We start from the raw sequence: 144179 nt of genomic DNA, 5'->3' as shown, positions 1-144179 counted from the left end.
CCATGTGAGGTTAGAAGAGGTCTTGTGGTGCAAAAACAAAGGAAACCCCCAAAAAGTGACTGCGTTTGGGAAACTACACCCCTAGAGGAATTCAACTAGGGGTGTAGTGAGCATTTTGACCACACAGGTATGTCATAGATTTCATTAGAATTGGGCAGGGAAAATGAAATATGACATTATTTTCCAATAAGATGTAGCTTTAACTCAGAATTTTTAATTTTTCAACAAATAAATGAGGAAAAGCACCCCAACATTTGTAAAGCAACTTCTCCAGAGTACGGAAATACCCAACATGTGGTCATAAACTGCTGTTTGGGCAAGCAGCAGGACTCAGAAGGGAAGGCACGCCATTTAGCTTTTGGAGTACAGATTTGGCTGGTTTGATTCCTCGGCACCATGTCACATTTGTATAGCTCCTAAGGTACCAGTACAGTGGAAACCCCGCAAAAGTGACTTCATTTGGGAAACTACACCCCTAGAGGAATTCAACTAGGGGTGTAGTGAGCATTTTGACCCCCAGGTGTATCATAGATTTCATTAGAATTGGGAAGTAAAAATGAAAAATTACATTTTTTCCACTAAGACGTAGCTTTAGGGCAAAATGTTTCATTTTCTCATCAAATAAAGGAGAAAAAGCACCGTAACATTTGTAAAGCAACTTCTTCAGAGTAAGGCAATACCCCACACATGGTCATAAACTGCTATTTAGACACACAGCAAGGCTCTAAAGGGAAGGAGTGGAGATTTAACAAGATTCGTTTTTTGACACCATGTTGCATTGAGCTATAGTACCAGTACAGTGGTAACCGCAAAAAATTACCCCATTTTGGAAACTAGATCCCTCAAGGAATTCATCAAGAAGTGTAGTGAGCATTTTAATTGCACAAGTGTTTTGCAAAAATGAGTAAGCAATAGATGTTGCAGATTGAAAATTGCCGTTTTCCACAGATATGTTATTTCAGTGCCCAATGTGTTGTGCCCAGCTTGTACCACTGTACACACACCCCATAAATTGTTAAGCGGGTTCTCCAGAATACAGTAATACCCCATATGTGGTTATAAATTGCCGTTTGAAAACACTGCCAGGCTCAGTTGGACCACCATTTGGCTTTTAAAGCGCAGATTTTGCTTGGTGTTTTACTGGTATTTCAGCTTATAACGTGGGGGCATATGTAAGCTGGGCGGAGTACATCAGGGTATATGTAAGCTGTGTACATCAGGGTATATGTAAGCTGGGCGGAGTACATCAGGGTATATGTAAGCTGTGCGGAGTACATCAGGGTATATGTAAGCTATGCGGAGTACATCAGGGTATATGTAAGCTGGGCGGAGTGCATCAGGGTATATGTAAGCTGGGCAGAGTGCATCAGGGTATATGTAAGCTGGGCGGAGGAGTGCATCAGGGTATATGTAAGCTGGGCGGAGTGCATCAGGGTATATGTAAGCTGGGCGGAGTGCATCAGGGTATATGTAAGCTGGGCGGAGTGCATCAGGGTATATGTAAACTGGGCGGAGTGCATCAGGGTATATGTAAACTGTGCGGAGTGCATCAGGGCATAATAGAATGATGTAATAATGGGGTGAATGAATAATCCATGGATTGGTGTGGTACGCTTTGAACCAATCCTTTATGCACAGGCCGGGTTTATTGGGTATTATACAAAATATCTGCGCTCCAGTATTGCCTAATCTTTGACTTCTTCACTAGCCCTATAAGCAGCACAAGGCCCTAAAGTTTCCTCATCTCCGCTGCGTCTACGGGGTCCACCTGTGGGGTCCAGCAAATGACGATGTGGGGTATTTAGTGAAAATCTACTGGACCTAAAAAATTAGTCTGGGCCGTCATTTAGCATCATTGCGTTTTGAGAGTCATAGGGCCTGTTCACACGGAGTTTTTTGACACGTTTTTTGACGCGGAAAACGCGTCGGAAAACGCGCCAAAAACGACCCAAAATGACTCCCATTGATTTCAATGGGAGACAGAGGCGTTTTTTTACCGCGAGTAAAAAAAACGCCTCGCGGCAAAAAGAAGGGACATGACCCTTCTTGATGCGGTTTCCGCGTCCAAAACCGCATTGAGAGCAATGGGGACACGTCAAAAAACACCTCGAACTAGTGAGGTGTTTTCTGACGAGTATATTGCCGAGTGTTTTGGAGGAGTTTTTTGCAGGAGTCGTCTCCTGCTGCTAGTCCAGCCCAGAAAGGGGCTGTCATTTCCTGTCTGCTCGTGGAGGCTGAAAACCATCGTGGACAGAACTCCCCTGAGGGATACAGAAAACCGAAGTCCTGCATCCAAATCGAATACAAGTAAGTGCAATTGCTCCTATGTTCCATACATGCTATACATGTATGGAGCTGTGCATTTTTTTTTTTGCTAATTTTTTTTTAAAATTTTTTTTTTTAAATTTTGTTATGCAGTTGTTCATGTATGTCATCTGTGTTTTTTTTTTTGTTTTTTTTACATTTCAGGAACAGAAATGACGACTGCAGAGGTGTACCACCGAATGGACATTGATGTTGGAAAATTGATTCAAGAAGTAAGTATACTTTTTTTTTTTAATGTGGGCCTGTTCACATCAGCGTGGTTTCCGCTGAGGGGTTCCGTTGGTGCTTTCAGTCAGGGGAACCCCTCAACGGAAAGGCAAGTGTGAAGTAAGTTCCGTTTGCATCACCATTCATTTCAATGGTGACAGATCCGTTGCTAATGGTTTCTGTTTGTCCCCGTTGTGCAAAGTGTTCTGTCGTTTTGACGGAACCAATACCGCAGTGTAGGGAATCCCATTAGCAACGGATACATCAGCATTGAAGTCAATGATGATGCAAACAGAAAACAATGTTTTTTTTAATGTGGGCCTGTTCACATCAGCGTGGTTTCCGCTGAGGGGTTCCGTTGGTGCTTTCAGTCAGGGGAACCCCTCAACGGAAAGGCAAGTGTGAAGTAAGTTCCGTTTGCATCACCATTCATTTCAATGGTGACAGATCCGTTGCTAATGGTTTCTGTTTGTCCCCGTTGTGCAAAGGGTTCTGTCGTTTTGACGGAACCAATACCGCAGTGTTGGGAATCCCATTAGCAACGGATCCATCAGCATTGAAGTCAATGATGATGCAAACAGAAAACAATGTTTTTTTTAATGTGGGCCTGTTCACATCAGCGTGGTTTCCGCTGAGGGGTTCCGTTGGTGCTTTCAGTCAGGGGAACCCCTCAACGGAAAGGCAAGTGTGAAGTAAGTTCCGTTTGCATCACCATTCATTTCAATGGTGACAGATCCGTTGCTAATGGTTTCTGTTTGTCCCCGTTGTGCAAAGGGTTCTGTCGTTTTACGGAATGAATGGCGCAGTCAACTAATACATCAAAGACGACAAAACCCTGTCACAACGGTGGCAGATGGAAACTATTTAAGTAGGTTAGGCTTTGTTGACATCTGCGTTGGGGTCCCGTTCTGAAGTTCCATCGGAGCTTTCCGTCTGAATTGGACCCTGAGCAGACACAAACTGAAACCAGAGGTTTTCGTCTCCGTCACTATAGATTTTAATGGTGATGGAGCCGCTGACCGTGGTTTACGTTTGTCTCTTGTGTGGACTAGATCCGTCTTTTTGCCGGAAGCAATAGCGTAGTATATAGTTATCCGGCCCTTATCCAGTGTGAACATATGTTTTTTCTGTATTTTATTCAACGTGTGGATGACATTTTTTTAAATCTCATCCACTCTGCTTGTACTGTACGCTGCATATTTTCCGCTAGGAAATGCAGGGCAAGGTTTAGTAGAGTAATTTTAAGTGACCTTTCTATTGTAATTTATTACAGGTACAGACACATCCCAATCTATGGGACAAAGGCGCAACTGGGTACAGTGACCGTTATGCTCGCGGAGACAGCTGGCTGAACATATGCAAGGCCCTGCACCCGGCCTGGAATAGCCTTTCTGCCTCTCAACAAAGGCGTATTGGTGAGTATGTCACTTTTTTCATTCCATTCATTTTAATTTAAAAATCTTTATCAACATGTTTGTTTTTTAGTATTTTAAAAAGTAACTTAGTTTTGAATTTGCAGAGGAGGATGTGAAAAAGAGGTGGAAGAGCGTGCGGGACCGCTTCCTGAAGATGGTGCGAAAGACCGAGAGGAGTGGAGGCTCTCCATCTAAAAGAGTCAAGGTCCCTCACCATGATGAGCTGCTGTTCATCTTGCCTAGCAGGGGACAACGGCCGTAAGTATTGATGCCCACTGGCGTAGCTATAGGGGTCGCTGCGGTGGCAATTGCGACCGGGCCCCGAAGCCAGGGGCGCCCATAGCCCCCCGCACCACATCAATAAAAAGTTACTATAGTAACTCGGTCCGCGGGCCCCTGTTACTATAGTAACAGACTGTACTTACCTTCCTGGTTCCGGATCGCAGCGGAGTTCCTGATGTCAAGCGCTGTGCGCAGCGCATGACGTCACAGCGATACAGCATCAAGACGACAGAACTACCGCCGCGGCTGAAGAGGAAGGTAAGGTTAGCCATGACTGGCGGGGTCCGATTCCCGGCACCCGCCAATCAGCTGTTTTGAAGGGGCTGCAGCACTCGTACGAGAGCTGCTTCACCTTCATTTCGGTCACACTGTGAATCGGTGTCGGCGATTCACAGTGTGAGCGAGTACTGAAATGAAGGGGAAGCAGCTCTCGTACGAGTGCTGCGGCCCTTTTCAAAACAGCTGATTGGCGGGTCCCGGGAGACGGACCCTGACACATCAGCTATTGATGGCCTATCCTGAGGATAGGCCATCAATGTTTAGGGACTGCACAACCCCTTTAAGCCTACGATGTAGCAGGCTCAGAGGGCCCATGAGACAGGGACACAGATTGTGTGATCCTGTCTGCTGGGCCCCGTATCTAAGCCAATCACATGGTAGGCTTAGATACATGGCCCATGCGTGATCCTATCTGCTGGGCCCTGTATCTAAGCCAATCACATGGTAGGCTTAGATACAGGGCCCATGTGTGATCCAGTCTGATGGGCCCTGTATATAAGCCTACCACACTGTAGGCTTAGATACAGGGCCCCAGCACACAGTAATCTTATACTGTATAAGATTACTGTCTGCTTGACCCTGTATCTAAGCCTACCTTGTGGTAGGCTTAGATCCAGGGTCCCACAGACAGTATCACACATGGGCCCTGTATCGAAGCCCAACATGTGTGACTAATAGGTTTTTTTGTTTGTTTTCTTACAGGTTCGGTCGTTGGACTACGTCGGATTTCAGGACTACTTCCATGACGTTTTTTATTTTTATTTTTTATTATCAATAAAATGGTTAATGAGGGCTGTGTGTGTTTTTTTTTTCTTTCAATAAAATATTTTTTCTATGTCTTTGTGTTTTTTTATTTTAAACTTTATTACTACCGCCTTAGTAATGGCCGCCGGCTGATTGACAGCGTCCATTACTAAGGCGGGGGCTTAGTGTTAGCCGGTGCAGAGGCTAACACTAACCCCCTTTATTACCCCGGTACCCACCGCCACCAGGGGTGCTGGGAAGAGCCGGGTACGATCCAGTACTTGACGATCTGTAGTGATGGTCGGCCACTGGGGTGGCCGCAGGCTGGTATTATCAGGAGGGGAAAGGCCAAAAACAGTGGCCCTTGCCACCCTGGTGATGCTAGGCTGCTGCTGCTTTATTGTATCTGGCTGGTTATGAAAAATGGGGGGGACCCCACGTCATTTAAAAAAAATAAACTAAAAAACAATAGGAAAGAACGATGTCGGGGTCCCCCCCAATTTTCATAACCAGCCAGATGCAACACAGCAGCAGCAGGCAGGATTACAAGGGTGGAAAGGGCCACTGTTTTTGGCCTTCCCCAGCCTAATACTACCAGCCTGCGGCCACCACGGTGCCTGCCCGTCACTACAGATGGTCGGGTACTGGTTCGTACCTGGCTCTTCCCAGTACCCCTGGTGGCGGTGGGTACCGGGGTAATAATGGGGGTTAGTGTAGCCTCTGCACCGGCTAACATTAAGCCCCGCCTTAGTAATGGAGGTTGTCAATCAGCCTGCGGCCATTACTAAGGCGGTGATAATAAAGTTTAAAAAAATACAAGCACATAGAAAAAATATTTTATTGAAATAAAAAAACACAACCCTCATTAACCATTTTATTGCGAATAAAAAAACGCCATCATTGAAGTCTTCGAATCCGACGTAGTCCAACAACCGAACCTGTAAAAAAACACAAACACACAAAAAGAATCCGTAACACATAAATAAGCCAAATTATTATTCTTACCTTTCCTGGGTCCAGCGTTGGAGCTGCAATGTCAGCGAGCTGGACCCTATAGCTAATCCGATCATGTGTGATAATGTCTGCTGAGCCAATGTATTTAATCCTATTCATAGTTTATAGGGTCGTAGTGCTATAGATATGCTATGCTGTCTCCTATACACACATTTTTTTTTGGGGGCGGACACATATGTATTGGGGCTATTTGCCCTGACATTTTAAGCCCTTAGTGATGCCCCTGGCTGCTACTGCTGCATTGTTGGGTCACTTAGGAGACCCAGCGATCCAGCTGAAAGCTGCGGACCGTTGGCCATGAGAAGTTTGCGAGGGGGGGCCCAATAAGAACTTTTGCATCGCGGCCCATGAGTCTTTAGCTACGCCCCTGTTGATGCCTATGTTTGAATTTTAAAAAGGAGTTTTCCTACGTCCTTATGTATTTTTTTCCACAGAACTGAAGGAAACTATCAAGAGGATGAGGGCCCTGCCACCCAAGATGAACAGCAGCAGATGGAGAGGGAACCCACTCCTTCTACTTCGACCCATTATGAAGCGGAGGGGGAAGAAGAACTGACGGGATGCTTGTTGGCCACTGAAATGTCACTGGGGGAGGAGACACCCGTCTCCTCACCAGTGCCACTTCAACATGACAGTGCCCCCCCTGTGGCCACCCAGGTCAGTGATCCCGCCCCCCCTACCAGCACCTCTTCCACGCGGGGGCGTAGAAGGACCCCCCGGGTAACGGACAGGCAACTACAGGTGGAGACTGAGACCTTGTCATTTATACAGAGGGTGGGCACAGATGACCGATTTGACCTTTTTGGTCACGCATTGGCATCTTCCTGCCGCCAGTTGCCAACGGAAAGGCAAGATGATTTTATATGTTTCAGTTTCGGCGCGGTGGCAGACTTTCATCACACCCTTGCCCTGCCAGCAGTGGGTGAACTTCTCACCCATTTCCGACAGGCTTTAGGTCCCCGTCGTGGTCAATTTTCTGGCGCGGCCTCCACCACCACCCAGAGACAAACTTTAGGCAATCCTGCCCCTTACCCCGCTCCTTATTTGCCCACTGCTGGAACACAATTTGTGCAATCTTTTCTCCCGTGCCCCCCTACCAGCAGTGGGCCACAGCCTACTGCCTCAACACCCTCCACCCCCCCCCACGTTACCATAACTTTTATTGATTGCGCTGTGGGTGGAGGTGAACAACTTGTTTTCCTATATGTTGTATAGTATTGTTGGTTGTGTAATTTACAGATATGTTGTAAAACTGTTAATGTTATAATTTAATAAATAATGTATTTAACATTTATTTGCATTGTGTGTGTGTGTATTTTTTACTGTTAGGGCCTGTTCACATTAGCGTTGCCTTTCCGTTCTGGGGTTCCGTCGGAGATTTACATCTGGTGAAGCCATGATATCAATGGTGACGGAAACATTGCAAATGGGTTCCCTTCGTCACCATTCTGGCATGCTGCCGGTTTAACGACAGAATCAATAGCACAGTCGACTGGTGAATGGTGACGAATGGAAAACATTAGCACTCACACGGAAAGCCAATGCTGATGTGAACAGGACCTTAATTTTATTGGACTTAAGTCAGGGCTTGTTCACATCAGTGTTGGATTTCCGTTCAGGGGTTCCGTCGGAGGTTTCCGTCGGGTGAACCCCTCAACCTAAAGTCAAACTGAAACCTTAGCGCTATTGATTCTGTCAAAAAACAGAAACCGGACGTAACGGTGACAAACGGAAACCATTAGCAATGCTTCCGTCACCATTTATATCAATGGAAGGGGTTCCCCGTTGACTTTCCATTGAGGGGTTCCACGACAGAAACCTCCGATGGAACCCCTGAATGCAAAGCCAACGCTGATGTCAACAGACCCTCGGGCTTTGTTCACATCTGCGCCAGGTGTCCGTTGCGACGCACTATGTCGAAACAGATCCGTGACTGACACAAACGGAAAATACAGTTTTCCGTTTCCATCACCATTGGTGTCAATTCCTGCTGCAGAAAGTGGACTGAATTTGAATGTTGTTTCAGCAGTGGAAAGTCTGTTACTTTCACCAAAATTGCTCAAGAAAATACGTTACGTGTGGACAAGACCTTACACATTCTAAGTAGAAAAAAAAGCCAACACAACTTTTGCAACTTTAAAAATTTATTAAAGACATACAATGTCTTTCAAAACAAAATTTCATTTTCAACATAAATCCATTAGCGGAAATCTGATAACAGGATTGTGGATCAAACAAGTTGGATGGGACCCACGAGGAGAAACATCAGTCCTGGAATGGCTGCTGTTCACTGAGGCATGCAAATTGCCGAGGCACGGCACCTTCGGGACTCATGAAGTAGTCCGCAAAGGCATCTCTCACCTGTACAGCACGGTTGGATGCACGGCCAAAAAAACAACTGGCAGGTAGGTCACTAAAAGCTGCCTGTTGATCCACACCCATGTCCAAACTGTCATAGTCGCGAACATAGTTGTGGAGCACACAGGCAGCTTTAAAGAGGCTCTGTCACCAGATTTTGCAACCCCTATCTGCTATTGCAGCAGATAGGCGCTGCAATGTAGATTACAGTAACGTTTTTATTTTTAAAAAACGAGCATTTTTGGCCAAGTTATGACCATTTTTGTAATTATGCAAATGAGGCTTTCAAAAGTCCAAGTGGGTGTGTTTAAAAGTAAAAGTCCAAGTGGGCGTGTATTATGTGCGTACATCGGGGCGTTTTTAATACTTTTACTAGCTGGGCGCTCTGATGAGAAGTATCATCCACTTCTCTTCAGAACGCCCAGCTTCTGCCTGATCACTGCTGTGACGTCACTCACAGGTCCTGCATCGTGTCAGACGAGCGAGGACACATCGGCACCTGAGGCTACAGTTGATTCTGCAGCAGCATCAGCGTTTGCAGGTAAGTAGCTACATTGACTTACCTGCTAACGCCGAGGCTGCTGCAGAATCAACTGAAGCCTCTGGTGCCGATGTGTCAGACACGATGCAGGACCTGTGAGTGACGTCACAGATCTGCACTGTCAGAAGCTGGGCGTTCTGAAGAGAAGTGGATGATACTTCTCATCAGAGCGCCCATCTAGTAAAAGTAGTAAACACGCCCCGATGTACACACATAATACACGCCCACTTGGACTTTTACTTTAAACACGCCCACTTGGACTTTTGCAAGCCTCATTTGCATAACTACAAAAATGGTCATAACTTGGCCAAAAATGCTCGTTTTTTAAAAATAAAAACGTTACTGTAATCTACATTGCAGCGCCTATCTGCTGCAATAGCAGATAGGGGTTGCAAAATCTGGTGACAGAGCCTCTTTAATGACCATGTCAACTGTGCCTGGATCCAACTGCATTGCACAGGTGAAGACCCTCCACTTACTACTCATGATCCCGAAGGTGCACTCCACGAAGCGTCGTGCCCGGCTCAGCCTCATGTTGAAGACTCTCTTCCGGGCATCCAGTGCCCTCCGTGGGTATGGGCGCAGCAGGTTGGTCATCAGCGGAAAAGCCTCATCCCCCACCATGACGAAAGGGAATGGATGCGTGGTACCTGGAAGAGGTCTTGGAGGGGGCAGAGTCACCTGATCTACCAGCACTCGCTGGCCGAATGTCGATGTCAGTAGCGCCCGGGAGTCCCCAGTACTGCCATAAGCGCCGACTTCGATAGCAACAAACTTGTACGAGGCATCAGCCACCGCCATCAGGACCACAGAAAAGTACTTCTTGTAATTGAAGTAATGTGATCCTGATTGCGGTGGCTGCTGCACACGTATGTGCTTCCCGTCGACGGCGCCTATGCAGTTTGGGAAATTGGCCACAGACTGAAAGCCTGCTGCTGCCTGCAACCAAGTCTCCTGGGTCGGACTGGGCATCGAAATGGGCTGTAAGTGCTGCCAGATCACGTGGCATGTACTCATCACAATTCCAGAGATGGTAGATTTACCAACCCGGAATTGGAGGTGCAGAGATGCGTAACTCTCCCCAGTTGCCAAAAATCTGAAAGAGAGATAGAAAAAAAAAAATTAGTACAAGGAGCTATACATGACTATCTTCACCACATGCCTATCTTGACCATAACCAGTAATATTTTTCATATAGTTTTAGTACATGGTCAAGAAGGCAAAACACACACAAAAGACATGTAAAATAAACTCACCGCAACGTGATTAGCAGCCTCTCCGTAGGACTGATAGCTCTCCTCATGTTGGTATCCTCACGGATCAGATGGTTTGCCAGGATCACATCTAGCTGATCAAAGGCGCTGACAGACATTCGACAGAAATCGGAAAACTTGTCAGGATAGCTGTAAAGAAACATCAAAATGGATTAGCCACTTGTGTATTATTAGTTACATTTTTGATTTTCATTCGCCGCCATCAAAGAACCATAACAGCCCCCCTGTACATAGTGTCAGAAGCCATTTGTACATAGCGCCCCCCATATAAAACAAAAAAACATTATACTCACCTAGGCAATGAGATGAGCTGATCCACAACCTCAACGGGATCCTTGCATAGACCGGCGTGATGCAGCGACGTCATCATGCCAGCCTGCGCAGGGATACTGTCTGTGTACATGATAAAAAATGCATTACAAACATGGCCACCAGCCTATGGCAGAGTAAGGAGATTCCTCCCTGCTATGCCATACTGTTCAATAGGATCTGCGTCCAAGCACACAGATACTATTCAATGTAGCATGGCACAGCCATATCATCTGCTAGCGGCATCTCCAGGCATGGGGGGGGGGGGCTGTGTTGGTGGCCGGCACAGGCACCCTGATGTCGTGTGCCCCATAGCAGGTGGTATGGTTTCTACAGCGGTAGTGACACCCCTACCAACGGCGTGGATGCCAAAAATTATGCCATTTAGTGGTTAAATACACAGGGTCATACTTCTCTGTATTCACTTTTTTATACAGTTGCAATAAGAAAAAAACAACAACTCACCATCGCAGTTCGGCATACAGCTGTCCAATGTGTCCCCTCTGTGGCCGCAGTTCGTTAATGGGGTGCACCCAGTAACGGCGATGGCGTTTTCTCCGTTGTTCTTCCACCTGTGAAAAAAAAAAGTATTGAACAGAAATGAATGCTTTGTCTACATTGGGGTAATGGAGGGTAGAAAAACGGTGTGTCAAAACTTACCTCTCGCCACCTGCGCCGACGAACAACATTAACAAGCACCTTCATGAGGAGGCACATCTGACGCCTCCTCACCTTTATTCTGGGCAATACTGCGACCCCACTGCTGCCCTGCTCTTGATTTAGCTCCATGTCCAGCAGATTTCTCAAGAAAATGGCATGTAGCAGGAGGATGGGTGGAGTTTTCATAGGAAGTACAACCCCCAGAAGGATGTCATGCATGTGAAAACCTCGGCAAAAACAGCCTGAAAAACCGCCTGGAAAACCGCCTCAAAAACCACATCAAAAACCACATCAAACATGAAAACCTCCAGGGTCAGTTTTTACAGGAGGAATTTTCCTCCTGCAAAAAACTCCGTGTGAACAGGGCCATAATGTGTTATTTCTCCCTTGGCCTAGCTGTGTGAGGGGTTGTTTTTTGTGGAACGAGCTATAATTTTTATTGGTTCCATTTTGGTGTACATGCGATTTTTTTTTTAATCACTACTTATTCAATTTTTTCGGAGACCGTGCAGTATAAACATGTTAACTTTATTCTGTGGGTCGATACGATTACAGCGTTACCAAATTTAGATAGTTTTTTTACGTTTCATTACGTTCCCACAATAAAAATACTCTTTTCTAAAAAAAAATCATGTTTTAGTGTCGCCATTTTCGGACAGCCATAACTTTTATTTTTTAGTTGATATCGCTGCGGGAGGACTTGTTTTATACGTGACGAACTCTAGTTTCTATTGGTACCATTTTGTGTTACTTGCAACTTTTTATTACATTTTTTTGAGACAAGATAACCAAAAAATAAAATGCTGTCATTGATTTTTATAAAAAAAAATTACGGTGTGATATTTTTATAGATCAGGCCATTCCGAACGCGCCGATACCTATTATGTATAGTTTTATTTTATGTTTTCATTTTTTTTCTAATTATAAAGGAGTTGTTCAGGGAAACAGGGCGATTGTTGTTTTTATTAGGTAAAACTTTTATTTATTTTTCTTAAACTTTTTTTTTTTACACTTACCTGGGGACTTGAAGATCTGATCTTCTGATCCCCGGTACAATACACTGCACTACTTATGTAGTGCAGTGTATTGTAACTGTCATTCTTCATCTGACAGTTTGCATATTAGGTCCTGCCTCGGGCAGGACCTAATAGGCTTCCGTACCTGGGCAACCAGGAAGCCTAGCAACGGCTTCCTGGTTGCCATATCAACCATCACCACCCACGATCCATCGCAGGGGGGACAGAGGAAGCCTTCTCCCTCTGTCAACCACTTCAATGCGGCGGATGCCATTGACAGCCACATTGAAGGGGTTAAACGGCGGCGATCCCAGCCATCGACTCCGTTGCAGCGGGATGTCAGCTGTGTATGACAGCTGACAGCCGCTGAAGATGAAGCGCGCACAGCTCCTGTGCCGGCTTTATCTACAGGGAGTGACTGTACGCCCTTGTGCGGGAACTCACTTTGAATCTGGACGTACAGTCACGCCCAATAGCGGGAAGGAGTTAATTCCAAATTTGTAGGTTCACATGACTTCTCAGATACAGATACGGAAATAACGGAAACTTCCGAGTCAGAAACGGAGAACACTTCCCAGGGCCAAACCAGGGGACACTCTAGCCCTCTGAGACGAGGTACAGTACCACCAGATAACCGCAGGAACTACACCCACAACCCAGAAACCCCTTTTTTACGGGACAGAGGAAGGTGGGGTTTCAGAGGATCTCAAAGAGGAAAGAACAGGAAATTAGAACCTCAGAGGAGGTAATGCCTGTTAGTCCTGAGCTGAGGAGTGATTCTTTGAGAGTTATTAATCTCTCACAGCATCCCCTCACGGCAATACAGACAAAGGTCCTGCAGAAGGGTCTGAATTTTTGCTTAACTACCTGTCAAAGGTTAGAAATAATGATTTTTATTTGAAATAATAATTTTCTCCTTCAAACTTTGCTTTCGTCAAAGAATGCTCCATTTGCAGCAATTACAGCATTGCAGACTTTTGTCTTGACTATATTTTCTAGTCATTTTGCAACTCATTTGATAAATATAAGTGTGTTTTCATGGAAAACACAAAATTGTCTGGGTGACCCCAAACTTTTGAACGGTAGTGTATACCTCTACCAAAAATTGTGTATTTATAGGAATTGTCCTTACAAGTTTGAGAAGATTTGGTCCAGATGACTGAATACACCTGAAACAACCGTCACATCCTTACCTTGCTAGGAATAGTTTTCGAGGATTGGGATGAGTCGAGGGGAATGTATGGATGCTTGTGTTGTGCGTCTGCCCTGATTGTTTGTTCATATCAACATGTCCCTTATGTACCCACTCTCCTCCCATGGGAGGCAATTCTCATATAACGACACACTGATCTTCCTCTGACAGAGGGGCCTTTTTGCTACCCAACCAAGGCAGATGTTTGTATGCTGCAATCTACACTCATAATGTATTATAAAACTATAAAGCCTTTTTAAAAAAAAAAATATATATATATATATATATATATATATATATATATAGATTTGATATCATTTCTCTTTTGCATTTTGGTAACTGATAAAAGCAAAAACTATTACCACACCTATTTTTGAAAGTACTCTCACTTTGCAGCATTTTTCCAAACTGCCTAAAACTTTTACACAGTACTGTATATCTTTGCATATTTTGTTACTTATGAAGATTATGCTTGATATTCACGTTGTTTTCAGTGAAGAGAGCATCATCCAGTGTTCTAAGCAGCAAGTACAATATGTCAGACGACAGTCTGGAGCACAAATGAGGGAAGACCAAATCATCCATGAGTCAAGCACCCCACTAAGCTCATAGTATGGAGTGTCATGATCATCTTCAGGACAGGCAAGCTCTACATTGTTCAGGGTAATATGAAGCAGCAGCAGTACAAATCCATGCAAAAGCAACATCTGATCCCTCAGCGGTGTGACTGAACACAGAAAAATTTAGTGAAGGTTCGGACAGTACCAGGTAGACGTGGGTGCACGAATAGGGACCGAATCCAATAATATTATAAACAAAGTACTCGGCACACCAGTCTGGAGTGAAATAATTTTCCTTATTTTTATTTTGGCAGTATGTATGTGCAACGATTTGGTCACTTATGACCTTCATCAAGCACTAAAGTGAATATACAAGGAGTACAGATTAACAGCTTCCCGACATTTGTCGTAAGTATACGTCATGGAAAGCCAGTGCTTCCCGAAAAATGTCGTACATGATAAATGCATGGCACCGGCTCAGAAGCTGAGTCGGTGCCACCATCGCCGGATGTCAGCGCTATATTTAGCTGACATCCTGCTGTAATGGCGGGGACCGAAGTTAGCTTAGATACCCGCCATTAAACCCTTAAATGCAGCCGTCAAAAGCGATTGCTACATTTAAGGTGTTTGCAGCTCATCGACACCCCAGCAATGAAATCGCCGGGGTGTCGGTGGCTGCAATGGCAATCGGAGGCCTAATACTGGTGTGCCTAGAACGGTAAACTTTCAGCCCTTGTCCGGAGGTGGGGCATGAAAGGCTTCCGTAGCCGTGAGCAAGATGGCGCCGGCTCCGGAGATGAGCCGGCGTCATCAGCGGTGGACCTGTAACGGCAGGAACCGGAGCTAGCTCCGATCCCTGCCATTAACCCCTCAGATGCAGCGATGGGGTTATTAGAAGATCGGCAGCTGTGCCCTGCAATGGCACGACTGCTATTATGACAACAGGAGACCTAACAATGGCCTCCTGTCTGCCATTACGGTAGCCAATTAGGCCCCGCCTGGAGGCTAAGACTAATCGGCTTGCTGTCAGTGAATGACTGACAGATCTAATACATTGCACTACATAGGTAGTGCAATGTATCCGAAAAAAAATCTGACAATGGGACCTTCAAGCCCCCTAGTGGGACTAAAGAAAAGTGTAAAAAGTTGTAAAAAATATAATAATAGTTTCAAGTAATAAAATAAAACACAATCTACCTTTTTCCCTTATCAAGTCCTTTATTATTAAAAAAAATAAAAAATAAACCATACGTATTTGGTATCGCCGCAACCATAACGGCCCAAACTATAAAAATATGTTATTTATTCCACACGGTGAACGGCGTAAAAAAAACAATGCCAGAATTTCTGTTTTTGGTCACTTTGCCCTACAAAAATTTAAATAAAAAGTGATCAGAAAGTCGCATGTATTCAAAAACGATACCTAGAAAAACTATAGCTCACAAAAAAACAAGCCCCCATACCGCTCCGTCGATGAAAAAATTAAAAAGTTACGGTTCTCACAACATGGCGATAGAAAAAATACATTCTTTTTACAAAAGTAATTTTATTGTGCAAAAAGTTGTAAAACATAAAAAAGTGCTATAAATTACGTATTGCCGGAATCGTACTGACCCGCGGAATAAAGTTAACATGTAGTTTATAATGCATGGTGAACGCTGTATAAAAAAAAACAACTAAACAAACTATGCCAGAATTGCTGTTTTTTCGTCACCTTGCCTCTCAAAACATAGGATAAAAAGTGATCAAATAGTTGCATGTACCCCAAAATGGTACCAATAATAACTACAGCTCGTCCCGCAAAAAAACAGCCCTCCTACCACTACGTCTATGAAAATATAAAATTAGTTAAGGCTACAATAAGTCAGGAAATAAAAAATATGCAGTTGTGCCGGCCCGAGGTGAACATTTCGTCTGTTTCAAGAGGCGATTTATCGGGGTCCTAAAATTAGGGAATCAGGAAGGGGAGGGCCCAAACATATCTGTTAAAAGCGAGGGTGCCCGTTTTATACCAGGACAACACTTCCTAGCAAAACTCCTGCAAAGGTGCGGAGTATGGACCAAAAGGGGGATAAGTAAAGACACCGTACCGTTTATCAGTGCGACACCGGCCTGTGCAGAAAGGATTGCTCCACAGCGTAACACACATCTATGGATTATTCTATTGTTTACGCCATTATTATACCACCTGACAAAGCCCGTGATATACTCTGCCCGGCTTACATATGCCCCCACATTACAAACTGGAATACTCAAACAAAACTACTACCAAGCAAAATGTGCGCTTCAAAAGCCAAATGGCGCTCCCACCCATATGAGCCCAACAGTGTGCCCAAACAGCAGTTTACTTCGACATATATGGCGCCGCCATACCCGGGAGAACCCTTTTCAAAAATTTTGGGGTGTGTCTCTCCAGTGGCATAAGCTGGGCACGACATATTTGCCTCTGAATTGGCATATCTGGGGAAAAATGGTAATTTTTACTTTGCACCATCTGCAGCGCAATCATTTATAGAAAGACCTGTGGGGTGAAAAAGCTCACTACACCCGTTAATAAATGCCTGTAGGGGTGTAGTTTCTAAAATGGGGTCACTTCTCAGGGGTTTCTTTTATTACTTTACATCAGAGCCCTGCAAATATGAACCAATACTTTATATGTCGCCAAATTAGGCCTCAATTTCGCATGGTACTCTTTCACTCCTGAGCCCTGTTGAATGTCCAGGCAAAAGATTAGTGCACCAGGTAGGGTGATTCTAAAACCGGAAAACACAGCATAATAATCAGAGAGCTGCCTTGTTATGGTGGCACAATCTGGGCACCACATATTGGCATATCTATTGAAACATCCCATTTTCACTCTGCAATATTGAGTGCACATTAATTTATGCAAAACACCTGCGGGGTTAACATGCTCACTACGGCCCTAGGTGAATACCTTGAGGGGTGTAGTTTCCAAAATGGGGTCACTTTTGGGTTTTGGGGGAGTTTCCACTGTTTTGGTCCCACAGGGGTTTTGCAAATGCTACATAGCGACCAGAAACCAATCCAGCAAAATCTGTACTCTGAAAGCCTTCCCTTCTGAGCCCTGCCATGTGCCCAAAAATGTGTTTATGACCACATATGGGGTAATGCCGTACTCGGGATAAATTGCTTTACAAATGTTGGGGTTCTTTTCTCCTTTATTTGTTGAGAAAATGAATTTTTTTTTAGCTAAAGCTACGTCTTATTGAAGAAAAAGGATTGTTTTTATTTTCACTGCCCAATTCTGATAAATTCTATGAAACACCTGTGGGGTCAAAATGATCACTACACCACGGGGTGTAGTTTCCTAAATGGAGTCACTTTTTAGGCGTTTTCACTGTTTTGCAACTTGGCTGCTGCAAACCTTTCCTGCAAGATTTGAGCTCCAAAAGCTAAATAGCGCTCTTTCCCTTCTAAACCCTGCCGTGTGTCCAAACAGTTGTTTATGACCACACAATGGGGTACTGTTTTACTCGGGGAGAAATTGCTTTACAAATGTTGTGGTGCCTTTTCTCCTTTAGTCCTTGTGGAAATGAGGAAAAAATGAGCTAAACCTACATTTTCTTTGAAAGAATGTAGATTTTCATTTTCACAGCCTACTTCCAATAATTTCTGCAAAAAACCTGCAGGGACAAAATGCTAACTATACCTCTAGATAATTTCCTCAAGGGGTGTAGTTTCCAAAATGGGGCCACTTGTGGGGGGTTTCCACTGTTTTGGGCCCTCAGGGGCTTTGCAATTGTGACATGGCCTCCCAAACCATTCTGCTAAATTTGAGCTCCAAAAGCCAAATAGCGCTCTTTCCCTTCCAAGCCACACATGGGGTACTGTTTTACTTGGGAGAAATTGCTTTACAAATGTTGTGGTGCATTCTCTCCTTTAGTCCTTGTGGAAATGAGAAAAAATGAGCTAAACCTACATTTTCTTTGAAAGAATGTAGATTTCCATTTTTATGGCCTACTTCCAATAATTTCTGCAATAAACCTGTAGGGTCAAAATGCTCACTATACCCCTAGATAATTTCCTTAAGGGGTTTAGTTTCCCAGATGGGGTCACTTTTGGGGGAATTTCCACTGTTTTGGCACCGCAAGAGCTCTTCAAACCCGACATGGTGCCTAGAATATATTCTAATAAAAAGGAGACCCAAAATCCACTAGGTGCTCCTTTGATTCTGAGGCCGGTGCTTCAGTTCAGTAGCACACTAGGGCCACATGTGGGATATTTCCTAAAACTGCAGACCCTGGGCAATAAATATTGAGTTGTGTTCCTCTGGTAAAACTTTGTGTTACAAAAAAATGGATTCAAAATTAATTTCTGCAACAACAAAAATTGAAATTTCAAAATTTCACCTCTACTTTGTTTAATTCCTGTCCGTTTAAAGGGTTAAGAAACTTTCTAAATGCTGTTTTGAATACTTTGAGGGGTGAAGTTTTTTTTAAATGGGGTGACTTTTTGGAGGTTTCTAATATATAAGGCCCTAAAAGCCACTTCACAACTGAACTGGCCCCTGTAAAAATAGCCTTTTGAAAATTTCTTGAATATGTGAGAAATTGCTGCTAAAGTTCTAAGCCTTGTAACGTCCTAAAAAAATAAAAGGATGTTCAAAAAACGATGTCAATCTAATGTAGACATATGGGAAATGTTAATTAGCAACAATTTTGTGTGGTATAACTGCCTGTCTTACAAGCAGATACATTTAAATTTAGAAAAATGCACAATTTTTGCAATTTTTCGCTACATTTTGGTGTTTTTCACAATTAAATACCGGATGTATCGAGCAACTTTTGCCAGTAACATAAAGTCCAATGTGTGGTTTTGTTCAGACAGCACTAGTTTTCTCAGGTGTTCGAAATAGGGTCCCAACCCAGTTGTAGATAGAAAGAATTGTATTTAGCGTAGATTTATTTAAATTCTCAATCAAGTGTGTGCCGAATACAATTCTTTCTATAAAGTCCAATGTGTAACGAGAAAACAATCTCAGAATCGCTTGGATAGGTTAAAGCTAATTAAAGCAAAGTTATTTCCACATAAATTGAAACATGTCAGATTTGAAAAATGAGGCCGTCAGGAAGGTCAAAAGTGGCTAAAGAGGGAAGGGGTTAAATCTCCATATGAATCGCAAAGATAATGTCACAAAATATATTGAAAGAAACTTTCTTTTTATACAAATAATCGAAGGTATAATTGTAACAAACAAGAAATAAAAAAAAGGGAAGGGGAATACCATCAGACAACATGATAGTGGAATCGTATTGGGTACACAGTTATGTCTCTAAAGCAAGTATATGCTTATCCGTTACAACATTATGTTTTAATACGGTAGAAGTAGTAACATGAAGTCGCAGGTGAATAGCGCTACAGGAATAATCCATGTTAAGTCTGGTAGTGGTGAGTAGTAAATAGTATCCAAGATATATGTATCGAAATAGGAAATTAAATGATCTATAAAGGTTGGATGAAAGCAGCAGTATAGGGGGAACGTTTTTGTTCAATATGCATAGGTACATAGAATCAAGTATACTGACAGTGAATCAACCTAGAGTAACCCCTGAGAATTGGCATAACATTTTAACTCGTCAAGAGTAATCACAGTATTGTGATTAATATCAGAGTCCCCTGATGGACTTAGGCCTCATGCACACAACCGTAGTGTTTTTCTGGTCTGCAAATTCCAGGACCGTGCTCCGTGTTTGTGGCTCAAATCTCCTCCGTAGTTCATCTGTGTGTAATACACAAAATGCGGATAATAAAAAAAGTCTAGGTACAAAATTATGTCACAAGCTTGTCCCAACCCCTTTAGAAGGTCACATGATCGCTCAGAAGCCATTTCCTTGTGCATTTTTGCTTGTCTTTGCTTTGTGCGAGTTCTGTCAGATTCCTCTGCTAATATAGCTGCTGGGGTTTTTGGCAATTCCTCACTGTGAAGATGTGTTCTGTTCATGTGGCTGATGTACTCCTGAACTGGCTCCTCTTCAGGCAATTTGGATAGCAACCAGCAATGCTGGACGAAGTACCGAAGAGGAGGAGGTATTATGTTCACCCCATTATCTCCCAACGGCCTAGGAAGGGGTATTTCAACATCCTCTACTCAGAACTGCGGACGCACTGGACAAGTTCCACAGCTACTGCCGTATGTCTGTTCGAACTTTTGATCGTCTGCTGGCGGACCTTTGTCCTGGACTCATCTTCCAGGACACCACGAGACGTTGCATCTCTCCTGAGGAATGTCTGATCGTCACTCTGAGGTAAGAAAAGATAAGTACCCTTTTACGCCATGTCACCACACTGCAAACAATATTAGTATACTTTTTCCCTGTGCATATTGCCGCCATGTCACCATACTGCAGATATTTTGCCTGTATGTGCATATTTTTATATTTATCTTTTTTTCACACACTTCTTGCAACCAGCAACGCATTTGCATCACTACATTTACATTTTTTGTTGGGTTTCCTCGACTATTTCGCAGATTGTGAAGCTTACCTGTGAAGTCATCTGACAGCAACTTCGAGCAGCGTCAATGCCTAAGCCCAAGCCTGAATTTGGATTGCCGAGGGCTTCTTCCAATCTGCACAGCTTTCCAATTGTGTTGGTGCGCTGGATGGTAAGCACATCCACGTTAAAAAAAAAAACTGCTCACTCACGGTCACAATATTTCAATTACAAACACTTTTTCTCAGTGGTGCTGTTGGCCTTGGCTGATAATGACTATCGGTTTGTAATTGTCGATATTGCTCTGCGGATGCTGGCATCTTCAGGGCTTCCAGAATAGGCGAACAGCTGGCGTCTAACCAGCTCGACCTTCCAGAACCTAGACAGTTTCCGGGATCTACAGGACCTCCAGCACCCTTTGTCATTGTGGGTGATGAAGGCTTCGGACTGTACCCTCACCTGATGCATCCATTCCCTAGGCGTGGCTTAGATAAACAGCGGCTCATTTTCAACTACCGCCTTACCCGTGTGAGATGTTATGTGGAGTTCACCTTTGGAATTCTAAGCAGTAAGTGGTGTGTGTTCCAGAACTCCTCTCAGATGGATCATGCGAATGTGACAAAGGTTATCCAAGCCTGTGTTGTCCACCACAATTTCCTGAAGATTTATGAGTTGGCAGTGGATGCTGAACTGAACCATTTATCAACAGATACCATCTCTTTGGACTACACACAGCATGGAAGACCTGCAGTGTCTGGACTGGCCGTCCTTGATTTGTATACAGACTATTTTGTGTCAACTGAGGGAGCAGTTCCTTGGCAAATGGATGTGCTTCGTGGACCAAATTAAATTTCATTGGGACTGTTGTATTTTCTGTTAAAAACTTTGTTTATTTTAGTTTAAAGTTGCAGTAGTAGAGTAGCGACTCGCAAGAGAATGAGGACCCTTGACACGGGTTGCAAGCTGATGTATTTTTGTCTTTTTTTTTTTTTTTATTACTTATTTTTTATAATTTAAAAAAATAAATAAAAAATAAATAAAAAAGGTGATTCTATACATTTGTCAGAAATGCAAACCAATACCTCATTATGTTTTTTCAAAAGATAAAAAAAATAAGTTATTGGTCCTTTTATTCAGCCATAGTAACTGATTTATCCAGAGAATACAAAAAAATTGTCTATCCTCAGTATAGTCCACAAATATTTAATGTGTTTTTGTCCAACAGTGCAGAACTCGTATGAGCAAAAGGGCCAAACGTATCCCACTGTATGGCGTACAGTGGAATACGTTGACCGGGGACCAGCCCTGTCAAAACTACTTAAGTCATTGTGCATTTATGGACAGTGACTTCAGGAGATTTCTATCGCAGGATTCGGCGAAAATAGCATCAGCTGATGCTCTTCTTGGGGACTACAGCACTTCTTTTTACGTCACTGTCTATATATGAGTGAGACACTGACTTCACGTATTTTCAGGGGACAGTAATCCCAGACAGAGCCATCTAATAGCGCTCTGGCCAGGGACTTCAACACTGTAAGCTCCTGACTTCACCATCCCTATATGTGTACGTTTTTTATGCGGGGACCCACAGGATTGAATTGCGTAGTTTACTGCGCTACTCCATAATTCAAATATAAGGTATTGAAGCCCGACGGAGGCCAAAAGGACACTGTTTTGGTCTCCGTCATGATAATGGAGCCCTATGGATACGTTTATCTTGCATGTCTGGAACCTTCCCAATGTAAAAGATAAACAAAGTGCTTTTAACGTGCTGTGAATGGGGCCTCATGCGTATTCACAGCACACATACAGAACTCAAGCATTTACATTATTCTTGAAAAAAAACACAAACACATTTAACCCCTTAATGACCATCCTATTTTAAACCTTAATGACCAAGCCATTTTTTACGTTTTTCCATCGTCGCATTCCAAGAGCTATAACCTTTTTATTTTTGCGTCGACATAGCTGTATAAGGTCTTGTTTTTTGCGGCACAAGTTGTATTTTTTAATAGCACCATTTTGGGGGACATATTATTTATTGATTAACTTTATTAACTTTTTTTTTGGGGGGAATAGAAAAAAACCTGAAATTTCGCCACGCTTTTTCGCGTCTTAAATGAATAACACAATAACTTTATTCAGCGGGTTGTTACGATTGCAACAATACCAAATTTGTATAGATTTTGTATGAGTTACTACTTTTACACAGTAAAAACGCTTTTTTTTCAAAATTATTTGTTTTTGTGTCTCCATATTTGAAGAGCCGTAACGTTTTTATTTTTTCGCCGATGCGGTTGTATTTTTTTTTTGCGGGAAGACTTGTAGTTTTTATTGGTACCATTTTGGAGTAGATGCGACTTTTTGATCACTTTTTATCACATTTTTTTTAAGTCAGGATTCACAGAAAACAGCAATTTTTCCATAGTTTTTTATTAAATTTTTTACGGCGTTCATCGTGCGGGTTAAATAATGTAATCGATTTATAGTCGGGGTCGTTACGGACGCGGTGATACCAAATATGTGTAACTTTTTTACTTTATTCAGTTTTTTTAATAGTAAAGCATTTTGTAAGGGGAAAAGGAAAAGCTGTGTTTTTCATTTTTTTTTCACTTTTTTTTAAATTAACTTTATTTAACTTTTTTTTAAATTTTAATAGTCCCACTAGGGGACTTTAATATGCGATTCTCCGATCGCTATTATAATACACTGCAATACTTTTGTATTGCAGTGTATTACTTACTGCCTGTCCGTTTAAAACCTGACCTAGCAGGCATTCGCTCCAGGCAGACCTGGGGGCCTTTATTAAGCCCCCGGCTGTCATTCGAGACACAGACACTCGGCGATCGTATCCCTCTCTCCAAAACCACAGATGCGGTGAACGCTATTGTGCATCGCGTCTGAGGGGTTAAACGGGTGAGATCGATACTTATATCGATCTCACACGGCACAGCAGGGACGCCCCCAGCTGCCTCTAGCAGCTGAGAGCAGGGAGATTTGACGCTCCCTGCTCTGTTTACTTTATCCTGATGCAGTGCGGTAAAAAGGCATATGCATCAGAATAAAGCCCGTTAGTGGCCGCCGTTAAAAGGCGTATTGGCGGTCACTAACGGGTTAACCTTCTTTAAATAATGAACACAAAGTGTCATGAAACATGAAATTATAAGTCATAGCCTGGACGATCCTGGCTGAATAACAACATCGAGCTATCGTATGACGGATGCTGGCTGGGTTGAGAGGATGTTGTAGGTGCTGGAGGGCCCGTTGCTACCATCACACCACCGACGATGGTATTCAATTGCTTGGTAAAGCTCACGTGGGTCTAGGTGTGTGGCAAAAATCTCAACTACACCTATTAGTGCCGACTGGAACCTCATCTGCCTCTCCTTGGGCACCCTGTTGAGATTGTTGGCTAGAGATCGACAGAAGGTGTCCTCTTCAGTTTCTGTCACTCTTTTCTCCAGATGTTCAAGAACACGTAAATGGTTCTCCTGCCTTGGGTCTCTATCTGTCGCACCTTGCTTGGCCGTCCGGCGACGTTTTGCTCGGGGGATAGTTGGGGCTTCAGGTTCTGTGGCATACACAGGATTGTCCACTTCTGGACAGGACTGGAAGTGGACCTCCCAATCTACGCACTTAAAACAGTATCCTCCTCAATTAATGTCACTTCTGACTCCTGTGTCAAGATTATCTTTGGTTCTGTTGGAAAATGTAAAAAAATTTAAGGGGATTTTATTTGCACTTTAAGCGTCATGTCTACAGCAGCGTGCTTGCTAAATTACTTAGGGCGTATACACTTTAACCCCTTCAGGACCCAGCCTGTTTTGGCCTTCAGGACCCAGCCAATTTTTTAAAATCTGACATGTGTTAGTTTATGTGGTAATAACGTTGGAATGGTTTTACCTATCCAAGCGATTCTGAGATTGTTTTCTCGTGACATGTTGTACTTTATGTTAGTGAAAAAATGTTGTCGATAATTTTGGTATTTATTTCTGAAAAACACCACAATTAGCATTTTTCTGAATTTAAACGTATCTGCTTGTAAAACAGATAGTAATACCCCACAAAATAGTTACTAGTTCACATTTCCCATATGTCTACTTTATGTCTGTATCGTTTTTTGAACGTCCTTTTATTTTTCTAGGACGTTACAAGGCTTAGAACTTTAGCAGCAATTTCTCATATTTTAAAGAAAATTTCAAAAGGCTATTTTTTCAGGGACCAGTTCAGTTCTGAGGTGGCTTTGAGGGCCTTATATAATAGAAAATCCCCAGAAGTCACCCCATTTTGAAAACTGAACCCCTCAAGGTATTCGAATCAGCATTCAAAGTGTTTTAACCCTTTAGGCGTTTCACAGGAATTAAAGCAAAGTAGAGGTGAAATTTACAAATGTTATTTTTTTTGCCGAAATTCATTTCTAATAAAAAAAAAATTTTTTGTAACACAGAAGGTTTTACCAGAGAAATGCAACTCAATATTTATTGCCCAGATTCTGCAGTTTTTAGAAATATCTCACATGTGGACCTAGTGTGATAAAGGACTGAAGCACTGGCCTCAGAAGCAAAGGAGGACTCAGTGGATTTTGGGCCTCCTTTTTTTTAGAATATATTTTAGGCACCTTGTCAGGTGTGAAGAGGTCTTGTGGTGCCAAAACAGTGGAAACACCCCAAAAGTTACCCCATTTTGGAAACTACACCCCTCAAGGAATTTATCTAGGTGTATAGTTAGCATTTTGACCGCACAGGTTTTTCGCAAAATTTATTAGAATTAGTCTGTAAAAATGAAAATCTACTTTTTTCTGAAAAAACATAGAAATTTGTAATATTTACGAGGAATAATGAAGGAAATCACCCCAACATTTGTAAAGCAATGTCTCCTGATTATAGCAATATCCCATATGTGGTAATAAACTGCTGTTTGGACCGACAGCAGGGCTCAGAAGGGAAGGAGTGCCATTTGGATTTTGGAGCACGGATTTTGCTGGATTGGTTTTCGGTGCTATGTCGCGTTTGCAACGCCCTGGAGAGACCAAAACAGGGGAAACCCCTCAAAAGTGACCCCATTTTGGAAATTACACCTCTCAAGGAATTTATCTAGGGGTATAGTTAGCATTTTGACCACACAGGTTTTTTGCAGAATTTAGTGGAATTAGGCAGTGAAAATGAAAATCAACTTTTTTCCTGCAAAAGCATAGAAATGTAAAATTTTTACAAGGAATAAAGGAAAAATGAACCACAACATTTGTAAAGCATTTTCTCCTTATTACGGCAATACCCCCATATGTGGTAATAAACTGCTGATTGGACCCATGGCAGCACTCAGATGGGAAGTAGCGCCATTTGGATTTTGGAGCACGGATTTTGCTGTATTGTTTTTCGGTGCCATGCCGCCTTTGCAACGCCCTGGAGGGACCAAAACAGTGGAAGCCCCCCGAGTTACCCCATTTTGGAAACACCCCTCAAGGAATTTTTCTAGGGGTATAGTGAGCATTTAGACTCCACGGGTCTTTTGCAGAATTTATTAGAATTAGGCGGAGAAAATTAATATCACAATTTTTTTCCACTAAAATGTTGAATTTTCTCATTTTCACAAGGGATAAAGGAGAAATAAACAACCAATTTTTGTAAAGCTATTTCTCCCGGGTACGGAAATACCGCACATGTGGTCATACATTTTTTTCATTAGAAATGAATTAACCCTTTCAGGACTGATCCATTTTTTGCTTTCTTATTTTCCTTTTTCACTACTCGCCTTCCAAGAGCCATAACTTTTTTCTTTTTCCGTCAGTAGAGTGATGTGAGAGCTTATTTCTTACGGGAGGAATTGTAGTTTCTATTGATACCATTTAAAGTGCTATAAAAAGTACTGGGAAACTGAAAAAAATTGGGAAAATATAGGAATATAGGAAAAAAATCTGATTCCATTTATCGTGGTTTTCGTTTTTACAGCTTTCGCCATGCGGTACAAACGAAAACTACAGCGATTTTGGCGGCTTCAATTATTTAAGTTTTTACGGTGTTCACGCGAGTTAAATAATGGTATATTGTAATAGTTCGGCCTTTTACGGACGTAGCGATATCAATTGAAGAAAAATAGGAAAAGGTTTATTTTTTTAAGTTTAAACTTTTTTCTTTCTCACTACTAATAACTTTAATTCTTCTACACATTTTATTAGTCCCCTTAGGGGACTTGTACCAGCATTCAATATGCTGCAATACTAATGTATTGCAGTGTATTTTTATTTTTACAGACTCCTGTAACAGCGCGATTACTGTTCCTGTCCATTAGTCCCGGGTGTCAGCTGTAATACACAGCCGACACCCGCAGCGTATGGAGCGGGCTCAGCACGTGAGCCCGATCCATACATCACCCTCGCACCATTACGTGCTATTAAGTCATAGTGCTCAAAGGGGTTAATGCACAGCAGATGGTGTGAATATTGCAATTTTCCACTGATATGCCATTTTAGTGCATAATATGTCGTGCCCAGTTTGTGCCCCTGAAGACAAATACCTCATAAAGCTTTAAGCGGGTTCTCCCGGGTATGGCGATGCCATATATGTGGGCACAAACTGCTGCAGGGCTCAGAAGGGAGGGACGCCATTTTGCTTTTGGAGCGCAGATTTTGCTTGGTAGTTTTTCTGTTTGGGGTTTTGCTGGTATTTCAGTTTATAATGTGGCGGCATATGTAATCTGTGCGGAGAACATCAGGGCATAAAAAGAGGGTATAAAAATGTGGTAAATAAATAATAATTCATAGCTGTGTGGCCGGTGTCGCACTGATAAATGGTGTCGGATGTTACCCGCTTTTAGAAAACACTGCACATTTTGCATCTCCATATTCCTGGGAGCCAGAACGTCTTTATTTTTTCACCACCGAAGCTGCGCGAGGGCTTATTTGTTGCGGGACAATCTGTACTTCTCATTGGTACCATTTTGGGGTACATGCGATTTTTTTGATCACTTTTTATTACATTCAATACAAGCAATTCTGACAATGTTTTTTAGTTTATTTTTTTGCGGCGTTCACCGTGCACTATAAATGACCATTATATTTTATTCTGCGGGTCGGTACGATTACGGCGATACCATATGTATATAGGGTTTTTTATGTTTTGCAGCGTTTGCGCAATAAAATCACTTTTTTATAAAATAATTTATTTTCTGTGTCACCATATTCTGAGAGCCGTAACTTTTTTTTATTTTTTAGTCAAAAAAGCCGTATAAGAGCTTGTTTTTTGCGGGACGGGTTGTAGTTTTTATCGGTATTATTTTCGGGTACATGCAACTTTTTGATCACTTTTTATTCTCTATTTTGGGAGGGGTGGTGACCAAAAAATAGCGATTCTGGTGTCGTTTTTTATTGATTTTTTTTGGGGTGTTCATCGTGCGGGAAAAATAACATTATAGTTTTATAGTTGGGGTCGTTACGAACGCGGTGAAACCAGATATGTGTACTTTTTTTAACGTGTTCATTTTTTTCCTATAATGAAACTTATTATAGGGAAAAAAATGCAGTGTTTGTTTATATAACATAACTTTTATTTTTACACTTTTAAAACATTTTTATTATCTTTTTTTACCTTTTTCACTTGTCCCACTAGGGGACACTTAGACTTGCAGCTTTGATCGCTGCTAGAGTACATTACACTACACACGTAGTGTAATGTACTCTGTCATTGTGACGTGACAGTCACACTGACAGGAAGCCCCGGAGGACCGGACGGAGGCTGCTCCTCCGAGGCTTCCGTACATGGCAACACGGAGGTCATTGTCTGACCTCCGATTGCCGTGACAAGCATCGGTAGCCCCCACGATCACTTCGTGGGGGCTGCCGATGTGCTTCAAACCATTTAAATGCGGTGACGTCAATCCGTCGCCGCATTTATGGGGTTAATTGCCGAAATCAGCGGCGATGGTCCGCTGACCGGCAAGGCTGGAGTGTCAGCTGTCGGGGACAGCTGACCTCCCAGTTCCCGGATAGGACAGTGTGCGCCGGGAACTACTCCGCAATAGTACGTCTGGATGCGGGAACTAACCCCTCTGCAGGACGTACTATTGCGGACTAGCGCGTGAAGAGGTTAAAGACATATGCACCTTATCCGCTGGGTTGGCTATAGGGAATTATGTGCTTGAATAGACCGTAAAATTTGTTTAGGCCCATTGGGCATATCAATACGTACTCCATTGCCATAGCCACATGCATCACTACACGCCCTGACTGCAACAATTAAAGTATATAAGTAATACTTACGGGCCAACCCCCAATACTATCTACCCTAAACTGCCTCGTTACTGCGTCCTCCTATTTGTTCATTTTTACCTATTCCATTATAATAAAAGTGGGAACACTGATTCCCTTTTAAAACACAACAGCGCTGGATCGACTCTCCTTGTTATTCCCTTGCAACTTATCCTGGACCGTTGCGGAGATACGGGCGAAGTTAAAGTGTTGGACGCAAGACTGGTGAGCTGGATGTTTCCTCCCCCTGTTCTTTCTTCTATTTGTTACGGTCATATCCTCCGTGCTTGCCAGCATTGGTCAAAGGTGTAAATTAAGAATACACATATACCGTATAGACATTTGCCTATACATTGTGGCTTTTATTGAGAGGCAGTTTCTCTTGCTTCATTGTCATTAAGAGAAACATTGATTTTAAAGTCATTTGGCTCCAATTTTCTTCTTGGTAGTGGAACCACTTACTTTTTTACAATGTCACAGGAGCCACATTGTTCAAGAGCTGAATTGGCAGCTTTGGTTTTTGCCAATAGTAGTCTCACCATTAACCCCAATATCACACTGCATAACCAATTCCGAAAATTGGAGAAAGTGTCAGCTCATGAAGCAAAAATATGGTGGGACCTCACAACACTACGCAACTATATCTCCAAGGAAAGGGTTCCGAGAGGGCTACGCTTGAGAAAATTTCCAACATTTGTATATTCAGAAGAATTCATGAAAGAATGGAATACTTTTGTTAGGGATCTGCCAGGTACTACGTCTAGGTATACTCCTGGGATTAATCAATCCACACCTGAGGCCAGACCTGTTCGACTGACACCCTCTCCCACCAACCAGGGTGGCAGGCTCAGGAGTGGGAGAGCCTATCGCGGCCTGGTCAGTCGGAGTTAGCTCCGCCCCCTGTCCTTTATCACCTGCTGTGTTCTCCTCCTCAGTGCTTGTAATTCTTTTGGATTCCTGGCCCCACTGCTGCTTGCTCCAGCCTGCTTCTGCCGTGCTTCTGCCTTGCTGCTGTTCTGCTTACCTGCTTTGCCTCCGGCTTGCTTCCTCCTCCGTGCTCACTTGGGTATACTCCACCTTATCCTGGTCCTGACTACTCATTCACTGCTCCGTTTCCTCGCGGCGTTCCGTGGGCTACTGCCCCTTCCCTTGCGTGTTCCCTGTTTGTTTTCCCGTGCACCTAGACAGCGTAGGGACCGCCGCCCAGTTGTACCCCGTCGCCTAGGGCGGGTCGTTGCAAGTAGGCAGGGACAGGGCGGTGGGTAGATTAGGGCTCACTTTCCCTTCACCTCCTTCCTGCCATTACAACTTTGCTGTCAGAATGCTCATTGGGTCTTATGAACCTTATCACCAGGCATGAGGAACAGAAGTTGGCTGAATTACAGTTGGACATTAGGAAATTAAAAGAGGAAATATAGAAATCCTCCAGCTCACCTGAATTTTGTATCCTTGAAGCAAGAACATTTAAATACATCGAACAATTGGAAAAATGCATAGCAGAAGTCAAAAAATCCAAATTTCAGCGGGACACCAATGACTATGCTAACGATGAAGTCTACAGTTGGAGCAAAAAAGATAATACCCATCGAAGGGCAAAATCCATTCTAAAAAATCGCAGAAGGTATAATAAATGCAATACCAGCCCCTGTAGAGTCAGTTTTAGCTCTACAGAGCAAGAAACAACTGATGGTGCAGAAGGTGGGTCAGATACGGATATACCAAGAGGTTCACACTTATCCAGACAAGGTTTCAATGAAAAGCGTTATCTCCCAAAAAACGGGGGAAGAGGGGGGGGGTACGAAACACAAATCCAGTGGATACAACACAATCCCGACGCCTGAGGAACCAGAGACATTAATAACAAAAAATATGGATGTCATCAACTTGTTATCAGTGACGCTCACACCAGCATAAGTGGAACTCCTTTCACTTGGTTTAAATTTTGTTCCAACAAGGGATTTTGACATATTCAATACTTTACTGGACATAAATAAATTTATTCGGAACCTTGCAATTAAAAGGCATTCATCATTACCAACTGATGTGGAGATACCACCAAAAGATCCAAATACAAACTTAATGCCAAAAAATAGCAATACATATCGATCATTTATGTTTCAAGAACAGAGGGCTCTTATACTGTAAGTCTGGAGGATCCAGCTGACAAAATACAGCTTCAATCGATAAATCGGGTTGAAGAATTCTCTACTCCTAATCCATTATATTATCCAACACAATCCAGAACAGAATCTATGGATAAATTCCAGTTTGTGATGGAAAGAGAATCAAGAGTCTAATAAAAAGAGCAAAAGTAAACATAATTTGTCTGTCATCCAAAATGAGGCAATGAAATCACTTCGAGATAATAAAGATATCGTCATCCGTATGGCAGACAAAGGCGGCAGTGTCACAGTCATGGACACGGATATAAGCAAATAATGGGAAAACTTACCTGAAATTAGATTGCAACCCCACTGCAATGTACCGTTTTATTTTAAAAGATCTATTAAATATGGGCTTGGGTAATGGTATACTCTCCAAAAAACAACTACTACTTGTCAATAGAGCATTCCATTATCCCAATACTACATGCCCTACCCAAAACACACAAAGGCATTGTTCCACCTCCCATGCGCCCCATTGTTTCCGGTATTGGGTCTCTCAACGAGAGAGTATCGGAATGGTTAGATCTATTACTCTAATCACTGGTATTAAGAGTCCCGGGTCATCTTAGAGATACCAAGGATGTTCTACGAATATTTCAGAACAAAACATGGGCACCAAATCAAACCTGGCTCAGCTGTGATGTAATTTCACTTTACACCAGCATACCTCACACAGTACCTATCAAAGCTTTAGAACACCCTTTGTTTAAATATAACTCATACGATCACACGCTAAAAATGTTTGCAATAAAAGTACTAAAATTTCTCATGACCCACAATTATTTCAAATTTGACGGTCTTTACTATTTGCAACAGAGGGGAGTATCGATGGGGGCCAAATTCTCGCCATCCCTGGCCAATCTTGTCTTCGCCAACTACATACATTGGTATGGCAGATACATCGACGATCTCCTACTTATATGGGAGGGCGATGTATCTGCCATACCCGATTTTCTTCTATACCTTAACGGAAACAACTATAATTTAAGGTTTACATATGACTCATGTAGATAATTTCAAATCCAAAAAATTTATGCTAACAGTCAGAACAGGGGAAGAAATACATTCTGAAATCTACCAAAAGCGCATATCTGGCAATACTATCCTACATGCTAGATCCAATCACCCTAAACATACGATTTCATAACATACGTTATAGTGTACCAGCTGCAATCTAAAATATGTAGGGTGTACCACTAGGAAATTTAAAACTAGAATCCTTGAACACCGGGGATACATCAGGAACCCGGCAATTATGAATATATCAAACGCAGCAAGATATTTTGTCACATGTCATAATAGATGTATCAATTCTTTTAGAACTTATGAAATCGAAAAAACCAAAGGCTCTGCTAGAAGGGGAGATTTAAAACATATGCTATTAAATAGAGAAGCATTTTGGATATATAATTTAAAAACGATATTTCCCCTAGGTCTCAATCTGAAAAAAGAACTCATGTTTCACTACTAGGCTATTTAATAAGGAGGATCCACCATCAGTATATTATAAATAAATACTTTATATATAAAATCAAACATAATTCATTGAAAATGCACTATATAGACATGATATGAAAATCGGATTGCGTATTTATATTACCTGTAAATGCTGATTCAACATCATTGTATTATCCATTTCTTGCCTAGCAAATAGTGAATATTATTAGAACTATGCATTCCATTCTCCTTTCTAATTCTTGTGACATTTGTATCTTATTCGCATTTATGTATTTACATTGTACTATATTATATGATACCAAGGTTTGTCTCCAAAAATTGCAAAATAATGCATATATGAACAAAATGGTGAATGAGTCATCGACTAGATTCATACCTAGGAATATATGGTCCTACCATTGTTTTTATCTTTATCACTACCTAATTGTTTATTTCAGACATACATTTCATAGTAGTATTTTTCAATTTGTCCACATTAAATGTTCCCCTTTTTTAAGGGCATGTAATTTCACTATTTTACTCTATTGACTTTGTGGTCTTGATTCATGTAAAAAAAATTATATATTTTCACTGCTGCATGTGTCCCTGGGGGTGGAGATATACTCACATGGTTTGACACCATGCAGAGGGTTCGTTGTCGGTGCGACTTCTAACTCTGATTGAGATTTACCTAAAGGAATCTAAATAACAATATAAAAAAGATATATATAAATAAATCATATTATACTATTGGATATATATATAAATAAATTATATTATACTATTGGTTCAAAAGATTATCATATTTAATCTAGCAACATTTTATATATATATACAAGTACGTGTACTTCGTCCCCTAAAGGACTAATTGTCCAGTATATATCTAATGGAAATATACACCCTGTACTATTCGCTTCCCTGCAGACCCTCAAGGGTTACTTCCCACGTGCATTACTAATTACTACAGCTGTCTCTACCTGGAACTATACCGCCCTACTTATGCAGTCACACTATATAACCCAGGAGACCACTAGCACCAGTGAATATTAGCCATGACTAAAAACACTGAGTGTTCGAAACGCGTAGGCTCCAATACTATCTACCCTAAACTGCCTCGTTACTGCGTCCGCCTATTTGTTCATTTTTACCTATTCCATTATAATGAAAGTGGGAACACTGATTCCCTTTTAAAACACTACAACAACGCTGGATGGACTCTCCTTGTTTTTCCCTTGCAACTTACCGTGGACCGTTGCGTAGATCCGGGAGAAGTTAAAGGGTTGGACGCAGGACTGGTGAGCTAGAGGTTTCCTCCCCATTCTTCCATTGTTGTGTTACCCTAGTCTGTCTTTGCAAATGGTCCCCTAGTGTTTCCCAGTTCCCAGTGTTCCGTTCCTGCTTCCAGTACCCTGTATCCCGTGCTACCGCACCCCTGTGCCTTAAAGTGTTTGAGTCGCGTTGTGCTCTCTGCTGCAACTGCTGTGTTGCACCCCGCCTGTTGCCTCATCTCAGCCTGAAACTACCGCTACTGTCTACGTTGCCTGAGGTACCCTTTCCAGAACTATAGACATTGAATATACCCGTTTGGCCAAATGCTATCCAGCTAAGCGGTACGGCCCAGTGGGTCAACGACCCGCGCCGCGACAGCATAAATGCAAAAGAGAACTTCTCTGCAATTCTAAAGTCTGAAATAAAAAATAACCATAAACTACGTAGCAGCAACTGATTGAAGAACTTATCTCAGCTTGGGCACGCAGTGCCTGTATGACTTAACACTGCAAGGAACTTGTCCATTCTATGCATGAACGAGTTAAATCCTTGAAAAATAGTAGCAAACTAGTAATTTTAATAAGATTTCTATCAGAACATGTTTTTCTTGTAAATCAAAATGTATTTAGCGTCATTTGATATGTCTGTATTGAGAAAAAAAAATCAAAATTTCTGGGTTTCTAAAAAAAAAAAAAAACTTCTATTAATTTGGCCAACACTGTGTGTGTGTTTGTGTGTGTGTGTGTGTGTGTGTGTGTGTGTGTGTATATATATATATATATATATATATATATATACACACACACACACATATACATACATATATATATATATATATATATATATATAAAATAGTAAGGCAGGTAGGAGCAGCACAAGTGCAAATTACCAAATAAAAGGTCGGTGCTAAGTTTCAAATTATAGGAGTGACTTCTCCCCATATGATGTATAACAAAAAGACAAGAGCATTGAAGCAGCACAAAGTGACGTTTATTCACCCAACAAATGCAACGTTTCACTTCCTCAATGGAAGCATTTTCAAGCAAACAGTGATAGTATCACACGAGTATAAATACAGAGAACACAGTTCAAAAAACAAGGGTTGTGATTAACCCCTTCCCTCTTTAGCCACTTTTGACCTTCCTGACAGAGCCTCATTTTTCAAATCTGACATGTGTCACTTTATGTGGTAATAACTCCGGAATGCTTTCACCTATCCAAGCGATTCTGAGATTGTTTTCTCGTGACACATTGGACTTTAGGTTACTGGCAAAATTTGCTCGATACATTCAGTATTTAATTGTGAAAAACACCAAAAATTAGCGAAAAATTGCAAAAATTAGCATTTTTCTCAATTTAAATGTATCTGCTTGTAAGACAGGCGGTTATAACACACAAAAATGTTGCTAATTAACATCACCCATATGTCTACTTTAGATTGGCATCGTTTTTTGAACATCCTTTTATTTTTCTATGACCTCACAAGCAGTGGCGTAACTACCGCGGTAGCAGCAGTAGCGGCTGCTACGGGGCCCGGGGCTTGAGGGGGCCCGGTGGCGCCGCTAGCAGCCGTTATGGCTACTACAGCGGTAGCGTCGCTACTGTGGGGCCCGCGACGCCGAGCCTTACACAGGCCCTCTCATGCCTGTAGGTGTCGCTAGCACCGGAGGGGGCCCCAGTGCTAGCGGCAGCCAAATACATGTATTAGCACTGAATGGCCGGGCATGTTCCGTGCCTGACCATCCAGTGCCTTACAATGACACTGATTGGCTAGCGGCGCGATGACATCATCGCGCCGCTTCCATGCTTGGAAGGTGCTGATTGGCGGGGCAAGTCATTCTGCCCCGCCAATCGGCGTCATTGGAGGACGCTCGTTCAACTCCTGCAGACATGCTCAGAAGAGAGCATGTCTGCATCGCCAGTGAACAGCGTGGGAACCGGCGAATGTGAGTATGTCAAGTTTTTTTTTTTCCCCTCATAAAAATGTGAATGGCATTATCTATAGTGGGGGGGGGGGGTCATCTTTATGTGGGCTATTATATATAGGGGGTCTATATGTGGGGCAGTAGCTACAGGGGGGTCTATATGTGGGGCAGTAGCTACAGGGGGGTCTATATGTGGGGTAGTAGCTACAGGGGGGTCTATATGTGGTTGTGTGGGCCATTATATACAGGGGGCTCTATATGTGGGCCATTATATACAGGGGGGTCTATATGTGGGGGTGGGGGCCACTATATACAGGGGGCTCTATATGTGGGCCATTATATACAGGGGGCTCTATATGTGGGCCACTATATACAGGTGGGGGTCTATATGTGGGCCACTATATACAGGGGGGTCTATATGTGGGCCACTATATACAGGGGGGTCTATATGTGGGACACTATATACAGGGGTGGGTTACCTGTGGGGCACTATATACAGGGGGGTCTATATGTGGGACACTATATACAGGGGTGGGTTACCTGTGGGGCACTATATACAGGGGGGTCTATATGTGGGACACTATATACAGGGGTGGGTTACCTGTGGGGCACTAGCAACAGGGTGGCTATATGTAGTGCACAGTCTACAGGGGTGGGCTATATGTGGGACACTATATACAGGGGAGCTATATGTGAGACACTATATACAGAGGTGGGCTATACGTGGAGCACTAACTATAGGGGAAGCTATATGTAGGGCAGCACGGTGGCTCAGTGGTTAGCACTATTGCCTTGCAGCTCTGGAGTCCATATGTGGGCACTATCTATAGGGGCTTCTATGTAGGTCACTATCTACAGGGGGCATGTTGTGTGTTTGTGACAGTTATATTTAGATGTGTTGAGAATTTTAACTTTGTTTATAGGAGCAGAAATGTTTTAAAAGTGAGAAGCTGAAGACATCTGAACGGAAAACTGCAGAAATGGGTCATGGCCGGGAGAAATCCATCATAGATGTCTGAACCGGAGGGAGAAGAAAAGAACTACAATCTGAGACGTCACCGGTGAGTCACTTAATGTAAATGTTTATTCTGCCTCTAATCAGTATTGTAGTCACTGTATGATCTGCAGCGAGATGATGGTGATAGGATTTTTTTTGTGAAACCGCATCTCCCAGCATATCCTTACCATTGTTCAGGCCATGCTGGGAGCTGTAGTTTTACGCCGTACAAACCTATACGCAGTGGCGTAACTACCGCTATAGCAGCCGTAGCGACTTCTACAGAGCCTGCAGCATGAGGGGGCCCGTGCCACCCGCCGGCACGGCCCCCTCCCATGGCCGCAGGCTCCGCTAGCAGCCGCTATAGCTGCTACAGCGCGACGCCACTGAAGGGGTTGTTCCTACATAAGACATGTATCCCCTATCCACAGGATAGGGGATACATGTGTGATCGCTGGCAGGGATGAGGAGAACAGGGGACCAAAAGTCCCCCCTAAGTTCTCCATGACAAACCTCAGACTTCCGGGGTCTGTGTCGGCAGCTCCGTAGAAATGAATGGAGCGCCGGTCGTGCTTGTGTGCATGCGTGACTAGCGCTCCTTTCATTTTTATTGAACTGCGCAGACGCCGGAAGTCCGAGGTTAGTCATGGAGAACTTCGGGGGACTTTCGGTCCCCCGTTCTCCTTATCGCTGCCAGCGATCACACATGTATCCCCTATCCTGTGGATAGGGGATGCATGTCTTTTGTAGGACAAACTATAGGCCGTTTTTTTTTGGGGGGGGGGGCTATATGGCGTTATCTACAGAGGGGTTCTGTATGGCGTTATCTACAGGGGGGGCTGTATGGCGTTATCTACAGGGGGGGCTGTATGGCGTTATCTACAGAGGGGGTCTGTATGGCGTTATCTACAGGGGGGCTGTATGGCGTTATCTGCAGGGGGCTGTGTATGGTGCTATCTATAGGGGGGCGCTGTGTGGTGGAATCTATAGGGAGGCACTATCTACAAGGGGGGGGGGGTTGTGTGATTCCCAGCAGAGGGGGGGCCCCAGTCAAAAGTTTGCTATGGGGCCCAGTCTTTCCTAGTTACGCCCCTGCTCACAAGGCTTAGAACTTTAGCAGCAATTTCTCACATTTTCAAGAAAATTTCAAAAGGCTATTTTTACAGGGGCCAGTTCAGTTATGAAGTGGTTTTGAGGTCCTTATATATTAGAAACCCCAAAAAAGTCACCCCATTTTAAAAACTTCACCCCTCAAAGTATTCAAAACAGCATTTAGAAAATGTCTTAACCCTTTACACATGTCACAGGAATTAAAGCAAAGTAGAGGTGAAATTTACAAATTTCATATTTTTCTGCAGAAATACATTTTTAATACAATTTTTTTTATAAAACAGAAGGTTTTACCAGAGAAATGCAACTCAATATTTGTTGCCCAGTTTCTGCAGTTTTAGGAAATATCCCACATGTGGCCGTAGCGTGCTACTGGACTGAAGCACCGGCCTCAGAAGCAAAGGAGCACCTAGTGGATTTTGGGGCCTTATTTTTGTTAGAATATATTTTAGGCACCATGTCAGGTTTGAAGGACTCTTGCGGTGCCAAAACAGTCAAAATCAACCAAAAGTGACCCCATCTGGGAAACTAGACACCTCAAGGAAATTATCTAGGGGTGTAGTGAGCATTTTGACCGCACAGGTTTTTTACAGAAATTATTGGAAGTAGGCCGTGAAAATTAAAATCAACATTTCTTCAAAGAAAATGTAGGTTTAGCGATTTTTTTTCTCATTTCCACAAGGACTAAAGGAGAAAAAGCACCGCAAAATTTGTAAAGCAATTTCTCCCGAGTAAAACAATACCTCACATGTGGTAATAAACGGTTGTTTGGAGACACGGCGTGGCTAAGAAGGGAAAGAGCGCTATTTGGCTTTTGGAGTTCACATTTAGCAGGAATGGTTTGCGGAGGCCATGTCACATTTACAAAGCCCCTGAGGGGATAAAACAGTGGAAACCCCCCACAAGTGACCCCATTTTGGAAACTATACCCCTTGAGGAAATTATCTAGGGGTATAGTGAGCATTTTGACCCCACAGGTTTTTTGCAGAAATTTTTGCAAGTAGGCTGTGAAAATGAAAATCTACATTTTTTCAAATAAAATGTAGGTTTAGCTAATTTTTTTTCATTTACACAAGGACTAAAGGAGAAAAAGCACCATAAAATTTGTAAAGAAATTTCTCCCGAGTAAAACAATACCCCACATGTGGTAATAAACGGCTGTTTGGACACACGGCGAGGCTGAGAAGGGAAAGAGCGCTATTTGGCTTTTGGAGTTCACATTTAGCAGGAATGGTTTTCGGAGGCCATGTCACATTTACAAAGCCCCTGAGGGGATAAAACAGTGGAAACCCCCCACAAGTGACCCCATTTTGGAAACTACACCCATTGAGGAAATTATCTAGGGGTATAGTGAGCGATTTGACACCACAGTTTTTTTGCAGAAATTATTGGAAGTAGGCCCTGAAAATAATAATCTACATTTTTTCAAAAAAAATCTAGGTTTAGCTAATTTTTTCTCATTTCCAGAAGGACTGAAGGAGAAAAAGCACCACAAAATGTGTAAAGCAATTTCTCCCGAGTAAAACAATACCCCACATGTGGTAATAAACGGCTGTTTAGACACACGGCAGGGCTTAGAAGGGAAAGAGCGCCATTTGGCTATTTGAGATCACATTTAGCAGGAATGGTTTGCGGCGGCCATGTCACATTTGCAAAGCCCCTGAGGGGACAAAACAATGAAAACGCCCAAAAAGGGACTCCATTTAGGAAACTACACCTCTTGAGGAATTCATCTAGGGGTGTAGTGAGCATTTTGACCCCACAGATGTTTCATAGAATTTATTAGAATTAGGCAGTGAAAATAAAAACAGTCCTTTTTCTTCAATAAGACGTAGCTTTAGCGCAAATTTTTTCATTTTCTCAACAAATAAAGGAAAAAAAGAACCCAACATTTGTAAAGCAATTTCTCCCGAGTACGGCAATACCCCATATGTGGTCATAAACTGCTGTTTGGGCAAACTGCAGGGCTCAGATGGAAAGGACCGCCATTTGGAGTGCAGATGTTGCTGGATTGGTTTCTGGGCACCTGTGGGCCCAAAACAGTGGAAACCCCCCAGAAGTGACCCCATTTTGGAAACTACACCCCTCAATGCATTTACCAAGGGGTGTAGTAAGCATTTTAACCCTGCAGGTGTTTTGTAGAAATTAGTGTGCGCTCAATGTTGCAGAGTGAAAATGGGATTTTTTTCCATAGATATGCCAATATGTGGTGCCCGGCTTGTGCCACCATAACAAGACAGCCCTCTAATTATTATGCGGTGTTTCCCGGTTTTAGAAACACCCTACATGGGGCACTAATCTTTTGTCTGGACATATGACAGGGCTCAGAAGTGAAGAGTACCATGCGGAGTGGAGGCCTAATTTGGCGATTTACAAAGTATTGGTTCACAACTGCAGAGGCTCAGATGTGAAATAATAAAAAGAAACCCCTGATAAGTGACCCCCACTATGGAAACTGCACCCCTCAAGGCATTTATTAAGGGGTGTAGTGAGCATTTTCAACCCACAGGTCTTTTCCATAAATGAATGCGCTGTGGATGGTGCAAATTAAAAATGTATATTTTTCCCTAGATATGCCATTCAGTGGCAAATATGTCATGCCCAGCTTATGACACTGGAGACACACCCCAAAAATTGTTAAAAGGGTTCTCCCGGGTATGACGATGCCATATATGTGGAAGGAAACTGCTGTTTGGGGGCGCTGCAGGGTTCAGGGCCGAGGGAGCACCATTTGGCTTTTGGAGAGCGGATTTTGCTTGGTACTATATTTGTTTGAGTATTGCTGGTGTTTTATAATGTGGGGGTACATGTAAGCGGGGCGGAGTATATAAGGGGCATAGTCAGGTGGTATAAAAAAATAAAAATAATCCATAGATGTGTGTTACGCTGTGAAGCAATCCTTTCTGCACAGGCCGGTGTCGCACTGATAAATGGTGTCATTTCTTATCCCCCTTTTGGTCCACACTCCGCGCCTTTGTAGTTTGGGGAATTTTGCTGGGAAAGTATTATCCTGGTATAATACGGGCACCGTCGCTTCCAGCGGATATGTTTGGGCTCTCCCCTTCCTGGTTCCCTAATTTTAGGTCCTTGATAAATCGCCTCTTGAAACTGAAGAAATGTTCCCCTCGGGCACAACTGCATATTTTTTTATTTCCTGACTTATTGGAGCCATAACTAATTGTATGTTTCATAGACGTAGCGGTATGAGGGCTGGTTTGTTGCGGGACGAGCTGTAGTTATTATTGGTATCATGTTGGGGTACATGCGACTTTTTGATCACCTTTTATCCTATTTTTTGGGATGCCAGGTAAACAAAAAAACGCAATTCTGGTACAGCTTTTTTAGTTTTTTTTATACAGCGTTCACCACGCATTATAAACTACATGTTACCTTTATTCTGCGGGTCAGTACGATTCCGGCGATACCTAATTTATAGCACTTTTTTATGTTTTACAACTTTTTGCACAATAAAATTACTTTTGTAAAAAGAATGTATTTTTTCTGTCGCCAAGTTGTGAGAACCATAACTTTTTAATTTTTTTGTCGACGGACGTGTATGAGGGCTTGTTTTTTGCGGGACGAGCTATAGTTTTTATAGGTACCATTTTTGGATACGTGCGACTTTTTGATCACTTTTTATTGTAATATTTGTAGGGCAAAGTGACCAAAAAACAGAAACTCTGGTAACGTTTTTTACGGGTTTTTTTTACGCTGTTCACCGCGTGCAATAAATAATATAATATTTTGATACCTCCGGTCGTTACGGTCGTGGCGATACCAAATACATATGGTTTATTATTATTTTTCAGTAATAAAGGACTTGATAAGAGTAAAAGGGGGATTGTGTTTTATTTGATTACTTGAAACTTTTATTGTTTTCAAACTTTTATTTTTTGCACTTTTTTATACTTTTTTTACACTTTTTCTCAAGTCCCACTAGGGGACTTGAAGGTCCAACGGTCAGATTTTTTTTTTTTTCTAATACAATGCACTACCTATGTAGTGCAATGTATTAGATCTGTCAGTCATTCACTGACAGCAAGCCGTTTAGGCTTCGCCTCCCGGCGGGGCCTAAATCGGCTTCCGTAATGGCAGAGCAGGAGACCATTGTGTCTCCTGTTGCCATAACAGCAGTCGCCAGTCCCGATTGCCTGTCAGGGTTGGCGATCTGCTAGTAACCGCTACGATGCAGCAATCGCTTTCGATTGCTGCATCGAAGGGGTTAATGGCAGGGATCGGAGCTAGCTCCGGTTCCTGCCGTTACAGGTGGATGTCAGCTGTACAGTACAGCTGACCTCCACCGCTGATGACGCCGGATCAGCTCCTGACCCGGCGCCATCTTGCCGGCAGCTACGGAAGCCGATCAGGCTCCGCCGCCGGGCGGATCTTGACCGGCTTCGGTGCTAGGCAGACCGGGAGGCCAGTATTAGGCCTCCGGTTGCCATTGCAGCCACCGGAACCCCGGCAATTTCATTGCTGGGGCTCCGATGAGCTGCAAACACCTTAAGTGCAGCGATCGCGTTTGAGCGCTGCACTTAAGGGGTTAATGGCGGGGATCGAAGATAATTTCGGTCCCCGCCGTTACAGTCGGATGTCAGCTGTAAGATACAGCTGAGATCCGACGATGATGGCACCGACTCAGCTTCTGAGCCGGTGCCAAACGTTTGACGTACATGTACGGCATTTTGCGGGAAGTCAATGCTTTCCATGACGTACATGTACGTCAAATGTCGGGAAGGGGTTAATAGCAATTTATACAAAACATATAAAAATCGCAATGTAACAATGTACAAAAAACATGTGATTTCAGAGTCTCATCTGGACATATAATGATAAAGATTACAAATGTGCACTTTCTACCATATCCATGTAAACACACATGTTCTGTAGATTAGGTGTCATTAGTGATTAAATAATAAAACATAAAAACAGCTGGTCCATAATAACGACCTGATTATAAAACATGCAGATAAAGGGGGAGCGGTCGTTGTTATGGACCGTACCTCATATCTGCAAGAAATATATAGACAATTAAACGATGCTGAGGTATATCAAAAGGTTCCTTTAAATCCTAGGCAAAGCATACAGAAACGGATTAGGATATTAGTGGATAATGCGTATGCCAATGACATGATTGATAAGGATCTGCATTCTTTTTTGACACCATTATTCCCTATAACTCCGGTATTATACTGCCTGCCTAAAATTCACAAACGTGTCACAGAAACCAATTTGCTACATCTGCAAAGTCGTATATTAGGGACACATCAGACTTTTTGACTAAGATTAAAGAGGCTCTGTCACCAGATTTTGCAACCCCTATCTCCTATTGCAGCAGATTGGCGCTGCAATGTAGATTACAGTAAAGTTTTTATTTTAAAAAAACGAGCATTTTTGGCCAAGTTATGACCATTTTTGTATTTATGCAAATGAGGCTTGCAAAAGTACAACTGGGCGTGTTTACAGTAAAAGTACAACTGGGCATGTATTATGTGTGTTACATCTGGGCGTGTTTACTTCTTTTACTAGCTGGGCGTTCTGACGAGAAGTATCATCCACGTCTCTAAACAACGGCCAGCTTCTGGCAGTGCACAGACACAGCGTGTTCGAGAGATCACGCTGTGTCGTCACTCACTTCCTGCCCCAGGTCCTGCATCGTGTCGGCCACATCGGCACCAGAGGCTACAGTTGATTCTGCAGCAGCATCAGCGTTTGCAGGTAAGTAGCTACATCGACTTACCTGCAAACGCCGATGCTGCTGCAGAATCATCTGTAGCCTCTGGTGCCGATGTGTCCTCGCTCGTCCGACACGATGCAGGACCTGGGGCAGGAAGTGAGTGACGACACAGCGTGATCTCTCGAGAACACGCTGTGTCTGCACTGCCAGAAGCTGGGTATTCTGAAGAGAAGTGGATGATACTTCTATACACAACACCCAGCTAGTAAAAGAAGTAAACACGCCCAGATGTAACACACATAATACACGCCCAGTTGGACTTTTACTTTAAACATGCCCAGTTGGACTTTAGCAAGACCATTTGCATAAATACAAAAATGGTCATAACTTGGCCAAAAATGCTCGTTTTTTAAAAATAAAAACGTTACTCTTATCTACATTGCAGCGCCGATCTGCTGCAATAGCAGATAGGGGTTGCAAAATCTGGTGACAGAGCCTCTTTAAGGATATCAATGTCCCTACAGGAGCAACGCTGGTTTCCTTTGATGTCACCAGCTTGTATACCTCAATTAACCCCTTAATGACCAGCCTATTTTAAACCTTAAAGACTAGGCCTTTTTTTAAGTTTTTCCATCGTCGCATTCCAAGAGCTATAATGTTTTTATTTTTGCGTCGACATAGCTGTATAAGGTCTTGTTTTTTGCGGGACAAGTTGTATTTTTTAATAGCACCATTTTGGGGTACATATAATTTATTGATTAACTTTTATTAACTTTTGATTGGGGGGAAATAGAAAAATACCTGAAATTTCGCCACTCTTTTTCGAGTCTTAAATCTACGCCGTTTACCGTGTGATATAAATAACACAATAACTTTATTCAGCGGGTTGTTACGATTGCAACGATACCAAATTTGTATAGTTTTCTTATGTTTTACTACTTTTACACAGTAAAAACGCTTTTTTTTCAAAATTATTTGTTTTTGTGTCTCCATATTTGAAGAGCCGTAACGTTTTTATTGTTCCGCCGATGCGGTTGTATGAGGGCTTTTTTTTGCGGGAAGACTTGTAGTTTTTATTGGTACCATTTTGGAGTAGATGCGACTTTTTTGATCACTTTTTATCACATTTTTTTAAAGTCAGTATTCACAGAAAACAGCAATTTTTCCATAGTTTTTTATTACATTTTTTACGGCGTTCACCGTGCGGGTAATTACGACCCGTAATAACGGGAGTTTTTACGGTCGTGTGCATGAGGCCTTAGGCTGGGTTCACACGACCTATTTTCAGACGTAAACGAGGCGTATTTTGCCTCGTTTTACGTCTGAAAATACGTCTCAAATATGTCTGCAAACATCTGCCCATGACTTTCTATGGGTATAACGCTGTACTGTTCCCATGACGTGTAATTTTACCCGTCGTTCGTCAATTACGACGCGTAAAATTACGCCTCGTAAAAAGAAGTGCAGTGCAATTCTTCAGACGTATTTGCCGGAGCGGAATTCCATTGAAGTCAATGGAATGTTAAAAAATCAGTGTCGAGCCGTTTGAGTCGTATTTTGAAGCGTATTTTGCAGCGTTTACGCCTCAAAATACGCCTCGAATTAGGGCTGAGACCTGGAAAACACTCCCCCAAGGGGTGTTGCCTAACCGGCCATTTTGAAAGGCCAGTTCCGGGGGAAAGATTAACAATTTAATAAAAAGATTACCAGGAGGTTCACCATGCCACCCCGACCGTATAAGAGGATGAACATAGATGTGGATGCCCTAATTAGTGAGGTAAGAAACAGTTTGAACCACCAATGATCTATGTTTTGGAGTTTCCATCTTTTTAGGTCTAAAATGTTTTGGCTAAAGGTGCAGACAGTATTCCAGAGCAAACATGTGTCTAGACAGTTTGGTTAATGTGAGGTAATGTGTTCCTTACATCTGCATCTATTCCTACACGTTATTGGGGTTTACCTACAACTATGCACTGTATCCTATTTTTGCAACGCATTGTAAGCATGCATGTTGTTTGCAAGATGTACAGGTGACATTTCACACCCTCACACCTCACGGCGTATGTGCAGCAGTTATTAACTTGACACTATGTTTTCATGAGGTGATTCTATGTATTTAAACACTCTATACATGTCTTGGCTTTTGTGAACTGTGTATGGAACTTGTAGGTGGACTTTTGCCTGCATATTTGGGACTACTTCATGGTGTGCTAAAGTGTGTGACAAATGTCCACTCGCTGGTTGAGATTATTTAAAGTTCTCTGATTTATCATTCAGATACAAACTAGATAAAACTCAATTCTACAAATTTCTGCAGATAAGAACGATTATGAGAGAGATTCCATATCCATTACTCTCCCTACCTATGCCGGCTTCTACGTACTTAAATAACCAATTAAAAACAATTAAAGGTATTCACACGTTTTATCAGATTGGTTCCCAATCACTTACCTTTGAAAATCAAACACATATATCTAAATGGCATAGAGATCTGAACGGCCAATTTTCAAGAGACCAGTGGTTAAGAGCGTTCTCCATCTCTCTTAAATCCTCTTCCTGTACTAATCATCAAGAATTATATTATAAAATATTCTATAGATGGTATCTCACTCCGTATAAACTTTCCAGAATATATAGTGATGCATCGCCCCAATGTTGGAGAGGTTGTATCCATTTGGGATCCATACTTCACATATTTTGGGAATGTCCTTTATTATTAACCTTTTGGCAATCAATTAGCGCACTACTAAATGAGATTACAATTCAAAATATCAACCTCACACCGGAACTTGGGTTACTACGGCTTGGAATTGAGGTTATTCCCAAACAATTCCAAATTGTAATATGTCATATATTAATATCTGCCACATCAGCTGTAGCGTTCAGATGGAAAATATGTAACGTCCCGACCATCACAGACATCATTAAAAAAGTCAATACAAACTATCAATATGAATATATTTATGCCTGTAGTATACAAAGACATGACCGGTTCTGTAAAGATTGGATGTGTTGGAATAATTCTGTATATGCCGTACCACTCCCTTTCTAGTGGGAGCTCATACGTTGTCTGTTGTATACATTTTATTTTTTCTTTATGATGACCTGTATACGTTCTTCACAACATTTATTTTATTTACCTTTCTTTTATTACCCATATTATTTTGAATCCCATTTTCTCAAAATGTTAAAACTTATAGGTTAATTATTATTTGAGACTAACTATTTACTTCTACCTGCGAGTAGAACTGTTATACACATATATTTTCTGATGTCTCAACGGTTTAATAAAGACATATTGAAACAGAGATTATTTAAAGTGACGACATGCATTTGTTTGCTCTGTGTTTGGAGCACAGCATCGAGTAAACCCCACACAATTCCCTGTGTTTCTTGTCACGTGCAACCTTCGCGGATACCATTACCATTACACCACGAATTAACCTTAGGAGCCACATGTTCTTAAAGTGTTTGTGTTGTAAGGATTTCAAATCAGGAGCTTAGCATGTTTGTATTTCAGGTTTCTGTGAGTACACTGCAGAAAACCTGAGGAGGCAAACCGGGCCTTTGTCTACACTTGCTTGTGAAGCCTACATTTGAGTGCTAAGCTAATTGTTTTTCTAATTTATCTGTTTGTTTTTCTCAAAGGTGCAGGCGCGCCCAAATATATAGGACAAAAGCCATTCTTCATACTGCAATCGAGGCCTCCGCCAGGATGCATGGGAGGATACATGCAAAGCGCTGTACCCCGATTGGGTGGCGCGATCTAGCAATGAGCAGGGTGTGATTGGTGAGTGTTCCGAATATCTCCACATATGTTCTTTGACCTTAATGAGGTTGTTGCGTTTAAACGACCAAAGCTGTGTATGTGCAGAACAATGCTTTACTGAGAACAGTCTAGGACGCCTCTGAGGAGCAACCAAAATGTTTCTCCATACAGACGCATCTTTGCAATGGTGCTGTTTCAAGCACAATTGGGTTTAGAAACAAACAACCAAATCAAGTGCCACTTCCATAAAGGTATACTATCATGTTTCGGAATTAACGTTTTTTTGGGTATTATTTTTCAGAAAAGGATCTTCAAAATCGCTGGAAAAGCGTGAGGGACCGCTTCCAGAGGGAGATAAGGAAGGCTGAGAGGAGTGGGGCCTCTCCCTCCCAAGACTCACACTGTCCATATCATCAGGAGCTGCTGTTCCTCCTGCCCAACAGGGCACTACGCCAGTAAGTTTGGGTACATTCTATTCCGAAGGCCGGACAATTTACAAACACCGCATGCTGGTCATTTGTAGGCATACGTTTATTGAATACATCTTGTTCTCATTTTGGTCATGTTAATTCCTACCAGACCATTTCACAATGTGGACTTTGTAATCCCAAACATAACTGTTGCTTGTCAATTTAGGGTTTCTTAACCCCTTCCCGCTCCTTGACGTACTATTACGTCATGGCAGCTGTATCGTTCGCGCTCCATGCCGTAATAGTACGTCTCGCGAGTAACGGCCGTTTCAGCCGTCCTCCCGACACATACAGGAGCTGTGACAGCTGCTGTCTTGTTCAGCAGCTGTCACAGCTCCTACAGCGGGGACCGATCGCTGCGTCCCCGCTGATTAACCCCTTAAAAGCCGCGTTCTATAGAGATCGCTGCTTTTTAGGGGTTAAGCTGCCATCGCCGGCCTGCTACGCGATAGCGGCCGGCGATGGTGACTATGGCAACCGGACAAAAAACAATGGCGTCCGGCTATGCCATAGACGGAAGCCTAGTGGGTCCTGACAACGTCAGGACCCACTATGCTTGCTGTCAGTGAGTAGCTGACAGTTCTAATACACTGCACTACGCATGTAGTGCAGTGTATTAGAATAGCGATCAGGGCCTCCTGCCCTCATCTCCCCTAGTGGGACAAAGTAATAAAGTAAAAAAAAAGTTAAAAAAAGATGTGTAAAAATAAGAAAATAAAAGATTTAAAAGTATTAAAAGTAAAAATCCCCCTTTTTCCCTTATCAGTCCTTTATTATTAATAAAAATATATAAACAAACAAATAAACTATACATAATTGGTATCGCCGCGTCCGTAACGGCCTGAACTACAAAATTATTTCATTATTTATCCCGCACGGTGAACGCCGTAAAATAAAATAATAATAAACCGTACCACAATCACAATTCTTTGGTCACTTCACCTCCCAAAAAATGGAATAAAAAGAGATCAAAAAGTCGCATGTACCTAAAAATGGTACTGATCGAAAGTACAGTTCGTTACGCAAAAAATAAGTCCTCGCACGGCTTTATTGATTGAAAAATAAAAAAGTTCTGGCTCTTAGAATAAGGTAACACAAAAAGTGAATGATTGTTTACAAAACGTATTTTATTGTGCAAACGCCATAAGACATAAAAAAAAACTATAAACATCTGGTATCGCCGTAATCGTATCGGCCCGCAGAATAAAGTGAATGTGTCATTTATAGCGCACGGTGAACGCTGTAAAAAAAAACGAAAAAAAAAACAATCGTACAATTGCTGTTTTTTAGTCACCACGCCACCTAAAAATAGAATAAAAACTGATCAAAAAGCTGCATGCACCCCAAGAAAACTACAATGGATTCCTCAAGGGGTCTAGTTTCCAAATTGGGGTCACTTTTGGGGGGTTCCCAATGTTTTGGCACCACAAGACCTCTTCAAACCGGACATGGTGCCTAATAAAAAAGAGGCCTCATAATCCACTGGGTGCTCCTTTGCTTCGGAGGCCGGTGCTTCAGTCCATTACTGCACTAGGGCCACATGTGGGATATTTCTCAAAACTGCAGAATCTGGGCAATACGTATTACGTTGTGTTTCTCTGATAAATCCTTTTGTGTTATAAAAAAAATGGTATAAAGAGGATTTTCTGACAAAAAAAAAATGTAAATTTCACCTCTACTTTGCTCTAAATTTTTGTGAAACACCTAAAGGGTTCATAAACTTTCTAAATGCTGTTGTGAATACTTTGAGGGGTCTAGTTTCTAAAATGGGGTATTTGATAGGGGTTTCTAATATATGGGCCCCTCAAAGCAACTTCAGAACTGAACTGGAACCTAAAAAAATAAATAAATGAGGCAATACTTCGCTTCTTACATTATACTGATAATGAGCCGTGCCCACCCCGAGATGACCCCAGTTTTGACCGTTTGTATAAACGGAGACCCCTATTAGACCGTTCCAGTGCCCGGTTTTCCCAAGCATACACCCCCGAGAAGTGTATTTCTATTGATGAGTCCCTGGTACATTTTAAAGGGAGGGTTCAATTCCGCCAGTACCTGCCGGGTAAGAGGGCAAGGTATGGCGTGAAGATGTATAAGCTGTGAGAGTGCATCCGGGTATACCTACAGGTTTAGGATATATGAAGGAAAGGCCATCCCCAAACCAGACTGCATCCTGGACTACAATAGGTACATGGGAGGGATGGACTTGTAAGATCAAGCCCTGAAGCCCTACAGCGCCATGCGGTGTGGTATAAGAAGCTGGCCGGGCACATCATACAGATGGCATTGTACAATGCGTACATGCTACGTCGATGTGCAGGCCAGAGGGGAACTTTCCTGGAATTTCAAGTGGTGATTATCAAGAACCTAATCTTTAGGGACCAAGAAGGGGGGGCACCCAGTACTTCTGGAAGCGGGGCCACACGCATCGTACCAGGGCAACACTTTCCAGGAGAAGTTCCCCAAACTGGCAAGAAGGGAAAAAGAGGTGCAAAGTCTGCTATAAGAGGGCGATAATGGATGACACAATATATCAATGTGACACGTGTCCCGAATAACCAGAGCTCTGTATGAAAGTGTTTTAAAATTTATCATACATCCCTTGGTTTATAATTTACCCCAATTTTACTTACCCTGATGCACTCCGCACAGCTTATCCCCCCTCGTCTTTCCCCTCTGAGCCCTGCTGCGTGCCCAGGCAGCTGATAACAGCCACATGTAGGGTATTGCCATACCCGGGAGAACCCACATTACAGTTTATGGGGTGTAGGTCTCCGGTCAAAATGCTCACTACACCTCTAGATGAATGCCTTAAGGGTGTAGTTTTTAAAACGGGGTCACTTCTTGCGGGTTTCAACTGTACTGGTACCTCAGGGGCTTCTGCATACATGACTTCGCACTAGAAAATCCCCAGTAGGCCAAATGGTGGTCCTTTCCTTCTGAGCCCTCCCATGGGCCCAAACGGCAGTTTATCACAACAAATGGGGTATTGCGGCACTCAGAACAAATTGCGCAACAGAATGGGGTATTTTGTTTCTTGTCAAAATAAGACATTTTCAGACAAAACTACATATTATTTGAAAAAAAAAATTTAGTTTTCATTCCCAGCCCAATTCAAATAAACTATGGGGTTAAAATGGTCACAACACCCATAAATGAATTCCTTGAGGGGTGTAGTTTCCAAAATGGGGTCATTTGTGGTGGGTTTCTATTGCTTTGATACCTCTGGGGCTCTGCAAATGCGACATGGCACCCGAAAGCCAATCCAGCAAAATCTGTACTCCAACAAACACACAGCGCTCCTTTCCTTCTGAGCCCTCCCATGGGCCCAAACGGCAGTTTATCACCACAAATGGGGTATTGCCACACTAAGGACAAATTGGGCAACAAAATTGGGTATTTTGTTCCCTGTGAAAATAAGAAATTTTGATCACAAATGACATTTTATTGGAAAAAATGTCATTTTTTTCATTTCAGAGCCCAATTCAAATACGTGCTGTGAAAAAACTGTGCGGTCAAAATGGTAACAACAACCCTAAATGAATTCCTTGAGGGGTGTAGTTTCCAAAATGGGGTCACTATTGGGGGATTCCTACTGTTTTGACACCTCAACACCTCTTCAAACCTGGCATGCTGCCTAAAATATATTCTAATAAAAAAGAGGACTCAAAATGCACTAGGTGCTTCTTTGCTTCTAGGGCTTGTGTTTTAGTCCACGAGCGCAGTAGGGCCACATGTGGGACATTTCTAAAAACTGCAGAATCTGGACAATACATATTTAGTAGTGTTTCTCTGGTAAAACCTTCTGTGTTACAGAAAAAAAAATGAATAAAATTGAAATTCAGCAAGAAAAATGAAATTTGCAAATTTCACCTCCACTTTGCTTTAATTCCTGTGAAATGCCTGAAGGGTTAAAAAACTTTCTAACTGCTGTTTTGAATACTTTGAGGGGTCTAGTTTTTAAAATGGGGTGTTTTATGGGGGTTTCTAATACATAGGCCCCACAAAGCCACTTCAGAACTCAAGAGGTACCTTAAAAAAAAGGCTTTTGAAATTTTCTTAAAAATATGAGAAATTGCTGTTTATGTTCTAAGCCTTGTAACGTCCAAGAAAAATAAAAGAATGTTCAAAAAACGATGCCAATCTAAAGTAGACATATGGGAAATGTGAACTAGTAACTATTTTGGGTGGTATAACCGTCTGTTTTACAAGCAGATGCATTTAAATTCTGAAAAATGCAATTTTTTCAAAATTTTCTCTACATTTTGCAATTTTTCACCAATAAACACTGAATATATCGACCAAATTTTACCACGAACATGAAGCCCAATGTGTCACGAGAAAACAATCTCAGAATCGCTTGGGTAGGTTTAAGCATTCCGACGTTATTACCACATAAAGTGAAATATGTCAGATTTGAAAAATGGGCTCTGAGCCTTAAGTCCGAAACTAGGCTGCGTCCTTAAGGGGTTAATGATGATGATGTTTGAACTGCGTATCGCTAACATTCACTGTGGGTGTGTGTGGAGATGTGCAGTTAACTTGCAACATTATAGAGAGCATACATTGCTCATGTGAGCCCCTAAGTGGCCTGCTCACTGGACACGAAACATTGTCCCGATTCCCAAAACCAATGTTTCCCCCTGTTTACTTAGTCCCACAGCACTGCCAGTGTCATGAAGGAGCATAGGATTTGTGTTTGCTCAGCATTGTAAGCAATATTTCCAGGACCACTACATGCGTCATGCAAGTTGTCATGCTAGCAAAGGGAAATTATCAGCTAATTCTGCCCCAGGTGTTTGTTTAACCCGTTAGTGACCGGCCCATCGTGTTTCTACGTCGGTCACTAACGGGCCTTATTCCGATGTCATAGACTTATTACGTCGCGGCATCGGAATAAGTTTACAGAGCAGGGAACTGTCAGATCTCCCTGCTCTCAGCTGCCAGAGGCAGCTGAGGGCTGGGAGCGTCCCTGCTCTGCCGTGTGAGATCGATATTAGTATCGATCTCACACGTTTAACCCCTCAGATGCGGTGCTCAATAGCGAGCACCGCATCTGAGTGGTTTTGGAGAGAGGGAGGGAGCTCCCTCTCTCTCCCACCGACACCCGGCGATACGATCGCCGAGTGTCTGTGTCTCTAATGGCAGCCGGGGGTCTAATAAAGGCCCCCAGGTCTGCCTGGAGTGAATGCCTGCTAGATCATGCCGCAGGCATGACCTAGCAGATGCCTGTCCGTGTTAAACGGACAGGCAGTAATACACTGCAATACAAAAGTATTGCAGTGTATTATAAATGCGATCGCAGAATCGCATATTATAGTCCTCTAATGGGACTAGTAAAAAAGTGAAAAAAAAGTTTAATAAAGTTAATTTAAAAAAAAATTTGAAAAAAAATGAAAAACCCAGCTTTTCCCCTTACAAAATGCTTTACTATTAAAAAAACTAAATAAAGTTAAAAAGTTACACATATTTGGTATCGCCGCGTCCGTAACGACCCCGACTATAAATCTATTACATTATTTAACCAGCACGGTGAACGGCGTAAAAAAAATAATAAAAAACTATGGAAAAATTGCTGTTTTCTGTGAATACTGACTTTAAAAAAATGTAATAAAAAGTGATCAAAAAGTCGCATCTACTCCAAAATGGTACCAATAAAAACTACAAGTCGTCCCGCAAAAAAAACGCCCTCATATGACCGCATCGGCGAAAAAATAAAAACGTTACGGCTCTTCAAATATGGAGACACAAAAACAAATCATTTTGAAAAAAAAGCGTTTTTACTGTGTAAAAGTAGTAAAACATACAAAAACTATACAAATTTGGTATCATTGCAATCGTAACAACCCGCTGAATAAAGTTATTGTGTTATTCATTTAAGACGCAAAAAAGAGTGGCGAAATTTCAGATTTTTTTCTATTCCCCCCCAAAAAAAAGTTAATAAAAGTTAATCAATAAATAATATGTACCTAAAAATGGTGCTATTAAAAAGTGCAACTTGTCCCGCAAAAAACAAGATCTTATACAGCTATGTCGACGCAAAAATAAGAAGGTTATAGCTCTTGGAATGCGACGATTGAAAAACTTAAAAAATAGCTTGGTCATTAAGGTCCAAAATAGGCCGGTCATTAAGGGGTTAAGGAATGTGTTTCATGTCCTATTATTGCGTGTGGAATAGATTGTTGTTGACAAATAGTTGCTACGCAAATACACATGTTACTTGCGTTCAAAACAGGGTTTTTACAGTTTTTTTCCCTTACCCTAGATCCAGTGGAAACGTCGGACGACGACTGGAAGGACAGCGTGTTGCTCAGGACGAACAGCAGCAGAGGGAGAGGCCAAACAGTCCATCTACCTCCCAACAGCCAACACCCGAGGCGGAGGGCCACTCGGAGGATGAGGCTGGTCCCTCATGGGCGGCCTCAGAAGCAGAGGGGTCGGACGACCATACTGAAGCACCTGCTGCTGCCCCGTTGCCAAGGGCATCCCCAACAGGTCCGGCTCCCCCCACCATGAGATCTTCCACCCGGCAGCGGACTCGAAGAACCCTCCGGACAATGGACAGGCAACTAGAGGTCGAGTCGGACGCCATGTCCTTTATCCGGAATGTCCACGGCGACGACGAATTTGATTTTTTGGGCTATGCCATAGCCTCTCGTTGCCGTCGGCTGCCACCGGAACTAGCACAGGATGTGATCACTTACTTCCAGGCTGCGGTGGCAGTCTTTGAGTTAGCTGCCCACATGCCCCCTGTTGAGGAACTAATTGGCAGCCTAAATAGGGCCGCCGGCCGTAGGGAGGGGCGTTCCCAGATGCCCCACAGCCCGATATTTCAAAATGCCTCCACCCAGACGGAGCACACAAACCCACCTCCCTCCCAGAAATACGTCTGTAAAACGCCTTGAATACCAACTCATTTACGTGTGTAAAAACGCTCCAAAATACGCCTCAACATGAAACCGCACCAAAATACGACTCGAAAACGCCTCAAATTCAGAGGCTGTATTTCAGAAAACAGCTCCGTATTTTACAGACGTATTTGCAGTTATCGTGTGAACATACCCTTACCGCTCCTTGAGGTATTGCCCCTTTTGCCCTGTGATATTAGTTCAGGATTCATCCGACGTTCTTGAAAGGTCCGTGCTGTTTGGAGTGGAGAACAATAACTATATTGTAACAGATGTATGTTTCTTAACTTATTTTATCTTCTTTCTCTTGGTAGAACGATGTCTGATTTATGATAAATATGGACACTCACCAACTGAACCCAGAAGGACTGAATCCTCGTGGACAATAATTTTTCTGTCTTTATGATTGCTATTAAATAAAATATTGAAATATTGAAGTCTTTTTATATGTTTGTTTTTTTTCGTGTATTCTATAAGGTTGCGTTGACTGGGTACAACTTCAATAAATTTACATATACCTAAATAATTTTTATGTCAGCCGGGATAATTTGGGATCCCTTGGCCCTTTTGAGTCGGTGATGTGTGTTCTGCACACAGGGGTTGCTTTGCCTTTTTATGGTATAGGTTCTGCTACTTAGCTAGAGATCCCGGAATGATCTCCACCATATACCTGTTTGTTGATTATATATCAGCATATTGGTTGAGTGAGGATTGAGACTTCAGTCTCCCCGCAGGTTTATTTGTGGGGGAACTTTTTGTCTATAGGGACGCAATGCTTTCAATGCAGCTTTTGACCTCTAGAATCTAATATGGATCTTAACATGTACATGTACTCCGTGGGCTGAGCACACTACCCCTGATTCAGATACTGTCCCGACATGACATAATCCATATAGATGTATACTGGCATTTTTCCCTTAATAAAGATGGTGGTACACGGCACATTTTACCTAGAATTGATTGCACGGCCAGAATGGCCTTTTTCAGCTGCTGTGTTTAATCTTGACACCATGTTGTTGTACTTTGTCATGGCAACCTTGGAACACGAGGATGGCCTTACCCAATAGACAGCTAGGATGTGGGCATGTGTTGTCCGGCGTGTGAAACGCCCACATTCAAGTAATTAGCACGAGTCATTCAGTTCATGAGGTTTGCATTCAATTCAGTGTGGTGAGTGTCAGCTGTTTTTATGTTTTATTATTTAATCACTAATGACACCTAATCTACAGAACATGTGTGTTTACATGGATATGGTAGAAAGTGCACATTTGTAATCTTTATCATTATATGTCCAGATGAGACTCTTAAATCACATGTTTTTTGTACATGGTCACATTGTCACTTTTATTCGTGAGTGCTGCTTCCATGCTCTTGTCTTTTTGTTTTATATATATATATATATATATATATATATATATATATATATATTTAAAAAATGGACGTTTTTGTCTTGTTACAAAGTCAGTACAAGATGAATCACTTCAGAACTTTTTCCACCTTTAATGTGACCCATAATCTGTACAATTCCATTGAAAAACAAACTGAAATCATTTAGAGGGGAAAAATGTAAATAAACAAAAATAATGTGGTTGCGTAAGTGAGAACACCCTGTTATAATTAGGAACGTGGTTGTGTTCAGAATTAGCCAATCACATTCAAACTCATGTTAAATAGTATTCAGCACACAGCTAACATTATTTAAAGTAATTCTGAGTAGCCCCGTATAAAGTTCAGCTGTTCTATTGGCCATGGTCCGTAAAGAGCTTACAACACATCACAGGGATCTGATTGTTCAAAGGCATCAGTCAGGAGAAGGGTACCAAAGAATTTTCAAGGCATTAGATATAACATGGAACACAGTGAAGACGGTCATCAAGAAGTGGATTACATTTGGCACAACAGTGACATTACCAAGAACTGGACGTCCCTCAAAACTTGATGAAAAGACGAGATGAAAATTGGTCCGGGAGGCTACCAAGAGGCCTACGGCAACAATAAAGAGGCTGCAGGACTTTCTGGCAGGTACTGGTTGTTTAGTGCATGTGACAACAATCTCCCTTTCTTGATATGTCTGGGCTGTGGGGTAGGGTGGCAAGACGAAATGCTTTTCTAACAAAGTAAAACATCCAAGCCCAGCTATGTTTTACAAAGACCTACATCAAGTCTGCCAAAAGCATGTGGGAAAACGTGATATGGTCTGATGAGACCAATGTTGTGAACTTTTTGGCCATAATTCCAAAAGGTATTTTTGTTGCAAAGCCGACACTGCACATCACCAAAAGAACACCATACCCACAGTGAAGCATGGTGGATGCAGTATTATGCTTTGGGGCTGTTTTTCTGCAGCTGGAACTGGGGCTTTAGTCAAGGTGGAGTGAATTATGAACAGTTACAAATATCAGTCAATATTGGTACAAAACCTGCAGGCCTCTGCTAAAAATGAAGAGGAATTTCACCTTTCAGCACGACAACGACCCAAAGCATACCTCCAAATCAACAAAAGAATGGCTTCACCAGATGATCAACGTTTTGGAATGGCCCAGCCAGAGGCCAGACCTGAATCCCATTGAAAATCTGTGTGGTGACCTGAAGAGGGCTGTACACAGGAGATGCCCTTGCAATCTGACAGATTTGGGGCGCTTTTGCAAGAAAGTGTGGGCAACAATTGCCAAGTCAAGATGTGCCATGCTGATAGACTTCTACCCAAAAAGACTGAATGCTGTCATAAAGTCAAAGCGTAATTCAACAAAGTATTAGTTTAACCCCTTAATGACCGGGCCTGTTTGTACCTTAATGACCAAGCCAGATTTGTCAAATCTGGTATGTCTGACTTTATCAGAGAATAACTCTGTAAGGGTATGTGCACACGAGGGAATTACGTCCGTAATTGACGGACATATTTCGGCCGCAAGTACCGGACCGAACACAGTGCAGGAAGCCGGGCTCCTAGCATCATAGTTATGTACGATGCTAGGAGTCCCTGCCTCGCTGCGGGACAACTGTCCCGTACTGTAATCATGTTTTCAGTACGGGACAGTTGTCCGGCATCGAGGCAGGGACTCCTAGCGTCGTACATAAGTATGATGCTAGGAGCCCGGCTCCCTGCACTGTGTTCGGTCCGGTACTTGCGGCCGAAATACGTCCGTCAATTACGGACGTAATGCCCTCGTGTGCACATACCCTTAAAGTTTTGAATATCCAAGTAATTCTGACATTGATTTTTCGTCACATGTTGTACTTTATTTTAGTGGTAAAAGTAGACTGATACAATTTGCGGAAATTAATTAAAAAATAGAAAAATGGAAGAAATTTTGTAAAAATTACCATTTTGCCCTAATTTTAACTGAAATATGTCACATATGTACACACATACTGTACAATTTTTTTCATTAAAATATATATTTCCATCTCTTTACTCTATTTTGGCAGCACTTTTGAAAAAATAAAATACATTTTCAGCAATTTAGAGGACTTACAAATTGAATCATTTTATAAATTTTGAAATATTTTGTTTTCCTGCACCAAGCCAGGTTTTCAGAGGATCATAGGTCTCAGAGTGATGGAAACCCCCACAAATTACCCCATTTAGAAAACTAGACCCCTTAAGGTATTTATCTAGGGGTATAGTAAGCATTTTGACCCCACAGTTTTTTGCTAAATTTAATACATAGGTGAAAAAAAAAATAATTTCAGTGTTCACTGTGCAAATTAAATAATGGTATATTGTAATAGTTGACTTTTACGGACGTAGCGATAACAATTTTGTTAATTTTTTTTTTCTTTAGAAGACAAATGGGAAACGGTGTTTTGTTTTTTTTTAACTTTAAAATTCTCTCTACTATAATTCTTCTACACATTTTATTAATCAATCCCCTTAGGGGACTTGACCCACCGATCATTGGATCACTGGTACAATACACTGCAATACTAATGTATTGCAGTATATTGTTATTCTTACAGGCTTCTGTAACAGAGCTATCGCTGTACCTGTCCGTTAGTCCCGGGTGTCAGCTGTAATACAAAGCTGACACCAGCAGCGTATGGAGCGGGCTCAGCACGTGATCGGCTCCATACATCAAACCCCTCACCATGACGGGCAATTTAGTCATAGTGCGCAAAGGGGTTAATGCACAGCGGATGGTTCAAAGTGAAAATTGCAATTTTCCACTGATGTGCCATTTTAGTGCATAATATGTTGTGCCCAGTTTGTGCCACAGAAGACAAATAACTCATAAAATGTTAAGCGGGTTCTCTCGGGTATGGCGATGCCATATGTGTGGGCGCAAACTACTGCTTGGGCACGCTGCAGGGCTCAGAAGGGAGGGAGTGCCATTTTGCTTTTGGAGCGCAGATTTTGCTTGGTAGTAGTTCTGTTTGGGGTTTTACTAGCATTTCAGTTTATAATGTGGGGGTATGTGTAATCTGTGCGGAGAACATCAGGGCATAATAAGAGGGTATAATAATGGGGTAAATAAATAATAATTCATAGATGTGTGGCCAGTGTCGCACTGATAAATGGCGCCCGATCTTATCAACTTTTGGAATACTCTGCACATTTTGCATCGCCATATTCTGAGCCAGAACTTTATTTTTTCACCACCGGAGCTCTGTGAGGGCTTATTTGTTGCGGGACAATCTGTAGTTTTCATTGGTACCATTTTGGGGTACATGCGATTTTTTTTTATCACTTTTTATTAAATTTTTTTGCAATCCTGACCAAAAAACAGGAATTCTGACACCGTTTCTTAGGTTTTCTTTTTGCGGCGCTCACTGTATGCTATAAATGACATTTTTACTTTATTCTGCGGGTTGGTACGATTACGGCGATACCATATGTATATAGGTTTGGTCCTTTTTTTTTTTTTTGCGTTTGCACAATAAAATCACTTATTTATAAAAAAAATAATTTTCTGTGTCACCATATTCTGAGAGCCATAATTTTTTTATTTTTTAGTAAAAAAAGCTGTGTAAAGGCTTGTTTTTTGTGGGACGGATTGAAGTTTTTATTGGTAATATTTTTGGGTACATGCGACATTTTGATCACTTTTTATTCTTTATTTAGGGAGCGGTGGTGACCAAAAAAATTGCGATTCTGTCGTAGTTTTTTTTTATTTTTTTTGGGGTGTTCATCGTGCGGGAAAAATAACATTATAGTTTTATAGTTGGGGTCGTTACGAACCCGGTGATACCAAATATGTGTACTTTTTTAACGTGTTCATTTTTTTCTATAATAAAAGTCTTATTATAGGAAAAAAAAAGCATTTTGTGTTTATATAACCTATTTTTACAATTTTTTAAAAACATTTTTATTACTTTTTTTATTTGTGCCACTAGGGGACATTTAGACTTGCAGCTTTGACCGCTGCTAGAGTACAAAACACTACCTACGTAGTGTAATGCATTCCAACTGTCATTGTGACGTAACAGTCACACTGACAGGAAGACTCGGAGGACCGGCCGGAGGCTGCTCCTCCGAGGCTTCCGTACATGGCAACCCGGAGGTCATTGTCTGACCTCCGATTGCCACGACAAGCATCGGCAGCCCCCATGATCACTTCGTGGGGGCTGCCGATGTGCTTTAAACCACTTAAATGCGGCGACGGCAATCCGTCGCCGCACTTAAGGGGCTAATTGCCAAAAGCAGCGGCGATGGTCCGCTGTCCGGCGAGACTGATGTGTCAGCTGTCAGCGAGCGCCTGTTTGAAATACTGACGAAAATGAACGTCATGGTTCGGGAACTAGCAGCCGACCATGACGTTCATTTTTGTCATTGGTCGTGAAAGGGTTAAGGTTATACATTATTATTGTTCTTTATTTTTATATTTCCACCCTAAAAGATTTCAATTTGTTTTTCAATGGAATTGTAGATTATAGGTGACATTAAAGGTGGAAAAAGTTCTGAAATTATTCATTTTGGACGGATTTTGTAACATGACAAAAACCTGGCATCAGTTTAGATTAGCTCTTCAGGCTTTTTTCTGACCATACTGGATGAGAGTAGATCTTCTAGTCTTCTGTTCCGTGGAAGCTGGAGTATCGTCGGAGATGTGCGCTCTCTGCAGAACGACAAGACTGTGATCTCGCGAGAGAGATCACACTGCACAAGCCGCTCTCACACAGAGCGATAAGTAACACGCCCCCATGCCATTAAGAAATAAAGAAACCAGTTTAGGGTTATTTACATATCAGGCACCAAATGTAACGGCACCGATACGGAGGGGGCTAGAATTTTTTTTTAAAGTGAGACAAGGTTTCTACAGCAGTGCCTATTACATGGTGCACTCAGCTGAACATCTATGGGCAGGTGAAAGCTTCTCTTTAAGTAATTTTTACCTTCCAAAAGGGCACGACACTGGGTAAAGTTGTATAAACGTTGTGAAAGTGAAACCAGGTATACTGCCGCTTTTAGAATATACAAAGGAAGGACCGTAAAATTATCCCTCCAGAGTGTCCACCTCATCTGACCATGAGTAGATGATCCAGCCCTTCTTGCACAAAGGGTATCACCTCTATACAGATTACTTTTATACAAGTGCGCCCCTGTTCAAACGCCTGCACACATCAAACACAGGAGCCTGTGGAACAATCTAAAAATATAAAGGGGTTTCCACAGCAGCTGGTGGGAATGCAAATTCCAAAGGTATCATTCTACTTTTTTCAAAGTTATGAACTGCTGGAGGTTAAATTTAGGAACCAAAAGGCTGCATTTGTGCTGAGTGCAATTCTTACCAGTGACGGAAATTTGTTTGTACTTGTCGGGTGCGGAACCAGTGTGCATAACAAATTACAATAAATTCATGGAGAGTCCATTTAGTATTGCAGCCATATTTGGTCAAACGAAAAACAAGAACATGTTATAAAAAAAAAGTGGCCACATATCTCATTCAGATGGCAATCTATAATAGTTTTATTCTGTACAAAAAAAGGAGGACGGATTCAAATTTTGAATACCAGAACTTTCTTTATTGCGCACACCTCTTTCAATCTGAAAACCCCAGGCTTTGCCATGAGTCTAAAGAGGCTCGAAAACTGAAGGTAAAACATTTTATTTGCCAACTCCCTGTCACAGGCACTAAGAGAAACCCACAGGAAAGATGGCACATGTGTAACAAGGGATGCGTAAAGATCCAAGCTACTATTGCCCCAAGTAGCTTTTAAAATGCCATTTCTTAGGGGTTTCATTTGTTTTGGCAGCTTAATTCCTCTACACGCATTGCATGAGTCCTGGAATTTATTCAACTGTGCCCTAAAAACCAAAGGGTGATGCCTTCCTTTTGGGCCCTGCCGTGTATCCAGGCAGCGCATTAGGGCCACACTGGAGATTGAAACAGGGAAATACATTTTGGGTTGTGTTTATTTAATCTTTTATGCTCGCTTTGAAAAAAAAAACTGTCTTTAAAATGACACATTTTGCTAAAAAAAAAAACATCACATTTCAAGTTTTTTCACCTGCTTTTTTTAAATTCAGCAGAAAACCATGGGGTCAAAATACTCACTACAACCCTCTATAAATAGCTTAAGGGGTCTAGTTTTCAAAATGGGGTCACTTATGGGGGGTTCCTATCATTCTGGCAGCTCAATGCCTCTCCAAGCGTGAAATGGGGTCTGTAACATTTTCAAGCTAAATTTGTGTCCTGAAAGCAGCCGGGTGCTCCCCTCCTTTTTGTTCCTGCCGCGTGTCCAGGCAGCACATCAGGGCTGCAATGGGTACGTTGTTGAACTCAGGAGACAGGGTAATACATTTTGGGGTTCCATCTTTTGTTCTTTCTACAAAACAAACGGTCTTTAAAATGACACATTTGTTAAAAAAGCAGCACATCCAAATATGTTAGGAAAAGAGCGCGTTTCATTTTTTTATATTTTTATGACCAAGTACCGAAGCTGTTGGTTACAACCAAATCTGGACACCCCAATGCTGCTGAAGCCCCGGGACTGCGAGGAAAAGGTTTCTTTAGCATAGAATGGACTTTTCCGCTGCTAGAACTGAAGGATGTGCTAAGAGGATAGATTTTTTTTTTTTGTTTGATTAATAATGCCATAAGAATTTTTTTTTTTTATCGCTGCCGGTCACTTGACTGCCGACTAGAGGACGCAGGGACTTTTTAGCAAGATTTATTCTTGCTAAAACTGCGTCTTATAGTCCGAAAAATACAGTAATTATATTCTGTGGGTCAATACTATCACTGTGATACCAAATGTATAGTCTTTTCATGGTGAACTGCCTTTACAGAGAAAAAAGTTTATTTAAAAAAAATTCTTTTGGGTTGCTATATTGTGAGACCCATAACGACTTTCCTGTCGATGGAGCGAGTGTGAGCGCTTGTTTTTTGCGGGCCGAGCTCTAGTCTATTGGTACCATTTTGGGGTACTAATAACTTTTTGATCACTCTCTTCCATTTTCTTTGGGAAGCGAGATGGCCCAAAATAAAAGCAATTCTGGCATTGTGATTTTATCCTTTTCCTTAGTGTTCATCCGGCAGGTTAAATAATGTGATAATTTAATAGTTCAGACTTTTACAGACGCAGGTAAATCAATTCATTTTTTATTTATTTTACTTAAGGAAAAATTGGGATTTTTTTTAAAAAAATTTAATATTTAAAAAAATGCTGTACAATACTAAAATTGGAACTGGTCTTTACTTTTTTTGTTAATTCCCCTAGGGAACATGACCAAGCGATCATTTGAACCTATGTATTGCAGTATATTGTGCTATTTGCTATATAAACCTGCCTCTGGGCATTAAGGCTTAATAGGAGCAGAAAGATGGCAGACCTTGGGGACTTCACTAGGCCGCCAGGCTGCCATAGGCACCCTGCGATGGCGTCAAGGGGGGGTGATGGTCCGACAGAGGGGAGCACTCGCCACTAACGGCTTAAATGCAGGGATAGCTATTGACCACGGTATCTAAGTGGTTAAATGGCCAGGACCATCTCTGATCCCTGCGGTTTCGGTGAGGTGTCAGCTGTAACATACAGTCAACACCCGCTCAGTATGGAACTTGTGAACTTTATTCTACAGGTCGATACGGACGTAGTGATACCAAATATGTATAGGTTTTCTTTATGTTTTAGTACTTTTGCACAGTAACACCAGTTATTTTTGCGGCAGGATCCGAGGTGTGTATAACAGTCATGCGCCTGCCGCTCATCCGATATATCAGTCACGATGCAGGTAATAGTGCCCTCTTGCAACGGATAAATCACGATTAACGGGTTAAAGCAATTTGAAGATGGTACGGGTGCGGGACTTTCAGTAAACACTTCCAGGACATAAACGAGTACAGGGGGTAGTTTTCCGCAGAACGGTTGCGACACGGTTATACGCTGAGAACGTTATTAATAGTTTCCATTTAAGCAGCATTTACCACAAAAATGTTTTTGTATTAAAAAATATATATTGGTTTTGGTTTTCTTGTTTTAGAACATTTGCTGATGCCAGTTAATTTTTTTTTTAATCTTGCACAACCCCTAGAACATGCAAAGTTTTTATTGCTGTGGAACAGGCAAAAATGTGAATCTGGAACAAATCGATAACGGCGTTCATGAGGTTTCCAGAGTATTCTTGACAGCAATATAACGGACTACACTACGTCAAAAAGTGGCAGTACATGTGAAGAAAGCCTTAGGCCTCAAGTTCTGGCCTAACCACGGGTGTAGTGACCCGAACGAACGGCATCATAGGGATGTTATTCTCTCATTTCAATTAGAAGCTTCCATTGTAGAAGAGAATTCGCTTCTATGCTGTAAGATTTTCACAGCCTAGAGAATAGAAGTGCCGCACACACGGCCAGGACGGCATTTCTAATTCCTGTCAGCCAGCCAGCCAGCCAGCCAGCACAACAAGCGTTCCCACACACTCTGTACTCGCACGAACACGAGCTCAATATGGCCGACACTTAAATAGAAAACTGAGACTCCGCCTCTATTCCTATCCCCGCGATTGGTCACGTGTCCAAGTCATTCTGAACGAGGCTTGTAACGCAATCTCCGGGAAGTCTTTTGGATTGGTCACGTGACGTGTGTTGGCAACTATCACCTGAGGAGAGTTCACGTACGAGGTAGGGGCGGCAGATGACGGGGTGGTGTATGTCATTGGACTGAAAGGTCCGGACGGGAACTGACGGGTATGGAGAAGCAAAGCACGTGTATAGTTGTAACTGGTGAGTAAAGACGTGATGGGATGACCGGCGTAGTAGTATAACGGTGCAGTAGTCGTGCTAGTCTTTGTGCTTTTACTATACATCTTTTCATCAATGAGTGGTTTCACGTCCAGCAGTGCAGAGCAGTCCGCATGTCCTTACATTATAGACCTATTATAATGTGGCTGTCAAGCGTAATATGTGATGCTATAGCACAATCGTCTATTCTACATCTCCCACATCTGAAAGAGAGCGAATGCAACGGCAATTCTCCTACAAAGGGTTTATCCCAAATAACTTGTGCCATAATTGTCATTGGTGGGGTCTAAATGCTGGAACGCCCGCTAATACCAGGGTCGGGAGGTCAAACCTGTATTTTTGGGGATAGTGAGGGTCTTCCAGTTGAGCCCCCCCCCCCCCCTTGTTCAGACATTTATGGTATGTAATAATTGTCTCTTGTGGAAAAGACCCTCTAACTCCGTGTGAACATAGCCTTAAAGCTGACCTCTAGTTAAAGTGACTGTCCAGTCCACGGCCTGGACAGCCATTATGAGTCCCCTTCCAATGTCTTAACGTAGGGTGACATTTAAAAAAATCAATGCTCAACTACCTCCCTTCCCCCGTTCCGGCCGATCCAGCCCACCGTTTCAGCATGGAGTCACCAGCTGTGCCTGCTCGCACCATTGATGATTCTGTCATAGATTAACAATGCGGCGAGCGGATGTTATTGCACTCCATTGGGGGCACAGGTCAGAAGTGTGTCGTATAGTCGTTGTGGCGCCTCCCGCCCACATTTTACATGGACTTCATGCGCCCATTCAGTAATGTGTCTGTTTCATGTCAAATCTAATATTCCAAATCCACAAAAGTTATTTGTCCATTTACAAACCTCTCCATCTGCTCATATGAATTTTGGTGCGTTGTGAAAACCCCTGCAACGTAATCGCCAGGGTTCTTCTCCTTCTTGTCGAAACGAATGTAGGGCTGAGGGGGCGGTGGATGACACAAGGATTCTGTCTTTCGTGCTCCACGACCCTTTAGGCCAAACACTATGCATATTACACTGTATACCTTTTTCCTGGAGTGTTCCTTTAAATATTTCTGTCCCTTCAAAACCTTTGTTTAGGAGCCACCTTAACTGACTGGAATCCATTGTAGTTTACATAAGTCTGTTTCTAATACTATAAGTATCTCCCAGATGAAATGTTTATTGATGCTGCTGTTCTTCTGGTTTGCGGATTATGTATATTCTGTCTTCGCAGGATTTGGTCCATTTGGGGAGCATGCTGTAAACGCAAGCTGGGTGGCTGTACAGGTAAATGTGCATGTATTTACACCTAATCTATGCACGTGGCATTGAATGAGGTACTCTACCTACATTCATAAGTGGATCATTCACCATAATATGCTGCCCTGTCCCATCGTATAAAGTGATGTCATATCGTTCGGATATGTCAGCACTTAATGATCGGTGGGGGTCCGAACTCTTGGAATCCCCTGAAGAGAATGTAGGGGCCGCAGCTCTGCTTTACCGGTTTATCTCTGCACAGACGAGTGGCCAAGCGCGGCGCTGGAGTCCCAGAGGTCGGACCCCCACTAATCATAAAGTGATGGCATATCCTAGCGATATATGCGATCACGTTATAAGGTAGGAATGATCATTTAACCCCTTAAAGAGGACCTGTCACTAGGTCAGATATTTCACACTGTTGTCTATTCCCTTTATGCTAATTTGCTGTAGTTGGCCAACAGGGAGTGCACTACCCTCAAGATTCCTCATGCTGATTTGTCAGCATCAGAGGCAGGGAAGCTAGCTCCACCCCGTTGGCTAACTAAAGCAGGTTAGCCAATAGGGAGCCAACACCACAATGGACCATATCTCTGGAATGCGGGGGGAGGAGGATGAAAATAAAAACTGCGTTGTATTCAGGGAGACCGCGCTATTCAGGTCAGTTTACCAATTCAACTTGTAACGGGTCCTCTTTAAAGAGTAACTACACTTTCATCAAACTTTTGATTTGTCATAGAGATATATAAAAAATTTGGATCGGTGGGGGTTCGGGAGCTGAGACCCCCATTGTTGCAGAAGCGTTCAGCTGAGCGCTTTGTTCCTTCGGCTGTGATCGACACTCATCGTCAGCCTGAAGATGGCTTCCAAAGACGTTTTATGAGCGCCATCTCCAGCTTGACGAGGAGCGCTGAGCTGAGCAGTGGGGGTTTCAGCACCTGCACCCCCACTGATCCAAACATTTCATATGTCTCTGACATATCAAAAGTTTGACAGTGTAGTTACACTCACAGCCAATGTTCGTTTTTCCTCTTCGCTATAACTTTTTTTGTTGTTGACATAGACATATGAGCGCTTGTTTTTTACGGGATGAGCTGTGGTTTTTAATCCGTTAATGACCTTTACGAGGCAGCCGTTAAGGAGAAGTATAGCGCCGGCTCACGCACTGAGCTCGCTCCGTACACAGCGGGTGGCAGCTGTTTCACAGTCGACACTTTACTGCAACGGATGGAATCAAAGTTCACTTTAATTCCACCTGTTTGACCCCTTTAGAATGAGGGGGATGGCCCCCTCTGACATGCAACTGTGGGGTGCCGATGGTTATCACGGCAGCCTGGGGACATAATAAAGGCCCTCTGTTCTTTGTACACCTATTAAGGCCTGCCTTTATAATCGCTATATACTGCAATACGTTAGAATCAATATAAACTGCAATACATTAGTATTGCAGTATATAGTGCAAGCGATCGCTCGTTCATAGTGGTTTTTTTTTTTAGTGTACCAAAAAAAAAAAATGTAAAAGTTCTAAAAAGCCAATTTTTCCCTAAAGTAACCTTAAAAAAAAAAAAAAAAGTTACCATCAATGGTATCGCTGCGTCCGTAAAAGTCTGAACTATTACAATATAATGTTATTTAACCCGCTCGGTGAGTGCCGTGAAAGAATTAAAATAAGCAAATTTCAGTTTTTTGGTCACCTTCGCTCCCCCAAAAAATTGAATAAAAAGTAATCAAAAAGTCGCATCTACCATTAAAACTTACAGCTTGCCCCTCAAAATATAAGCCATCACACCGCTAAATCAACAGAAAAATAATAGTTATGGCTCCTCAAAATATTTTTTCGTTTTTTTATAAAAATAGTAAAATATAAAAAATATACACATTTTTTTGTTATTGCTGTAATTGTAATAACCTGTAGAATAAAGTGAACATGTAGTTTTTACCACACAATGAACGCCGTAAACACAAAACCCCAAACTTGCGTTTGTTTTTTTGCTCCTTTCACCCGACAAATAATTATTTTTCGGTTTCCCTGTACATTATATGGTACATTAAATGGTGCCATGAAAAACTACAATTTGTGCCGCAAAACAAAGCTCTGAAACGGCTGTCGACTAAATAAGTTATGGCTTTGGGAAAGCAGGGAGGAAAAAAATGAAAATTGTCCGTGTCATTAAGGGGTTAATGGTACCGTTTAATGTCTCCTTTAATGTACTGAGAAACTTTTACTAATTATTTCTGTGGGATGGGATTGAAAAGAAATTATAATTCCACCTTAGTTTTTTGTGTTTTGCATTTACAGCATTCACTGTGTGGTAAAAATACATGTTAACCCCTTCCCGCTCCTGGACGTACTATTAGGCCATGGTAACCGTATCGTTCGCGCTCCATGACCTAATAGTACGTCACGGGAGGAACGGCAATTTCGGCCGTCTTCCCGACACATACAGGAGCTGTGACAGCTGCTGTCTCGTACAGCAGTTGCCGTAGCTCCTACAGCGGGGACCGATCCCTGTGTCCCCGCTGATTAACCCCTTAAAAGCCGCGTTCAATAGTGATCGTGGCTTTTTAGGGGTTAAACCACCATCGACGACCCGCTACATGATAGCGGGCGGCGATGCCATCTACGGAAGCCTAGTGGGTCCTGACAGTCAGGACCCACTATGCTTGCTGTCAGTGAGTAGCTGACAGCTCTAATACACATGTAGTGCAGTGTATTAGAATAGAGATCAGGGCCTCCTGCCCTCAAGTCCCCTAGTGGGACAAAGTAATAAAGTGAAAAAAAGTTGTGTAAAAAATAAGAAAAGAAAAAGTTTTAAAAGTAAAAATCACCCTTTTTCCCTTATCAGTCCTTTATTATTAATTAAAATAAATAAACTATACATAGTTGGTATCGCCGGGTCCGTAACGGCCTGAACTACAAAATTATTCCATTATTTATCCCACGCGGTGAACGCCATAAAAGAAATTAATAATCAACCGTGCCAGAATCACAATTGTTTGTTTGTTCTATTTTTTTTTTTTCGGAGGTGAAGTGACCAGAGATCAAAAAGTCGCATATACCTAAAAATGGTTCTGATCGAAACTGCAGTTCGTTACGCAAAAAACAAGTCCTGGCACGGCTTTCTTGATGGGGGAAAAAAAAAAGTTCTGGCTCTTAGAATAATTCAACACAAAAAGTAAATGATTTTTTACAAAACTTATTTTATTGTGCAAACGCCATAAGACATAAAAAAACTATAAACATCTGGTATCGCCGTAATCGTATCGCCCCGCAGAATAAAGTGAATATGTCATTTATAGCGCACGGTGAACGCTGTAAAAAAAATAGAATAAAGAACAATAGTAGAATTCATGTTGTTTAGTCACCACGCCACCTAAAAATAGAATAAAAACTGATCAAAAAGCCGCATGCACCCCAAGAAAACTACAATGGATTCCTCAAGGGGTCTAGTTTCCAAAATGGGGTAACATTTGGGGAGTTTCCACTGTTTTGGCACCACAAGACCTCTTCAAACCTGACATGGTGCCTTTAATATAATTTAAGAAAAGGAAGGCCGAAAAATCCACTAGGTGCTTCTGAGGCCTTTGTTTCAGGCCCGTAGCGCACTAGGGCCACATGTGGGATATTTCTGAAAACTGCAGAATCTGGGCAATAAATATTGAGTTGCGTTTCTCTGGTAAAACCTTCTGTTTTACAGGAAAAAATGGAATAAAAAGGATTTTCTGACAAAAGAAATATGTAAATTTCACCTCTACTTTGCTCTAAATTCCTGTGAAACACCTAAATGGTTCATAAACTTTCTAAATGCTGTTGTGAATACTTTGAGGGGTCTAGTTTCTAAAATGGGGTGTTTGATGGGGGTGTCTAATATATGGGTCCCTCAAAGCAACTTCAGAACTGAACTAGAACCTAAAAAAAGAAAAAGAGGCAATACTTTGCTTCTTACATTATACTGATAATGAGCAGTGCCCACCCTGAGATGACCCCAGTTTTGACCGTTTGTATAAACGGAGACCCCTGTTAGACCGTTTCAGTGCCCGGTTTTCCCAAGCATACACCCCCGTGAAGTGTATTTCTATTGATGAGTCCTTGGTACATTTTAAAGGGAGGCTTCAATTCCGCCAGTACCTGCCGGGTAAGAGGGCAAGGTATGGCGTGAAGATGTATAATCTGTGTGAGAGTGCATAAGGGTATACTTACAAATTTAGGATATATGAAGGGAAGGACACCAGTATTCAGCCCCCAGAATGCCCCCCCCCTCTCCTTACTGGGAGTTAATGCAAAAATTGTGTGGGATTTGGTGCACCCACTGCTGGACCAGGGTTACCAACTCTACCTGGATTATTTTTATACCAGCGTCACACTCTTCAACTGCCTCGCTTCAAGAAGTACTGCGGCATGCGGCACTGCTAGACGAAATCTGAGAGGCCTCCCTAAGACTCTGCTTGGGCAAACACTCAGAAGGGGTGAGAGCAGGGCACAATCTAGCAGCAACATATTGTGTGTCATGTACATGGATGAGAGTGGTCCCTGTATTGACAAGAATACATGGCCACACCAGTACCCATGTACCTGTACGAGGTACCAGTACAGTGACCCCCAAACCAGACTGCATCCTGGATTACAATAGGTACATGGGAGGGGTGGACTTGTCAGATCAAGTCCTGAAGCCCTACACCGCCATGCGGTGTGGTATAAGAAGCTGGCCGTGCACATCATACAGATGGCATTGTACAATGCGTACGTGCTATGTCAATTTGCAGGCCAGACGCGAACTTTGCTTGAATTTCAAGAGGTGGTTATCAAGAAACTAATTTTTAGGGACCAGGATGGGGGGGACACCCAGTACTTCTGGAAGCGAGGCCACACGCATCGCACCAGGACAACACTTTCCAGGAGAAGTTCCCCAAACTGGCAAGAAGGGCATAAGTCAAAAGAGGTGCAAAGTCTGCTATAAGAGGGGGATAAGGAAGGACACAATATACCAATGTGACACATGTCCTGAAAAACCAGGGCTCTGTATGATGTTTTAAAATGTATCATACATCCCTTGATTTTTAATCTACCCCAGTTTTACTTACCCTGATGCATTCCGTACAGCTTATCCCCCTCCTCTTTCTCTTCTGAGCCCTGCTGTGTGCCCAGGCAGCTGATAACCGCCGCATTGAGGGTATTTCCATACCCGGGAGAACCCACATTACAGTTTATGGGGTGCATGTCTCTGGTCAAAATACTCACTACACCTCTAGATGAATGCCTTAAAGGGTGCAGTTTTTAAAACTGGGTCACTTCTCGGGGGTTCCAACTGTACTGGTACCTCAGGGGCTTCTGCATTCATGACTTAGCACCAGAAAATACCCAGTCGGCCAAATGGTGGTCCTTCCCTTCAAAGCCCTGGCGTGTGCCCAGGCAGCAGATAACAGCCACATGTTGGGTATTGCCTTACCCAGGAGAACCCACATTACAATTTATAGGGTGTATGTCTCCAGTGGCGCATGCTGGGCACAATATATTGGACACTGAAATGGCATACATATATAGAAAATTGCAAATCTCACACTGCACCATATGCTGCGCATTACCTTTTAGACAATACCTGTGGGGTCAAAATGCTCACTACACCTCTAGATGAATGCCTTAAGGGGTGTAGATTTTAAAATGGGGTCGCTTCTTGGGGGTTTCCATTGCTTTGATACCTCTGGGGCTCCGCAAATGCAACATGGCATCCGAAAACCAATCCAGCAAAATCTGGACTCCAAAGAACACATAGCGCTCCTTTCCGTCTGAGCCCTCCCATGGACCCAAGCGGCAGTTTATCATCACAAATGGGGTATTGCCGCACTCAGGACAAATTGGGGTATTTTATTTCTTGTGACAATAAGAAATTTTGAGGCAAAACTACATATTATTGGAAACAAAAATCATTATTTTAATTTTAAAGCCCAATTCAAAAGCGTGCAGTGAAAAAACTGTCAAAATGGTAACACCCATGCATGAATTCCTTGAGGGGTGTAGTTTCCAAAATGGGGTCACTATTGGGGGATTCCTACTGTTTTGGCACCTCAACACCTCTTCAAACCTGGCATGCTGCCTAAAATAAATTCTAATAAAAAAGATGCCTCAAAATGCACTAGGTGCTTCCTTGCTTCTAGGGCTTGTGTTTTAGTCCACGAGCGCAGTAGAGCCACATGTGGGACATTTCTAAAAACTGCAGAATCTGGACCATACATATTTAGTAGTGTTTCTCTGGTAAAACCTTCTGTGTTACAAAAAAAAAATTAATAAAATTGAAATTCAGCAAAAAAAAAGAAATTTGCAAATTTCACCTCCTTTGCTTTAATTCCTGTGAAATGCCTAAAGGGTTAAAAAAAAACTTTCTAAATGCTGTTTTGAATACTTTGAGTGGTCTAGTTTTTAAAATGGGGTGTATTATGGGGGTTTCTAATTCATAGGCCCCTCAAAACCACTTCAGAACTGAACAGGTACCTTTAAAAAAAAGTTTTTGGACATTTTCTTAAAAATATGAGAAATTGCTGTTTATGTTCTAAGCCTTGTAACGTCCAAGAAAAATAAGTGTTCAAAAAACGATGCAAATCTAAAGTAGACATATGGGAAATGTGAACTAGTAACTATTTTGGGTGGTGTAACCATCTGTTTTACAAGCAGATGCGTTTAAATTCCGAAAAATTCTATTTTTTTATATTCTACATTTTCCCTAAATTTACCAGTTTTTCACAAATAAACACTGAATTTATCGACCAAATTTTACCACTAACCTAAAGCCCAATGTATCACGAGAAAACAATCTCAGAATCGCTTAGATAGGTCTAAGCATTCCCAAGTTATTACCACATAAAGTGAAATGTCCGATTTTGAAAAATGGGCTCTGAGCCTTAAAGAGGCTCTGTCACCAGATTTTGCAACCCCTATCTGCTATTGCAGCAGATAGGCGCTGCAATGTAGATTACAGTAACGTTTTTATTTTTAAAAAAACGAGCATTTTTGGCCAAGTTATGACCATTTTTGTAGTTATGCAAATGAGGCTTGCAAAAGTCCAAGTGGGTGTGTTTAAAAGTAAAAGTCCAAGTGGGCGTGTATTATGTGCGTACATCGGGGCGTTTTTAATACTTTTACTAGCTGGGCGCTCTGAAGAGAAGTAACATCCTCTTCTCTTCAGAACGCCCAGCATCTGACAGTGCAGATCTGTGACGTCACTCACAGGTCCTGCATCGTGACGGCCACATTGGCACCAGAGGCTACAGTTGATTCTGCATCAGCGTTTGCAGGTAAGTCGATCTTACCTGCAAACGCTGATGCTGCTGCAGAATCAACTGTAGCCTCTGGTGCCGATGTGGCCGTCACGATGCAGGACCTGTGAGTGACGTCACAGATCTGCACTGTCAGATGCTGGGCGTTCTGAAGAGAAGAGGATGTTACTTCTCTTCAGAGCGCCCAGCTAGTAAAAGTATTAAAAACGCCCCGATGTACGCACATAATACACGCCCACTTGGACTTTTACTTTTAAACACACCCACTTGGACTTTTGCAAGCCTCATTTGCATAACTACAAAAATGGTCATAACTTGGCCAAAAATGCTTGTTTTTTAAAAATAAAAACGTTACTGTAATCTACATTGCAGCGCCTATCTGCTGCAATAGCAGATAGGGGTTGCAAAATCTGGTGACAGAGCCTCTTTAAAGGGAATGTGTCGCTAGCAATTATACATATATATTTTTTTTAGTTAAACTATTATTTGAGTGATTACACATTTTGTTTTAATTTTTTTACTTTTTCCACAAGTCAGGAAATATTATAAATTAGATTCTAATTTATAACCTTTCCATGTGCTGGGCACTAGAGGGAGCACTTACCAAAATTGCAGCATGGTCAATGTGGTAAAGCAACCTCATTGCTTTATGCTGCAAATTTGGGGTAGACACACTCTCTCTAGTGTCCTCACACAATCCCCCCTCCCTTATGCTGGCTAGTGCCAGGAGAAGGAGGGGGTTAGAATCGTCAAACCTCCTACACGGTGTGCTGCCATTTTCTAAGCGTCTGCGCAGTGTAGGAGGATTAGATACAGTGCTCAGCAGACAGTATAACACAAACCTACACAAACGTAAAACACATATCACATACACGAACATAACTTACCTGCCGCCTCCGCTCCTATTCCTTTCGCCTTCGCTTCCTTGAACATATGGCCAGAAGCCACAGCCGGAAGTAGCCATCTTACTGTCCGGCCGCGGCTTCCGGTCCACATGAAAATCCACGGCGCCGGATTTCGCTCTGCCAAAGAGCTTCCTTTTGGTCTGTATGGGAGCGGCGCATGCGCCGTTCCCACACATATGGCGTACGCTGCAGTGAATGGAACAGCTCCCGTTCGCATTCTCTATGGGGTTGTATGTGCCGTATTCCATCTCTGTATATGACGTTAATCGACACATATAGAGATGAAGAAAAAAAAGGCAGCCCCCATAGAGAAGTAAAAGTAAGAAAAAAGTAGAACACAAATAAATAAAATTTATTTTAATATCATACTAAAAGCAATTGGATAACAAAAAAAAATAATTTCATGACACCTTCCCTTTAAGGTTCAATCTAGGCTGCGTCCTTAAAGGGAAGGTGTCATGAAATATATATTTTTTTTTATCATATTGCTTTTAATATGTTAACATAAATTTTATTTATATTCTCGTGTTCTACTTTTTAGTTTGTTCTTACTTTTACTTCTCTAGTGGGGCTGCCGTTTTTTTTCCGTCTCTGTATGTGTCGATTAACGACACATACAGAGATGGAATACAGCACATACAACCCCATTGAGAATGCGAACGGGAGCGGTTTCATTCACTGCAGCGTACGCATTCTGTGTGTGGCAATCGCGGGAGGGGCGATGGTTGCTATGGCTGCCTGGGGGCCTAATGAAGGCCATCTTTAGCAGGGCTTAATAGCAGCCTGTCACAATCACGATATACTGCAATACATTAGTATTGCAGTATATCGTGCAAGTGATCTAGCGATCACTGGTTGAAGTCCCCTAGGGGGATAAATAAAAAAAAGTAAAAATGAGTAAAATAAAGCTATTTATTTCTTTAAAAAAATTTAAAGTTCAAAAATCCAATTTTTCCCCTAGAGCATAGTAAATGTCTGAACTATTACAATATATCATTATTTAACCCGCACGGTAAACGCCTTAAAAAAAATTGTAAATTCCAGAATCTCTATTTTTTGGTCACCTAATCTCCCACAAAAAATGAAATAAAAAGTGATCAAAATGTCGCATGTAACCCAAAATGGTATTATTAAAAACTACAGCTTATCCCGCAAAAAATAAGCCCTCATACCACGAAATCAACGGAAAAATAAAAAATGTATGTGTGAATTTGGCGACACAAAATAAATGTTATTTTTTACTTGTAAATTATAGAAAAAAACTATGTATATTTGGTATCGCCGTAATCTTATTGACCCACAGAATAAAGTTAACATGTTGTTTTAATTGCACAGTGAATTCCGTAAAATTGAAAGAAGAATCGTTTTTTTGTTTTGTTTTTTTTTTTGTTTTTTTACCCCACAAATAATTTTTTTCCCCGTTTCCTAGTACATTATATGGCACAATAAATGGTGCTACGAAAAACTACAACTCGTTCCGCAAAAATCAAGCTCTCCTAGGACTATATCAACGGAAAAATGAAAAAGTTATGGCTTTTGGAAGGTGGGGAGGAAAGAACGGAAATGAAAATCTGAAAAAGGGCTGCGGCGGGAAGGGGTTAAACATATAAGCTTTATAACCGCCTAAAAAAAATAAGACCTATGGTAAACCAGATTTATTTACTAATTTGTGCGGTATCCTTATCCGTTTTAGAAGCAGGGGATTCATGTCTTACATTTGTAGCGTAAGCCATGACTAATACAAATGGCAACAGACAAAACACATATATATTTATCATACTGGCCCTCGTATATGAAAACGGGTCTTGTCGCCAATGGCAAACAATCACAGTCCAGCTTACATTTTTCCAGAGTGTTTTTGGAATTGAAAGCGGAGTCCTGATTAGTTGCTATAAGGGCATGCCCCCACGTGGCGGAATTCCTCCGCAACTGTCCGCATCAATGCCGCACCTAATCCGGGTTGCGGAATACGGCTGCGGATCTGCCCAAAATGTGCAGTAAATTGATGCGGACTGCGGGAAAAGTGCTTCCCTTCTCTGTATCAGTGCAGGATAGAGAGAAGGGCCAGCACTTTCCCTAGTGAAAGTAAACGAATTTCATACTTACCAACCGTTGTCTTGGTGACGCGTCCCTCTTTCGGCATCCAGCCCGACCTCCCTGGATGACGCGGCAGTCCATGTGACCGCTGCAGCCTGTGATTGGCTGCAGCCGTCGCTTACACTGAAACGTCATCCTGGGAAGCCGGACTGGAGACAGAAGCAGGGAGTTCTCGGTAAGTATGAACTTCTATTTTTTTGACAGGTTGCTGTATATTGGGATCGGTAGTCACTGTCCAGGGTGCAGAAACAGTTACTGCCGATCGCTTAACTCTTTCAGCACCCTGGACAGTGACTATTTACTGACGTCTCCTAGCAACGGTCCCGTAATTCCGGGAGCCCCATTGACATCCTCAGTCTGGCTGTAGACCTAGAAATACATAGGTCCAGCCAGAATGAAGAAATGTCATGTTTAAAAAAGCAAGACGCATCCGCAGCACACATAACATGTGCATGACATCTGCGGACTTCATTGCGGAAATTAGAATCTCCATTGAAGTCAATGGAGAAATTCCGCCATGAGTCCGCAACCAGTCCGCCACTGCTCCGCAACAGACAGAGCATGCTGCGGACACCAAATTCCGCTCCGCAGCCTATGCTCCGCAGCGGACTTTTACTCAACGTCTAAACGAACACTTCTAAATTAAAGTGGAAGTCAATGGAGAAACGGCTCCGCTGCGGAGTGTCCGCAGCGGAATTCAAGTGCAATTCCGCCACGTGTGAACCCAGCCTAAACAAGGTCGGTTTTGCTGTTTAACGTTTCATAAATGAACCCCCTATGTGATAATAGAGATGAACAGATTGCGTGACTTTGAAAGAGCTGCCAAGTACTTGCTTCGTGTGTCTGAGTAAATAAGGTGCTCATTTCCTTAAACCAAATTTGATCTCTTTTATGGTAACAAGATCCTAGTATTGTTTAACCCCTTAAGGACACGGCCAATTTAGATTTCCCTCTTTGCATCCCGACGCTCATAACTCTTATTTTTTTTGTACGACGTAGTTGTATGAGACTTTATTTTTTGCGGGACGAGTTGTACTTTATGTAGGTACCATTTTTGGTACAAATACATTATCGTTTAATTTCTATAAATTTTTATTTTGGCGAAATTGCAGAAAAAAAAGCCGTTCCGCAGCAGTTTTAATATTTATTTTATTTACACCATAGACTGATCATCATAAATAATGTTATACATTTGTTGTACAGGTTGTTACGGTCGTGTCGATACCAAATATGTCTATATTTCATGTTTTGGGACTTATATTTTAAAAAGTTTATTTATTATAAAAAAATTTGTGTTGTGTATTTTTTTTAATATTTATTTATCATTTTTTTTTACATTCATTTAGCTTTTTTTTAAAATCCCATAAAGGGATTTATCATTTCGATTTTTATTTTGTAACTGTAATGTACTGGCATAGATCTATATGCTAGTAATAAGCCTGTGTACTGATTGTACACAGGCAGTTGTTAGGGCATACGTCAGTATGCCCTAACAACAGGAAATATGTTCAGACAGCCCTGGGGTCCTTCAATGGACCCTGGGCTGTCTGGCCATATGAGTTGTGGGCTTTGATCGCGTCACAGTTCTCTTCTGTGACGCGATCAATGTGCAGTCCCCTCTCCTTGAACGCCGCGATCAGATTTCATCGCGCCGTTCAAAGGGTTAACGGCGGAGAGAAGATGTTTCTCTCCTCTCCGCTGTCAGAGCGGGGCCGTGGCTGTGTATTAGCCGTTGCCCCGCTCTCGATCGCGCACAGGGACGGCTGTCACACAGGACGAGAATGCTCTTCCTAATGCGGGAAGTACTCGCCGCTCAGGACGAGCATTCTCGTCCTGTGTCTGAAACCGGTTAATGGTTATTAAAGAGACTCTGTCACCCCATTATAAGTGCCATATCTCCTACATAATGAGATGGGCGCTATAATGTAGGTGACAGCAGTGCTTTTTATTTAGAAAAACAATCTATTTTTACCACTTTATGATTGATTTTTAGCTTTATGCTAATTAGTTTCTTAATGCCCAAGTGGCCGTGTTTTTACTTTAGACAAAGTGGGCGTTGTACAGAGGAGTGTATGACGCTGACCAATCAGCGTCATGCACTCCTTTCCATTCATTTACACTGCACTAGCGATATAGCTATATCGTTATGTGCAGCTACACACACACACACACACACACACACACACACACACACACACACACACACACACACACACACACACACACACACTAACATTACTGTAATGTCCTGATAATAAATATACATCACTACCAGCCTGGACGTGATGTTTATTCAGAATCCTGACACTTCTGAATCTTTTCTGTGAGATTTCCAGCAAGGCAAATGTAATCTCGCGAGATTACGATGTAAACTGTCATTTAAAACAAGATTACGTTTGCCTTGCTGGAAATCTCACAGAAAAAATTCAGAAGTGTCGGGATTCTGAATAAACATCACGTCCAGGCTGGTAGTGATGTATATTCATTATCAGGACACTGCAGTAATGTTTGTGTATGTAGCTGCACATAGTGATATAGCTATATCGCTAGTGCAGTGTAAATGAATGGGGAGGAGTGCATGACGCTGATTGGTCAGCGTCATACACTCCTCTGTACAACGCCCACTTGGTCTAAAGTACAAACACGCCCACTTGGGCATTAAGAAACTAATTAGCATAAAGCTAAAAATCGCTCAAAGTGGTAAAAATAGATTGTTTTTCTAAATAAAAAGCATTACTGTCCCCTACATGACAGCGCCGATCTCCTTATGTAGGAGATAGGGCACTTATAATGTGGTGACAGAGCCTCTTTAAGGCTGGAGTTCACATATTTATACAGGCATCCTGCATCCTTTGAAAGAGCCCTAGGACTGTCCTATTGTAATACCTGACAGGGCATACTTTAAATAATTATGGCAGCACTAATCATTATAACTTTAAATGGGTTGTCTCCTAAAGAAAACTCCAGTCCATATGCCCTATTATGGCATGTGAACGATATAGTGTGGTGTCCCCCGAATGGGACCCCCCCCCCCCATGAGCCAGAATGAAGAACTCCTCTTTAAAAGATACGTACACCTTTTAAAGACCACTTGCTGTATTGTGCGCTAAAAACTGAATCCGTCGGGTGAGCGGGAGTGACTGCTTCGATGACTGGGGGGGGTCCTTGTGTGTCGGATCCAGTTGTTGGGGTATGTTCACACACAAACTCAAAAACGTCTGAAAATACGGAGTGGTTTTCAAGGGAAAACAGCTCCTGATTTTCAGAAGTTTTTTGAGCCACTCGCGATTTTTGCTGCGTTTTTTTTACGGACTTTTTGGAGCTGTTTTCTATAGAGTCAATGAAAAACGTCCCAAGAAGTGACCTACACTTCTGTTCCGATGGGCCATTTTGAAAAAGAACGCCATTTTTCCCATTGCAATCAATGGGCAGATGTTTGAAGGCGTTCTGCTTCCGATTTTTCGGCAGTTTACTGCTCGAAAAACGGCCGTGTGAACGTACCCTTATCGATCACATCTAAGTTGAACTTAGATGTGATCGATAACCGCTGGATCCTGTGTGTCTGAGACCAGCCGGACCTGCTGTTACCGAAGGCACCAATCCCGCTGATTTGACGGATTCAGGTTTCAGCACAGGATACAGGTTCTATATATTCAGGATACATAGAAGCTGTATCTGAAAAAGTAAAAATAATTTTTAATAGAAACCAATTACAAAGTTGCACCAAACACTCTAAGGCCCCATGCACACGGCCATGCCCATAATCACGACCCGCATTTTTCCGTAAAATGCAAAAGAACAGACATGTTCCATAATTTTCTATGGCACAGACACCCATCCGTAGCGATACAGAAAGGTGTCCGTGGCCGATAGAACTGAATGGGTGCGTAATTGTGGACCGCGTTACGGTTTGCGATTATGCAGTGTTTTTACGGTTGTGATCATGGGGCCTAATATAACGTTTAAGTAAAAAAAAAAAACTTCTAAGGTTTACATAGCCTTTAAAAACGGCTAGCGTTCTGGCAGACTCATGCCATTCATCTTAATGTCCTCCATGTAAAACTATATTTTCGCTGACTATATTTGCTGTTTGCCGTGAGACAGCCCCTTTAATGCCTCAAACCTGAGCATGTGCATTGGCAGCTGCAATACATTGGGCAAAACCGGAGCATATTACAGTCCGCATTTCTCTCTGGGGTGCTGTATGTCAGACCGAGGCGAGAAAAATTGGTCTGATATATGTTATAAGATAGGATACATGGACCGATTGAGATGCATAGTGGCAGGTTTTGGATCCGAAAACAATTTGTTTGTATGAGGCTAAAGAGGAGCGACCGGCTTCTGACAAGTCGGTTTAAGTATATGATTGTGTTCATTATGAAATAACAATTCAGCATCATCTTTTCTTAGAGGAACATCACAATATAGATGTTATCCGTTATTCCTTCTGTAACTGTATGAATAAATTGACTACTGGGTGTTACTATTCCACTTATCAATGGGCGGTTTCCTTACACACTTTGACACTGTCCAATAAATGATGACCGTGCATGGTCCATTTATTCATACGTTTCCTGGAGGCAGGGCCGGCAAGTGCTGACGCTGCTATCATGGCTCCGTAAGAAGTGGAATCCCTGGCCAGAGTGTTGCCGAGTCTCTGGCCAGGGATTCCGCTCCTGGAGAAGTACCTGACGGCACTGTACATCTATGGGTAGTGATGTCCGGGTCTCCTGAAGAGCTCTAAAAAAAGATACTCCAGGATTGTTATTTCATGGGGAATACAAGTATTTTCTAAAACAGACCTGTCCGTAGAGCTGACCTGTCCTCTTTAGAAAGTTGTGACTTTACTGAAAACGTTTTGTTTTTAAAGTATTCTCTTAACCCCTAGGCGCACCACGATGCAACTGTACGTCCTGGTGGCCAGTGTTTTAGCTCGCGAGGAAGTACAGTTACTGCGCGGTTCCCGGTACACGCTGTCTGCGACACTGTGCACCGGGAGGCCAGCTGTCCCCGACAGCTGACACTCCACTGTTGCCCATCAGCGGCTCATTTCCGCTTTTTTCAGCAATTAACCCCTGAAATGTGGTTATCGATTGCAATCGCTGCATTTTAGAGGTTTCTAGCACATCGGTAGACCTCACAATGAAATTGTGAGGTTTGCCGATGGCTAGCATGGCAAACAATGGCCTCTGTGTCTGCCGTGTGTGGAAGTCCATCGGGACCAGCCTCTTGATGGGCTGCATGTCAGAGTGACAGGAAGTCACTGTGTCGTTCCCAATGCACACTGTCAGTAACAGTGTGCATCGGGAACCGGGAGGTCGGCTGTCCACGACAGCTGACATTCCACTGTTGCCGATCAGCGGCTCATCGCCGCTGATTTCTGCAATTAACCCCTTTAAATGCGGCAAAAGATTGCGATCACCACGTTTTAGGGGGTTTGTAGCACATCAGCAGCCCCCATGCAATTGTGGGAGTTGCTGATGCTTGTGATGGCATCCGGAGGCCAGACAACGGCCTCCAGGTCTGCCGTGTATGGAAGCCTATGAGGACCAGCCTCTGGCTGGTCCTCGTAGACTTAGGCTGGATTCACACGAGCATGTTCGGTCCGTAATGGACGGAACGTATTTCGGCCGCTAATCCCGGACCGAACACAGTGCAGGGAGCCGGGCTCCTAGCATCATAGTTATGTACGATGCTAGGAGTCCCCGCCTCGCTGCAGGACAACTGTCCCGTACTGTAATCATGTTTTCAGTACGGGACAGTAGTTACATGGAGAGGCAGGGACTCCTAGCATCGTACATAACTATGATGCTAGGAGCCCGGCTCCCTGCAGTGTGTTCGGTCCGGGACTTCCGGCCGAAATACGTTCCGTCCATTACGGACGTAACATGGTCGAGTGAACCCAGCCTTACTGTCAAAGTGACTGTGACGTCACACTGACAGTTGGAATACCTTACACTACCTAGGTAGTGTAATGTATTCTAGCAGCGATCAGAGCTGCAGGTAATAATTTTTTTTTATACTTTTTACACTTCCTTTTAAGAATGTTTTACAAAAGTGTAAAAATAAGTTTTATTTTTGTCCTAATAAGAAGTCTTTTATTATAGGAAAAAAATGAAAATGTTAAAAAACAGTACACATATTTAGTATCACCGGGTTAATAACGACCCAAACTATAAAACTATTGTAATTTTTCCCGCACGGTGAACACCAAAAAAAAAAAGAATTGGGAAAACAATGCCAGAATCACTATTTTTGGTGACCACCCCTCCCAGAATATAGAATAAAAAGTGATCAAAAAGTCGCATGTACCCCAAAATATTACCAATAAAAACTACAACCCGTCCCGCAAAAAACAAGCCCTTAGGCCCTGTTCACACAGTTTTTTTGCAGGCAGAAAATCCTGCCTCAAAATTCAGTTTTTTGCTGTGTTTTTCGCTTGCGCCCATTGAGCGCCATGGGCAAAAACGCCGCGAAATACGCTCGCTCTGCCTCCCATTGATGTCAAAGTGAGGTCAGAGACGTAAACGCCCGAAGATGGGGCATGGGAGAGAAGGTAGAAAAGGGAGGATCTTGCAAGGCGCTGCTACGTGGCTGTTGGAAAATACTGGCGGTGGTAGACGAAATGATAAGAAAAATATCTATTTATTGTAAAACAATAGTGGCTACGCGTTTCAATGCTGTACCAGCGTCTTCCTCAGGTCGTTAACATTACATACAAAAACTGCTTCTTCTATATCATCGGGTATTTGGGTTCACAGGAAGAAAAAAGCCGCCAAGAGGAGAAAGGTCAAAGTGTGACCGTGACGTCACAGACAGCATTTGTGATAAGAAATTTTAAAACAAGTTAGTTTTCATGAAAGCTAAAAGAAAGGATGACAGTCAATACAATACCTTATAAAAAATTATATAAAAGAAATTGGGGTTGTAAAAGAACGCATCAATTATACACTGTCCGAAAAGTAACCAGATAAGAGATTGATAAAAAAAAAAACATACTTTATATCTATGGAGCATATGTAGTTGATAAAGAAACTTTTTTTTAAAATTGAAATTTAATGTGAACAGTGATAAATCGCTTACTGTATAGTGGAAGCATACAAATGGATGTTTCAAAGGAGGAGCGCGGTGCAGCTGGTTGCTGGGTTATTTGGAACATGCTGTAGTCTAGGCAACCACAATGGCTAGTGGTCTATAGATCATATTTAGGTAATAGAAAACTTTTATTAAAAGTGTAGAATTTGATGTGAATAATAATCGATAGCTTACTGTATAGTGGAAGCATACAAATGGATGTTTCAAAAAGAGAAGCAGGGTGCTGCATGTCGCTTCTTTTTCCCCGCGAGTGGTTTTTTTTTCCGCTCGTGGGAAAAAACACCTCCGCCTCCCATTAAGATCGATGGAAGGCATTCTCGGCGCGTTTTCCGACACGGTTTCCGTGTCAAAAAAAGTGTCAAAAATCAGTGTGAACATGGCCGAACAGCTTTTTTGACTGAAAAATAAAAAAGTTCTGGCTCTCAGAATATGGTGACACAAAAAATAAATTATATTATAAACAAGTGATTTTATTGTCCAAACGCTGCAAAACATATAAAAACTATATACATATGGTATCGCCGTAATCGTACTGACCCGCAGAATAAAGTAAAACTAATTTTTAGCGCATAATGAACGCCGTAAGTAATAAAAAATTTAAACTACCAAAATCAGTTTTTTGGTCACCATAGCTCGAAATAAAAAGTAATCAAAAAGTTGCATGTACCAAAAAATGGTACCAATACAAACTACAGCTCGTCCTGCCAAAAATAAGCCCACACACCGCTCAATCGACCAAATAGTTTTTTTCTTTGTAAAAGTAGTAAAATATAAAAAAAACTATACACATTTGGTATCACCGTAATCGTATTGACCCGCAGATTAAAGTTAAGTTGTCGTTTTTACCGCACTGTGAAAGCGGTAATAACGAAACCCAAAAAACCATGGAGGAATCGCAGTTTTCAAATTTCACCTTGCAAAGAATAGTTTCTTTTCGGTTTCCCAGTACATTATATGGTACTTTAAATGGTGCCGACAGAAACTACAACCCTTCCTGCAAAAAAATAAGCCCTCACACCGCTCTATTCATGGAAAAATAAAAAAGTTATGGCGTGTGGAAGGCAGGGAGTGAAAAACTAAAATGGAAAAACAAAAAAGGATCAGTCCTGCAAAGGTTAATTTCTATAAAAAAAAAAAAAACAAAACAATTATTACCACATGTGGGATATTGCCGTACTCGGGAGAAATTGCGTTACAAATTTTGGGCGGCTTTTTCTCTTTTATCCCTTGTGAAAATGAGAAAATTCAACATTTTAGTGGACAAAAATGTTGATATTCATTTTCACGGCATAATTCCACTAAATTCTGCAAAAAATCCTGTGCGGTATAAATGCTCACTATACCCCTAGAAAATTCCTTGAGGGGTGTAGTTTCCCAAATGGGGTCACTTTTGGGGTGTTTCCACTGTTTTGGTCCCTCCAGGGTATTGCAAACGCGACATGGCACTGAAAACCAATCCAGCAAAATCCAAGTGGCTCAGTGCTGTACCCGCCAAGGTTCACCAAGCTTGTGTGAGTGTGTTTCATATTTATGCGGCTATAGTTTCACCTCATTGGGGTATAGATATTATCTTGCACTTTATATTCTTGTGTGTTTCAGCATGTGGTTACCTTCCAGGTTTACTAGTTGCACATAATACATTTATATGGCTATTGTATTCTTTTGATATTGGCTCATATTGTCCCGTTTGGAATCCTATTTGAGATTTCTGTCTGTGGTTTGCCTCCTTTTTCATTTTTACAGGTTTGCTGATTATTTTATTTTTTTCTGTTTTTTAAATGGTTGTATGTAGTGGTATAATAAAGTTTGGTCTTTTCATTCCCGTTTTTTGGGTGTGTGCAATTTTGTACATGTGCCTTTTCCTCTCTCCTAGTGTGCATATTTTGTTTGCATGTTACTGCAGCACCCCATATAGATTTCTTTCTTACATATTGGTGCCCATACGTCCCCATCATTTTTCTGCTGTGGGTTCAAACATCCGTTTATTACCACATATGGGGTATTTACGTAATCGGGAGAAGATGCTTTACAAATGTTGGGGTGCTTTTTCTTCTTTCTTCCTTGTAAATATTACAAATTTCTATATTTTTTCAGAAAAAAAGTAGATATTCATTTTCACATACGAACTCCAATAAATATAGCAAAATACCTGTGGGGTCAAAATGCTAACTATACACCTAGGTAAATTCCTTGAGGGGTGTAGTTTCCAAAATGGGGTAACTTTTTAAGAGTTTATACTGTTTTGGCACCACAAGACCTCTTCAAACCTGACATGGTGCCTAAAATATAATCTTAAAAAAAGGAGGCCCCAAAATCCACTAGGTGCTACTTTGCTTCTGAGGTCTGTGTTTCGGGGCACTAGGGCCACATGTGGGCTATTTCTAAAAACTGCAGAATCTGGGCAATAAATATTGATTGCATTTCTCTGGTAAAACCTTCTGTGTTACAGAAAAAAAATGTATTCAAAATTAATTTAGGCAAAAAAAATAAAAATTAAATTTGTAAATTTCCCCTACATTGCTTTATTTCTTGTGTAACGCCTAAAGGGTTAACAAACTTTGAGTGCGGTTTTGAATACTATGAGGGGTGCAGTTTTTAAAATGGGGTGATTTTATTGGTGGATTTTTATATATGTGTGTATGTATGTATGTGTATATATATATGTGTGTGTGTGTGTGTGTATATATATATATATATATATATATATATATATATATATATTGGCCCTCAAGACCACTTCAGAACTAAACGGATGCTCAAAAAAGATGCAAAATAAAGTAGACCTATAGGAAATGTTAACTAGTAACTATTTTGTGTGCTATTACTATTTGTTTTACAAGTACATAGTTACATAGTTAGTACGGCTGAAAAAAGACACATGTCCATCAAGTTCAACCAAGGGACGGGAAAAGGGAAGGAAAAATTTCTACACATAGGAGCTAATATTTTTTTGTTCTAGGAAATTATCTAACCCTTTTTTAAAGCCATCTACTGTCCCTGCTGTGACCAGCTCCTGCGGTAGGCTATTCCATAGATTCACAGTTCTCACTGTAAAGAAGCCTTGTCGCCTCTGCAGCTTGAACCTTTTTTTCTCCAGACGGAGGGAGTGCCCCCTTGTTTTTTGAGGGGGTTTTAAATGGAACAGGATTTCACCATATTTTTTGTATGTGCCATTAATATATTTATATAAGTTAATCATGTCCCCCCTTAGTCGTCTTTTTTCAAGACTAAATAGCTTTAATTCTTTTAACCCCTTAGTGACCACCAATACGCCTTTTTACGTCTGTCACTAAGGGGCCTTAGGCTAGGCTGACGCCTTTTTACGTTCGCTTAGCCTAAGTCCTGCACGGGTCTCCCGTGCAGCCAGGAGCCGGGGCTCTGCTGTCTGATGACAGCTGAGCTCCTGCTCCAACGCCCGCGATCGAAGTTTACTTCGATCGCGGCCGTTTAACCCGTTAAATGCCGCCGTCAATAGCGACCGCGGCATTTAACTTTGTTTACAGAGGGAGAGAGCTCCCTCTGTCACCCATCGGCGGCCCGCGAATGCAATCGCGGGTCTCCGATGGGCTGTCATGGCAGCCGGGGGCTTGATAAAAGCCTCCAGGTCTGCCCTGGACATATGCCTGTTAGGACGCGCCGGAGGCACGTCCTAACAGATTGACTGTCAGATTTACACTGACAGGCAATAATGCTCTGGTATACGAAGTATACCAAAGCATTATAGCAGCGATCGGAAGATCGCACAGTAAAGTCCCCTAGTGGGACTAATAAAAGTCATCAAAGTGAAATAAAGATTATTAATAAAAAGTACAGTAAAAAAATAAATACATTTTTTTCCATTAAAAAGTGGTTTTAAAAGTGTAAAAAAAAAAAAGTACACATATGTGGTATCGCCGCGACCGTAATGACTCCATTAATAAAGTTAATATGTAATTTAAACCGCAAGGTGAACACCGTAAAAAAAAAACGCAAAAAACTATGGCGAAATTGCAATTTTTTTTCCATTGCCCCCCAAAAAAGTCATAATAAAAATAAATCATTAAGTCCCATGCACCCCAAAACAGTACCATTCAAAACTACGTCTCGTCCCGCAGAAAACAAGCCCAAAAAATCACTACATTGGTGGAAAAATAAAAAAATTACGGCTCTTGGAAAGCGACGATGCAAAAACAAATAATTTTAGTTCAAAAGTGTTTATATTGTGCAAAAGTCGTAAAACCTAAAAAAAAACTCTACATATGTGGTATCGCCGTAATCGTACCGACCCATAGAATAAAGGTAACCTGTTATTTACGCCGCACAGTGAACGGCGTCAATTTAAAAACGCATAGAACAATGGCGTAATTTCAGGTTTTTTTTTTATAACCCCCCCCCCCAAAAAGGTTAATAAAAGTTAATATAAAAATTATATGTGCCCAAAAATGGTGCTATTAAAAAGTACAACTAATCCCGCAAAAAACAAGTCCTCATACAGCTATGTAGACGAAAAAATAAAAAAGTTATAGCTCTTTGAATGCGACTATAGAAAAACGAATAAAATAGCTTGGTCATTAGGGCCTAAAATGGGCTGGTCACTAAGGGGTTAATCTTTCCTCATAACTTAAATTCTCCAGTAGATCCATTTAGGCCTTATTTACACGAGCGTTGCGCACCTCAGTTGCACACACGAGGTGCATCCGTGCTCGGCACTGCGGGACGCGATGTCACACATCCCCCATAGATGAGTCTATGGAGGGATGCGTGAAAAGATAGGACATGTCCTATTTTCGCACGGGCCCTTCACACGGTCCGTTGAAGCAAGGGCTGTGTAAACGGCCACATTCAATTACATAGGTCCGTGGGACGGCCGCTGTTTCAACTGCCGTTCCACGTACGTTTAACACGATCGTGTGAATTAGGCCTAACATTTAGAAAAATGCAAATTCTCTCTAAATTTTGGTGTTTTTCACTAATGAATATTGAATTTATCGACCACATTTTTCCACTATTATAAACTACAATATGTCACGAGAAAACAGTCTCCGAATCGCTTGGATAGGTAAAAGCATTCCCAAGTTATTACCACATAAAGTGACACATGTCAGATTTGAAAAAAATCGGCTGTGTCACAAGGCCAAAACAGGCTGTGTCCTGAAGGGGTTAATCTTTTTTTGTTTTTTTGCAGGAATTGGAAAAGTTAGGCCTTGGTGACCGGGTTGATCTACATGTCTATGAAGTTCCAGTTGAGTATCAAACTGTGCAAAGGTTAATCCCTGATTTATATATGAAGCACAGACCTCAGGTAAACTTGCAAAATTATTCACCCAGTCGATTATTCATTTATCTTTTTGCCCTCACTAAATAGTAAAATAAATTCTGCATTCTGCTTATAATTTTTTTTATTTATTTTTTTCGCTTGCATCAGAAATATATAGGACTGCTAAATTCTGAAACTAAAAGAATGGAGTGCAAAACCAAGGGAAAATGCACAAACTACCCTGCTAATCCCAGCCCTCTCAATCAACAGCATTTAAAAAAAATCTGTTTCTGGGTGTTCGATGTCCGTATGTACAGTACCGGTCAAAAGTTTTAGAACGCCTCAATTTTTCCAGTTTTTATTGATATTTAAACAGTTTAACCCCTTAACGACCGCCCACCGTCTTTTGACGTCAGGCGGTGCATGTACTCAGTCTACAGCGACGCCTTTTGGCGTCGCTGTAGTAGAGGGGGTTTATCGGCACCCTGGTGACATCTGCACTAAAAACCGTCTGTAAGTAACAGGTCCGGTTCTTAGTGCAGCCATCAGGACCTGCCGATTTCGTCGTAAGAGCACGTGACCGCTGTGACAGCCAATCACAGCGGTCACATGCTGTTACTGCGTACAGAGCCGCCGGGAGTGTCTAAATGACAGCTCCTGCTCTAAGAACGAGCTGTTGCTACCAGCTCTGTTCTTAGAGCAGTGATCAGGAGCCAATAGTATTGGTTCCTGATCTTTTGTGATCACTATGAGATCCAATCATAGTGATCACTACTGTAAAATAAAAGTAAAAACATGTATCTGTTTCTCCTCACTGTTCTAGCTGTGGAGAGAAACAGATACAAGTGTGTCAGTGTCCCCACACAAAATCACTTGTCCCTTACACAGTTTATTTTAAAAAAAAAACATTTTTTTCAGTATTTTATAGTATATAGTATATACATATACATATACATATATATATATATATATATATTTACTGTATATACTAAGAATCGTACTATAAACTACTTTCTTTTTAGGGTACGCTGTTAGACGGCGTGTACGCTGTTAGGCCTCATGCACACGACCGTAGCCGTGTGCACGGCCGTAATTTTCGGGTCGGCCGGCTGCGGACTGTCCGCCGCAGGCCGCCCGCAAATCGCGGGGCATGCACATGGCCGCCACCATTGTTTTCAATGAGCCCGGACCGCAGAACAGGGCCGTAATAAGACATGCCCGTTCTTTCTGCGGTCCGGGCTCCCGGGCCGTGCAAGGACCGCAAAAACTACGGTCGTGTGCATGGCCCCATAGAAAAGAATGGGGCCGCAATTCTCCCGTGGATTTTCGGGGGAATTGCGGCCGCAAAAACACGTTCATGTGCATGGGGCCTTAGACGGCGTAGGGTGCTGTTCTGGGCTTCGGTTTACGGTTTGTGTTAGGCGTAGGGTTTAGGTTTAGGTTTGAAAAAATAAAAAATAAACTTTTTTTTTATTTTTTTATTGTTTTTTTTAAATTCTTTTAGTGTTCTTAGTTGATTAGGCTTCATGCACACGACCGTGCTCGTAATTACGACTCGTAATTACGAGCACGGCCGGCCGCGGGCAGCCGGCCGCTTTTGCGAGCCATGTTGTCATTATAAAGTATAGGAGCACGGCCCGTAAAATAGAAAAATAGAACATGTTCTATTTTTTTAACGGCACGGGCACCTTCCCGTGAGAAAACGGGAAGGTATCGGTGGGTAACAGAAGTCTATGAGCCCATTATTGCAGGTCGTAATTACGACCCGCAATAACGGGTGTTTTTACGGTCGTGTGCATGAGGCCTTAGTTGATAAAAATTTTTTATTTAAACCGCTAGTTCCATTTATTATTTGCGGTTTAGACTGTATTATCATTATGGCTGCCAGAAGATACAGCGTTGAGGAAGCCTATCAGATGCTATGATCAGATACGGATTCTGCATCTGAAGTTGAGCTTTTAGGGTATGTGCACACGTAGTGACCAAAAACGTCTGAAAATACAGAGCTGTTTTCAATGGAAAACAGACCCTGATTTTCAGAAATTTTTTGAGCAACTCACGGTTTTCGCTGCGTTTTCGCTGCGTTTTTTACGTCCGTTTTTGGAGCTGTTTTCATTGGTGTCCTGCACTTCTTTTGACGAGGCTGTATTTTTACGCGTCGTCGTTTGACAGCTGTCAAACGACGACGCGTAAATGACAGGTTGTCTGCACAGTACGTCGGCAAACCCATTCAAATGAATGGGCAGATGTTTGCCGACGTATTGTAGCCCTATTTTCAGACGTAAAACGAGGCATAATACGCCTCGTTTACGTCTGAAAATGGGTCGTGTGAACCCAGCCTTACTTGAAAGCGACAGCGAAAGTGTCGCTTCAAGGGATTCAAGTTGCGATGCAGAATGCATTTGTCCTGTACAAAAAATCAGCGGGCAGGGCGACATTCTTTGAATTTCAGGAGAAAGTGATTGAAGATCTCCTATTTCAATCTGCAGACCAGAGAGTAGTCCATGAGTCAGAGGATGTACACCGACTTGTTGAAAAACATTTTTTACACCCCATCCCTTCAACATCTAACCAAAAATACCCCAAAAAACGGTGTCGGGTCTGCAGCAAACGAGGACAGCGAAGTGAGTCACGATATTATTGTTCCGCTTGTCCTTCCAACCCTGGTCTATTCATAAGTCCCTGTTTTGTCCTTATCAATACACTATGGGCTTTATTACAGTTTTGTTCGGGTTTTTGGTGGACCTCTTACACCCGACAATACTTCTAGAAATAGCGACATTAATTTGGGGAGTAGTGGTCCTTTACTGTATCTATACATACGGTGTGGGACACTGCCCCTTTATATATTCTACAGGTGATTGGTTGTTTTGTGCACATGGCGGTTCCTACCTTGCCGGGCAGGGGCTTGTTATGGTGTACCGCGTCACTTGGCACATTCGTCCCTTATATAGGGATTGATGGAGCTAAAGAGACGTTGTATGACCAGTCACTTTGAATAATAAAGTCATTACAGCCCTACAAATTTTCTTTCATCCTGTGAACATGCTCTAGTTTTCCACATAGCTGGATACATCCTTTTTTTTGGATATATTGCCTTTTTCCGCCAACAGTTTAATACATTTTCCCACTCTAACTTACTATATATCAGAGCGGGTTGATATACATAATGTCTATGGACTGACATGATTTCAGGACAGCTGCTTTCTTAGCACGACATAGTCATAGGGTGTAGAAACTGTTAGGGACATATATTTCTCAATCTAGAAAAGTAGAATCCTCCCATTTTCAAAGCAAAATGTGTGTCCTGAAAGCCTCCGGGTGCTCCCTTCCTTTTGGGTCCTGCCGTGTGTCCAGGAAACACATTAGGGCCACAATGGGGATATTTTTGAACACAGGAGAAACAGGGTGATACATTTTCTGGTGCATTTCCTTATTCTCATGTCCTCTGTACAAGAAATCTGACCTTAACCCCTTCCCGACATTTGACGTACATGTACGTCATGGAAAGTACTGACTTCCCGCATCTTGCCGTACATGTACGTCAAACGTTTGGCACCGGCTCAGAAGCTGAGCCGGTCCCATCATCACCGGATCTCAGCTGTATCTTACAGCTGACATCCGACTGTAACGGCGGGGACCGAAATTAGCTTCGATCCCCGCCATTAACCCCTTAAGTGCAGCGCTCAAACGCGATCGCTGCACTTAAGGTGTTTGCAGCTCATCGGAACCCCAGTAATGAAATTGCCGGGGTTCCGGTGGCTGCAATGGCAACCGGAGGCCTAATACTGGCCTCCCGGTCTGCCTAGCACCGAAGCCGGTCAAGATCCGCCCGGCGGCGGAGCCTGATCGGCTTCCGTAGCTGCCGGCAAGATGGCGCCGGGTCAGGAGCTGATCCGGCGTCATCAGCGGTGGAAGTCAGCTGTACTGTACAGCTGACATCCACCTGTAACGGCAGGAACCGGAGCTAGCTCCGATCCCTGCCATTAACCCCTTCGATGCAGCAATCGAAAGCGATTGCTGCATCGTAGCGGTTACAAGCAGATCGCCAGCCCTGACAGGCAATCGGGACTGGCGACTGCTGTTATGGCAACAGGAGACACAATGGTCTCCTGCTCTGCCATTACGGAAGCCGATTTAGGCCCCGCCGGGAGACGAAGCCTAAACGGCTTGCTGTCAGTGAATGACTGACAGATCTAATACATTGCACTACATAGGTAGTGCAATGTATTAGAAAAAAAAAAATCTGACCGTTGGACCTTCAAGTCCCCTAGAGGGACTTGAGAAAAAGTGTAAAAAAAGTATAAAAAAGTGTAAAAAAAAGTGCAAAAAATAAAAGTTTGAAAACAATAAAAGTTTCAAGTAATCAAATAACACACAATCCCCCTTTTACTCTTATCAAGTCCTTTATTATTGAAAAATAATAATAAACCATATGTATTTGGTATCGTAACGACCGGAGGTATCAAAATATTATATTATTTATTGCACGCGGTGAACAGCGTAAAAAAAACCCGTAAAAAACGTTACCAGAGTTTCTGTTTTTTAGTCACTTTGCCCTACAAATATTACAATAAAAAGTGATCAAAAAGTCGCACGTATCCAAAAATGGTACCTATAAAAACTATAGCTCGTCCCGCAAAAAACAAGCCCTCATACAACTCCGTCGACAAAAAAATTAAAACGTTATGGTTCTCACAACTTGGCGACAGAAAAAATACATTCTTTTTACAAAAGTAATTTTATTGTGCAAAAAGTTGTAAAACATAAAAAAGTTCTATAAATGAGGTATCGCCGGAATCGTACTGACCCGCAGAATAAAGGTAACATGTAGTTTATAATGCGTGGTGAACTCTGTATAAAAAAAAACCAAAAAAAGCTGTGCCAGAATTGCGTTTTTTGGTTTACCTGGCATCCCAAAAAATAGGATAAAAGGTGATCAAAAAGTCACATGTACCCCAAAATGGTACCAATAATAACTACAGCTCGTCCCGCAACAAACCAGCCCTCATACCGCTACGTCTATGAAAAATAAAATTAGTTATGGCTCCAATAAGTCAGGAAATAAAAAAATATGCAGTTGTGCCCGAGGAGAACATTTCTTCTGTTTCAAGAGGCGATTTATCAAGGACCTAAAATTAGGGAACCAGGAAGGGAGGGCCCAATCATATCCGATGGAAGCGACGGTGCCCGTATTATACCAGGATAATACTTTCCCAGCAAAATTCCCCAAACTACAAAGGCGCGGAGTGTGGACCAAAAGGGGGATAAGAAATGACACCATTTATCAGTGCGACACCGGCCTGTGCAGAAAGGATTGCTTCACAGCGTAACACACATCTATGGATTATTTTTATTTTTTTATACCACCTGACTATGCCCCTTATATACTCCGCCCCGCTTACATGTACCCCCACATTATAAAACACCAGCAATACTCAAACAAATATAGTACCAAGCAAAATCCGCTCTCCAAAAGCCAAATGGTGCTCCCTCGGCCCTGAACCCTACAGCGTGCCCAAACAGCAGTTTCCTTCAACATATATGGCACCGTCATACCCGTGAGAACCCTTTTAACAATTTTTGTGGTGTGTGTCTCCAGCGTCATAAGCTGGGCATGACATATTTGCCACTGAATGGCATATCTAGGGAAAAATATAAATTTTTAATTTGCACCATCCGCAGCGCATTCATTTATGGAAAAGACCTGTGGGGTGAAAATGCTCACTACACCCCTTAATAAATGCCTTGAGGGGTGCAGTTCCATAATGGGGTCACTTATCAGGGGTTTCTTTTTATTATTTCACATCTGAGCCTCTGCAGTTGTGAACCAATACTTTGTAAATCGCCAAATTAGGCCTCCACTCCGCATGGTACTCTTCACTTCTGAGCCCTGTCATATGTCCAGACAAAAGATTAGGGCCACATGTAGGGTGTTTCTAAAACCGGGAAACACCGCATAATAATTAGAGAGCTGTCTTGTTATGGTGGCACAAGCCGGGCACCACATATTGGCATATCTATGGAAAAAAATCCCATTTTCACTCTGCAACATTGAGCGCACACTAATTTCTACAAAACACCTGCAGGGTTAAAATGCTTACTACACCCCTTGGTAAATGCATTGAGGGGTGTAGTTTACAAAATGGGGTCACTTCTGGGGGGTTTCCACTGTTTTGGGCCCACAGGTGCCCAGAAACCAATCCAGCAACATCTGCACTCCAAATGGCGGTCCTTCCCTACTGAGCCCTGCCGTTTGCCCAAACAGCAGTTTATGACCACATATGGGGTATTGCCGTACTCGGGAGAAATAGCTTTACAAATGTTGGGTTCTTTTTTTCCTTTATTTGTTGAGAAAATGAAAAAATTTGCGCTAAAGCTACGTCTTATTGAAGAAAAAGGACTGTTTTTATTTTCACTGCCTAATTCTAATAAATTCTATGAAACATCTGTGGGGTCAAAATGCTCACTACACCCCTAGATGCATTCTTCAAGAGGTGTAGTTTCCTAAATGGAGTCCCTTTTTGGGCGTTTTCATTGTTTTGTCCCCTCAGGGGCTTTGCAAATGTGACCTGGCCTCCGCAAATCATTCCTGCTAAATGTGATCTCAAAAAGTCAAATAGTGCTCTTTCCCTTCTAAGCCCTGCCGTGTGTCCAAACAGCCGTTTATTACCACATGTGGGGTATTGTTTTACTCGGGAGAAATTGCTTTACAAATTTTGTGGTGCTTTTTCTCCTTTAGTCCTTCTGGAAATGAGAAAAAATTAGCTAAACCTACATTTTCTTTGAAAAAATGTAGATTATTATTTTCAGGGCCTACTTCCAATAATTTCTGCAAAAAAACTGTGGTGTCAAATCGCTCACTATACCCCTAGATAATTTCCTCAATGGGTGTTGTTTCCAAAATGGGGTCACTTGTGGGGGGTTTCCACTGTTTTGTCCCCTCAGGGGCTTTGTAAATGTAACATGGCCTCCGCAAACCATTCCTGCTAAATTTGAGTTCCAAAAGCCAAATGGCGCGCTTTCCCTTCTCAGCCTCGCCGTGTGTCCAAACAGCCGTTTATTACCACATGTGGGGTACTGTTTTACTCGGGAGAAATTTCTTTACAAATTTTATGGTGATTTTTCTCCTTTAGTCCTTGTGGAAATGAAAAAAAATTAGCTAAACCTACATTTTATTTGAAAAAATGTAGATTTTCATTTTCACAGCCTACTTGCAAAAATTTCTGCAAAAAACCTGTGGGGTCAAAATGCTCACTATACCCCTAGATAATTTCCTCAAGGGGTATAGTTTCCAAAATGGGGTCACTTGTTTGGGGTTTTCACTGTTTTGTCCCCTCAGGGGCTTTGTAAATGTGACATGGCCTCCGCAAACCATTCCTGCTAAATGTGAACTCCAAAAGCCAAATGGCGCTCTTTCCCTTCTCAGCCTCGCCGTGTGTCCAAACAGCCGTTTATTACCACATGTGGGGTATTGTTTTACTCGGGAGAAATTGCTTTACAAATTTTGCGGTGCTTTTTCTCCTTTAGTCCTTGTGGAAATGAGAAAAAAAATCGCTAAACCTACATTTTCTTTGAAGAAATGTTGATTTTAATTTTCACGGCCTACTTCCAATAATTTCTGTAAAAAACCTGTGCGGTGAAAATGCTCACTACACCCCTAGATAATTTCCTTGAGGTGTCTAGTTTCCCAGATGGGGTCACTTTTGGGGGATTTTGACTGTTTTGGCACCGCAAGAGCCCTTCAAACCTGACATGGTGCCTAAAATATATTCTAACAAAAATAAGGCCCCAAAATCCACTAGGTGCTCCTTTGCTTCTGAGGCCGGTGTTTCAGTCCAGTAGCACGCTACGGCCACATGTGGGATATTTCCTAAAACTGCAAAAACTGGGCAACAAATATTGAGTTGCATTTCTCTGGTAAAACCTTCTGTGTTATAAAAAAAATTGTATTAAAAATGTATTTCTGCAGAAAAATATGAAATTTGTAAATTTCACCTCTACTTTGCTTTAATTCCTGTGAAATGTTTAAAGGGTTAAGACATTTTCTAAATGCTGTTTTGAATACTTTGAGGGGTGAAGTTTTTAAAATGGGGTGACTTTTTTGGGGTTTCTAATATATAAGGCCCTCAAAACCACTTCACAACTGAACTGGCCCCTGTAAAAATAGCCTTTTGAAATTTTCTTGAAAATGTGAGAAATTGCTGCTAAAGTTCTAAGCCTTGTGAGGTCATAGAAAAATAAAAGGATGTTCAAAAAACGATGCCAATCTAAAGTAGACATATGGGGGATGTTAATTAGCAACAATTTTGTGTATTATAACTGCCTGTCTTACAAGCAGATACATTTAAATTGAGAAAAATGCTAATTTTTGCAATTTTTCGCTAAATTTTGGTGTTTTTCACAATTAAATACTGAACATATCGAGCAAATTTTGCCAGTAACATAAAGTCCAATGTGTCACGAGAAAACAATCTCAGAATCGCTTGGATAGGTGAAAGCATTCCGGAGTTATTACCACATAAAGTGACACATGTCAGATTTGAAAAATGAGGCTCTGTCAGGAAGGTCAAAAGTGGCTAAAGAGGGAAGGGGTTAAAATGACACATTTGTGAAAAAAAGTGAAATAAAATTTTCTTTCCACCTGCTTTGCATTAATTCCTGCGAAAACTGTGGGGTCAAAATACTTAGTACACACCTAGATGAATACCTTAAGCGGTCTAGTTTTCAAAATGGGGTCATTCATGGGGAGTTTCTATCTTTTTGGCAGCTCAGTGCCTCTATAAATGTGTAATGGGACCTGAAACATTTTCAAGCAAAATGTGTGTCCTGAAAGTCTTCGGGCGCTACCTCCCTTTCGGGCCCTGCCGTGTGTCCAGGCAACGCATTAGGGTCACAATGGGGGCATTTTTGAAAACAGGAGAAACAGGGTGATAGATTTTGGGGTGTGTTTCTTCATTCTCATGGTCGCTTTACAAAGAAATCGGTCTTCAAAGTGATACTTTTATATAAAAAGTGTTTTTTTTATTTTTTATTTCACCTGCTATACATTAAATTTAGCAAAAAACTGTGGGGTCAAAATACTCACTACACCCCTAGATAAATACCTTAAGGTGTCTAGTTTTTTAAATGGGGTCGTTTATGGGGAGTTTCTATCGTTCTGGTAGTTCAAAACCTCTCCAAATGTACAGTGGGGCCTAAAACATTTTCAAGCAAAAATGAGACCTGAATGTCTCCGGTTGCTCCCTTCCTTTCGGGCCCTGCCGTGTGTCCAGGCAACGCATTAGGGTCACAATGTGGGCATTTTTGAAAACAGGAGAAACAGGGTGATAGATTTTGGGGTGCATTTCTTCATTCTCATGGTCGCTCTACAAAGAAATCGGTCTTCAAAGTGATACTTTTATATAAAAAGTGAAATTATATGTTTTTACGCCTGCTTTGCATGAATTCTTACAAAAAAACTGTGGGGTCAAAATACTTACAACACCCCTTAATAAATACCTTAAGGGGTGTCGTTTTCAAAATGGTGTCACTTGTGGGGGTTTCCACCATTCTGACACCTATGAGCCTCTGAAAACCTGGCTTGGTGCAGGAAAACAAAATGTACTTCAAAATGTATAAAATCCTTACTAAACTTGTAAGTCTTCTAAATTGCTCAAAAAAATTATTTTTTTCAAAAGTGCTGCCAAAATAGAGTAAAGTGATGGAAATATATATTTAATAAAAAAAATTGTACAGTATGTATGTACATATTGCAGTTAAAAATAGGGAAAAATTATCATTTTTACAAAATTTCTTCAATTTTTCTATTTTTTCATTAATTTACGCAAATCGTATCAGTCTACTTTTACCACTAAAATAAAGCACAACATGTGACGAAAAAACAATGTCAGAATTACTTGGATATTCAAAACTTTCGCACAGTTATTCTCTGATAAAGTCAGACATACCAGATTTAACAAATCTGGCTTGGTCATTAAGGTCTTTTCAGGCCCGGTCATTAAGGGGTTAATGTCTCAAATGTAGTTTGAAATAAAAACTGTTAGGGATCTGCCAGGTACTTCATCTAGGTATACTCCTGGGATTAATCAATCCACACCTGAGGCCAGACCTGTTCGACTGACACCATCTCCCACCAACCAGGGTGGCAGGCTCAGGAGTGGGAGAGCCTATCGCGGCCTGGTCTGTCGGAGTTAGCTCCGCCCCCTGTCCTTTATTACCTGCCCTGTTCTCTCCCTCAGTGCTTGTAATTCTTTTGGATTCCTGGCCCCACTGCTGCTTGCTCCAGCCTGCTTCTGCCGTGCTTCTGCCTTGCTGCAGTTCTGCTTAAACCTGCTTTGCTTTGCCCCTGGCTTGCTTCTGTCTCCTTGCCCGCTTGGGTGTACTCACTTCGTCCTGGTCCTGACTGTCCGTTCGCCGCTCCGTTTCCTCGTGGCGTTCCGTGGCTACTGCCCCTTCCCTTGCATGTTCCCTGCTTGTTTTCCTGTGCACTTAGACAGCGTAGGGACCGCCGCCCAGTTGTACCTCGTCGCCTAGGGCGAGTCGTTGCAAGTAGGCAGGGACAGGGCGGTGGGTAGATTAGGGCTCACTTTCCCTTCACCTCCTTCCGGCCATTACAAAAACATAGAAGAAATAAACACATTTAGGGCCTGTTCACATGAGCGTTGGCTTTCCGCTCAGGGGTTCCGTCTGAGGTTTTGGCCGTGGAACCCATGAATGGAAATTCAAACGGAAACCTTTGCTTCCGTTTGCATCACCATTGATATCAATGGTGACGGAATAATTTCTAATGGTTTCCGTTAGAAACCTGCCGGAACGGTGACAGTTTTTTTGACGGAATCAATAGTGCAGTCGACTGCGCATGCAAACGGAAGCTAAGGTTTCCGTTTCACTTTCCGTTGAGGGGTTCCACAACTAAAACCTCAGACGGAACCCCTGAACGTAAAGCTAACGCTGATGTGAACAGGCCCTAAGTTTGTTTCAACAAATTAAACCTGGATTTTTGACTCTTCAAAGTAGCCACCTCTAGCTGATATAACTGCTTTACACAATCGAGGCATTCTTTCTACAATTGCATTCAGATATTATTCAGAAATTAGTTCCCACAAATGTGCTGCACTTGAAGGTTGCATTGCTTTCACCATGCTGTTTAGTTCATCCTAAACAAGTGCAATGGGTTTTAAGTTTGGAGACCGTGCAGGCCATTCTATTCTTTGAAGCCTACCGACTCCTTCTTGTCGTCTTAGGTCTTTCTGACATAACTAGAAGTATGTTTTGGATCATTGCCTTGCTGCATTATGAACCCCTGGCTAAGTTGACGTACACCAGTATTGCATGGCGCGTCAAAATGCTGTGGTAGCCCTTTTTGTCCAGTGTACCAGTATGGGAGGATTTACACGAGCGTGTAATATGTCCGTTCAATGCGCTTGATTTTTACGCGCGTTGCGCGGACCTATGTTAGCCTATCGGGCCGTGCAGACAGTCTGTTATTTTCACGCAGCGTGTGTCTGCTGCGTGAAACGCACGACCTGTCCTATATTTCTGCGCTGTTTGCACATCACGCACACATTGAAGTCAATGGCTGCGTGAAAATCACGCGCACCACACGGAAGCACTTCCGTGGGATGCGCGTGATTCGCGCAACAGCAGTAAGAAGTATGATTGAAAACAGAAAAGCACCACGTGCTTTTCTGTTTACAAACAGAGTTTCATAATGATGGCGGCTGCGCGAAAAATCACGCAGCCGCGTGTGATGACACACGGAACTGTTAAGTGCCTTTTGCGCGTGCAAAACGCCACGTTTATTGGGCGCACAAAACGCACACACGTGTAAATCCTCCCTAACCCTGTACAAGTTGCCAACTCTGGATCCAGCAAAAGAGCCCGAGACCATCACGCTTCCTCCTCCATGTTTGACAGTTGGTGTCACACAGACTGAGGAAGCATCCTTTCACATACTCGACGGCGTACAAAAGCCATGCGAGATGTACCAAAGATGTCAAATTTTGATTCATCAGTCCATAAGACCTTCTTCCACTGTTCCGTAGTCTACTGGTGGTGCTGCTTGGCCCAGCAGCAGCAGCAGCTTTTTTACTGATACTCGACATGTCAAACCTGCAGATAGAAGTCTTCTGTTCACAGTTGAAATGGAAACTTGTTTATTTTTTGCTGCATTAAGCTAGGTGTTATGGAATTTCAAATTGAGCAATTCCCCAAAGGCTTCTTGAGACTGCTGGGAGAAAGCATGCAAATAAATCCGCAACCTCAAATCCGTCAACTCTGATGGACAGTCTAAGGCTGGATTCACACGAGGTCATTACGTCCGTAATTGACGGACGTATTTCGGCCGCAAGTCCCGGACCGAACACAGTGCAGGGAGCCGGGCTCCTAGCATCATAGTTATGTACGACGCTAGGAGTCCCTGCCTCTCCGTGGAACTACTGTCCCGTACTGAAAACATGATTACAGTACGGGACAGTTGTCCGGCAGCGAGGCAGGGACTCCTAGCATCGTACATAACTATGATGCTAGGAGCCCGGCTCCCTGCACTGTGTTCGGTCCGGGACTTGCGGCCGAAATACGTCCGTCAATTACGGACGTAATGACCTCATGTGAATCCAGCCTAAGGCTACGCTAAGGTCTTCACCAGAGCCGACCGCAAGGCAGCATGGTTTTTGCTGCATAGAACCCAGATTGTCTTAGCAGAGTTCAGTGTTGGATAAGAGGTGCAATGCAGGCAAACCTGAACAGGAACCAGACAGCTCGAGGGTAGACAGAACGTCCAAAACAGTAAGCAAGTAGATATCTGGTAAAGCAAAGGTCAGAACCAGCTGGGAGCAGATAATCAAAATTTGTAAAAAAATTTTATCCAAATACACGCCGAGGTCCATTTCCAAGAAGTTCAAGGTAAAGGGTCTAGATAAGTAGCTTGATCAAAACGAATGCAGACAGGAAGATCATAAGCAAAGAGGTGGCGGAAGGCAGGTATAAATACTAACCCTCCACCTGATAGGCAGAAGGACAGAGAAAAGTGATAGGCTCAAAATGAAACCAGAACTGCCCAGAAGCTAGAACAGTAGTTATGGGGATCTTAAGGGAACAGGCGATTTCCTAACAGTACCCCCTTTCTAGGAGGGACCTCCGGACCCTTAAACCTCAACCTAGGTTTCAAAGGAAACTTTGAATGAAAGATTTTAACTAAACTACTAGCATTTACTGAATGGGCAGGAACCCAAGTTCATTCTTCTGGCCCATACCCCTTCCAGTGCACCAAGTACTGGAAAGTAGCCCTGACCCTTCTAGAATCCACAATCCTCTGTACCTCAAACTCCATATCTCCTTCTACCTGAACTGGAGGAGGTGGTTTCCTGAGTGGATTAGATGGTGGGAAAAGATTTTTTTTTTTAGGAAAGATTTGTGAAAAACATGATGAATTTTAAAAGATGGAGGAAGAGCCAGACTAAAAGATACAGGGTTAATAATTTCAACAATTTCATATGGATCAATAAACCTAGGGGCAAACTTACAAGAAGGCACTTTCAGTCGCAGATTTTTAGTAGAAAGCCACCCCTTTTGACCCACACTAAACACCGGACAATAACTTGGGAGTTCTTCAGGTTCAATTGAATCTGAGCCCAAACTGTGCACAGTTTATTTGATTCAACTTCTACCTCAGGGTTATCACTAGAAGAGGAGGAAAATGAACCAAAATGAGGATGAAAACAATAATAACAGAAAAACGGCAAGGCACCAAGAGACTTATGGTGGCGATTATTTAAAGCATACTCCGGTAAAGGAAGATGTGAGACCCATTCAACCTGGAAATCAGCAATAAAACACCTAAGGGTATGTGCACACACACTAATTACGTCCGTAATTGACGGACGTATTTCGGCCGCAAGTCCCGGACCGAACACAGTGCAGGGAGCCGGGCTCCTAGCATCATACTTATGTACGATGCTAGGAGTCCCTGCCTCGCTGCAGGACAACTGTCCCGTACTGTAATCATGTTTTCAGTACGGGACAGTTGTCCTGCAGCGAGGCAGGGACTCCTAGCATCGTACATAAGTATGATGCTAGGAGCCCGGCTCCCTGCACTGTTTGGTCCGGGACTTGCGGCCGAAATACGTCCGTCAATTACGGACGTAATTAGTGTGTGTGCACATACCCTTAGATATTATTCCGAGGTTTGATTAAAACGCTCGGTTTATCATTGGGTTCGGGTGAAATGTTGAAGTGAAAGAGAACTGCACACCAAGTTTCTTACAGAAAGCTCTCCAGAAGCAAGCCACAAATTGTACAACTCTATCTGAGACAATATTTTCCAGAATACCATGCATACCATCCACTTTGTCTAAATTATTTATTGATCGAGTTCTGGAATCAAGGAGCTGCGGCAATGGAATGATATTACACGTTTTACTGAAACTGTTCACCACAACCAAAATTACCGTTTTCTCTTCAGAGGGAGGCAAATCGGTAATCTCATCCATTGACAAATGAGACCAAGGTTTCTGTGGAGCAGACAATGATAGTAGTTCACCCATAGGACGAGTTTGAGGAGTCTTAGCGTGAGCGCAGACATCACAAGCAGAGACATAGGAACTCGCATCACGAGACAGACTGCCACCAATAGAGCCGCGAGACAAATTTTTTTTTTTTAGTACCAGTTATCCCTGGGTGGCCACACACAACCGAATCGTGTAACTCCTTGAGCAAACGAAATCTGAACTGAAGAGGTACAAATAACTTCCCAGCAGGAATGCTTTGCGGAGCGAGTTGCTGACATTGTTTGATCTCCGTTGCAAAATCAGGTGATATTGCAGAAGCCACTATCCCCTTTAGATAAAATAGCTTAAAAAAAGCACCGGATACAAATGAGTCTACTCGGAAGACCCTAGAGACAACACAGCCCCGAAACCTATTTCTGAGGCGTTAACCTCTACAATAAGGGCGGGTTCACACATAGCGGAATTTCACTTAAATTCCGCTGCGGACACTCCGCAGCGTTAATCCGCAGCGGAGCCGTTTCTCCATTGACTTTCACTTTAATTTAGCAGTGTTCGTTTACACGATGCGTACAATTCCGCTGCGGAGCATAGGCTGCGGAGCGGAATTTGGTGTCCGCAGCATGCTCTGTCTGTTGCGGAGCAGTGGCGGACTGGTTGCGGACTCATGGCGGAATTTCTCCATTGACTTCAATGGAGAGTCAAAATTCCGCAATGAAGTCCGCAGATCTTATGTGTGCTGCGGAGCGTATTGTTTTTACTACCATGACATTTCTTCATTCTGGCTGGACCTATGTATTTCTAGGTCTACAGCCAGACTGAGGAAGTCAATGGGGCTCCCGTAATGACGGGAGCGTTGCTAGGAGACGTCTGTAAATAGTCACTGTCCAGGGTGCTGAAAGAGTTACGCGATCGGCAGTAACTGTTTCTGCACCCGGGACAGTGACTACCGATCTCAATATACATGTATCTGTAAAAAAAAATATAAGTTCATACTTACCGAGAACTCCCTGCGTCTGTCTCCAGTCCGGCCTCCCAGGATGACGTTTCAGTGTAAGTGACGGCTGCAGCCAATCACAGGCCAAGCACAGGCTGCAGCGGTCACATGGACTGGAGCGTCATCCAGGGAGGTCGGGCCGGATGCCGAAAGAGGGACGCGTCACCAAGACAACGGGCGGTAAGTATGAATTTCTTTGACTTTCACTAGGGAAAGTGCTGTCCCTTCTCTCTATCCTGCACTGAATAGGGAGAAGAGAAGCACTTTTCCTGCAGTCCGCAGCGGCCAGTCCGCATCAATTTTCTGCACATTTTGTGCAGATCCGCTGCAGAATCTGCAACGCAGATTCTGTGCGGCATTGATGCGGACAGTTGCGGAGGAATTCCGCCATGTGTGGTCATGCCCTAAAGGGACTAGAAAGGTCAGGTTGAAAAAGTACATGCTCTTCCATAAAACACTGTTTTAAGGTTTCAAAAGGCGGAGACCGCACTACGTTTCCAATTAACAAGATCAGAACCCACTTTCGTAAGATCTGTCAAAGGTTTGGCAATGGGTGAGAAATTATGAATACATTTAAGGTAATAATTAGCAAAACCCAAGAACCTCTGCAGAGCTTTTATTGAAGTGGGTTGAATCCAATCAATAATTGCCTGAACCTTAGCGGAGTCCATACGAAAATCATGAGGAGACCGCACATATCCCAAGAAATTTAAACTTCCTGAACTCCGAAAAGAAATTTTTCAAATTTTGTGTAAAGACAATTTTCCTTCAGTACTTGAAGGACAGACCTTAAAGGTATGTTCACACGCACTGTTTTCAGACGTAATTCGGTCATTTTATTCGAATTACGCCTGAAAAAACGGCTCTTACGCCTACAAACATCTGCCCATTGCTTTCAATGCGTTTTACGATGTTCTGTTCCCACGAGGTGTAATTTTATGCGTCGCTGTCAAAAGACGGCGTGTAAAAAACGCCCGCGTCAAAGAAGTGCATGTCACTTCTTGGGAGGTTTTTGGAGCAGTTTTTCATTGACTCCATTGAAAAAACGCTCCAATAACGTCCGTAAAATACGCCGCGAAAAACGCGAGTTGTTAAACGTCTGAAAATCAGGAGCTGTTTACAGGCTTAAATTACGGAGCTGTTTTCGACGTATTTTGCTACTGCGTATGAACATACCCTTAATGTTGAACATGCGAGGCCGAATCGGAAGAAAACGCAAGCATATCGTCCAGATACACCACCACAAAGCGTCCAATAAAATTTCTGAAAATATCATTAACTAGGTTTTTTAAAACCGCTGCATCAGTGTTTGGTGCGTGTCTGCGTTATTTTTGTGCGTATGGCATCCTTATGTCAAGTGGTTTTGACATATGCAAAATTAAATGAAGGAGGTGGTTTTCTTTTTCTCATCATTATTTGAGCAACTGTTGCGCAAATCACGCACAGCACATGGATGTGCGTCCATGTGATGTCCGTGATTTTCACGCACCCATTGACTTCTGTGGGTGCGTGATGCGTAAAAAACGCTCAAGTATAGGACATGCAGTGAGTTTCACGCAGCGGACACGCTGCGTGAAAAATACGAAATGTCTGAATGACCCCATTGACTTGCATAGGTCCTTGCGACGTGTGTGATTTTACGCTGGTGTAAATGAGGCCTAAGAGAACCACTTGGCTCCTGAGATCTGATTAAACAGGTCCAGGATGAGTGGAAGAGGATATTGCTTCTTAACGGTAATCTTATTTAATTCACGATAGTCGATATAGGGTCTTAAACCGCCATCTTTTTTTTATTTTTAATTTTATTTTTATTTATTTTTTCAACGAAGGAAAAAATCCTGCACCCACTGGAGAAATAGATGGACGAATATGACCTTTATGGAGACTGTATTTAATTTAATCTTTCATGGCCTGTCTTTCCGGAGAGGAAAGATAATAAATGCGGCCCTTGGGTAGCTTCGCATTAGGGAGAAGTATAATAGGACAGTCGTACGGTGGGAGGGATTCACAACGGATTTCAGTAAAGATATCCTCAAAATCTTGAATACACTAAGGCAACGATGGTGCGTTGCAAGATACATTAGTAGTAGACAAAGATATGCAAGAATCATAACCTATAGAATTCCACTTAATCAAATCTGCTTTTACCCAATCAATAACCGGATTAGGTGTCTGAAGTAATATTGGGTATTCCATTGTTGCAGAGGGCAAATTTTCTAGAATAAAGAAAGTGATTTGTTCGGTATGCAAAGTACCCACTTCCAATGTAACAGGCGGAGTAGAGAACCTGAGGAGTATTATCAATAGCAGAGACTTTGACAGGGGTACTCAACTGAACAAGGGGGATAGCCAATTCTTTTTGCAACCTGAAAAATCTAAGACTTTAGCCGCAGAACCACAATCTAGAAATGCTTGACCAGAAATACAAACCTTATTAAACCATACGTTAACAGGCAATATGATTTTTTTTAGAAAATGTGGGAATAATCTGACTGCCCAGATGGCATTCCCGGGGACCATTTAGGCTCTGAGGTTTTTCCGGAGCTGGACATTCTGGACACTTGGAGCAGTTTGGGTGTATAACCAGCGTCCACGCAATAGAAACCCGGTCCCTTTCATCTTCGAAAAAGTCTCCGTTCCTGAGAAGACACCGTGGAGCCCAACTGCATGGGCTCTTGTGCATCAGATGAAGGGCTCGCAGGGAAGGGGAGTGGCCATCACTGATCTTTTATTTCTGTGCTCACGTAGACGTCGGTCCCACCACACCACAAGAGTCGGGGTAGAGGGTAATTTTATTAAGAGATCTTTCAAAGTTTCAGAAAGGCCTCAGCGGAATTGGATTCGGAGTGTAGCATCATTCTATTGTGAAGAAATAGACCATCATCTAAATTCCGAACAATGTTCTTCGACAGGACACAGTCCTTGCTGGAGAGATAACAGATTGACCTCAGCCACTGCAGTGATATCTGGTTCTCTGTAAATTTAAACCAAGGGCCGCAAAGAGGGTCTCCACAGAAAAAAGTTCAGGGCAACAGGTCCCAATGGAAAGGCCTAGGTTTGAGGAACACCCTGCAAAAGTGAAATGACTATACCCACTCGCTGTTGCTCTGTATCCGAGGAGATGGATCTTCATCGAAAATATAATTTACAACTCTCCCAAGAATTAACAAACTACTTATGATGAGGTAAGTTCACCTTCGGATATAATATAAATGGGCTTGTAATTTATGGAATTGCAAGTTGAGCAATTCCCCAAAGGCTACTGGAGACTGCCGGGAGAAAGCGTGCAAATAAATCCGCAAACTCAAATCTGTCACAACTCTGATCGACAGTCTAAGGCTACTCTAAGGTTTTCACCAGAGCAGACCGCAAGGCAGGATGGTTTTTGCTGCATAGAACCCAAGTTGTCTTAAAAGGTGCAATGCAGGCAAACCTGTAGAGGAACCAGACAGCCAGAGGGTAAACAGAACATCCAAAACAGTAAGCAAGTGGATATCCGGTAAATCAAAGGTCAGAACCAGCTGGAAGCAGATAATCAAAAGCGGTAAACAAAGGGTTATCCGAAAACACGCTAAGGTTGATTTCCAAGAAGCCCAAAAGTCAAAGATAAAGGGTGTAGGTAAGTAGCTTGATCAAAACACATGCAGACCGGAAAATCACAAGCAAAGAACAGGTGGAGGAAGCCATGTGATGGGCTCAAAGTAAGACCAGAACCGCCCAGAAGCTAGAACAGTAGTCATGGTGATCTTAAGGGGACAGGTGTTTTCCTAACACTGGGCTTGAAGATTTTGTGCTGTCAGGTGCCGATTAAGCAAACTGTTGACTCTCAAAAACTTGTCCTGATTTTGTAGTGGCTTTTGGTCTGCCAGACCTAATCCTGTCCGTTTCCAAGTGCCTTTTTGATTGTATACGAAACTGTACTGACTTCCACCTTTGCTTTCTTTGCAATTTCTCTGTAGGACCGACCTACACTTACAGTATAAGGGTTATAATCGTCTGTCTTTTGTTAATTGCCTTTTTCTTGCCATTATGATATCAATGTTCTCTGTCCAGAAAAGCAAAACTGTCCAAATCCTGCCCTACAGGGTGTTGTAATGCAGTCTGTTCCAACACTGGTTATATAGAAATCAGAGGGTTTGAAAGTAATCCCCAAAAGTTGAGACACATGTAGGAATAATTTGCATCCAGTTTCAAACCATAATTTTCTTTCTGTGCTGCAGAGGAGCTATCCTTGATGTCTTCCCTGAAAAAAGCCCTTTGGTTAAAATCAGAAATTCAGACCATTATTGTGTTTTTGAGGTTAAAAATTCATATTAAGTTTTTAACATACTTTTGAACCTTAAAAACATTTCACGTTGTTTGCTGTACAGAACTGTATTATTGTAAAAAAATAACTGGAAAAATTGAGGTGTTCTAAAACTTTTGACTGGTAGTGTATATATACTATGGTCAGAGGAAGACCGAATGCACAGCAAGTACTGATGATCTAAAAACTTGGGGAGATTATCAATAATATTGATGAAAATGACACAAATTGCACTAAACGTATCAAAATGACATGCAGCAGAATATATTTGATGCAACTTGCTAAGCGCATGATGTTTTTTTTGCACATAATGCTAACTCACCAGCCATATTCTAGCACAGTCGTTTGTTTCTTCCCGGCTCTGTTGCATCTACATAATTTGAATTCTTTCTTTATAAGCAGCTTTGTCATGTGATATCAGTCTGACCACCAAAATAGACCAAGCTGTCATGAGTAGACAGTGGGTCAGTCTCTCCTGTGTGGCTGACTTCCTGTGAACTACAGGACTTCATCAACACCAATCAAATCCCTCCTGGCAGCTCTAAGACCGCCACCCAACTCCACCCTCCTCTGTGTGTGCTATATCTACTGGGGGGGGGGCTGGAGTGCAGTGATAGGTCCACACCATGATTTAGCTGCAGAGGAGACAGGCTGAACCTACATAGGATACACTGAGACTCTGCAGAGTGAGTTCACAAGTTCTATGTCACTGATTAATCACTATGCACTAAGATAGGGAGCAAAGCCAGAAGCATCATGGGAAATGTAGGCTGCATTATGGGAACCATATCCGAAGGGAGGAAGGAGTCAAGATGGCAGACATCCCATAAATGGCACATCAACTAGAACAGGTATACACAGGAGCCTCTACTTTATTCTTTAGTAATAGCCTATGCTGCACTATACAGGCAAAAAGAAATGAGATCATCTGCATCAAAATAAACACGACCTGGTGCGGACTTTCAGCCGGAATCCCCTGTGGAATCAAGGTCAGATTTGCTACAGAATTTTCCGCAGCAAGTCTGACCTGTCTGAATTTTTTTTAAACTTTTATTTTTATTTTATACTATCGTTTAGAAATATAAAGCTTTGTGCTGGAACTCGCTTTAGTGGTGTTTGCAGGGTGAAGGCGACATTCCCTGTGGTTTGTACCCTATTGCCCTCCCCCTATGAAGCTATTGCGGGGTGCCGATGGATTACTATGGCATGATGGGGGGGGGGGGGCTTAACAATGACCCTTCTGGTCTGCCATGTACGGAAGCCTATAAGGCCAGAGGCAGGACCTAATAGGCTGACTGTCGGTGTATAACTACCTAAGTAGTGCAATGCGTTATAACTGAGAATTTCTGGTACTAAAAAAAAATCTAAAAGGATGTCTTGGAGAAATAAAGAAGTCGAAGGGTGTTGTCCAGACTGTGGGCAGTTTTTAATACTGATGACCTATCCTCATCAGTATATGATCGGTGGTGGTCCGACACTCTGGGCAGTTATGCAGTGGTCAGTGATGGAAACAGATGGCTGCGGTCACAGTATAGCGGCTGTACTGCAGCTCTACTCCTATTCAAATAGGAGCAGAGCTGCAGCAACCCAGCACTGCTGCTATACAGTGACTGGAGCCATCTGCTTCCAGCACTGACCACCACATAACTTCTGGTGCCAGGAGGCAGCCAGAACAGCTGATCGGTGAGGGGTCTGGGTGTCGGACCCCATCATTCTTATACTGATGATCTATTCTGTGGATAGGTCATTAGTATATAAAAGCACCCCCTGCCTGGAAAACCCCCTTCAAGTTATAAAATCAGATTTTTTTTGCTCAAGTCCTTTTTGTAAGATTTTTTTTTATTTAAATAAACTATACAAAATTGGTATCACCCGGTCCATAACAATCGGAACTATAAAAATGTATTTATCCCATTCGGTGAACTCCGTAAAAAGACAACCTGTAAAACCATGACAGAATTTCTGTTTTTTAGTCACCTTGCCTCCCAAAAAATGGAATAAAAAGTGATCAAAAAGTTAAATGTAACCATAGAAAATGCAGGCAGTCTTTCAAAAACGAAACCCTCACACAGCTTAAAGTGTAGCTAAACGTTTGACAAACTTCTGACATGTCTGTTACCTGTCAGAAGTTTGGATTAGTGGGGATCCGAGCACGGAGACTCCCACCAATCTCTAGAACGAAGCAACTAAAGTGCTCGTGTGAGCGCTCAGCCGTTTCGTGTCTGTTCAGCTTTTTCCGGAAAGCCGATGTATCGGAGTATGGGCTCATAGACTTTATATTGAGTCCGTACACCAATACATTTATTTCCGGAAAGAGCCGAACAGACCTGAAGCGGCTGAGCGCTCACACGAGCGTTTCAGCTTCTTCGCTCTAGTGATTGGTGGGAGTCTCAGTGCTCGGACCCCCACCAATCTAAACTTCCGACTTGTCAGAAGTTTGTCAAACTTTTAGCTGCACTTTAAAAGCTTTGGAAGCCTTTTGTGCATGAAAAATCAATATACATGCATGCATGTTACCAAGTTCCTTTAGAAAAAAAGTTGCACTTATCTGTTTTATGCATTGAGTTTTCGTTTTTATGGCTTCAGCAGCTGTCCTAACCAGTTTGCAACAGTTTCTGCATTCAAACTTCTTGTCTAAGGGCGTTCCTCCGCACTGGTCACATGTTCTCTTCTCTGGCTGTGTGGATTTCTCATGCATGAGCACAGCCTTCTCTCTGCTCTCCCCCCTTCCTTCTGCTTCTGAGGCTGTTTTGCATAACCATGCCCACACCGTTACACAGCGTGTCTATGTATTTCCCATCCTTTCTCCTCGGAGCTTCTGCTCACGATCTTCTCACTACAATATAGATCTCTGCTAACACGGGGTATGTTTCACTGTGCATGCCCAGCTATTTGTGTTTGGGGGAGATCACTGGGCGTGCACTCTAGTCAGTGAAGAGGAGAAAGTGGCTGCTGACAGAAGGGGAACCTTTCTCATCTGCACAGCATACACCAGTGAGTAAGACATTATAGATGTGCAGATGTCACAGTAAATGCTCGTACATGAGTCTACAGAGGAGGAGCTGCTGAGTTTGCCGTCAGGGAGCTGACTGATGGATTAGAGAGAGAATTGAATACAGCAGCTGGCCATGTTCTATGCAGGTACAGAAGACAAATGGTAGCCTATTTTTAATTAAGACCAATTAGAAATGTTTTATTTTGCAAAAAACATACAATGCAATTTAAAATATAATATGCAACGGTGTACATATCCTTTTAATCGATGCAAAAATGGTCGTTTTATTGTGAAAAAGTTGTAACGCAAAAACTGTATAAATTTTCGATCGTTGTAATTGTATCAACCTGCAGAAAAGTTAACATGTCATTTATACCGCACGGTGAATGCTATATTAAAAATAAATTCAAATCATTGCCTGGATTTCTGCGGTTTTTATCACCTTGCCTCTCAAAAAATTTATGTGATTAAAAAGTCAAATGTACCCCAAAATGGTGCCGGTTTTAGAACTACAGCTTGTCCTGCAAAACACCAGCACCCACACCACTGTTATGTCTCTAAAAAAAATCTTATTATAAAACTTATAGCTCTCGTAAGCAGGGGATGAATAAACATCCTGATGTGCAGGCCAGAGGGGAACATTCCTTCTGTTTCATAGGTGGTTAAGGCCCTAATATTTGGGAACCAGGAACGGGTGTACCCAAACAGATCTGCTAGAAGCGAGGGTGCCCACATTCTACCAGTGCAACACTTTCCCAGCTAAATTTCCCAAACTGCAAATGTGTTCCGAAAGGGGGATAAGAATGGACACCATTGATTTGTGTGACACTGGCCTGTGCACAAAGGATTGCTTCAAAGCGTACTAAACATCTATGAATTATTATTTTTAATATTTATGTACCGTTTATATTATACCACCTGACTAATCCCCTGATGTACTCTGCCCAGCTTACCTATGCCTCTACATTATAAACTGAAATGCCAGTAATACTTAAATAAAACTACTAGCAAGCAAAAGCCGTTTTCCAAATGCAAAATTTGTGCTCCTTCCCTTCTGAGCCCTGTAGTGTGCCCAAACAGCAGCTTACATCCACATATATGGCATTGCCATACCTGTGAGAACACGCTTAACCATTTATGGGGTGTTTGGCACAAATGTTCACATTGTACCATCCACTGCACATTAATTTCTTGAAAACACATGTGGGGTCAATATTCTAATTACACCCTTTGATCAATGCCTTGAGGGATGTAGTTTTATAGATGGGGGCACTTAGTGGGGTTTTCCACTGTACTGGTACCTCAGGGGCTCTAAAAATGTGACCTAGTGCCCAAAAACGAACAATCTGTACTCAATGCCATATTTCGCTCCTTCCCTTCTTATCTCTACTGTGTGCCCAAACAGCAGTTTACAAACTCATATGGGGTATCGCCATACTTGAAAGAATTTGCGTAACTAATTATAGTGTGCTTTTTCTCCTTGTGAAAAATGTAAAAATATTTTCGCTAAAATTACATCATTAAAAAAAATTAAATTTTTCGTTTTTACAGCCCAATTCTAATAAAAACGATAACTTATGTGATGTCAAAATGCTCACTTACACCCCCAGATGAATTCCTTAAGTGGTGTAGTTTACAAAATTGAGTCTTTGGGGTGGGTTTTTGTTTTGGCACCTCTGCAAACCTATAATGGCGCCTGTAAAACAACCTAACAAAAGAAGGCTCCAAAATCCACCAGGTGCTCCTTCAATTCTGAGGCCTGTGTTTGAGTCAAGTAGCACAATAGGGCCACATATAGGATATTATTAAAAACGTCAGTATCCGATTAATAAATATTGAGTTGCGATTCTCTGTTAACGCCTTCTGTGTTTTTAAAAAAAAAAAAAAAAAAAAAAAAAGAGAAAAAATTGAATATTTCCACTTTGCTTTAATTCCTGTAAAATGCCTACATAGTTAACAGAAGATATTCAAAACATTATCTTAAAAATGTGCTAAATTTATAAGCCTTCTAATGTCCTAAAATGACAGTTAAAAAATATGGTAAATGTTAACTAGTAACTATTTTGGTGTGGTATGACTATCTGCCTTACAAGCAGAGAAATTCAAGTTCTGCAAACTAATTTTAAAAAATTTTTTTTTTTGTGTTTTTACAAATACACAATGTATCAACGAATTAGAACACCGTATGTGTCACGACAAATGAATCTCAGAATCGCTTGGATAAATAAAAGCAATAAAAAGTTATTCCTACATAGTTACACATCCGATTTGAAAATGGGACTGCCAGAAAGGCCAAAATTGGCTGTGGCAATAAGGGGTTAACCCCTTAAGGACGCAGCAAAAATTGCAAAATTTAGAGAAAATTTTGAAAAAATAGCATTTTTCAGAATTTAAATGCATCTACTTGTCAAACAGACGGTTATACCACCCAAAATAGTTACTAGTTCACATTTACCATATGTATACTTTTAGATCGGCATCGTTTTTTGAACATTATTTTATTTTTCTTGGACGTTACAAGGTTTAGAACATAAACATCAATTTCTCATATAATTAAGAACATTTCAAAAGCCTTTTTTTTAAGTTACCTGTTCAGTTCTGAAGTGGCTTTGAGAGGCCTATGTATAACAAACCCCCCTTAAAAAAAACCATTTTAAAAACTAGACCCCTCAAAGTATTCAAAACAGCATTTAGAAAGTTGTTTGTTTTTTTTAACCCTTCAGGCATTTCACAGGAATTAAAGCAAAGTGGAGGGGAAATTTGCAAATTTCACTTTTCTTGCTGAATTTCAATTTTATTCCATTTTTTTTATTCTGTAACACAGGTTTTACCAGAGAAATACTACTAAATATATATTGTCCAGATTCTGCAGTTTTTAGAAATGTCCCACATGTGGCTCTAGTGCGCTTGTGGACTAAAACACAAGCCCTTAGTGCATTTTGAGGCCTCTTTTTTATTATAATATATTTTAGGCATCATGCCAGGTTTGAAGAGGTGTTGAGGTGCCAAAACAGGAATCCCCCAATAGTGACCCAATTTTGGAAACTACACACCTCAAGGAATTAATTTATGGTTGTTGTTATCATTTTGACCGCACAGTTTTGTCACAGCATCTACTTGAATTGGGCTGTGAAATGAAAAAAATTTCATTTTTTCCAATAAGATGTCATTTTTTTAATCAAAATGTCTTATTTTCACAGGGAACAAAATACCCCATTTTGTTGCCCAATTTCTCCTGAGTGCAGCAATACCCCGTTTGTGGCGATAAACTGGCGTTTGGGCCCATGGGAGGCCTCAGAAGGGAAGGAGCGCTGTGTGTTCTTTGGAGTGCAGATTTTGCTAGATTGGTTTTCGGGTGCCATGTCGCATTTGCAGAGCCCCAGAGGTATCAAAGCAATGGAAACCCACCAGAAGTGACCCCATTTTGGAAACTACACCCCTCAAGGAATTCATTTATGGGTAATGTGACCATTTAGACCCCATAGTTTCTTCACAGAACTTATTTGAATTGGGCTGGGAATTAAAACAAAATAAATTTTTTCCAATAATATGTAGTTTTGGCTGAAAATTTCTTATTTTCTCAAATAAAATATCCCATTCTGTTGCCCAATTTGTCCTGAGTGCGGCAATACCCCATTTGTGGTGATAAACTGCCGTTTGGGCCCATGGGAGAGGGCTCAGAAGGAAAGGACCACCATTTGGCCTACTGGGGATTTTCTGGTGCGAAGTCATGTATGCAGAAGCCCCTGAGGTACCAGTACAGTTGAAACCCCCAAGAAGTGACCCCGTTTAAAAAAATACAAGGCATTCATCTAGAGGTGTAGTGAGCATTTTGACCGGAGACCTACACCGCATAAACTGTAATGTGGGTTCTCACGGGTATGGCAATACCCTCAATGTGGCTGTTATCAGCTGCCTGGGCACGCAGCAGGGCTGAGAAGGGAAAGACTAGGTGGGATAAGCAGTGCAGAGTGCATCAGGGTAAGTAAAACTGGTGTAGAATAAAAATCAAGGGATGTGTGATATATTTTAAAACCCTTTCATACAGAGCCTTAGTTTTTCAGGACACGTGTCACATTGATATATTGTGTCCTCCCTTATCCCCCTCTTATAGCAGACTTTGCACCTCTTTTGACTTATGCCCTTCTTGCCAGTTTGGGGAACTTCTCCTGGAAAGTGTTGCCCTGGTACGATGCGTGTGGCGTCGCTTCCAGAAGTACTGGGTGCCCCCCCCCCCCCTTCTTGGTCCCTAAAGATTTGTTTCTTGATAACCACCTCTTGAAATTCCAGGAAAGTTCCCGTCTGGCCTGCACATCGACGTAGCACGTACTCATTGTACAATGCCATCTGTATGAGGTGCCCGGCCAGCTTCTTATACCACACCGCATGGCGCTGTAGGGCTTCAGGACTTGATCTGACAAGTCCACCCCTCCCATGTACCTATTGTAGTCCAGGATGCAGTCTGGTTGGGGGTCTCTGTACTGGTACCTCGTACAGGTACATGGGTACTGGTGTGACATCTCTTTTGTCCTTGTACTTGACACACAATATGTTGCTGCTAGAATGTGCCCTGCTCTCACCCCTTCTTGTTTGCCCTGCAGAGTCTTAGGGAGGCCTCTCCGATTTCTTCTAGCAGTGCCGCGTGCCGCAGTACTTCTGGAAGCAAGGCACTTGAAGAGTGGGAAGCTGGTATAAAAATTATCCAGGTAGAGGTGGTAGCCCTGGTCCAGCAGTGGGTGCACCAAATCCCACACAATTTTTGCATTAACTCCCAGTAAGGGGGGGCATTCTGGGGGCTGAATACTAGTGTCCTTTCCTTCATATATCCTAAATTTTTAGGTATACCCTGATGCACTCTCTCACAGCTTATACATCTTCACACCATACCTTGCCCTCTTATCCGGCAGGTACTGGCGGAAATTGAAGCCTCCCTTTAAAATGTACCAAGGACTCATCAATCGAAATACAATTCTCGGGGGTGTATGCTTGGGAAAACCGGGCACTGAAACATTCTAATAAGGGCCTCCGTTTATACAAATGGTCAAAACTGGGGTCATCTCTGAGTGGGCGCTGCTCACTAGGAGAAGCGAAGTATTGCCTCATTTTATTTTATTTTTAGGTTCCAGTTCAGTTCTGAAGTTGCTTTGAGGGGCCTATATATTGGACACCCCTATGAAACACCCCATTTTAGAAACTAGACCCCTCAAAGTATTCACAACAGCATTTAGAAAGTTTATGAACTCTTTAGGTGTTTCACAGGAATTTAGGGCAAAGTAGAGGTGAAATTGACATATTTATTTATTTTTGTCAGAAAATCCTATTTATACAATTTTTTTTCTATAACACAGAAGGTTTTATCAGAGAAACGCAACTCAATATTTATTGCCCAGATTCTGCAGTTTTGAGAAATATCCCATATGTGGCCCTAGTGCGGTAATGGACTGAAGCACCGGCCTCCGAAGCAAAGGAGCACCTAGTGGATTTTGAGCCCTCCTTTTTATTAGGCACCATGTCCGGTTTGAAGAGGTCTTGTGGTGCCAAAACATTGGAAACCCCCCAAAAGTGACCCCAATTTGGAAAATAGACCCCTTGAGGAATTCATTGCAGTTTTCATGTCATGCATGCGGCTTTTTGATCAGTTTTTATTCTATTTTTAAGTGGCGTGGTGACTAAAAAACAGCAATTCTACTATTGTTTTTTTATTCTATTATTTTACAGCGTTCACCGTGCGTTATAAATGACATATTCACTTTATTCTGCGGGGCGATACAATTAAGACGATACCATATGTTTATAGTTTTTTTTTATGTCTTATGGCATTTGCACAATAAAAATACTTGTAAAAAATAATTTACTTTTTGTGTTACCATATTCTAAGAGCCAGAACTTTTTTATTTTTCCATCAAGAAAGCCGTGCGTGGACTTATTTTTTTGTGTAACGAACTATAGTTTAAATCATTACTATTTTTAGTTACATGCGACTTTTTGATCTCTTTTTATTCCATTTTTTGGGAGGTGAAGTGGCCAAACAATTGTGATTGTGGTACGGTTTATTATTTTCTTTTACGGCGTTCACCGCGCGGAATAAATAACGAAATCATTTTGTAGTTCGGGCCGTTACGGACGCGGCTATACCAATTTTGTATAGTTTATTTGTTTATCTATTTTTATTAATAATAAAAGACTGATAAGGGAAAAAGGGGGATTTTTACTTTTATCACTTTTATAACTTTTACTTTATTACTTTGTCCCACTAGGGGAATTGACGACAGGAGGCCCTGATCGCTATTCTAATACACTACATGCGTAGTGCAGTGTATTAGAGCTGTCAGCTACTCTCTGACAGCAAGCATAGTGGGTCCTGACCGTCAGGATCCACTAGGTTTCCGTCGATGGCAGCTGTCACAGCTCCTGTATGTCTCGGGAAGACGGCCGAAACGGCCGTTACTCCCGTGATGTACTATTAGGTCATGGAGCGCGAACGATACAGCTACCATGACCTAATAGTACGTCCAGGAGTGGGAAGGGGTTAAAAAAAACAAAAAACTTGAAATTGAATATTTCCACTTTGCTTTAATTCCTGTAAAATGCCTAAATAGTTAACAATATTTTGAATAACTTCTGTTATCTTGTGGCGAAATTGCTGGGGGTTTTTTTCTATTCCCCACCAAAAAGTTAATTAAAGTTAATCAATAAATTCTATGTACCCCAAAATGGTGCTATTAAAAATTACAACTTGTCCCGCAAAAAACAAGACCTTATAAAGCTATGTTGACGCAAAAATAAAGTGTATAGCTCTTTGAATGAGACGATGGAAAAACGTAAAAAAATGGCTTGGTCATTAATGTCTAAAATAAGGGGTTAAAGGGGAATTAACCATTCAGGTCACTTTTGAGAATAAGCTGTCATGTGTATGTACATGGCGGAGAAGCTTATTTCTGGCCATTATCAGACTTTTATTCAGTTTTGGTTTTTTTTTTATGAGGGTATGTTCACACGGCGGGGGTCCGTAACGGCTGAAATTACGGGGATGTTTCGGCCTGAAAACATCCCCGTAATTTCAGCCGTACCGGCATGTGCAGGCGCTTGAACGCCGCGTCAATTACGGCCGTAATTAGCGCTGCTATTCAGTGCGACACCGGCCTGTGCATAAAGGATTGTGTCACAGCGTAACACACATCTATGTATCCTTTTATTGTTTAGGGTATGTTCACATGGCAGCGTTCGTAACGGCTGAAATTACGGGGATGTTTTCAGAAGAAAACATCCCCGTATTTTTAGCCGTTACGGCATGTGCAGGCGCTTGAACGCCGCGTCCATTACGGACGTAATTGGCGCTGGTTTTCATTGGAGTCAATGAATAGCGGCTCCAATTACGGCCAAAGAAGTGACAGGTCACTTCTTCTACGCGGGCGTCTATTTACGCGCCGTCATTTGACAGCGGCGCGTAAATATACGCCTCGTGTGAACAGACAAACGTCTGCCCATTGCTTTCAATGGGCAGATGTTTGTCAGCGCTATTGAGGCGCTATTTTCAGACGTAATTCGGGGCAAAAACGCCCGAATTACGTCCGTAAATAGGCCGTGTGAACATACCCTAACAGTTTTTCCTTTTCAATAGGCTGTATCTCCAATTTTCAGTTTTCTCTGAGCGAGCAGGTGGACCCTAAGGGGATTGTCACAGGGGATGTGTCTGAGGCAAAAAAGTACAAGACTGATTTCAAGAGAAAACCGCCTCTAAATCTAGGTGTTTTTGTAGCTGGTTTTCAAAGCAATTTTGATTTTAGCAAGCGTTTTCAAAGTGTAATTTGACACTACGCCTGAAAATAAGTCATGTGAACATGCCCTTACTACTATCATGTCTGCTATACACCGCACACAGAGGAGAATCCTTTCCTATCTCGATCACCTATATAACAGCAACCTGGAGGAGATTATACAGCAGTAATGAGCAGTGTAGCTGAGAATCCATCACTGGGGTGAGATATAACATCTACTATAAGCTACTGCAGCGTTTGTGTGCGGTGTCTCTCTGCCTCTCACTCTGCTCCTGCTCACTTCTCCCCCCTTCATAGACTTCTATGGGCAGCTTTAACCTGATCACTCTAAGGCTGGCTTCACACGACCTATTTTCAGGCGTAAACGAGGCATTTAATGCCTCGAATTCCGCCTGAAAACACAGCTCAAATACGTTGGCAAACATCTGCCCATTCATTTCAATGGGTTTACCGACGTACTGTGCCGACGACCTGTAATTTTACGCGTCGCTGTCAAAAGACGGCATGTAAAATAACAGCGTCGTCAAAGAAGTGCAGGACACTTCTTGGGACGTAATTTGAGCCGTTTTTCATTGACTTCAGTGAAGAACAGCTCCAAATTACGTCCGTAATTGACGCCTCGTAAAACGCGAGTACGAGCAATTACGTCTGAAATGCAGGAGCTGTTTTCTCCTGAAAACAGCTCTGTAATTTCAGACGTAAATGCAGTTATCGTGGGCACATACCCTAACTCACTGATGGTAGAAAAATTGTAAATTCAGAGTTAGTGTACAGGTAGGAGGAGAAGTAAAGGAGTCTGAGTGGAGAGAGTCATTTGTCTCTAAGTTTCTTGTGTTCGTTTGGACTACTTTTCAGTGTATGGCCAGCTTTGTGTGCAGCAGGTATGCACAGTAAAAAACGATGCTGCTATCTCGCTTCAAGCTGGATGTTTATATTAGCAGCAATGTAAGCTGGATTCCCGTGTATTATGGAGCAGGAGGAGGCTATAAGAAGCAGAGGAAAACCCTGTCACAGATTTCTCCTCAGTTTGTGGCTGCTGCTGGACCTATGTGTATTAAGTGAGAGATTCAGATTAACTCTGAGCGGTCTCCTCCTCTAGAAAATTAACCCTTTATAAGCAGCGGTCTCCTCCTCTAGCAGATTTAGCCTTTGCAATTAGTCGTGAATGGGAGTTGCGTAGCACAGCGAGCTACGCTTTTTCAGTAACTCCCGTTCACTTCTATAGGAGTTACAGAAACCGTGTAGCTCGGCTGTTTTCGATTTCCGGTCACCTCGTAACTGCTAGTATATGGAGCTCTCACTTCCATCTGCTCTAGCCTGAGCTAGAATCTTTAGTAGCAAGGACATATTGCATGTACTTTCTTGCAGGGAAAGGTTTTATTGGAACCTGTCATTAGTTTTGACCCCCCCCCCCCCTAAAGCACTACCACTGCCTTTATAGTGTAGCTGAATAGCTTTTTTTAACCTCTTCCCGTCATTTTTCGCATGGATGCTTCATTAGAATCTGAGTACGTGACATCAGCTGCGGGTGTCAGCTGTATGTTACAGCTGACACCCTGCTGTAACGGCAGGGACCGGAGCTAGCTCTTTCAGCACCCTGGACAGTGACTATCCCCTGACGTCGCCTAGCAACGCTCCCGTAATTACTGGTGCACACACACGTAGTCACCCGTAATTAGGGGAGCCCCATAGACTTCTATGGGCCTGCCCGTGCCGGAATTACGGCCAGAAATAGGACATGTTCTATATTTTTCAACGGCATGGGCACCTTCCCGTAAGCATACGGGGAGGTACCCGTGGCCAATAGAATGCCATGGGCCCGTAAAAACATGCCGTAATAAAAAATAGGCAGTTGTGACGGCCCGAGGGGAACGTTTTTCTGTTTCAAGTGCCGATTTATCAAGTCCCTAAAATTAGGGAACCAGGAAGGGGAGGGCCCAAACATATCTGCTGGAAGTGAGGGTGCCCGTATTCTACCAGGACAACACTGCCCAGCAAAATTCCCCAAACTGCAAAGGTGCCGAGTGTGGACCAAAAGGGGGATAAGAAAGGACATTGTTTATCAGTGCGACACCGGCCTGTGCATAAAGGATTGTGTCACAGCGTAACACACATCTATGTATCCTTTTATTGTTTAGGGTATGTTCACATGGCAGCGTTCGTAACGGCTGAAATTACGGGGATGTTTTCAGAAGAAAACATCCCCGTATTTTTAGCCGTTACGGCATGTGCAGGCGCTTGAACGCCGCGTCCATTACGGACGTAATTGGCGCTGGTTTTCATTGGAGTCAATGAATAACTGCTCCAATTACGCCCCAAGAAGTGACTGGTCACTTCTTTGACGCGGGCGTCTATTTACGCGCCGTCTTTTGACAGCGGCGCGTAAATATACGCCTCGTGTGAACAGACAAACGTCAGCCCATTGCTTTCAATGGGCAGATGTTTGTCAACGCTATCGAGGCGCATTTTCGGACGTAATTCGGGGGTTAATATGCCCGAATTACGTCCGTAAATAGGCCGTGTGAACATACCCTTATTTCTACCCCGTTATTATACCACCTGGCAAAGCCCCTGATGTAAATTTTGGGGTATGTCTCCAGTGGCACAAGCTGGGCACAACATATTTGCCACTGAAATGTCATATCTAGGTAGAAATTGCAATTTGGATGTGGAATCCCCTGACCAGAGTCCTGGAGCAGAGCCGGACAGTGATGTCAGGGAATTCCACAGAGTCCCGGAGCAGAGCCTATACTAGCGTCCCTGCCCTGCTCTGGGACTCCGGCTCTGGGGTCAAATGAAGGTTTTTTGTTTTTTTGCTTCTTTTTTTTTTTAAGCCATTCTGTAAGAGAGTGTTTGGTACAGCACTGATATGTTGCAGGTTTATTGTTGGCTCTCACTGATGTAACGAGAGCAGTAAAATGGCAACAGAGATTGTTTATAGCTGGGTGTAGAAGGCGTGATGAGTCCCTGCTACCGGCGCATTGCATGCTGGGACACCAGTGGTGCATGCCGGGAGATCTGTATGACCGGAAGAGCAAGACAAAGAACACACAAATCTCTCAATGTAAACAATAGAGAATAATGGTAAGTTAACCCCTTAATGACCAGCCTATTTTAAATCTTAATGACCAAGCAATTTTTTGCGTTTTTCCATTGTCTCATTCCAGGAGCTCTAACTTTTTTATTTTTGTGTTGACATAGCTGTATAAGGTCTTTTTTTTTTGCGGGACAAGTTGTATTTTTTAATAGCACCGTTTTGGGGTACATATAATTTATAGATATTTTTTTTTTGGGGGGGGAATAGAAAAAAACTGACATTTTGCCACTCTTTTTTTTTTTTTGCGACCTAAATCTACGCCGTTTACCGTGTGGTATAAATAACACCAACTTTATTCTGTGGGTTGTTACGATTGCAACGATACCAAATTTGTATAGATTTTGTATGTTTTACTACTTTTACACAGTAAAAATGCGTTTCCATATTTGAAGAGCAATAACTTTTTTTAAAATTTTTCCACCGAAGTTGTATGAGGGCTTTTTTTTTGCGGGACAACTTGTAGTTTTTATTGGTACCATTTTGGAGTAGATGCGACTTTTTATCACATTTTTTTTAAAGTCGGGATTCACAGAAAACATCAATTTTTCCATTGTTTTTTATTTTATTTTTTACAGCGTTCACCGTGCGGGTTAAATAATGTAATAGCTTTATACTCTGGGTCGTTACGAACGCGGCGATACCAAATATGTGTAACTTTTTCTTTACTTTTACTTTTGTTTTTTTAATAGTGGAAAAAGTGGGTTTTTAATTTTTATTTTTTTTCACTTTTTTTTATTAACTTTTTTATTAAACTTTTTTTTTTTTTTTTTTTACTAGTCCCACTAGGGGACTTTAATATGCGATCCTCCGATCGCTTTTATAATACACTTCAATACTTTTGTATTGCAGTGTATTACTGCCTGTCCGTTTAAAACGGACAGACATCTGCTAGGCCATGCCTCTGGCATGACCTAGCAGGCATTCAGTACAGGCAGACCTGGGGGCCTTTATTAGGCGCCCGGCTGCCATAGAAGACATAGACACTCGGTGATCTCGTAATATTCTTCTATATTAAAAAAAGCACTCCCACAATTTATTTTATTTTATTCTCTGGCCCATTAGAGAGGCCCATTCCTGTCCACACATGAGACGCTGTTGCAGTTGGGGAGTCCTATTGCTGGTCACATGACACAGCTGAGGACCGGAAGGGAGTGGATAACGCACAAATACAACCACCGGTAAGAAGATTCACCACAATTTACATAATGGGCCAGAGAATGAAAAGTTTTGTGGGAGTGCTTCTTTAATTCTCAAATTGTTCATCTAATCGAGCATTGCCTGTATTCATAACATATACTTTGCTATTTGAAAGGATAACCAACGTTTTCTTGGTCTGAAAATAGTAGAGCAATATCCTGGTCTGATTTCTGAATTCACCGTTTTAGCAGAGAGCGTCTTAGTAAATGGCCTGCGTATGTCTTGTTGGCTGCCTGTATTCTTATATAACTTTTTTGTTTCTAGCTTATAGTTCATGTTGGAGTTTCTGGTATGGCCTCAGCTATAACACTAGAAAAGTGTGGCCACAACAAAGGTTACCAAGGTCTGGACAACCGCCAATTCTGCCCAGATAAGCAGTGCTGTGTGGAAGGAGGCCCAGAATGCTTGCAGTCTTCGATTGACATGGATGTTGTTTGCGAGAGGATTTCAGCAGCTGGACTAGATGTCCAGTTTACAGTGTCTACAGATGCGGGCAGGTACACATTTTTATTTTTCATACTACTTTGTTGATAGCAATTGAGCTGGCCTTTCACTAAAGTAACTCTATGTTGTGGTCCGATTTATTTTCATGGGACCGTGTTAGCCATGTTTTTTTTGTCTAAGAGGCGCATTTAGGCTGGATTCACGTTTTGTGGTGCTTTTTTTTAGTGCGGCCAGATGTTACATTAAATTCTATAGTAAAATATCTAATGTACTACACACAACTGGGTTTTGGTTTGTGGCGTTTTTGAAGCAATTTTGTAGTCCGTGTCATTTTTTGTTTTTTTTCTAACGCAGCTTGCTCTGGGTATTGCCTTTTATCAGGCAATTTTACCATATGCTTCTCTATAGGACTTTAAAAAAAAAAAGCATGTACAAAATGACACCAAATTAAAAACGCAACTAAATCTCATCCACACGAGGTTGAAAAAATATGCAGAAAACTGGTGCAAAATTGACCTGCAGTGCGGATTCTCAATCTGCAGTATGTCAATTTATCTTGTGTAAACGCTGCGGAACTTCCGCACGGAAATATAGCAGCATTTCCGTCCAGTGTGCAGAGCCACAAAAAGCCTCGGGCATTATTTTAGTTCATCCCAAAGCTGTTCGATGGGGTTGAGGTCAGGGCTCTGTGCGGGCCAGTCGATTTTCTTTCATACCAAACTCGCCCAACTATGCCTTTATGGACCTTGCTTTGTGCAATGGGGCACAGTCATGCTGAAACAAAAAAGGCCTTACCCCCAAACTGTTCCCACAAAGTTGGAAGCATACAATTGTCCCGAATGTCTTGATATACTGATATTTTTCCTTTCACTGGAGCGAAGGGGCCTATGCCAACACCTGGAAAACAACCCCATAACATTATCCTTCCTCCACCAAACTTTACAGTTATCACAATGCAATTAGGCAGGTAACGTTCTCCTGACATTCGCCAAACTCGGACTTTTCCATCAGACTGCCACGTAGAAAACCTGTAATGTGGTTTTGAATTTAAAGGGGTTTGCCCACCAGGGACGTTTATGGCATATCCACAGGATATGCCATAAATTTCAGATAGATGCGGGTCCCACCTATCTCTAGAACGGGGCCCCCTAAACCCTGTTCTACCCTTCTCGGTTCCCGCTGTTTTCGTAGCTCTCATAGAAGTGTATGGCAGTTACGAAAATACAGAAGCTCTCGTGCTACGCTACTTCCTTAGCTGCCATTTACTTCTATGGGAGGCAGCGGGAACGGAGAAAGGTAGAACGGCGTTTAGCAGACCCCGTTCTAGAGATAGATGCGGGGCCCACATCTGACTTTTATGGCAGATCCTGTGGATATGTCATAAATGTCCCTGATTGGAAACCCCTTTAATGGTTATAGGCTTACAGCAAAAACACTTTGATAAACGCATGGGTATTTTAAAAAAACGCATACGTTTTTACAAAAACGCCTGCATTTTTTAGATGCGTCTCTTTAGGGTATGTTCCCACAGGCAGGAGACGCTGCAGATTTTGTTGGAGAGATTTCTGTGAATGGAGTTTTTTCTGGAGGTGCATAGATTTCTGCAAGTTCCATTTAAATGAATGGAACTGATTTTCAGTCGTTGAAATTTCTGCAACAAGATCTGCCGTGTCTGAATCCATCCTTCGGGTCCATACACAGGTTGCAGTTGAATTGCGGGGAAAAATGCATGCGCTTTTTGGTGCATTTTTTAATGTCCTTGTTTTTTTTACCGCAACCGCATAAACAATGCATTCTGTCGCAGGAAAAACACATTTGTATTTCGGGTGTGTATTTTCAATGTTGTTCTAACTGTGCCTCAACCACAACATGTCAATGGACCCTTAGGGTACGTTCAAACGTAGCGCAAATACTTCAAACTTATTTCTTTGCGAAGATCTGCAGTGTAATACTGTAGCGATGCAGCTGCGTACAGCAACCCACATCTCCTCTTCCTAACATCTGTTGCACCAGTAGCTTGCCTTTGACCCACCTTGAAATGTAAGCAATTTAGCTAAGGACACCTTTGTACTGAATTATTTTTTTGTTCAATTGCTTCCTAAATGCTAAATTAATTAACGTTTTAAATAGTCTTCATTAAAGATGTCCTACCATTTTACTGATGTAGAGTCCGTGTTAGCTGTCCTTCAAATTCTGACATAAATCCGAGGGCCACACCTCTCCTGTCAAGGGGCTGACGTTATCTGCTCTTCCATCCTTTCTCTCTATGTAAGGCCTTATTTACACGAACACTGCGCATCTCTGACATGAAAAACTGCAGTTTTTCACGTCCGAGGTGCATCCGTGCTCAGCGCTGCGGGACGCGATGTCACGCATCCCCCATAGTTGAGTCTATGGAGAGATGTGTGATGCGCAAAAAGAACGGACATGTCCTATTTTCGCACTGACCCTTCACACGGTCCATTGAAACAACGCCTGTGTGAACGGCCACATTGAATTACAAAGGTTCCGTGGGACGGCCGCTGTTTCAACGGCCGTCCCACAGACGTTTAACACGTTCGTGTAAATAAGGCCTTAGAGAGAACAGCAGGGAGGGGGAGGAAACTGTAAATGGCAGATCAGAATGTGAAGAAGAGGTAAAGTATCCAAGTTTTCCAGGAGGGCAGAACTTACATCCAGCATGTATTACTGGTAGGGTCACCCACATAAGTCTGACACTAGGAGCATGTTGCAAACTGAATATCAGGGGTCTAAAAATGTATGATGGACTGGAGATTACAGCCTTAGGCCTGATTTACACGAGCGTGTGCGTTTTGCGCACGCAAAAAAACGCAGCGTTTTGCGTGCGCAAAAGGCACTTGACAGCTCCGTGTGTCATCAGTGTATGATGCGCGGCTGCGTGATTTTCGCGCAGCCGCCATCATAGAGATGAGGCTAGTCGACGTCAGTCACTGTCCAGGGTGCTGAAAGAGTTAACTGATCGGCAGTAACTCTTTCAGCACCCTCGACAGTAAATTCCGATCACCATATCGAGTAACCTGTTTAAAAAAAAAAAGAGGTTCGTACTTACCGAGAACTTCCCGGCCGTTGCCTTGGTGACGCGCCTCTCGACATCTGGCCCTACCTCCCTGGATGACGCGGCAGTCCATGTGACCGCTGCAGCCTGTGCTTGGCTTGTGATTGGCTGCAGCTGTCACTTGGACTGAATTGTCATCCCGGGAGGTCAGACTGGAGGAAGAATCCGGGAGTTATCGGTAAGTCAGAACTTTTTTTTTTTTTTTTTAACACGTTCACGTATATTGGGATCGGAAGTCACTGTCCAGGGTGCTGAACCAGTTTAACTCTTTCAGCACCCTGGACAGTGACTGTCTCCTGCCGGGTTCGGTCAAAACGAGTTCGGCCGAACCCGGTGAAGTTCGGTTCGCTCATCTCTAAGACACTCCGTTCGGATGTTTGTAAACAGAAAAGCACGTGGTGCTTTTCTGTTTACATTCAGTTTGACAGCTCTTGCGCGAATCACGCAGTTCGCACGGAAGTGCTTCCGTGCGACCTTCGTGGTTTTCACGCACCCATTGACTTCAATGGGTGCGTGATGCGCGAAAAACGCACGATTATAGAGCAAAATTCACGCATTGTCTGCACTGCCCCATAGAGTAATATAGATGCGTACGACACGCGTGAAAAGCACGCGCGTCGCACGCGCGTATATTACGCTCGTGTAAATGAGGCCTTAAACTTAGTGGTTACCTTGGGTTAAAGTTGCACTAACATATAAAATAATTTTTCCATGTCAAAGATGTCCATAGCCTTTAAATAGTCAAGTAAGCATGGATGCACTGCATTTTAATAGGTTGTCTTTTATCTGACAGGTATCTGTGTGACTTCACTTACTATACATCTCTGTATGAGAGTCATGGCAAATCTGTGTTCATCCATGTGCCTCCTCTAGGGAAGCCATATACAGCAGCACAACTGGGAAGAGCACTGCAGACCATCCTACAAGTGATCCTAGACATGGTGGAGCAATCGGAGGACCAGATCAACTGCGATAACAAACAAGATTATCTGTTCAACTAATCATTTCTACAAATGAGGAAAACGCAATAGGCACTCTGATGAGAACTTAGCATTGCCATGTGTTTAGACTGCAAAATGTGTTTTCTTTTTCTGACCAGGATTATTTCATCCTACCTGAAAGGTTTCAAAATTTGCAGGTGTGCCATACCCGTTGTCTTTGCCAAATGTGATTTAAAGGGGTAGTACAGTATTAGAAAACATGTCTGCTTTCTTCCAAAAACAGTGCCACATCTATCCACGGGTTCTGTCTGGTATTGCAGCTAAGACCCATTCACTTAAATTGAATGGTGCAATACCAGACACAACCCCTGGACAGGTGTGGCGCTGTTTTTGAAAGAAAGCAGCCTTGTTTTTCAAATTCTGTATAACCTCTCAAATGTTGCCCGAACCTCCATCTAATGAGGAGATATGGGATAGGATTGAAAATGGTATTTGTATTTTATTATAATTGGGCAATGTGTCAATAAGCAATTGTTCAATTTATGAGAATAAAGTAGCATCTTAGAAGGGAATAAAAATTGAGTATAATCACTCTTGATTACTCCATATGGTATCCAGAGATTACCATTAGGCCAGGATCACACACACAATTGTGGTGCAGTTTTTGGCTTACATTTTTGGGAAAAGGTATAAAGAAAAAACTGATGCGTCTCCTTTCTTTTGTGTCCACTTCTGTGTTTGGCCTTAGACTTCGCCACAACTACTTTTGTACTCTCCAGCCCTAAACCGTTAGTATTTTGGAGTATTTTGAAAGTAGACCGAGTTATATTGACCAATATTATTATTATTATTACTACTACTACTACTTACATGAAGTACTGTAGAGCTCTGTGATTTTTGGACAAAGTATCTTGGTAGTGAATTCAGTACAATTTGCGTTCAGTTTTTATATTGCAATTGAAGAACCTATATAAATTCTTTGTTCAAAACCATATTAAATGGAAAAATGCAAAATGGATCTTAAAAGCCTACTAGGTCTTGACTAGGGATTTGTTTGTTTAGAATGAGTTTTTGGATTTGGGTTAATCCGTTTTATATTTTAGAGTTCTTTCACTTGCTGTTTCTGATTTTTAAGTGAGATTTTTACCAAAATGTTTGAATTGTTAATGTATGATTCATGAATTACATGTGCCATTTAAGTACTAAATATATACAGTTATACAAAAGTATCCTTTGAAAAGGGGCAAAGGATCATCGTGTACTTACCTGAAGATAAAAAGTATAGGAAAAGCCTTTTTTTTTTTTTTTTTTCATTCAAATAACACATGGCTGAAAATTGAACTTAAAGGGTTTTCCCATGAATAATATTTAAGGCCTTTCAGGTCTGGTATGGATCAAACTCCTATGACCCCCAACAATCCTTAGAACTGGATGCCTAGTTCCTCATTCCAGGCAAAGTGGTTGTATGTGTGGTGCCACCCTAGATTATAGTTTATGTACGACTCTGTAACAATTGAGTTAGAAAGATTAGCTGTTTCTGTATCTCTCATAGACTGTAATACAAAGTGACTGCTCATGCATTCAGGGGATCAGTAGGGGTCCCAGGGGTTGGACTCCCATTGATCAGACACTTCTGATCTACCAATTTGTTTATTAAAGTAGCATGCTTATGATCAGACTGTTTTACAGTGCCATGTTATAGTGTATCTGGGTTAATCTAACACTACGCACAGACTAACCCACTGCTATATACTACTGATTGTTCTGTTGCACCCCCTCTGCTGGGTCCCACCCTATTTCCCTAGCCACCCAACACTCTACCCCATCTGACCAACACACACTAAACACAATGGCCGAATATACTTCAGACTGATTCATTACGTAACTCGGCCAAAGATCTTGTTCTGTGCGGCCTACAGCAAATGGGACATTTACATTGTCAATAACTATGTCTGTCCTGTACGGTCTCTTGCTGCTTCTTAGTAAGTAATAGGGTGTATTCGCACAGTGCGGTCTTTGCCGCGGTTTCCAGTCTCTCTTCAAAATTGCTGTAAAAACGCACCTATGATAGTGGCGTACGCTGTATGATAAATTTGGAGGATCTTGCTCCAGTTTTCTCTTCCTTAGCCAACCAAGAGTTGGTATAAGCTTTCATTTGTTGCATTTAGGCCATTCCACACCCCCTGTTAAGCCACACACCCTTTTATAGCAACTTTTTTTTTTTTTTTTTTTTTAAGGGTCTAGTGAGGTGTAAACTGTTCTTAAATTAGGCTAAAATGAAATGTGCCAATATTTTTCATCACTTTTTTTTAGATGCGGACACAGTAGTATATTTGACCCAGTGTGTGAAGGATGACTAAAAGAAACAGATTAAGATTCTATACAAATTTTGTCTTAAGAACAAAATAGAATCAACACAAATAAATCAACTGCAGCAAAACTGCACTATATGAACTCCACTGAAAGCTGCATTCACACTTTGATAGGACCGTGTATCGGTGCTTTAGAAATGGCTTTTCTGCTTTAATCTAATCCCATGTTGACAAGAAAAAAATAAAAAAAAATATATATATATATATATATATATATATATATATATATACACACACACACACACACACACACACTCACACAAAACCTATTTTCTATAAAAGTATAAATAAAGTCTATGGCTAAGGCCAGATTCACACGAACGTGGAGAATCTCAGACAGGATAAATAAGATATTTTTTACGTCCGAGGTGCCCCCATGCGGGTTCAGTTTTCACGGGTCCCTGTAGACTCGAGTCTATGGAGGGATCTGTGAAAAGGGAACAAAATAAGACCTGTTCTATTTTTCAACGGACCCTTCACACGGCCACATTGAAATACATGCGTCCGGGTGACGGTCATCACACGGATGTGCTCTACGTTTGTCTGAATTCAGCCTTAGGGTATGTGCACACACACTAATTACGTCCGTAATTGACGGACGTATTTCGGCCGCAAGTCCCGGACCGAACACAGTGCAGGGAGCCGAGCTCCTAGCATCATACTTATGTACGATGCTAGAAGTCCCTGCCTCGCTGCAGGACAACTGTCCCGTACTGTAAACATGATTATACTACAGGACAGTTGTCCTGCAGCAAGGCAGGGACTTCTAGCGTCGTACATAAGTATGATGCTAGGAGCCCGGCTCCTTGCACTGTGTTCGGTCCGGGACTTGCGGCCGAAATACGTCCGTCAATTACGGACGTAATTAGTGTGTGTGCACATACCCTTAGGCTTTATTGAGATGGGCGTATTTTATGGCTCCATGGGTATAATGTATGATGGCAAAAGTGGGGTGGCATCCCATTTCTTAGAGGTTTCTATTCAGGAAAGGCTTTCTTGCATTCTTTCCATAGGATTTAATCTTGTTTGTGCACTAAACCTACATCATCCATGTGGGGCCGCAATATTCCTGATTTTGCTTTTAGATCTTATATCCAATAGCTTTAACTGAAAAAAACATTACGTTAGAATTTGTATTTTGCAGTAATAAGCAAAACATGCATAACCTATACGCATCACCAAGAAAGCCAGGCATTAATCATGTTTTCAGTACGGGACAGTTTTCCCGTGACAAGGCAGTGACACCTAGCCGCATACATAACTATGATGCTAGGAGCCCGGCTCCCTGCAGAGTGTTCGGTCCGGGAAATGCGGCCGATGTACGGACCGTATATCACGGACTGAACACGCTAGTGTGTGAAGCTCCTTAGTAGGGCAGTGCTGCATGTTATAACTACAATCGTGGTTTTTACATGTAGTACTACAATGTGGTTTTCCATAGAAAAACTTTAAGGAGCATTTACTAAAACTGTTTCTCTGAAGCTATATTCATATTTGCGATACCCAATCTGTTTTAATATCATCCGTCATTTTTTAACAGATGGTATCAAAATAACAGATGCAGACGGATTACAATCATTTAGTATCTGTTATACATTGATGCCGATGTTAAACATAACCCATACGTTAGACATTAGTTTTTTCAGAACGGAGAAAAAAAGTCCTGTACTTTGCACTTTTATCTCTGTCAAAAAAAATGGATGACTAACATAATGGGCGCTAATGGATGCAATTAAAAATACCATTGATTTCAAAGGGATTTTTAACAGATCCGTTTTTTTACGTTATTCCGATCAGAGTAACAGATTATGCAACACAAGTGTGAATTTAGCCTAATAAAAAAAATGTCCTGCAGTTGCGCTGATATTTTGTACCGCACCACACAAGCAAAGTCCATAGAGGAAAAACTGGTAATACTGCTTAAAGAGGCTCTGTCACCAGATTTTGCAACCCCTATCTGCTATTGCATGTGATAGGCGCTGCAATGTAGATAAGAGTAACGTTTTTATTTTTAAAAAACGAGCATTTTTGGCCAAGTTATGACCATTTTTGTAATTATGCAAATGAGGCTTGCAAAAGTCCAAGTGGGTGTGTTTAAAAGTAAAAGTCCAAGTGGGCGTGTATTATGTGCGTACATCGGGGCGTTTTTAATACTTTTACTAGCTGGGCGCTGTGAAGAGAAGTAACATCCTCTTCTCTTCAGAACGCCCAGCTTCTGACAGTGCAGATCTGTGACGTCACTCACAGGTCCTGCATCGTGACGGCCACATCGGCACCAGAGGCTACAGTTGATTCTGCAGCAGCATCAGCGTTTGCAGGTAAGATCGACTTACCTGCAAACGCTGATGCTGCTGCAGAATCAACTGTAGCCTCTGGTGCCGATGTGGCCGTCACGATGCAGGACCTGTGAGTGACGTCACAGATCTGCACTGTCACAAGCTGGGCGTTCTGAAGAGAAGAGGATGTTACTTCTCATCAGAACGCCCAGCTAGTGAAAGTATTAAAAACGCCCCGATGTACGCACATAATACACGCCCACTTGGACTTTTACTTTTAAACACACCCACTTGGACTTTTGCAAGCCTCATTTGCATAACTACAAAAATGGTCATAACTTGGCCAAAAATGCTCGTTTTTTTCAAATAAAAACGTTACTGTAATCTACATTGCAGCGCCGATCTGCTGCAATAGCAGATAGGGGTTGCAAAATCTGGTGACAGAGCCTCTTTAAAGAGGATTCCCACCTAAAATATCAAAATGGCCATATTTTTGTAGATCAATAATAAGAGTAGGAGACAAAGGGCCAGATATACCAAGACTGGTGTTTCATAAGTCATCCTTAGGGCTGTTTCACACGAGCGCTGCGCATCCGTGCTCAGCGCTGCGGGATGCGATGTAACGCATCCCCTATAGTTGAGTCTATGGCGTGAAAAGATAGGACATGGCCTATTTTCGCACGAACCCTTCACACGGTCCGTTGAAACAACGGCTGTGTGAACGGCCACATTTAATTACATAGGTCCGTGGGACTGCCGCTGGTTCAACGGCCGTCCCACGGACGTTTAACACGTTCGTGTGAATCAGGCCTTACGCATGAGCATGTAGAATGGGAATCTGAAAAGCCGATGCAAATTTGACAAACAATATTACTGCTATTCCTTTAAGCTGGCCATGGACTTTAGATAGTTCGGTCGACCGTAAGGGTATGTTCACATGCAGTAGCAAATTACGTCTGAAATTACGGAGCTGTTTTCAGGCGAAAACAACTCCTGAATTTCTGTCATTTTTGCAAGTACTCACGTTTTTCGCGACGTCCTTTACGGACGTTATTGGAGCTGTTTTTCAATCGAGTCAATGAAAAACTGCTCCAAAAACGTCCCACGAAGTGACATGCACTACTTTGACGCGAGCGACTTTTTATGCCCCGTCTTTTGACAGCAAAGCGTAAAATTACACCTCGTTTGAACAGAACATCGTAAAACCCATTGCAAAGCAATGGGCAGGTGTAATGGAGCCGTCTTTTCAGGCATAATTCGAGGCGTAAAATGCCTGGATTACATCTGAAAATAGGTTGTGTGCATATACCCTTATTCCGTCTGACTCCCCTATACAATGAGCGTGTATGTGTTTTAATTGGGAGAAAGTCACTGCCAGACTCCTCTCGTGGTGGCTTATCTTTTAAAAAACAAAAGGATAGAGCATGTTGAAATTCAACATTGAGACCCTTCTCTCCCCCAACATCTGCCGTTGGGGGACAGTTGAGACGCCACCATACACATTAGATGATTGACCGGTCCACGCCAAAATTGGCGGGTTTGGCTGACATTAATATGTATGGCCACCTTTTGTCACTTTTGCAAAATGTCTGCCAAATGCCATTGCATGTAAGTAAAACAATAGCCGAAAAATGGTAATCATTCCAATTTCTGATCTTCTAATACATGTCGATTTTTACATTAAAGGTTGGAAATTCTCTTAAAAAAGGAAAAAGCTCTAGAGCTGCACATCACGGTGCTTCTTGTAGTCATAAATCACGCTATTTAAATACAAGCTTCCACACACCATTCCCCTGCTTTTTAAGTCAATGAAAATAAATGATTAGACCTAGAGCGTTTATACACACACATCTCAGAGAGAAACACATGGTTTGATTTTTTTTTTACTGTCTGCCTATAGAATGCATCAAAAAATGTGCCAAATTTTTTTAGAATTTTAGACTAATTTAAAAACAGATGTTTGCGTCTCACGAGACACGTAGGGTACGTTCACACGGCCTATTTTCAGACGTAATTTGAGCGTTTTACGTCTGAAAAAACGCTCCCTAATAAGCCTACAAACATCTGCCCATTGCTTTCAATGGGTTTTACGGTGTTCTGTTCCCACGAGCCTTAATTTTATGCGTCGTTGTCAAAATATGGCGTGTAAAATTACGGCTCGTCAAAAGAAGTGCAAGACACTTCTTGGGACGTTTTTGGAGCCGTTTTTCATAGACTATTGAAAATCGCTCCAAAAACAGCCGTAAAAAACGCGAGTTGCTCAAAAAACGTCTTATTTTCAGACGTTTTTTGTTAAGCATGTGAACATACCCTTAAGGCCGGATTCACACGAGCGTGTTCGGTCCACGATATACGGTCTGTATGTCGGCAGTATTTCCCGTACCGAACACACTGCAGAGAGCCGGGCTCTTATCATCCTAGTTATGTATGACGCTAGGAGTTGATGCCTCGTTGCGGGAAAACTTTCCTGTACTGTAATCATGTTTTCAGTACGGGACAGTTTTCCCGCAGCGAGGCAGGGACTCCTAGCGTCATACATAACTTGGATGATAAGAGCCCGGCTCCCTGTAGTGTGTTCGGTCCGGGAAATACTGCCAACATACGGACCGTATATCGTGGACCGAACACACTCGTGTGAATCTGGCCTTAGTGTCTAGAAAGAGGACGTGGCTCAACAGGGAAGGGAGTGTCTTAAAAGTGTGCCAAACGAAAACTAAGCCAACCAAGATTTGGTATAAGCAAGAGAACCGTATTAAGCATGTCTAGCAAGATGCCTCAAATTTGTGATAAATCTTAAGACTGCCTGGTCTTAGTTTATGCTGTCTACATTTTAGACCGCTTTGTAAATCAACCCCAACGTGTACTTAAAAAAAAAAACAAACTAAATATTGAGGCACGGATTATAGTTTTACATTGATTCACTCATAACAGTTTGAGTGCAGTTTTTAATACGAGTTGTGGATCCAAAAAAAGGGAACGTATAAGGCCTCGTGCATGGCTGTATTATGGAACCTTATCAGTTCGGTGTGCTACGATCTGTAATGCGGTGCTAATGTTATCCTACAGAGGTTTCTGTACCTCTGTGTGCTGCCAGATTTGCTCTACATTTCACCATGGAGTTTTTTTTAATGCACTGTGTGTGTGCTGCCGATTTTTGACGTGATGTTTTTTTGTCTATAAGCATAGTCAATGGAAACTGAAAAATCGGAACTGTCTATACAGATCCTTAATAAACCAGTACTGTAAAGGGTACTGTACAAATACAGGGGCATTCGTGGGAAGGGAAAATATAACAGTTAAAGAAAAAAAAAAAGGTTTTCATACAGAACAAATATGGTATTCGTACTGAACACCATGCAGAAATAAACACCAAATGATATGGCACCCCATAACACATCAGTGGAGCAGATTGCGCATACAGAAATAGCCCTCATACACATATCCGTATGAAAGAGACGTTACAATATGGCACTTGAGGCTCATGCACCCTGGCACAGAGCCTTTATGGCTGTTTTAATTAAGTGCCATACAGACTTCGTTCACTACTCTGTTGCTGCTCCATAAAAAAACAGCCTTAGGGTATGTTCACACGGCCTATTTACGGACGTAAATCGGGCGTTTTTGCCCCGAATTACGCCCGAAAATAGCGCCTCAATAGCGCTGACAAACATCTGCCCATTGAAAGCAATGGGCAGACGTTTGTCTGTTCACACGAGGCGTATATTTACGCGCCGCTGTCAAATGACGGCGCGCAAATAGACGCCCGCGTCAAAGAAGTGACCTGTCACTTCTTTGGCCGTAATTGGAGCCGCTATTCATTGACTCCAATGAATAGCAGCGCTAATTACGGCCGTAATTGACGCGGCGTTCAAGCGCCTGCACATGCCGGTACGGCTGAAATTACGGGGATGTTTTCAGGCTGAAACATCCCCGTAATTTCAGCCGTTACGGACCCCCGCCGTGTGAACATACCCTTAATATGGCCATGAGCATGAGCCTCTAGGCCCTTTTAACATCACCGAGTGTAACGTTTCATTATCAAAAAAATATATTTAACCGTATTACTCTGCGTGTCCTTTGGCTTTATTAGCCAAACGTAGTACAAAAGAGTATACTTTTGACTGTCTTTGCGTCAGCATTTTTTGTTGTTGGTTTGTTGTTGTTTTGTTGTTGTTGTTTTGAGGATAGAATAGCACAGTCTACCTCGACGTATACATTTTTTAATATGGTCAGTCGATGACGTATGCGAACGTTAACGTATGGTCATACATTAAATGTATATGTTTTTAACTCTGGTAGAAAAAAAATAATTTTCTTAAACATTTAATGTATATGTTAAACGGACACACAAATGGATGACTACGTTTAACCCATTAGTGACCGCCAATACGCCTTTTCATGGCGGCCACTAATGGGCTTTATTCCGACGCATACACCTTTTCACGGCGCTGCATCGGAATAAATAAACACAGCAGGGAGCGGTTAAATCTCCGGTAGCTGAGGGCTTGGAGCAGCCCTTCTCAATTGGGCGAGATTAATATTCGAAGATTGCAGGATGTCGGTGGTTTCTTGAAACTCATTAGCATAAAGCTAAAATAGGTCATAACTCCATCAAAAATTATTTTTCTAAATAAAAAACACTGCTGTAATCAACATTACACCGCCGATCACATTATGTACAAGATAGGCCATGTATAATGTGGTGACAGAGCCTCTTTAAAAAAAAATAATTATAAAACGTGATCAAAAGTCGAATAAATTTGGTATCGTTGCAATCGTAACAACCCGCTGAATAAAGTTATTGTGTTATTTATACCACACAGTAAACGGCGTAAATATAGGACGCAAAAAAACAAGACATTATACAGCTCTGTCGACGCAAAAATAAAAAAGTTATAGTTCTTTGAATGAGAAAATGGAAAAAAACTTAAAAAATAGCTTGGTCATTGAGGCCTAAAGTAGGCTGGTCAGTAAGGGTATGTTCACACGGCAGCGTCCATAACGGCCGAAATTACGGGGCTGTTTCCAGGAGAAAACAGCCCCGTCATTTCAGCCGTAACGGCATGTGCAGGCGCTTGACGCCGCGTCCATTACGGACGTAGCTGGAGCTGGTTTTCCATGGAGTCCATGGAAAACGGCTCCATTTACGTCTGAAGAAGTGACATGACACTTCTTTGGCGCGGGCGTCTATTTACGCGCCGTCTTTTGACAGCGACGCGTAAATATACGCCTCGTGTGAACAGACAAACGTCAGCCCATTGCTTTCAATGGGCAGATGTTTGCCAACGCTATCGAGGCGCATTTTCAAATGTAAATCGAGGCGTAAAACGCCCGAATTACGTCCGTAAATAAGCCGTGTGAAAGTACAACCGATGCATTAGAATGACATACTTTTGTCGTGTCAGGGTATATGCACACACAAATTAAAAAACGTCTGAAAATACAGAGCTGTTTTCAAGGGAAAACCGCTCCTGATTTTCAGCCGTTTTTTAAGCTACTCGCAATTTTCGCTTCGTTTTTTACAGCCGTTTTTGGAGCTGTTTTTCTATAGAGTCAATGAAAAACTGCTCCAAAAACGTCCCAAGAAGTGACATGCACTTCTTTTTCGCGGGCGTCTTTTTACGTGGCGTTTTTGGAAAACGAGGCGTAAAAAAAACGCCCCGTCGGAACAGAACACCGTTTTTCCCATTGAAATGGGCAGAGGTTTGTAGGCGGTCTGCTTCCGTTTTTTTCAGGCGTTTTTTGAGGCATAAACGCCCTGAAATACGTGTGAACATACCCTTAAATATATATGCTAAACATAGACTCAACGTGATGTGAACAGTGCCTAAGTCTTTCATTTTATACTTTTCCTCTGCTTCGGATCCTCTCCTGGTTTTGGTAAAATATTTTTTTTAAAAAAAGGGAAAAAATTGCAATCCAAAATTGCAGCGTTTATACACCGCCTTAAAAGGATTTGCCATCTCTAAAAAAATCACTTTGTAGTAAATGCCTTTTTCAGGGATTTCGGAGTTTATTTAAACCATTCCACAACACCTACCTTTTTGGGTAAATTAAGTTTACAGTACCCGCAAATGGAAGTTAAATGGGATAATAATTTATATTGTTTTACACGTAGTTGATTTTACAGGGTTTGTTTCCTTACATACTTCCCTTTTAATATGAGAACCTCTGTTTTGATCAGCTGATCACTGTGGCTCTAGTTCATAAGAGCCCTGGCAATCAGCTGATTCTGCCAGCGAACGTTGTCGCCAGCTGCTAATTTCCCATGCATGGCAGCTGCAGGAAATATGTGCTATTTCATGCCAGCCATTCAAAGAGAGCCAGAGATCTCCCCCCTATGATGTACATATGTCCAAATATTGCATTTGGAAAACGGTTGGCAAATGAGACAAAGATAAATACCAGTTTTTTTTTATTTTTCGTTTTTGACAGCTCCCCTAAATATACAGAAACGAGCCTAGTTTTCCTAACTGCAGATTTAGGCTATGTACACACTTATGTACATAGGCTTTTTTTTTTTCGAGCAAGGGCGGAGAACAATTAGGCCAGTAATTGGGGATCAGATATTTGACACTCACATACTGGACATTTCCAGTACTTTCCCTCATGGCCAGTCAATATCAAAGCCTCCAGTTCTATTTCCCCACTAAGAAAAAACAGACCATGGATGTCCAGTGCATATCTGTCCCCAGAGTAATAGACACAGCCTTAAACATGTACTTTTTATACTTTCTGTACAGTACATCTTGCTTCGCTTCTAGTTTTGGGAATACGTTTTGTTCAAATTTGTCAGACGACTTCTGCAGCTTTTGTAAATTTACTTTTCTCTGCCAGTGCCTTAAAAAGCCTTGCAAACTTTCTGGCGAGAAAGGGTCTAAATGAATAATATAAAATGTTCTTTTCCAACAAAATGAGCTTTAACCAGAAAACCTATAATGAACGAATTGTTCTCTTACATGACGAGCTAATATTATCACAGAACGACGGATATTCTACCTCTCATGCTTTGTCATTTTTGTAGTTCATCTGCAATTATTAGGTCTATAATGATATACTTACTACAAACTTGTGTATATACTGCCAGACATCCTGCCAGAAAAAAGAACAAAAAAAATCTCCCTCCACATAATATATATATATATATATATATATATATATATATATGTATGTATGTGTATATAGGCTGCAGTTCTCATAGGCTATGATTCTATCTACTAGATTGTAAATATCTATACTCATATTATCATATTCAAATATGTTTGTGGCCTATGTGTCGTGGTATTTGTTTCATACGTATGATTACGGTTTAATTGTCCTCTATATGGTGCCTGGCTCGTTATGTTCACAAATGCTTTGTAATGATACAAATAAAGCCTTATGCACATGGCAGAGGTTATACAGCGGCACATGAAGGCCCTATGTTTCCATGCTTTACGTGCCTCTATTTGGTGCCTCTGTAGGGTGCCGTATTACAGAGATATTCTTCCTTAGAAAAAAAACATTTGGGAGAGGAACTCCGTGAGGCAGTATTTGATGGAACAATGTTCTTTTCTGTCAGATTCATACCGAATCCGACCCCAAAAAAATCTTTAGATGCCCCTGTGTGAAATCAGGCATATAAAGGTACAGTAGTACCTATGAACGGTATGTAACGGCTCCATACAACTTGGACATGGTTCACCGCTGTAATAGGGTAGTGTGCATGAGCCGTTACGCCACTTTCAGATGAATTTAAAAGCTATGGAAACCTTTGAAAGGCAAACATGTTTTAAAAAAATAAACAGGTGTGTTTTGTGTAACTTTGTAAATACTTTGTACTAAAAATAATTTTTACTTTTTTAGATACACCTGCACTGTATTCTCTATACAGAGCAGCTGTATCGTTCTCTAAATCCTGTTCCCGTCAGGTTCGTGGGACTGACTGGTTCAGTGAAAGCAGAGACACGCATGATCCACCTGTAATCTATCACATCTAAGTTCATAACTTAGATATGATCATTTACAGGGGGTTCCACGCAGGACCCGCTATTACTGAACCCGTCAGATCCGTGGGACTGATGGATTCAGTGAATAGCGCTAGATACAGCTGCTCTGCATAGAGAATACAAAGCAGCTGTATCTAAAAAAAAAAGTAAGAAGAATTTTTAAGGTTTACGTAGTCTTTAAAATGTACAATATGTGCAGGATAGGATCCTCTTAGAATAAAGCATTGAAACCTGTCCCAAACAAAACTTTGGGAAAAGTTAACGTGTTTTGTACTGTTGGAATCCGTTTCTTGACACAAAATATGCAGCTCTCACTTAGAGCCGTATTACACCTCTCTGAAGGTACAGTATATTCATATATAGTAATGCTTGCAAGCTAACTTTTACGTCACTGACCAGGTGCTTTGTAAAGTTCTTATATGGTACTAATCATGAAACGTTGTTCTACATACCCATATCTGCCTTATCCATATTGGATGCTTACTCCTGTACACTGTATGTCATTTTCATATAGGCCTCTTGAACGGCAACTGCTAGCACGAATGATTCAGATAACAATGTTGAATGTATTCTTAATTCTGTTTGTGAGAACAGTAGTTATACACAAAAGTCCTTTGCATGTGTTGGAGACATTTTTGTTACATAACAAACCTTTAAAATGACAATCTCTTGAAAGTTTTAGATAAACTGACCTGAAAAAATAGACAACTGGGATCCTGGCCGTTTAACCGCCTAGATGCTGCAGTGAATAGAGGGACACCTCTCTCATCTCCTCGACCGCGATCGCGCGGTGCAGATGTGTTGTCATGGCAGGGCTTAAAGGGGTTGTCCGCGTTGGGGGCTTTTTTTTCATACTGATGGCCTATCCACAGGATAGGTCGCCAGTATATGATCGGTGTGGTTTCGACACTCAGACTCCGCACCAATCAGCTTTTCCGGCTGCCTCCGGGCACCGGATGTTATGCCGTGGCCGGTGTCGGAAGCAGCATACATAAAGATTGCAGTGCGTTATACCAGTGTTTGAACGATTGCATGTTTAAGTCCCCAAGTGGGACTAAAAAATTGTTACAAAAATAAGTCCCCAATTGTTTAGAAGTTTTTAACAATATACAAAAAATAATATATTAAAAGTGAAAAAGTTACCCTTTTCCAGTTTGTTTAAGTAAATAATGTAAAAAGTAAAAAATAAACATTATTGGTATCTCCACGTCCTTAAAAGTCCAAACTATTACAATAAAACATTATTCATCCCGTATGGTGAACCGCGTTAAAAAAACAAACAATAAAACGCCAGAATTGCTGTTTTTTGATCACCTTGCCTCCACAGAAAATGTAATATAAAGTGAACTAAAAGTCATATGTACCTCAAATTGTTACTAATAAATACTACAGCTCACCCTGCAAAAAAACAAGCCCTTACAGAGCTCCGTCGGCAAAAAGATAAAAACAGTTATAAGTCTATTTTTTACAAATTGTTTTTGCTTTGAAAAGTAGTGAAATACAAAGAAGACTATATAAATTTTGTATCACCATAATCATACTGACCCACACAATAAATGTAATATGTAATTTTTTGCTCACGGTGAACACTAAAATCAAAAACAAAAAAACAAAAACACTAGATGAATTGCTGTTTTTTTTCCTATTCCAACCGCCGAAACTATTTTTAAAAGATTTCCGGCACATTATACGTCACACAAAAATTTGAAAGTTATAGCTCTTAGAAGGCAGAGAGAAAAAAAGTGGTTTGGTACTTACAGGGGTTGTCCAATACTGGAAAACTGATGACCTATCCACCGGATAGGTCATCAGTACATAATCTGTGGGGGTTGACACCCAGACCCCGTACCGTTAAGCCGCTCCGCCTTCCTCAGAGCACCGGACATACATGCCAGAAGCAGTTCGCTCCAGCCACTGAATAGTGGGCAAGCTGCAGAACTGAAGCTCTGCTCCTATTCAAGTGAATAGGAGCAGAGCTGCAGCACGGCCACTATGCTATGTACAGAGCCAACTGCTTCCGACTCAGTACATTGCATAATGGGCCATAACATTCGGTGCCTGGTGGCAGTCGGAGCAGCTTAACGGTGCGGTGTCCGGGTGTCGGACCTGCACCGATGATATACTGATGACCTATTCGGTGGATAGGTCATCAGTTGTTTAATAGTGGACAACCCCTTTAAGGGGTTTTAAGCACAAGTGCCTTTTGTAGTGGACCAACACAGTGTCTTTGAATGACCAAGTATAATATCTCTGAACTTGAAGTGTAAATGGTAATGAAATCATAGGAAATTCCAGTTCGATATGAAAACTTGTTTAACACAGATTCTTATCTTTGTGGTGCAGTATTGTAGTTTTTTATACTTTGTCAAGCCATTGGCTAAATACAAAGTGCACTACTCAGAATACTGAAACTATGAGCACAGGAAAACCTGCATATGAATTTGAAATCTGATTAATCTTAAAGGTGTTTTCCATAGGATATGCCATCAATTGTGTGATCAATCTTGTGATTCGTGGGAGTCAGACCCTGGAATCTGCACCAAATATCAGAATGAAGGAAAGAGCTGAGCTGCATTTTTGGGCATAACAGCACACTGTGCCTGAATACACATTGAAGGGGCCCCTTTTTTTCTGCTGATCGGACGTGCCATCACCAGTCACACATTGATATCTTATCCTAAGGATATTCCCAGAAACTCCTTTAAAGTATGGTGAAGGTGAATAAATATAGGTTGTTTAACCAAACTATTTTAATGCTAGGCTCACAATAGCGTTTTTTCGTTTTGATAATTTTTTTTTAGTTCCCTGAAATTATTTTTCCCTTACAACTTATCCAAAGCAATTTGAGAATATCCGTTTGTATCATTTTTTTAAAAAAAATCTACTTGTATTTACAGGGGCAAGATATACCATGCTATGCTTTTTTAATTCTGGAAAAAATAAAAGTTTTTTACTGAACTACAAAGTTGTTTTTTTTATCGGTTCGCACTCAATAAAATGTAGGAGAGTAATTAAAGGTTTTGTTCCTTTATGTATTTGACATCATCTCCTGACAAAGAATAAAGATAAATGCAAGTACAGTATGCACTCCTAAGAAACATTATTACAGGAACAATTTTAATGGAAATGTTGTACATTAATATTTCTTTAGCTTGTTAATAATGTTTTTGTTTTTTAGAAAAATATGTCTGTGTAATTTTCCTTTGTACTGTCACTTGTCCAACCACTAAATAGATACCTTTACAGAGAATCCTCATGTTCCATGACAAAACCTGTAGTAAATAGACAGTAAAACATTTTATTTTTTATTTCTTTGATTTGTTACATTTCTCTCTATTGGACCTACTATATATGAGGGACATATGTGCACCTTTTTTTATTTTATACAGGAAAAAAATTGGTAAATAATGGAAATTGCTAAAAATATGTGTTCAATGTGTTTGGAACAAAAAAACACTTCCTGGTGCTTATCAAGTTCCAAGATTTGCATAGTACGTTGTATGTATTCGCACAAAATAATAGGGATGCATTTGTGCCGTTTTAATTTCTTCTAATTTTCATCTGCTGAATTTCATCTA

At 42.0% G+C, this 144179-nt stretch overlaps 1 protein-coding gene across 2 annotated transcripts; it reads left to right on the top strand.

Moving 5' to 3' along the window:
• The first annotated feature begins 64546 nt into the window (after window positions 1-64546).
• Window positions 64547-129638, top strand: PGPEP1 (pyroglutamyl-peptidase I). Of its 2 annotated transcripts, XM_075864609.1 has the most exons (5): window positions 64550-64758; window positions 66000-66052; window positions 88556-88672; window positions 123769-124001; window positions 127818-129638. In XM_075864609.1, the coding sequence occupies exons 1-5, from the start codon at window positions 64725-64727 to the stop codon at window positions 128023-128025; spliced, it is 645 nt and encodes a 214-aa protein (XP_075720724.1). In that variant the 5' UTR covers window positions 64550-64724; the 3' UTR covers window positions 128026-129638. The 2 variants fall into 2 exon arrangements, with proteins under 2 accessions (XP_075720732.1, XP_075720724.1); XM_075864617.1 differs by lacking the exon at window positions 88556-88672 and having other exon boundaries at window positions 64547-64758.
• The last annotated feature ends 14541 nt before the right edge of the window (window positions 129639-144179 follow it).

This window comes from Rhinoderma darwinii, chromosome 1 (genome assembly GCF_050947455.1).
Source record: "Rhinoderma darwinii isolate aRhiDar2 chromosome 1, aRhiDar2.hap1, whole genome shotgun sequence".
NCBI classification, from domain to species: domain Eukaryota; kingdom Metazoa; phylum Chordata; class Amphibia; order Anura; family Rhinodermatidae; genus Rhinoderma; species Rhinoderma darwinii.
This window is presented reverse-complemented; position numbering and strand designations above follow the sequence as displayed.

Excerpts from the sequence above, each read along its gene's own strand:
- PGPEP1 (XM_075864609.1), top strand. The coding sequence starts at position 64,725 with ATGGAGAAGCAAAGCACGTGTATAGTTGTAACTG. Across the intron at positions 66,053-88,555 it reads CAAGCTGGGTGGCTGTACAG|GAATTGGAAAAGTTAGGCCT; the intron begins GTAAATGTGCAT and ends GTTTTTTTGCAG. Across the intron at positions 88,673-123,768 it reads ATATGAAGCACAGACCTCAG|CTTATAGTTCATGTTGGAGT; the intron begins GTAAACTTGCAA and ends TTTTGTTTCTAG.